Source organism: Haematobia irritans, chromosome 1 (assembly GCF_050003625.1).
Source record: "Haematobia irritans isolate KBUSLIRL chromosome 1, ASM5000362v1, whole genome shotgun sequence".
NCBI lineage: Eukaryota > Metazoa > Arthropoda > Insecta > Diptera > Muscidae > Haematobia > Haematobia irritans.
This window is the reverse complement of record NC_134397.1, coordinates 27,424,481-27,529,871: the sequence shown is the minus strand read 5'-3', so window position 1 is coordinate 27,529,871 and position 105,391 is coordinate 27,424,481. Positions and strand designations below refer to the sequence as shown.

General features: G+C 32.4%; 9 protein-coding genes across 11 annotated transcripts in view; 6 read left to right on the top strand and 3 right to left on the bottom strand.

Moving 5' to 3' along the window:
* LOC142220501 (dihydrolipoyllysine-residue succinyltransferase component of 2-oxoglutarate dehydrogenase complex, mitochondrial) overlaps positions 1-3,926 on the top strand; it is an 11,580-nt gene extending 7,654 nt beyond the window's left edge. Inside the window, exons 6-7 of the mRNA XM_075289680.1 lie at positions 3,018-3,323; positions 3,423-3,926. Of these exons, the coding sequence (XP_075145795.1) occupies positions 3,018-3,323; positions 3,423-3,557 (441 nt within the window). The 3' untranslated portion in view covers positions 3,558-3,926. The remainder of the gene's footprint in view (positions 1-3,017; positions 3,324-3,422) is intronic.
* A 4,375-nt stretch (positions 3,927-8,301) lies between these two features.
* LOC142220500 (uncharacterized) lies at positions 8,302-11,467 on the top strand. The gene is made up of 3 exons (XM_075289679.1): positions 8,302-8,421; positions 10,814-11,128; positions 11,205-11,467. Exons 1-3 carry the CDS (start codon positions 8,323-8,325, stop codon positions 11,379-11,381), a joined length of 591 nt encoding a protein of 196 aa, XP_075145794.1. The 5' UTR covers positions 8,302-8,322; the 3' UTR covers positions 11,382-11,467.
* Positions 11,468-39,111: 27,644 nt separating this feature from the next.
* Positions 39,112-41,080, top strand: LOC142220498 (cytochrome P450 6g1-like). Its single transcript, XM_075289678.1, has 2 exons — positions 39,112-40,415; positions 40,488-41,080. Exons 1-2 carry the CDS (start codon positions 39,171-39,173, stop codon positions 40,791-40,793), a joined length of 1,551 nt encoding a protein of 516 aa, XP_075145793.1. The 5' UTR covers positions 39,112-39,170; the 3' UTR covers positions 40,794-41,080.
* Positions 41,081-42,666: 1,586 nt separating this feature from the next.
* LOC142220497 (cytochrome P450 6g1-like) lies at positions 42,667-44,651 on the top strand. Its single transcript, XM_075289677.1, has 2 exons — positions 42,667-44,036; positions 44,115-44,651. The coding sequence occupies exons 1-2, from the start codon at positions 42,801-42,803 to the stop codon at positions 44,418-44,420; spliced, it is 1,542 nt and encodes a 513-aa protein (XP_075145792.1). The 5' UTR covers positions 42,667-42,800; the 3' UTR covers positions 44,421-44,651.
* Positions 44,652-51,046: 6,395 nt separating this feature from the next.
* On the top strand, positions 51,047-62,870 carry LOC142222540 (uncharacterized). Its single transcript, XM_075292726.1, has 8 exons — positions 51,047-51,054; positions 51,329-52,362; positions 52,421-52,617; positions 52,688-52,792; positions 57,846-57,955; positions 61,184-61,318; positions 61,392-62,571; positions 62,637-62,870. The coding sequence occupies exons 1-8, from the start codon at positions 51,047-51,049 to the stop codon at positions 62,868-62,870; spliced, it is 3,003 nt and encodes a 1,000-aa protein (XP_075148841.1).
* Positions 62,871-64,434: 1,564 nt separating this feature from the next.
* LOC142220496 (uncharacterized) lies at positions 64,435-86,199 on the bottom strand. Of its 3 annotated transcripts, none has more exons than XM_075289674.1 (4): positions 86,082-86,199; positions 78,523-78,761; positions 64,969-65,838; positions 64,435-64,692 (listed from the first exon to the last, which is right to left on the bottom strand). In XM_075289674.1, exons 1-4 carry the CDS (start codon positions 86,108-86,110, stop codon positions 64,487-64,489), a joined length of 1,344 nt encoding a protein of 447 aa, XP_075145789.1. In that variant the 5' UTR covers positions 86,111-86,199; the 3' UTR covers positions 64,435-64,486. The 3 variants fall into 3 exon arrangements, with proteins under 3 accessions (XP_075145789.1, XP_075145790.1, XP_075145791.1); XM_075289675.1 differs by lacking the exon at positions 86,082-86,199 and adding an exon at positions 82,973-83,074; XM_075289676.1 differs by lacking the exon at positions 86,082-86,199 and adding an exon at positions 82,962-83,067.
* On the top strand, positions 75,341-77,103 carry LOC142220495 (cytochrome P450 6g1-like). Its single transcript, XM_075289673.1, has 2 exons — positions 75,341-76,558; positions 76,628-77,103. Exons 1-2 carry the CDS (start codon positions 75,461-75,463, stop codon positions 76,931-76,933), a joined length of 1,404 nt encoding a protein of 467 aa, XP_075145788.1. The 5' UTR covers positions 75,341-75,460; the 3' UTR covers positions 76,934-77,103.
* A 2,797-nt stretch (positions 86,200-88,996) lies between the features above and the next one.
* LOC142220494 (uncharacterized) lies at positions 88,997-101,490 on the bottom strand. The gene is made up of 5 exons (XM_075289672.1): positions 101,307-101,490; positions 100,679-100,893; positions 100,114-100,604; positions 89,299-89,665; positions 88,997-89,228 (listed from the first exon to the last, which is right to left on the bottom strand). The coding sequence occupies exons 2-5, from the start codon at positions 100,875-100,877 to the stop codon at positions 89,041-89,043; spliced, it is 1,245 nt and encodes a 414-aa protein (XP_075145787.1). The 5' UTR covers positions 100,878-100,893; positions 101,307-101,490; the 3' UTR covers positions 88,997-89,040.
* On the bottom strand, positions 94,275-95,929 carry LOC142219756 (cytochrome P450 6g1-like). The gene is made up of 2 exons (XM_075288600.1): positions 94,682-95,929; positions 94,275-94,615 (listed from the first exon to the last, which is right to left on the bottom strand). Exons 1-2 carry the CDS (start codon positions 95,927-95,929, stop codon positions 94,298-94,300), a joined length of 1,566 nt encoding a protein of 521 aa, XP_075144715.1. The 3' UTR covers positions 94,275-94,297.
* Positions 101,491-105,391: the final 3,901 nt, after the last annotated feature.

Sequence of the window (105,391 nt, the reverse complement as noted above, 5' to 3'; positions counted from 1 at the left end):
CATTGATTTTCCATATTCCCGGTACACAAGTGTTTTGTTTATTTCTTTTTTTCTCCTATCACTACGATCACGATGGTTCTACCTTGTGTGGTATATATGTTGACTTGATTATTCTGTTCTTTTCTATTAAAATACCCTAATCGGCGTGTCGTAATGAGCAAATCAAATAATTTTTGTATTTGTTTAGATGGGCGTGTTTTTGTTATACCACCATCGGGCATTTGTCGGCATTTAGAAGATCATGTGTGAGTGAGTGTATATGAGTTCTTGTTGTAGACATGGAAAAATATACTCTATATTTTTAGAATAACAAAACTTTTTGGAAACCATATGAATTTCAATTCGTATAGAATTCATTGCTAATTCATATAGTTAACATACTCATATTCTTAGTAATTTGATAAGAAATCATACAGAAGTCAATGATGGGGAATAGGCTAGGTTTTTATAGGATGGATAACATTTATGTCTCTCATACCAAAAATCATGTCTTCACTTGTAGTCTCTGCTGATCATGAGGTTAGATTAGGTTAGGTATAGTGGTGGCCGGATATTTCAGTCTCATTTAGGCTATTCAATCCATTGTGATACCACAGTGCTGAACTTCTCTCTTATCACTGATTGCTGCCCGATTCTTAAAAGACAAGGGACCTCCTTCTTATAGCCGAGGCCGAACGGCGTTTCACATTGGAGTGACCCAGTTAGAGAAAGCTTGAAACACTTAGAAATGTTACCAGCATTACTGAGAGGGTATAATCCACCGCTGAAAAAATTTTTTGGTGTTTGTTCGAAACTGGGGTTGAAACCACGACCATGTGTATGCTAACGTTATAATAATCAGCTCCCTATGCTGATTATTATTAGGTTTTTTTTTTACACTGTAAATCACAGTAAACTTATTGGCGCTAGGGATGTAATCAGGATTTGGCTAGGAAAGTTAGAAAGTCGACTTTTTCAACTTTTGAAAAAATATACTTTTCGAATTTTGCACTATTTGAAAATTTAGAAAGTTGTCTTTCAAGATTCCGATTTAAAAAAATGGTATTGTAACTTTACAACTTAAATTCTGACTTAACATTTGGAAATGTCGATTTTTCGACGTTTATAAAATTTGGAAACTTCGACTTTCCCACATTTTAAAATTTAGAAAAGTCGATTCTTCGGCTTTTCAGAAAGTCGACTTTTTTTAAAAAATTGGAAAAGTCTACTTTTCGAATTTTCCACTTTTGAAAAATTTAGAAAGTCGTCTTTTCAAGTTTCCAATTTTGTGAAAAATGGAATTTTAACTTTATGACTTAAATTTTGACTTAAAATTTGGAAAAGTAGACTTTTCGGCTTTTCCAAAATTTGGAAAATTTATTTCGTGATTTTTTTTTAATTTGTTTAAGATAAAAGTAGTTAACCTTTTTATCCAATATCGACCTTTTGATTTTATCGTTAAAAGTCGATAAGCCAATTTTGTCAAAATTTTCTATAGAAATAAAATTTTGTTAAAATTTTCTATAGAAATAAAATTTTGACAAAATTTTCTATAAAACAAAAAATTGTCAAAAATGTTTATAGAAATAAAATGTTGTCAAAATTTTCTATAGAAAAAAATGCAAAAAAAAATTTTTTTTGTTTGGTAAAATTTTCTCCAAATTTTGGTAGATTATTTTTGACCCGAGTGGCAACCGTGGATGAGTTGCGGCTATAGTGATCTGGCAAGTAGATTTGGCTGATCAAGCAAGAATGTGGCCCTTGATTACAGATGGGCACACGTCAGCAACGCTGCTAACAATCACTGATAGGTATGCATTTGGGGGGCTAAAATCGCTGTTGGGTCGGAATCCGACCACCTATGTGGAATATATTGTGTCTATTCTGGTATGCTGGATTGAGGTATTGTGTTATTTGATGCTCTTAGAAGTAGGTACATGAAGGAAAATTGTTAGTTTTTGAGAGCTGTAGGGCGTGTATTTTATCTGATCGACTTAAATTTTGACTTAAAATTTGGAAAAGTCGACTATTCGGCTTTTCCGAAATTTATTTCTTGATTTTTTTAATTTGTTTGAGATATAAGGAGTTACCCTTTTTATACAATATCGACCTTTTGAATTTTTCGTTAAAAGTCGATAAGCCAATTCTGGTCAATGTGGTCGTTTGGTCAATTTTCAAAAATATCAAAAGTCGACCAATGAAACTTGAAGATTATAAAAACTCGACCTAGACATTTGATTTTGAGCGCCTAAAGACGCAGTCGTTATTGTAGCAGCTTGGATATCCTATAACCAATTATAATGTTTATGACAAAGTTTTCGATAGAAATAAAATTTTGTCAAAATTTTCTATAGAAATAAAATTTTGTCAAAATTTTCTATAGAAATAAAATTTTGACAAAATTTTCTATAAAACAAAAAATTGTCAACATTTTTATAGAAATAAAATTTTGTCAAAATTTTCTATAGAAAAAAATATTGCAAAATAATTTTTGTTTGGTAAAATTTTCTCCGAATTTTGGTAGATTATTTTTGGCCCGAGTGGCAACAGTGGATGGGATGTGGCTATAGTGATCTGGTAGTGAGGCAAGTAGATTTGGCTGATCAAGTACGAATGTGGCCTTGATTACAGATGGGACACACGTCAGCTACGCTGCTAACAATCACTGATATGTTAGGTATGTATTTGGGGGGCTAAAATTGCCTGATCTTAGTTGGGTCGGAATCCGACCACCTATGTGGAATTTATTATGTCTATTCTGGTATGCTGGATTGAGGTATTGTGTTATTTGATCCTCTTGGAATTAGGTACATGAAGGAAAATTGTTAGTTTTTGAAAGCTGTAGAGGCGTGTATTTTATCTGATCATTTCAATATAGGACATAAAAAACATTTAAAATTCACATCTAAACATTCTTCAAAATCGAACTATATATAAACTGATGTGGGAGGTATTTTCTTTATTTCCCTATATTTTTTGAATGTTTATCCATTTATTTTATGACAATTGTTTTTAATCCCTCTTTCTAATATTTCCAGGAAATCGTATACCGCGATTATGTCGATATTTCTGTAGCTGTGGCTACACCCAAGGGTTTGGTTGTTCCTGTTATCCGTAATGTAGAGGGCATGAACTATGCTGACATTGAAATTGCCATGGCTGCTTTGGGTGAAAAGGCACGCAAGGGTGCTATTGCTGTTGAAGATATGGATGGCGGTACCTTTACCATTAGCAATGGTGGTGTATTTGGTTCCCTTATGGGTACACCTATCATTAATCCACCACAAAGTGCTATTTTGGGTATGCATGGTATCTTTGAGAGGCCAGTCGCCGTAAAAGGACAGGTATTTATACAAAAAGCAAATTTATATTTATTTATTTAAATTTATTTATATCTCTATTTACAAACTCTAATTAAAATTTGTTTTTTGTCTCTATTCTAGGTTGTCATTCGACCCATGATGTATGTTGCTCTTACATACGATCACCGATTGATTGATGGTCGTGAGGCTGTTATGTTCTTGCGTAAAATTAAGGCTGCCGTTGAAGATCCTAGAATTATCTTAGCTGGCTTGTAAAGAAACAAAGAAACAAACAAAAAAAACTTCTTGATCTTCTCTTTTAGACCAAGTTAATAAAGGCAATTTTCAAAACCACAAGGCCACGTAGCTTAAACGAATTCCACAGGATTTCTTGAATTTCACCCAACATCGGATTTAGACAAATCTATACAGTTTTTATTTAATAGATAAAGAGGAAGAATAAAAACGTTCTACAACATTGTTGAAAAACGTATCTTTTGACGTATCTGATAACACAACTCCCTCCTTTATTTCATCGCTATCTTTTGATTTTTATGTTTGTGTAATGATTTATTTTATTTATTAAAAAACAACACAAAGAAATACATAAAGATATTTATATCTTTGAAATATTTAAAAAAGAAATTTCAATATTTTGTTTTAATTTTTATTTTGTAGCTAGCACTTAAATAAATGAGCACAAATATTTTTATAATATTTAATTATTATTATGATATTAAACAAAAAAATACATAAATTCTTTGATAATCAGTTCCGACTAATGCATCGAATTTGTCTTTCTTAATTCGATAACGATATGCGACATTATATACCTGGATATTAGAAAAAATTCCGTCAAATATGGATTCGGATTCTGTAAACGTTTTTTATGAATTTTAATATTGTACGTCGATTTATAAGCCAGAAAACGGCTACCACGAAAGGTATCAATAATCAGTATATTTTTCAAATTAAGACAAAATAGCAAAAAAATGTTTGCTGATAGCATTTAGGGATATTAGAGGGCAGGGAACTACAATAAATACTTAAAATACTTTGGGTGACATTTTAAATTAAAACAAAAAAACCTATTGTTTTTCCTATTGTTAGACCATGAAGTGCACAAATAAAACTGCAAACACGGACTGCTGTTTTTAGCAGACTTTGAGTGTAACTATGTAATAATTTCAATTTTATGGTTATGTATTAATTTTCCCTATGTTATGAATGTATTGCACCAATTGATTTTCCCTATTTTATGATTTAATTCCTACAATGAATTAATTATATCTAGATTGTATAGAAATCAATTGGATTTGAACTTAGAATGCACTTGCCCATTTAGTTACGGTCAATTTAAATTGTTATGTATTTTTGGTGTTTAACAAAACAACTATGATCACATATGCCAGTATTAACGGAATTTTCAATATGGATAGTAAGTTTTTTTCTATAGTAATATTTTTGGCATCGATTCATCTATCGAAAGCATGGGTAAGTTGTGAAAATATACATACATATATAAAATAATATAAAATTATATAGTTTAGTTTGGAGATGCACCAGTCGGGATTTTTTTTTTGTTAAATCAGACGAAATCTTCTAATGGATTTTTGATGATATATCAAATCGAGATTTGGGTGTTGACCAATAACCACTAATCATAGTTCAATGTTATAACGGAAAAAATGGAAAATGTATGTTTTCCAAGAGTTGAAAGTCTAATTCAAAGATAATTTTTCAAAAATTGAATAATAGACGTTTTTCCAACACCCACAGAAGCTAAAATACATAGTAAACTTTGTCTTGTATTTTTTAACACGATTTCAAGAATATTAGAGGACTGCAATAAAAACATTTTTGGTTTTCAAAAATCCGTAGGAGTCCTAACAATTTTAATTTCTGTAGAAAACTTTGTCAAAATTTTATTTCTAAAGAAAAATTTAGTCAACATTTTATTTCTATAGAAAATTTTGTCAACATTTTATTTCTATAGAAAATTTTGTCAAAATTTTATTTCTATAGAAAATTTTATCAAAATTTTATTTCTTACATGTTAGCCTGATACCGAAACAGGCAATTGACGTCCAAATGCATTATATCTAATTATACAATTATTATTCGAGCTTTATGGACAGATATAGATTAAAGCTCGAATAATAATTGTATAATTAGATAAAATTTTATTTCTATAGAAAATGTTGTCAAAATTTTATTTCTATAGAAAATTTTTTAAAAATTGTATTTTTATAGAAAATTTTGTTAAAATTTTACCTTTATAGAAAATCTTGTCAAAATTTTATTTTTATAGAAAATTTTGTTAAAATTTTACCTTTATAGCAAATTTTGTCAAAATTTTATTTCTATAGAAAATTTTGTCAAAATTTTATTTGTATAGAAAATTTTGCCAAAATTTTATTTCTATATAAAGTTTTATCAAACTTTTATTTCTATGGAAATTTTTGTCAAAATTTTATTTTTATCGAAAAATTTGTCACAATGTTATTTCTATAGAAAATTTTGTCAAAATTTTATTTCTATAGAAATTTTTGTCAACATTTTATTTCTATAGAAAATTTTGTCATAATTTTATTTCTATAGAAAATTTTATTTCTATATGAAATTTTGTCAAAATTTTATTTCTATATAAAATTTTATTTTGGCAAAATTTTCAGGATTTTATTTCTATAGAAAATTTTATTTCTATATGAAATTTTGTCAAAATTTTATTTCTATAGAAAATTTTGTCAAAATTTTATTTCTATAGAAAATTTTTCCCAAATTTTATTTCTATAGAAAATGTTTTAAAAATTTTATTTCTATAGAAAGTTTAGTCAAAATTTTATTTCTATAGAAAATTTTGTCAAAGTTTTATTTGTATATAAAATTTTGTCAAAATGTTATTTCTATAGAAAATTTTGCCAACATTTTATTTCTATAGAAAATTTTGTCAAAATTTTATTTGTATAGAATATTTTGTCAAAATTTTATTTTTATCGAAAATTTTGTCAAAATAATATTTCTATAGAAAATTTTGTCAAAATTTTATTTCTATGGAAATTTTTGTCAAAATTTTATTTTTATCGAAAATTTTGTCAAAATGTTATTTCTATAGAAAATTTTGTCAAAATTTTATTTCTATAGAATATTTTGTCAAAATTTTATTTCTATTGAGAATTTTTTCAAAATTTTATTTCTATAGTAAATTTTATCAAAATTTTATTTCTATAGAAAATTTTGTTAAAATTTTATTTCTATAGAAGATTTTGTCAAAATTTTATTTCTATAGAAAATTTTGTCAAAATTTTATTTCTATAGAAAATTTTGTCATAATTTTATTTCTATAGAAAATTTTATTTCTATATGAAATTTTGTCAAAATTTTATTTCTATAGAAAATGTTGTCAAAATTTTATTTCTATAGAAAATTTTGTCAAAATTTTATCTCTATATAAAGTTTTGTCAAACTTGTATTTCTATGGAAATTTTTGTCAAAATTTTATTGTTATCGAAAATTTTGTCAAAATGTTATTTCTATAGAAAATTTTGTCAAAATTTTATTTCTATGGAAATTTTTGTCAAAATTTTATTTCTATAGAAAATGTTGTCAAAATTTTATTTCTATAGAAAATTTTGTCAAAATTTTATTTCTATAGAAGATTTTGTCAAAATTTTATTTCTATAGAAAATTTTGTCAAAATTTTATTTCTATAGAAAATTTTGTCATAATTTTATTTCTATAGAAAATTTTATTTCTATATGAAATTTTGTCAAAATTTTATTTTTGTAAAAAATTTTGTCGCAATTTTATTTCTATAGAAAATTTTGTCAAAATTGTATTTCTATAGAAAATTGTGTCAAAATTTTATTGTATAGAAAATTTTGTCAAAATTTTATTTCTATAGAAAACTTTGTCAAACTTTTATTTCTATGGAAATTTTATTTCTATAGATAACTTGGTCAAAATATATTGTCTATATTAAATTTTGTTAAAATTTTATTTCCATCGAAAATTTGGTAAAAATGTTATTTCAATAGCAAATTTTGTCAAAATTTTATTTCTATAGAGAATTTTGTCAATATTTTATTTCTATAGCAAATTTTGTCAAAATTTTATTTCTATAGAGAATTTGTGAAGTACCTCTTAGTTGGAGGGGAATAATTTGCAAAATTTACCAAAGCATCAACAATTTTACCAATCTACCAAACAGTAAAAAATCTACTATTTTTGGCAAAATTCTGCCAACTGTGGCAACCGTGTTCTGATATTAAGAAATCGCTGACATGTTTCTGTTACACGAAAAAATTTTGGCTGCTGAAAAACAATAGTCGGTGATTGTTATTATTAGCAGATTTTTTCCATTAGTATATGTTAGGAAACTACATTTGCTGTTATTTACAGGTTTTTTTCTATGAGTGTAAAATATCGTTAAGGAGAGAACATTTTTTTTAACTGAATATGTAATATATTTTCATTTGCAGCGTCCATTTTATTTTACTTTCGAAAAACTTGATTACACCAAAGATTCACAATTCTTGGGTTTTCTTCGTCGATTTATAAGTAAGAAAACGGCTACCACGAAAGGTATCAATAATCAGAATATTTTTCAAATTAAGACAAAATAGCAAAACATAAATTTTTTCTGATTGCATTTAAGGATATTAGACGGCAGAAAACTACAATAACTTCTTGAAATACTTTGGCTGACATTTTAAATTAAAAAAAATACTTATTGTTTTTCGCTAGATCATGAAGTGCACAAATAAAACTGCAAACACGGACTGCTGTTTTTAGCAGACTGCTGTTTTTAGCAGACTTTGAGTGTAACTATGTAATAAATTAAATTTTATGGTTATGTATTAATTTTCCCTATGTTATGAATTTATTGCACCAATTGATTTTTCCTATTTTATGATTTAATTCCTACAATGAATTAATTATATCTAGATTGTATCGAAATCAATTGGATTTGAATGCACTTGTCCATTTAGTTACGGTCAATTTAAATTGTTATGTATTTTTGGTGTTTAACAAAATAACTATGATCACATATGCCAGTATTAACGGAATTTTCAATATGAATAGTAAGTTTTTTTCTATAGTAATATTTTTGGCATCGATTCATCTATCGAAAGCATGGGTAAGTTGTGAAAATATACATACATATATAAAATAATATACAATTATATAGTTTAGTTTGGAGATGCACGAGTCGGGATTTTTTTTTTTGTTAAATCAGACGAAATCTTCTAATGGATTTTTGATGATATATCAAATCGAGATTTGGGTGTTGACCAATAACCACTAATCATAGTTCAATGTTATAACGGAAAAAATGGAAAATGTATGTTTTCCAGGAGTTGAAAGTCTAATTCAAAGATAATTTTTCAAAAATTGAATAATAGACGTTTTTCCAACACCCACAGAAGCTAAAATACATAGTAAACTTTGTCTTGTATTTTTTAACACGATTTCAAGAATATTAGAGGACTGCAATAAAAACATTTTTGGTTTTCAAAAATCCGTAGGAGTCCTAACCATTTTAATTTCTGTAGAAAACTGTCAAAATTTTATTTCTAAAGAAAAATTTAGTCAACATTTTATTTCTATAGAAAGTTTTGTCAACATTTTATTTCTATAGAAAGTTTTGTCAAAATTTTATTTCTATAGAAAATTTTATCAAAATTTTATTTCTATAGAAAATGTTGTCAAAATTTTATTTCTATAGAGAATTTTATCAAAATTTTATTTTTATAGAAAATTTTGTTAAAATTTTACTTGTATAGAAAATTTTGTAAAAATTTTATTTTTATAGAAAATTTTGTTAAAATTTTACCTTTATAGAAAATTTTGTCAAAATTTTATTTCTATAGAAAATTTTGTCAAAATTTTATTTCTATATAAAGTTTAGTCAGACTTGTATTTCTATGGAAATTTTTGTCAAAATTTTATTTTTATCGAAAATTTTGTCAAAATAATATTTCTATAGAAAATTTTGTCAAAATTTTATTTCTATGGAAATTTTTGTCAAAATTTTACTTTTATCGAAAATTTTGTCAAAATGTTATTTCTATAGAAAATTTTGTCAAAATTTTATTTCTATAGAATATTTTGTCAAAATTTTATTTCTATTGAGAATTTTGTCAAAATTTTATTTCTATAGTAAATTTTATCAAAATTTTATTTCTATAGAAAATTTTGTTAAAATTTTATTTCTATAGAAGATTTTGTCAAAATTTTATTTCTATAGAAAATTTTGTCAAAATTTTATTTCTATGGAAAATTTTGTCATAATTTTATTTCTACAGAAAATTTTATTTCCATATGAAATTTTGTCAAAATTTTATTTCTATAGAAAATGTTGTCAAAATTTTATTTCTATAGAAAATTTTGTCAAAATTTTATTTCTATATAAAGTTTTGTCAAACTTGTATTTCTATGGAAATTTTTGTCAAAATTTTATTGTTATCGAAAATTTTGTCAAAATGTTATTTCTATAGAAAATTTTGTCAAAATTTTATTTCTATGGAAATTTTTGTCAAAATTTTATTTCTATAGAAAATGTTGTCAAAATTTTATTTCTATAGAAAATTTTGTCAAAATTTTATTTCTATAGAAGATTTTGTCAAAATTTTATATCTATAGAAAATTTTGTCAAAATTTTATTTCTATAGAAAATTTTGTCAAAATTTTATTTCTATAGAAAATTTTGTCATAATTTTATTTCTATAGAAAATTTTATTTCTATATGAAATTTTGTCAAAATTTTATTTTTGTAAAAAATTTTGTCGCAATTTTATTTCTATAGAAAATTTTGTCAAAATTGTATTTCTATAGAAAATTGTGTCAAAATTTTATTGTATAGAAAATTTTGTCAAAATTTTATTTCTATAGAAAACTTTGTCAAACTTTTATTTCTATGGAAATTTTATTTCTATAGATAATTTGGTCAAAATATATTGTCTATATTAAATTTTGTTAAAATTTTATTTCCATCGAAAATTTGGTAAAAATGTTATTTCTATAGAAAATTTTGTCAAAATTTTATTTCTATAGAGAATTTTGTCAATATTTTATTTCTATAGAAAATTTTGTCAAAATTTTATTTCTATAGAGAATTTTGTCAATATTTTATTTCTATAGCAAATTTTGTCAAAATTTTATTTCTATAGAGAATTTGTGAAGTACCTCTTAGTTGGAGGGGAATAATTTGCAAAATTTACCAAAGCATCAACAATTTTACCAATCTACCAAACAGTAAAAAATCTACTATTTTTGGCAAAATTCTGCCAACTGTGGCAACCGTGTTCTGATATTAAGAAATCGCTGACGTGTTTCTGTTACACGAAAAAATTTTGGCTGCTGAAAAACAATAGTCGGTGATTGTTATTATTAGCAGATTTTTTCCATTAGTATATGTTAGGAAACTACATTTGCTGTTATTTACATATTTTTTTTTCTATGAGTGTAAAATATCGTTAAGGAGAGAACATTTTTTTTTAACTGAATATGTAATATATTTTCATTTGCAGCGTCCATTTTATTTTACTTTCGAAAAACTTGATTACACCAAAGATTCACAATTCTTGGGTTTTCTTAATTGTTCGTTTGTTCGATCCAAACGAAATATCGAATCGTTTAACATGAATGCTAAAGTTGCCAAAGATCTTAAAAGACCCCAATTGGATTTACTCATAATTGGCGGAAACCACTATGAATTGGCTAATATCACAAACATGGATATTTGTTCTTTTCTGGAGAGTAAAGGAACTTTTAAATTAATCCAAATCATACGTAATGAAATAGCTCGCAGCTCAAATTTACCGAGAAAATGTCCTGTGGCAAAGGTTTGTTTTATTTTTTAAATATTTTTTTTTTTTTAGATATTTAATATATGTATTGTTGTATTCCTGTGATATATAGGGAACTATGTTGTATGTTAAGAATTTTAACATTAATCCCGATAACTTTCCTCCTTATATACCAGAAGCCACATTAAGTGTCGTTGCTGTTTTGAAGGAGAACAATAAGCCGGTCATGAAAATAGATATTCGTGGAGCTGTTAAGCATAAGAAATCTTCAAATATGAGGGGAAAATAAAGCTGCGTATACATAATATTCCCAAATTACTTTGAAATTATATAGGGAAAAATACAAATTTTGGAATAAATTTTTGGACATTCAAATTTCTTGTTTTTGTTGTTTTTGTTTTTCTGATTCAATCAAGAAATTAATTGATCCAATTATTTTTTTGATTAAAATGTCTTAAATCACACAAAAATGATAGTATCAACCACAGTTTTAATTGGACACAACTTGATTAAAAAATTAATTGATTTCATTAGCAATTAATTTTTTGCTGTAGGTCGGATGCTATTGCGAATGGGTCATATCGAAACCCCCATATAAACCGATCGCCAGATTTAACAAAATTTTCTATAGAAATACAATTTTGACAAAATTTTATATAGAAATAAAATTTTGGCAAAATATTATATAGAATTAACATTTTGACAAAATTTTACATAGAAATAAAATTTTGACAAAATTTTCTATAGAAACAAAATTTTGACAAAATCTTATATAGAACTAAAATTTTGACAAAATTTTATTTAGAAATAAAATTTTGACAAAATTTTATATAGAAATAACATTTTGACAAAATTTTATATAGAAATCAAATTTTGACAAAATCTTATTTAGAAATAAAATTTTGACAAGATTTTATATAGAAATAGAATTTTGACAAAATTTTATATCGAAATAAAATTTTGGCAAAATTTTCTATAGAAATAAAATTTTGGCAAAATTTTCTATAGAAATACAATTTTGGCAAAATTTTTTATAGAAATAAAATTTTAACAAAATTTTCTATAGAAATAAAATGTTGACAAAATTTTATAGAGAAATAAAATTTTGACAAAATATTCTATAGAAATAAAATTTTGACAAAATTTTATAGAGAAATAAAATTTTGACAAAATATTCTATAGAAATAAAATTTTGACATTTTCTATAGAAATAATATTTTGACATTTTCTATAGAAATAAAATTTTGACAACATTTTCTATAGAAATAAAATTCTGACAACATTTTCTATAGAAATAAAATTCTGACAAAATTTTCTATTGAAATGATATTTTGACAAAATTTTCTATAGAAATACAATTTTCACAAAATTTTGACATTTTCTATAGAAATAATATTTTGACATTTTCTATAGAAATGAAATTTTGACAAAATTTTCTATAGAAATAAAATTCTGACAAAATTTTCTATAGAAATGATATTTTGACAAAATTTTCTATAGAAATAAAATTCTCACAAAATTTTCTATAGAAATACAATTTTGACAAAATTTTCTATAGAATAAAAATTTTGACAAAATTTTATAGAGAAATAAAATTTTGACAAAATTTTATATAGAAAAAAAAATTTGGCAAAATTTTATATAGAAATACAATTTTGGCAAAATTTTCTATAGAAATAATATTTTTGACAAAATTTTTTATAGAAATAAAATTTTGGCAAAATTTTCTAGAGAAATAAAATTTTGGCAAAATTTGCTATAGAAATAAAATTTTGACAAAATTTTCTATAGAAATAATATTTTTGACAAAATTTTTTATAGAAATAAAATTTTGACAACATTTTTTATAGAAATAAAATTTTGACAAAATTTTCTATAGAAGTAAAATTCTGACAAAATGTTCTATAGAAATAAAATTTTGACAACATTTTCTATAGAAATAAAATTCTGACAAAATTTTCTATAGAAATAAAATTCTGACAAAATTTTCTATAGAAATAAAATTCTGACAAAATTTTCTATAGAAATAAAATTTTGACAAAAATTTTTATAGAAATAAAATTTTGGAAAAAATTTCTATAGAAATAAAATTTTTGCAAAATTTTCTATAGAAATAAAATTTTTGCAAAATCTTCTATAGAAGTAAAATTTTGGCAAAATTTTCTATAGAAATAAATTTTTTGCAAAATTTTCTATAGAAATAAAGTTTTGACAAAATTTTCCATAGAAATAAAATATTGACAAAATTTTTCATAGAAATAAAATTTTGACAACATTTTCTACCCCCTCAAGTTATAGACCTATTAGCCTTTTAAGCAACTTGTCTAAAATCTACGAGAAAGTGATTCATACTAGACTTTATGATTTTTCTGCCGAAAATGCTTTGATTTCTGACGTTCAGTTTGGTTTCAGAAAAGAGCACAGCGCTGTCAACCAAGTTCACCGAATAATTAATTTAATTAAACGCAATAAAAGTGCCAAACGATCTACAGGTCTTGTGCTTTTGGACATTGAGAAAGCGTTTGACACTATTTGGCATAATGGACTAGTATATAAATTACTAGTTAACAATGTTCCCAAATATCTATGCAAAGTTATTTTAAACTTTCTGGAGGCACGATCATTCATTGTGTCAGTCAATTCAGCCAATTCGTCTCCAAAACTACTTAACACTGGACTTCCCCAAGGATCTGTACTGTCTCCATTATTATTTTCCATTTTCACATCTGATTTTAAAACACCATCTTATATTAAAACGGCTTACTATGCGGACGATACGGCTTTAATCACCTCCAGCAAGCTTACGAAAGCCTTACTAAAAAAGATGGAAAAAGGATTAACAGCTTGCAGCAAATACCTTACTAAATGGAAAATAAAAATCAATCCAGCCAAAACCCAGGCAATTATATTCCCTTTTAATAAATCTCCCAAACGTCTACCCAGACGTTGTCTAAACTTTGGTAATGAGAGAATTACTATATCTGGTAGTGTAAAATACCTAGGCGTCACACTTGATAAAAAACTCACATTTGGTAAACACATTGATGATATCCGCCAAAAGGTGCTCAAAACTATCACTGCTTTATGGTCACTACTTCACAGAAACTCGTATCTCAATCACGAAAATAAAAATCTGCTATTCAAAAGTGTAATTAGACCTTCTATTACATACGCGTGTCCAATTTGGTGCATAGCAGCAAAATCGCACTTGAAAAAGTTGCAAGTTCTTCAAAACAAATGCCTAAAGATGATAAATAATAAGCATTGGAGATACTCTACATCTTGTAATGTACAGGACCACGGAGGATCTCGATGCAAGTTCTAATAATTTATAAACATCCTTCCGTCTATGCTGAGTTAGGACTGCGGGAGCCTTTTTCTAGCTAACTTCAGTCGGGTGGGGGGTTCTCGTCCTGCTCCTCATAGACTAAGTTCCCATTACAATAATTAATTTTTATAGACTCCCTATTTTTTTTAAGCTGCTCTGAAACTAAATGGACCAATATGATTACAGAAAATAAAAACAAACACCCGCTTTAATCAAGAGAAAATTAATTTAAAAAGAATAACACTAAAAATGGTATTTTCCGAAAGCCAATATTATATATATCTCTCAGGTGACATCGAGAGACAAGCCTCATAACCCTCGCCTTCCTATGTTCTAGTGGCTTAATTTCATTACCTAGAACCCCAATTCTAAAGCTTTTATTACATTTTTATTGATTTACATTCCAATAAGAAAACATGAAAATTTTAGTTTAGCAATCCATTATAATTATCGAATTTTATTCAAAACATTTTTAAATAGAATTTTTAGAAATCGTGCAATATAGATATAATAGCTAATATAGAATAATTTTAAGTAGATAAGTTTTAATTAGTGAAATTTAACATTATACCTTGATATAAAACATATTATGGCATAGTAATTTTGTTTAGTATGCATTTATGAAGGAATCATCAAAAACCATAACTCTAGTATTTAAGTTTTTCAATATGAATTCAAGTTGATAAATATAAAAAAAAATTAAAAAAAATACGTTCTGATTATATACCAGAAACAATAGAAATATATATTTATACAAACGAAAGATATTGATTTTACAAAATTAATTTATGATTCGGGACACCCCTATAAACCCTTATCTTTGTGCATTTGATTTTGTTATTTTTTTGTTTCATTTCATAACAAAGCAATTATCAGGTGATAGAAATATTTACTATGAGTTTGTGCTTATGCCAGAGAGCCGTATAGGGTATAACACTTATGATGATCAACAGTACTCATGAATGAATATTCTTGTTAATGCTTGTGACGTCATTGCTGTGGGAGCTCAGCTCCAGACATGAAGAAGAAGACTCAGCAATAGTATAACATTTATGAATGATTGTTTTGTTTTGTTTTTTTACGCACAGGTGTCTGGTAATAGTCACAATCTCATATTAAAGATTTCTACACTCACGCAAAAACCTCAATGCAAGAAAATATAATAACACAAAATATATTATAAATTTTTATAAAACTCACCAGCATATCGATCCGTAGAAGGCCTTCGCAGGTAACGATGCTGTAGATGCTGTTTATGGGATAAAAATTGGATTATACTTTCTTGCAAATATTTTTAAATCTGCAATTTATTATGGTCGAATCCCAATTTTTTAACTTAGAGTTTAGATGTCAAAAATACAGGCTTATCTCCTTGAATTCATAGCACGATATCGATCTTGACGTAATTGATGAATTTAAACGAAAAAGATGATGTAGCTGGTCTTAAAACATATGTAAAACAATGATGACTCTAGGGTGAGGCTGGAATGGATGTCTGGAGGTTTCTTTACATTATGCCGATCACGATGAAATTGATCATTTTAAGTAGAAATGATGAGATGACTTGGTTTAATTCAAATGATGACTATATGGTTAAACCCTGAGATAGATTCCATTACATTATACGATTACAATTTTGGTTGAAGTTGATTGAAATAATGAGGTGACTCGTAGTTACTTGTAGACTTTATGATAAAACTGTGAAGTGTAGTCTGTCGAACTAGGGACTTGCCTTAATTCAGAAATAACATGCTGATGGCTTTATGTAAAAATTATGAAACTGGGATGGATCCATAATGAAATTGATGATTTTAAGTTAAAATCATGAGATGATTCGACCTAATTCAGATGGTGATGAATAGGTGAAATGTGAATGGCTTTTAGTCAGCCAGCCCAGGGACTTGCTGTAATTTCCCACTGGCCTTGTGTAGAAATTTATGGTTCGTCTTATTACTTCATTTCTACCATTTCGCCATAGAAATAAATTTCAGGAAAATAGTGTTCGGAGTACGCTCTCCCTATGGAAATGTTGTTGGTTGCGTATATTACTTAATGTAAGTGGGGAGGCGCGGAACCCTTGACAATGATATAACTATTCGTGGACACAACTCGTTCTCGAATGGGAAAAGCTTATTTTCTCTTGATGCTGGGATCCCATTAAATTTGGTCAATGAATATATTAATTTCCAACTGGATGAGTCGAAAGCTGACTCCACGTGATGAAGTCAGATTGGAGTAGGCAACAAATTTGCATAAACCTGAATGAAATTGGAGTTTTATTACGCTGCCGAAATTATTAATTCGTCGAACCTACCTCGTTTTGCGACTAAATATGTTTTCTGATTGAAAATATAATTTATATGAAATATAAATTTCATTAAAAATTCCACTGATGTTTGTCGATTTTTCTAGTAAATTAAAAATTAATTTCTTGTGACTTTGATCCGAACACCTTACTGGATAAAATGGAAAGGAAGTTCTTGAAAATTTTGCAAGCCTTGTGGGGTTCGATTGCTGACATGCAAGTGGCTAAAGAAAAACGTCAAAAGGTGTGATCGAACAATCACTGTAAGTACGATTACCGTCCCAAAAGTTGCCATTGAAAAATCGCGATTAAATTCAGGGTTGCCACAACATAAATTGAAATTCATAGATACCATCACTTTAAGAGATTCATTCACTAAAATTTGTTTTATCAGGTTAGTGAATAACATATTCACTAAATGTTAAAAATTTGGTTTATTCACAAAAATATTCTTTGACTAATTATTTAATATTTCTGTTCCAACTTTCTGTGTAACAAACGTATGAACAGTCAAGTAAAATATGAAACAAAACTATGATGTGTAAAGTGATCTGAGTCTGAGACAAGCGCCTGATAGTAATATGAGAGAGTTCTACTACTCTTTGAGAAGACAAAAAAAAAATGAAATAAGTGAGGATTTGAGAAAAAATTGATTTATAACAAAGAGTCATTTAGGCAGCGTAGACAGCACAATTACCAAAAAAAAATGAGAATATTGAATTCAAGTTTTTGTTTGTGATCCTGGTATAACAAATAAAAGTGTTCTTTCGACCTTCTATATTTTTTTTTTCTTTGGCAAACAAATTCTTGGTTTCATCCCCTTTTCGTCTTTCTTTCCTTTATGAGGCATATCAGAAATTTTTGTGTCTACGCGGTACTAGTCGACAAAGACGTCCACTACAAAAACAGATTATTTGATAGATTTTCATAGGCAAATAACCTGGAAAACGGACGTCTATAATTTGATATCCTTTCCATGGAAAGTACCCACTATTTTCCCAGTCATATCCTCCAATACATAATAGCTATTGCCCAATTTCTCACGAATTCTAGCCTTAATAAATACCGGTGATAATTTTGCATTAAAGCCTTTTTCAAAATTACTTTGTGCAAAATTACGCCTATATACTTCCTGGCCAATTTTATAATTTTGTGGTCGAGCCCTGAGATTATATTGGCATTGATTCCTATCGTAAGCCTCTCTAATACGCTTTCGTAAACTATTTCTGAGAAGCTGTAGCTGATCATCTCTGCATAAATCAGTAGTCGGTTCGTTAAGCAAATTTAATTTCTTCAAAAGTTCATAAGACGAAGCATGCGTGATCATATCAAATCCATATAAAGCATGATATGGTGAGCAGTTTATGGATTGATGGTATGAATTGCGAAGAGCACAACTGATCGCGCTGAGATTTTGATCCCATTGTCTATGGTCGTTTTTCAGAAAGGCTCTAATTCCAGCAATTATCGATCGGTTTACTCTCTCCGAGGCGTTAGCCTGCGGGGAGTAAAAAGCCGTGTACATATGGTTAATGCCATATTTGGTGAAAAAAGCGGTTAGTTCATTGGCTTTGAACTGGCTGCCGTTATCTGAAACGATTGTTTCAGGTACACCATATGTATGGAATATCTGCGTCTGTAGAAAGTCCATTATAGCCGTCGAAGTAAATTTTTTGAGTGGACAAAGCCAATGAAATTTACTAAGATGGTCAAGTACAATCAAAATACCAATAAAGCCTGATTTGCTCCTTGGATAAGGACCAAGCAAATCAATATAAAGGCGTTGAAAAGGCCGTACGGAAGGTATGTGCTTACCCATAGGAGGTCTCATAATAATGTTTGGGTTTTTAGTGGTTTTACACACATCGCAATTCTGCACATACTCCCTAACGTCCTTAACCATTCCTGGCCAGTAAAAGTTTCTGCGCAACAGTTCTAAAGTTTTGAATGTACCTCCATGAGCTGTGACAGCAGTATCATGGGCCCTATAAATGGTATCATTTCGAAGACCATGTGGAATCCATAGTTTCCATGAGCGCTGTTCCTGGTCGTCATTACCAGAATAATGTTCTGTGCGAAAATACACATATTTATCAATGACCTTAACATCTGGAAATTTCGCTTCATTTTCCACAACCCTGCTACGCAAATCCACATAATCTTCTGCATCGAAAAATTTAGAATTCAGGTCAACTTCTGCCTCCACAATTTCTACACTGCTAACTTCATCGAATGGTATCCTTGACAAAGCATCAGGGACCACATTCTCTCTACCCTTTCTATGGCTGATCGTGAATTTATATGGCTGAAGCTTAAACACCCAGCGGGCCAAACGTCCGCTTAAATCGGGCTGCCGCATCAGCCATAGAAGGCTAGAGTGGTCAGTGATAACTTCAAAATCTTGAAGTTCTAAATAACAACGAAACCTTTTGATTGCTTCCAGAGCAGCTAAACACTCGCGTTCGGTAACGCTGTAGTTACGTTGCGCGGTGTTTAGCTTCTTGCTCATGAAAGCAATCGGCTTCTCGTTACCCTCGTCATCTTTCTGCACAAGTACGGCTCCAATTCCGTAATCACTTGCATCGCAGTGAAGATAGAACTTCTTGGCAAAATCCGGGTTTGACAATACAGGCGTAGAAGTTAATAACCCCTTGAGTCTCTCGAACGCAATCTGAGCTTCTGAGGTCCACTGGAATTTTTTCTTACTTTTCAACACTTCAGTTATTGCAAAAGTTTCTGAGGCAAAATTTGGTACAAATCGACGGTACCAACCGGTTAACCCCAAAAAACCTCGCACCTGCTTCAAATTACGGGGGGCAGGCCAGTTCAGAATGGCAGAAACTTTTTCGGGGTCGGTAGTAATACCACCATTACCAATTACATACCCCAAATAGTTCACTGTCCTTACACAAAATTTGCTTTTCGAAATATTTAAGGTAAGATTGGCTTTCCTAAATTGGGATGATATCCTTACCAATACTTCAAGATGTGAGGGAAAGTCTTCAGACACGATGACGAGATCATCCAGATAGCCAAAAACGCAATGGCGTAAGTCCGGTGGGATAATCTCATCCATTAGCCTGCACATTGTCTGTGGGGCATTACAGAGCCCGAAAGGCATTACCACAAATTGATACAATGGCCTTCCAGGCACTGTAAATGCCGTCAATGCTTTCGACTTTTCGTCCAGGCTAATCTGCCAGAAGGCATCCTTGAGATCCAATTTGGATATCAAGTTTGCCTTCGGCAATCGTGCGAAGATTCCCTCAATATTTGGTAATGGATATGCATCCTTTTTCGTAACCGAATTTAATTTTCGAGCATCTAAGCACAATCTTACTTTATTCGGTTTTACTACCAATCTCATTGGAGAACTCCAAGGAGAATTGGAAGGTTCAATGACTCCAAGTTCTAACATTCTGTCTATTTCCCCAAACATTAATTTTTCAACCGCAGGGGAAACTGGGTAAAATCTCTGCTTTATAGGTAGAGCATCGCCAACATCAATGGTGTGCTTAATGAGGCTAGTTCTACCCAGTCCCTGGGTTTCGAAATTAGGAAATAATTCAATTACAGATGCCAATTGTCTATTTTGTTGGTCAGTCAGACGAAATCGTTCTTCCTGCGCTAGATTAGATTCCATCTGGCGATCTTGATCTAGAGAGGATAACTCAGAAAAATCACAAGGTGTTTTGTTCGTAAATAGCAAATCAACAGATCCAGTAATATCTGGAAAAAGTCCAAATGTGCGGCAAAAATCTACCCCTAGGATAACCCTTTGGGCGATAGATGGCACAATGAAAAACCTTACACTACCGCTCTTGGATTTAAATGATACAATGACATCAAGCCAGCCGAGTACATTTTGCACATTACCATCTGCTGTTCGCACCTGCGATTTACATTTAGAAAAATTTGGGTATTTATGAAAATTGTGGCTTGCCAATCCTGCACCGATGCAGCTAACATTAGCACCAGTGTCTAACAGACCATATTCATCGAATTCCAAAAATGAAATTTTCGCGTAAAAGCGCATATCTTTCGGATTAGAGAAAATTGCAGAAATTAAAAATTTCTTACACAATTTTCTTCGATTAAAAAACATCCTCATTCGTGTGGTTGATCGTTTAGGTCGCTTTTGGACATAATTGGAAACAGATGAAATATTAAAAATTTCGTTACGTTTCTTAACATACATTTCATACCGTTTATGGTATGGTAACTTCGGACAAAGTATTCGAGAATTATCAATTAAATCAGGTATTTCATACTGTGATATCCGCTTTAGGATCGATATTTGTTTTCGTGGCATATCAGGATTCGTATCCGGTTTATTCAAGTCATGGCTGTTAGGAATGTCATTATCAGAAATTAAATATTTGTCACATTGGGAATCAGAATTCAAAGCGGGATTCTCTATTGGATTTAATCCTTTGGAGAACCCAGGGTTCGAAAGTTTTTTGTCGTGTTTGAGTTTCGGGTTTTACAATCAACACAATTGGGTTTAAAAATCCCTTTTGCACCACACCCATAACAAAATATGGTTCTTTCGGCCAAACAATCTTGCCAGTAGTGCCCCACTGTGTTGCAATTCCAACATTTAGAATTCTGTCCAACCTTATTCAAGGCATCGACATTAGGCATTAAATCTAATGTCTCATCAATCTCTTCATCTATACCTATCTCCGCAACCTGTCTACGTTGCATTTGACTCGATGGGTGACTGCGTGTCACCAAATTTCGTCGTACATACTCGTCATTAAGAAAATTCTCACGAGTTTGTACCAACTGACGCAGATGAGAAATCGAATTTATCTCAACATACAATAAATCTTGACGAACTTCTGGACGGAGATTTCTAGGAAGAATTTCCAAAAGTTCATTTTCTGGAATAGGCGTTGGTAATCGATCCATAATGGATGAAATAGATTCGAAAAACGAGTCAAACGTTTCGTTTGGCTTTTGTTTTCTATTACGGATCTCTTCTCTCAAATCGAAAGAAGTTTTACATTCCTTATATTGACCCCTAATAGCCTGTGAGAAATCATTCCACGATATGGAGGGCGTCTGTTTGTGATACCGCCAGTACCATTCTTTCGCTTTTCCAGTCAATAGGGTATTCAAATTCCTAATTATGACGGAAAAGTCGCCTCCAAAATTATCATTAGTCAGTGACTTAATCCTATAAAGGAACTCCTCAACGTTTAATCCAGAGGACGATCCATCGAACTTAATGTTCCAACTTTGGATTATAGATGTCACTTTATCAGATGGCATTCCATTCACACTTGACCCAGAAAATACATTTGGAGACATATTTACCAAACGCTCACTATTTGATATGTGTTCCTGGAAACCACCATTAACATTGATACCATCATTCGACACATTTGCATGATTTCGATTTGACAAATTTTGTCCCTGGGGTAAAATATTCATTCCCCGTAACAATCGGGCTAAATTTGATTCAATCATGCGGTTTATTTCACCGTAATCGATTGAAATGGGAGCCGGTGGATTGCTTAATCCAGGGCCAGGAGAATTGATATGGTCCTGATTTGTGTTATTAACATTTCGATTCGGTGTCACTGGTACTCCAGTACCTTGGTCCACGTAGCCGTATTGAGGTTCTTGAAATAAATTACGAGTAGCATTACGGGTATTATAATGCTTAGACATAGCACCCCTTGGTTTACCCCTTTTATTTCCTTTCGCTGTAGGAACTGATTTGGACGATATCACGTGACTCCTCAACTCACTGAGTTGACAAGGTCTCTTACAGACGGGACATTCCGAAGAATTTGATAAATAATCCTCGATACATCGTCTATGAAATGGGTGAGAACAATCATTGATTATAAGACAATCTTGTCCCTCATTCATTACCTCATTACAAACATGACAAACTGAAGGTTCTATCACCAAAGGTGCTAAAGCTGATGCTTGGTCACCTTGGCTATCCAAGTTTGGATTAGCTCCCGGAGGAGGTGTGTGATGCATTTCAGCCAAAAAAAATTACTAATGATCAATTAACGAAAAATATTTTCCCTAAACAATAAAAAAAAAATAAATCTCCGAAAAATTTCCAGCTCAATATCGAAACCAATTGGCAAAAATTAGAATGTTGCAATGAAAATTACGGAAAAATTGTTTTGACAAGGCCAGAAAATATTTACTGATTGAATATAAAAATATCATAAAGTTATGTTTTCTTATTTGGAATGCATATCAATGTAAATGGAATAAAATTGGCTCTCTATCGATAAGTACAGGATAATACTAATGGTCTATGGGACACTTTTATATTTTTCTAAGATACAAGTCTACCGAACAAACCAGCAAAGAGAAAATTCTATACTTAAACTCTCCTACAAAACATTGGTCGTCAAAATGCTGTCAGCAGTTTTGCCGAAATCCTAATAGATTCATAGCTACTGATATCTAAGTTCAAGATAAAAACTAATCCCAAGAGAAAAAAAAATAAAAGTGTACAAAAAAATAAAGAATATCTCACATTTGCTCATACCAATCTACGAAAATGTTAACAGCAGATAAGCGGTTAGCTCTTTCGATCGTTCAAAATGCTAATTATCCAGAAAATCTCTGAAAACTATTCATAAAATGGAAATTGCAAAAATTAAGACATTCAAATTTGACTAAAATTAACTCTAAAAGAAAAAGTTATTAAATAAAAAATAGAGCCAGGGGACAGCGTCCCTCGGGCCCCACACGGTTGGGCGCCAAATTATGTAATGTACAGGACCACGGAGGATCTCGATGCAAGTTCTAATAATTTATAAACATCCTTCCGTCTATGCTGAGTTAGGACTGCGGGAGCCTTTTTCTAGCTAACTTCAGTCGGGTGGGGGGTTCTCGTCCTGCTCCTCATAGACTAAGTTCCCATTACAATAATTAATTTTTATAGACTCCCTATTTTTTTTAAGCTGCTCTGAAACTAAATGGACCAATATGATTACAGAAAATAAAAACAAACACCCGCTTTAATCAAGAGAAAATTAATTTAAAAAGAATAACACTAAAAATGGTATTTTCCGAAAGCCAATATTATATATATCTCTCAGGTGACATCGAGAGACAAGCCTCATAACCCTCGCCTTCCTATGTTCTAGTGGCTTAATTTCATTACCTAGAACCCCAATTCTAAAGCTTTTATTACATTTTTATTGATTTACATTCCAATAAGAAAACATGAAAATTTTAGTTTAGCAATCCATTATAATTATCGAATTTTATTCAAAACATTTTTAAATAGAATTTTTAGAAATCGTGCAATATAGATATAATAGCTAATATAGAATAATTTTAAGTAGATAAGTTTTAATTAGTGAAATTTAACATTATACCTTGATATAAAACATATTATGGCATAGTAATTTTGTTTAGTATGCATTTATGAAGGAATCATCAAAAACCATAACTCTAGTATTTAAGTTTTTCAATATGAATTCAAGTTGATAAATATAAAAAAAAATTAAAAAAAATACGTTCTGATTATATACCAGAAACAATAGAAATATATATTTACCCAGCAAAAACTAGGTAACCACATCTCATTACAATTGACATTACCAGTAGTAAAGCTGTCATTACACGTTGCATTACATTGCGGCGAGTTATAATGACTAACTTGTAATGACAAAAATAAATACTTCTCGGTAATTTTCGAATTGTTATTCTCAAATTTTTAGGCAGTTGTAGTTAATATAATTATTCACATAATCGAGCACTTACATAAAAAATCAAAAAGAATATGTAATGTAACGGTAATTCTGAAGATTTTTCCGTTAGGAATTTTTATCACAAATATTTCATAATAATTGTGTTTAATGACATTATCATATTATGTTTTAAATAAATGCTTTCTTATACCTCATTCACATTACACTTCCAAAATGCGTTTAAACTAAATTTCAAATGCCATTTGCCTTATAAAAAAGAGACTTAAAATCCACTTTTAGTAGATTTCGAACCTTATGTGAATTGGCTATTGGATATATTGTATCGTAATTCACGAATCCAACTACCTTAAACAACCTACATTTATTTCTATTTTAAGTGTGAAATTAATTTGAGTGTAATCTTTTTTAGATTATTTATTAGAATTTTTGTTTATTTATACAATATTCGTTTCTATTCAAGTAGTTCTCCTATTACAGCACCACTCGCCATATTTTGATCCATTGTAATCGGCGATAAAAATCAATATTTTCGAGATTTGGTTGCCTGAGACAATAAGTGGCTGCTCTGCAAGCTCTGGTGTATCTACGAATAAGTCATTACATATTAGGTGATTATATGCTTTAAATGCACTACTTATTTTGTGGCCGAAAGTATGCCTGGGAAGAAGTACTTCCCTCCTAGGACATGCGTATGTAAATGTAATCCGAAGCGATGCCAATTAATAAGTGGTTATTAATTTTTAAATAGGCTTACCTAAAAGATTACCGGGTAATGAGAGTTTTTGCTGGGTATACAAACGAAAGATATTGATTTTACAAAATTAATTTATGATTCGGGACACCCCTATAAACCCTTATCTTTGTGCATTTGATTTTGTTATTTTTTTGTTTCATTTCATAACAAAGCAATTATCAGGTGATAGAAATATTTACTATGAGTTTGTGCTTATGCCAGAGAGCCGTATAGGGTATAACACTTATGATGATCAACAGTACTCATGAATGAATATTCTTGTTAATGCTTGTGACGTCATTGCTGTGGGAGCTCAGCTCCAGACATGAAGAAGAAGACTCAGCAATAGTATAACATTTATGAATGATTGTTTTGTTTTGTTTTTTTACGCACAGGTGTCTGGTAATAGTCACAATCTCATATTAAAGATTTCTACACTCACGCAAAAACCTCAATGCAAGAAAATATAATAACACAAAATATATTATAAATTTTTATAAAACTCACCAGCATATCGATCCGTAGAAGGCCTTCGCAGGTAACGATGCTGTAGATGCTGTTTATGGGATAAAAATTGGATTATACTTTCTTGCAAATATTTTTAAATCTGCAATTCCATTCAGCAATAGCACAATAAAAATGTTATGGTCGAATCCCAATTTTTTAACTTAGAGTTTAGATGTCAAAAATACAGGCTTATCTCCTTGAATTCATAGCACGATATCGATCTTGACGTAATTGATGAATTTAAACGAAAAAGATGATGTAGCTGGTCTTAAAACATATGTAAAACAATGATGACTCTAGGGTGAGGCTGGAATGGATGTCTGGAGGTTTCTTTACATTATGCCGATCACGATGAAATTGATCATTTTAAGTAGAAATGATGAGATGACTTGGTTTAATTCAAATGATGACTATATGGTTAAACCCTGAGATAGATTCCATTACATTATACGATTACAATTTTGGTTGAAGTTGATTGAAATAATGAGGTGACTCGTAGTTACTTGTAGACTTTATGATAAAACTGTGAAGTGTAGTCTGTCGAACTAGGGACTTGCCTTAATTCAGAAATAACATGCTGATGGCTTTATGTAAAAATTATGAAACTGGGATGGATCCATAATGAAATTGATGATTTTAAGTTAAAATCATGAGATGATTCGACCTAATTCAGATGGTGATGAATAGGTGAAATGTGAATGGCTTTTAGTCAGCCAGCCCAGGGACTTGCTGTAATTTCCCACTGGCCTTGTGTAGAAATTTATGGTTCCTCTTATTACTTCATTTCTACCATTTCGCCATAGAAATAAATTTCAGGAAAATAGTGTTCGGAGTACGCTCTCCCTATGGAAATGTTGTTGGTTGCGTATATTACTTAATGTAAGTGGGGAGGCGCGGAACCCTTGACAATGATATAACTATTCGTGGACACAACTCGTTCTCGAATGGGAAAAGCTTATTTTCTCTTGATGCTGGGATCCCATTAAATTTGGTCAATGAATATATTAATTTCCAACTGGATGAGTCGAAAGCTGACTCCACGTGATGAAGTCAGATTGGAGTAGGCAACAAATTTGCATAAACCTGAATGAAATTGGAGTTTTATTACGCTGCCGAAATTATTAATTCGTCGAACCTACCTCGTTTTGCGACTAAATATGTTTTCTGATTGAAAATATAATTTATATGAAATATAAATTTCATTAAAAATTCCACTGATGTTTGTCGATTTTTCTAGTAAATTAAAAATTAATTTCTTGTGACTTTGATCCGAACACCTTACTGGATAAAATGGAAAGGAAGTTCTTGAAAATTTTGCAAGCCTTGTGGGGTTCGATTGCTGACATGCAAGTGGCTAAAGAAAAACGTCAAAAGGTGTGATCGAACAATCACTGTAAGTACGATTACCGTCCCAAAAGTTGCCATTGAAAAATCGCGATTAAATTCAGGGTTGCCACAACATAAATTGAAATTCATAGATACCATCACTTTAAGAGATTCATTCACTAAAATTTGTTTTATCAGGTTAGTGAATAACATATTCACTAAATGTTAAAAATTTGGTTTATTCACAAAAATATTCTTTGACTAATTATTTAATATTTCTGTTCCAACTTTCTGTGTAACAAACGTATGAACAGTCAAGTAAAATATGAAACAAAACTATGATGTGTAAAGTGATCTGAGTCTGAGACAAGCGCCTGATAGTAATATGAGAGAGTTCTACTACTCTTTGAGAAGACAAAAAAAAAATGAAATAAGTGAGGATTTGAGAAAAAATTGATTTATAACAAAGAGTCATTTAGGCAGCGTAGACAGCACAATTACCAAAAAAAAATGAGAATATTGAATTCAAGTTTTTGTTTGTGATCCTGGTATAACAAATAAAAGTGTTCTTTCGACCTTCTATATTTTTTTTTTCTTTGGCAAACAAATTCTTGGTTTCATCCCCTTTTCGTCTTTCTTTCCTTTATGAGGCATATCAGAAATTTTTGTGTCTACGCGGTACTAGTCGACAAAGACGTCCACTACAATCTATACTCCACAACGAAACAGGATACATGAAATTGGAAGAATTTCTTGCCATGCTTAATTCTAATTACATTAACAAAGCAAAATATTCTCCTTATCCGCTGATAAGGTCTTGCTGCGAATAAGACTTTTATTAATACTTCAATCATTAGAATTATCAAATTGGAAGTCGTATGTTTATCGTGGCTATTCCCGCAATATCCCTGTATAGTCATACATATTCCAAAATATTTGAACTGATTATGATAATGTATATAAAGGTTTTATCCTAATTTTCCCTTTAAAAATATATAGATAAATATAGATTGAAACATATTGTTAATATCTCTGATGAATAATCTTATTTGTAGCAATATCTAAAAGATAAAATCTCATCCAAACATTGTAATTATAATGAGAAATGAAGACTAATAAAGACGAATTCAAAAATTGAAAAAATTGAAATTGACAACATTTTCTATAGAAATAAAATTTTGACAAAATTTTCTAAAGAAATAATTTTTTTAATAAGATTTTTTTGTTTGGTAGTTTTTTGGTAATTTTTTTTTCCCAAATTTTGGTAGATTATTTTTGGATCTAGTGACAACCGTTTTTGAAAACCAATATTCAACGTGTCGCTGAAATACGCACTCAAATGCATGAAAAAAGTGGTCGAAAATTGTACATCCAGAATGACCTTTGTGAAAAATAGTCGTGGTGGCCATATGCCCTAAATTATATTTAAATGTTAAATGACAAGAAATTTACAACCAAAATAAAAATGTTTACCATTATTTGAAGCTCCTAGAAAAACACCCTTTACAATGTAAATGTCAAGAAAATTCACTCATTTAAGTTTTTGATTCACTCAAAAAATCGCTCGTTTGCACTGAAAAATAAAGCTTACCCGGTTCCAAAGATTTTGTGTATACTAATGATTTTGTTATTGATTCCGAGCCAAAGAAGCGGAGAATCGAAGTAAGGAGGAAAGTTAAAACACAATTCTCTTTTGAATTTGGGTTTTGCTTCCTATGTTAGATACTAGGAAACATATTTGAATTCATTCGTTTTACTGCAACAACTACGACAACTAAATTTCCAAATCTAGACTCGACTTGAAGTAGAAATTAGGCTATGATTCAAGTAAAAACGTCTTTAAAATAAAGTATTGAAAAACATCTCCTAATTCTGAACGCTTTGTTTGCTTTTTAGTGTGGACTACAAATTTGAAGCTAATTTCATTAATTTCGACGAATTTTTGCAAAGTTGACCATAGTCAAACTAAATTTTCTTTCATGTTGATATACTCATATTTATGTCAAATCCCTTAATTATAAGAACAAAACGACTTCATTGAAAAGTTCATCAATTTTGGGATTTGGGAAAAAACTTTATATCGGAGATATGCGTCTTCTATGCTACACACAAAAAATTTCACGAAAATTTTTCCAATTAAAATTTTAATTGAGTTTTAAAAAATATTCAATTAAAAATTTAATTGATTCAATAAATTTTTTAATTGAAATAAAAATCAATCACAAAAATAATAGTATCAATTACTTTTTTAATTGGATCAATTAACTTTTTAATTTACCTTCAATTAATTTTTTAATTGATACTATCATTTCTGTGATTGAAGACATTTCAATTAAAAATTAATTGGATCAATTAATTTCGTTATTGCATCAGAAAAAAAAAATTTTTGTGTGTAAGCAAAAAATGCATTCGTAAATTAAGGACAAGAAATCTTTGGCCTTTTGGATGATATTTTTTCAGTGTGACTGAATAAGAAAATCGACACGCTTACCACATATGTATGGTATATAAATTGTTTTTAACATTTCACCATAGCTATTAATATTCATAACATTTTTATATAAATCTTAAAAATTAATTATAATAATACGCATTTTGTATATTAAAAATTGGGTTAATTGCCAAAAAATAAAATGACTACTTTAAAGTAATCCCTAAAATTGATTTAAATATTCCATCAATAGTAATAAAATATTCTAAATGGAAAGAATGTTGTCATCAAAGGCAATAATTCTAAAAATAATAATAATATTTCATTTGTCAGTGGCATGGGTAAGTAAAATTTTATACTACGAGTATATGTAATTAAGACTTTAAGTTCTCCAAAATAAAGATATCCCTATACACAAGATACGATTATGTGATAAATTTATAATATACTTGATATCCACTAAAATTTGACTACCACATCCCAGCAAAAAATTTGAAAGTTATTCTAAAGGCACAACTTTAAAAGCACTTCCAAAAATGTCCTCGTAAAGGTGTTCTTTATTTTTACTACACAGGAAGTTCAATTAATTCATTTTTTTATACCCTCCACCATAGATGGGGGCATATTAACTTTGTCATTCCGTTTGTAACACACCGAAATATTGCTCTAAGACCCCATAAAGTATATATATTCTGGGTCGTGGTGAAATTCTGAGTCGATCTGAGCATGTCCGTCTGTTGAAATCACGCTAACTTCCGAACGAAACAAGCTATCGACTTTAAACTTGGCACAATTAGTTGTTATTGATGTAGGTCGGATGGTATTGCAAATGGGCCATATCGGTCCACTTTTACGTATAGCCCCCATATAAACGGACCCCCAAATTTGGCTTGCGGGTCCTCTAAGAGAAGCAAATTTCATCCGATCCGGCTGAAATTTGCTACATGGTGTTAGTATATGGTTTCTAACAACCATGCAAAAATTGGTCTATATCGGTCCATAATTATATATAGCCCCCATATAAACCGATCTCCCGATTTGACCTCCGGAGCGCCGTGGAAGAGCAGAATTCATCTGATTCAGTTGAAATTTGGGACGTGGTGTTAATATATGGCCTCAAAAACCCATGCAAGAATTTGTCGAAATCGGTCCATAATTATATATAGGCCCCATATAAACCGATCCCCAGATTTGACCTCCGGAGCCCCTTGGAAGAGCAAAATCCATCCGATTCGGTTGAAATTTGGTACGTGATGTTAGTATATGGTATCCAACAACCATGCAGGAATTGGTTCATATCAGTCCATAATTATATATAGCCCCCATATAAACCGATCCCCAGATTTAACCTCCGGTGCCTTTTGGAGAAGCAAAATTCATCCGATCTGTTTGAAATTTGGCACGTGGTGGTAGTATATGATATTTAACAACCATGCCAAAAGTGGTCCGTATCAGTCCATAATCATATATAGCCCCCATATAAATCGATCCCAAGATTTGGTTTTGGAGCCTCTTGGAGGAGCAAATTTCATCCGAGTGAGTTGAAATTTGGTACATTGTGCTATAGTTATATAGAGCCCTCAGATAAATCGATTTCCAATCACACAAATATTGGTCCATATCAAGTTCATAATTGTATATAGCCCCCATATAAGCGACCCCCATATTTCAATTCTGGCTCTCTACGTACCGTGCAAAAAGTCCATATCGATTCGCAATTATTTGTAGACTTAACCATACATAACTTTTTTGTCTAATATATACCACGTATGGACTAACTCACAATTTAGAAAACGATGTTAAGAAGTTTTAAGATACCACATCCCTACTTGGGTTCGATTATGGATGACAGTCTCTCGTAGAAGTTTCTACACAATCCATGGTGGAGGGTACATAAAATTCGGCCTGGCCGAACTTACGGCCGTATATACTTGTTATAACTCGCTTTTATCATATTTTTAATCGGTAATTTTGTACAACTTTTTTAAATTTTGTCGAAAAGAAATGCTAAATCCATTCTAGAAAATTGCGAATTTTTGAAAATATTTTAGGTCAAATGTTTCAGACAAGCGTTAGAATTAAAATTCATACGCAATTATAAAAATTATATTTTTTTTCTTCAAACTACGAAATTTTATTCAAGAAGTGAAAAAATTAACTATGTCTTATAAATTTATTTGAATTTGTCGAAAAATATATACATTAACCTTTAAAGGAACAGTTACCACCAGAAATCATTCTAAGGTCTTAAAATTTTTACCGACTTCTACGAAATTAAGTACGAGTATGTTGCATTTAAAACATCAGAACTTAGTTTTAAAAAAATATGTCTTATAAATTTACTTGAATTTGTCGAAAAATATATACGTTAACCTTTAAAGGAACAGTTACCACCAGAAATCATTCTAAGGTCTTAACATTTTTACCGACTTCTACGAAATTAAGTACGAGTATGTTGCATCTAAAACATCAGAACTTAGTTTTAAAAAATATGTATTTTTTTCGGAAAATCTATAGTACTTCTGTGTAATCTGAAACCAAAATAGAAAATAAAAAATTTGACCGAAAATTCAAAAACCTACAAATTGGAAGAATTTGTATTTGCGTCAATTTGATTACCCTCCAACTACTAAATCTATATCAATAATAAAATATTTTATTTGTTTTATTTTATTTTATTCTAATTTATATATTATTTTATATATTTATATTTATATATTTTATATTTATATATTTCTATTTTATTCTAATTTCAGCGTCCCTATTATTTTACCTTTGATAAAATAGAGCATTCTAGAAACTCTCAATTTATTAGCTACATAAATTCATCGTTTACAAAACCGAAACGCAATATCGAAGCTTTCAATTTGAATGTACACTTCACGAAGGATGTATATAAACCTAATATGGATTTATCAATAATTGGCCAAAGTTTGAAAAATGGGCAAATTGATTTGATTAATATTACGAATTTTGAAGTTTGCACATTTTTGGCAAATAATAATGGAATATATAAACTGTTACAAATTATTCGTGATGAATTAACACACAGGCAAAGTTAAACATTAATATTACACTAAAAGAGAAATCAGAGAAAATGTTTAATTTATTTATACGTTGTAACATTAAGTACAAGAAAATTTCTAAAAATATGGGATAATAATTTTCATTCAGTATTTAGGTGTTCTATATGTTCTAAATCATGTCATTTTCGTTTCATTTTAATAAAATAAAAAAGTATATATGTCCAAAATTTTGGCCTTAGTTCGAATCTAAAATACTTCGCACCACGAGTTCAGTACAAAGTTCTACTAACGACTGTCATCATCCACAATCAAATTTCTTGGTTTGTACACACGAAAAAGTTTTTTTCTGATTCAATCACGAAATTAGTTGATCCAATTAATTTTTAATTGAAATGTCTTCAATCACAGAAATGATAGTATCAATTAAAAAATTAATTGAAGGTCAATTAAAAAGTTAATTGATCCAATTAAAAAATTAATTGATACTATTATTTTTGTGATTGATTTTTGTTTCAATTAAAAAAATTTGTTGAATCAATTAAATTTTTAATTGAATATTTTTTAAAACTCAATTAAAATTTTAATTGGAAAAATTTTCGTGAAATTTTTTTGTGTGTAGTAACAGTTACCGATGGTCAGGTATCTTACAATTTCTTAACATTGCACTATGGCTCAAATCGCTCAAATTTTACCGGCAAAAAGTCTAATTTTTAACTTTAAATTTTTAATATTTTCTAGATGGGGTTTACTAACGAACATATTGATAGTAATAAATCAAAATAAATTATAAGTGTAAAGCAGTGCAATTTTTGTCAAATTAAAAAAGGGCTTTTTAAATATTTTTTTTTTTTGCACGGAAGAGAGAAGAGAATCTTTTACTGGTATTAACAAAAGCAAAAAAAAAAACATCAATTTACTCGGAAAGTCACTAAACGTTTTAAAATGCTTGGAATAATAAAAAAAACAAATAAAATTGCAAACATTTTTGTTAAGGAGTACACCCATAGAAAAAATCATGAACGGCGTGGTCATTTCAAAACGATCCGTTCATGAAAGTGAATCAACACACCTGTGTTGTCAAAGTGAGAACGGACAGGGTCAATCTGACAACGTAAAAATGACACCATGCGTCGTCAAAACAACAACCAGCGTTTATGATCATGATCTGAAAACGTAATGTTTACGAATTTATAAAGAAAATAAAAAAAGATTTCCGCTATCGTGACTCGAACCTGTGTTGTCTGCACCTTACCATTTACCAGTCGTTTTAGCACATCGCACCACCGGCAGGGTTGTCATAACAATGTCTAGTGATTATTTTAAGACTTTTCATGACCAAAGAAAAAAGAATGCCGTTCATAAAATCGTGAACGCCCGTGGACGAAAACGTGAACAATCCGTTTTGATTTTTTGTGAACGTTTCTGCTTCATTTTGTCACCGTCCGTTCACGATTGTGGGAAGCAATTTTTTCTATTAGTGTAGTTGTAAGATATACTTTTATGTGTACTAAAAAGTTGTTCATAATTATATGGGCTACATTTCTTACCTTGATTGTTTAGTAAAATTTTCAATAATTCAGGACCTGTAGTTGGAAAACCAAAAAAAAAATCGGTGAAAAACTTATATTTTTTTCGACATTTTTGGGGTTTTGAGTATGAAGACGAAATTTTTCCGACTTAATATATTCAGCATTTTTGTTTGCTTAGTCAAGAGATATTCGAGATTCGTGATATTTATAGCTATTACTTTAAAAAGGGGGCGCGGCCCAGCCATTGTTTCTAAAATGCATTTTTTTATAACTCCAAATCTACTCACCAAATTTTGTGAAGCAAATTTTGTGAAGTATAGGTGGGAAGTATTTTTTGCCACAAGAATCATGATTTAGCCCATAGTGCATTGTCTTCTAAATTAGTCCCTATCGAGTCTATGTTAGATAGAGCTCGACCGAAGCAGGTTTTTTGGCCGAAGCCAATGTTCGGGGTTTTGAGCATGAAGATGAAATTTTTCCGACTTAATATATTCAGCATTTTTGTTTGCCTAGTCAAGAGATATTCGATATATTTATAGCTATTACTTTAAAAAGGGGGCGTGGCCCAGCCATTTTTTCTAAAATTTGTTTTTTTATAACTCCAAATCTACTCACCAAATTTTGAGAAGCTAACTTGGTGGGAAACATTTTTTGCCGCAACAATCATGATTTAGCCCATAGTGCATTGTCTTCTAAATTAGTCCCTATCGAGTCTATGTTAGATAGAGCTCGACCGAAGGTGGTTTTTTGGCCGAAGCCGATGTTCGGCAAAAAAAGCAATAATCGGCCGATGCCGATTAAAGAAATTTGATATGTTTTAGTTCAATATTACAATATTTTTTCAACAAAACACATAAATACAACAATAAAAGGTAAGTCAGTCCAGTAGTTTGATATTATAATGACAAAAAATAATTTTTTATAATTTTTTTGCATTGTATTTGTACTGGGTGTTTTGACTGAGGCAAATTCAAAACATGGACAAATCAATATCAAATAAATTATTCAAAAAGCTTCGGTTAATCGGCCTCTTGACGCCGAAGGCCGATTCGTGGCCGATTATCGATTTTTGGCCGAATGCCGATGCTTCGGTCGAGCTCTATTGTTAGACAAAAAAAGACAGATTAACTATCAATTCGGTGCGTAATCGTGTAAAATTTTTTTGTACATTTGTTATGCCACAGACATGAGTGTATTTTAAAACTATGCCATTACAGAATTATTAATTAATAATTTCAAGAACACGTGCTCACTGATTAAATTTGAAAATTCAAAAATAACTTCAACACACAGAAAAAATATTTCAAACCATTTTTCAATTAAAATATCAATACTTAATTAAAATATCAATACTCAATTAAAATGTAATTGCTTCTATTAATTATACACTCCACCATAGGATGGGGGTATATTAACTTTGTCATTCTAAATTTTCTATTTTGACTAAATTTTCTATAGAAATGAAATTTTAACAAAATTTTCTATAGAAATAAAATTCTGATAAAATTTTCTATAGAAATAAAATTTTGACAAACTTTTCTATAGAAATAAAGTTTTGGTAGATTATTTTTGGCTCGAGTGGCAACCATGATTATGAACCGATATGGACCAATTTTTGTGTGATTGGGGATCGGCTATATATAACTATAGAGCGATATGGACCACTTTTGGAATGGTTGTTAGCGGCCATATACTAACACCATGTACCAAATTTCAGCAGGATCGGATGAAATTTGCTTCTCTTCAGGCTCCGCAAGCCAAATCTGGGGATCGGTTTATATGGGGCTATATATAATTATGGACCGATATGGGCCAATTTTTGCGTGGTTGTTACAGACCATACACCAACACCATGTACCAAATTTCAGCCGGATCGGATGAAATATGCTTCTCTTAGAGGCTTCGCAAGCCAAATTTGGAGGTCCGTTTATATGGGGGCTATACGTAAAAGTGGACCGATATGGCCCACTTGCAATACCATCCGACCTACATCAATAACAACTACTTGTGCCAAGTTTCATGTCGATAGCTTGTTTCGTTCGGAAGGTAGCGTCAAGGCCGTATTCAGGGGGGGTGATGAGGGGGATCAAACCCCCCCGAAATGAATGAATATTTTTATATAAATAAATATATATTTTTAGCTGCATAGAAAAATCGTATCGAAGATGTTGAAGGAAAGCTGAAGGTTTTATTTTGAAAACGCTTACCTATAAAACTTGCACAAATCCTAGAATACTAGTTGAAAAGCCCGTCAAATGACGGTCGAAAAAACAAATTGTTTTTGTTCTCGCACCACAAATTTCATTTTTGGAAAATGTATTTCTGCTTTTTATGTGTGTTTGTTGTTCTTTTTGTGAACATGACTCGCTTTGTTTGGCCATAGCAACAACAACGAAACAGCTAAACACACATGTGTAAATGAAATGACGCAAAACCTGCGAAAAGAACCAGCCTAATTCAGCGATGGAAGCACTTGGAGAGTGCTATAAAGAGATATTTCCAAACGTGCATATTCTTTTAAAAATTTTGGTCACTTTGCCAGTAACTCAGGGATGGAAAATACAATTTTTAAGAAAGTACAAAAAAGGTATTTTTTGAGCGGAAAGGTACTTTTTACTAAATTTCAACAAAAATGTCACTGGAAGATTATTGTCAAGAGACTGAAATAAAATTTTGAAAAAAATTTTTTATATAAATAAAATTTTGCAAAAATTTTCTATATCCGGCTATCGTACAAAAACCTTTTTTTCGGAAGGTTCAAGTGTGGTTTATTGTTGGGTTTAATGAACTGCCTGAATTTATTCTTATAATTGGTTGATAGTTTTGCTGCAAGTAGGGGATGCTGATGAGGAATGTGGTAATTCCGAAACGTGCGTCCATCCAACCATCTTGCAGTCTATAGGGCTTTGCCCAAATAAATTTGACAAACATTCTTTTCCTCTGTTGGTTAAGCTACACTTGTAGTTTAGTCAATGTATGGTTTTAAGCTGCAATAAAAAAAACAACAACAATGCTTAAGGAACAAAACCAACAATAACAAAACAAAACGAAGGGAAATAAAATTTTGCAAAAAAATTCTATAGAAAAAAAATTTGCAAAATTTTTTCTATAGAAATAAAGTTTTGCAAAAATTTCCTATAGAAATAACATTTTTACAAAATTTTCAATTGAAATAAAATTTTGACAAAACTATCTATAAAAATAAAATTTTGCAAAAATTCTATATGGAAATAAAATTTAGACAACATTTTCTACCGAAATAAAAAATTGATAATATAGAATTGCATTCTTTTTTCGACTAAAACATTCTTGAAGTTCAATAAAATCCTGTTTTTGACTATATCTTTTACAAAATCGAGATTTTCTTCCCACATGAACATGTATGTTTTGCCATATTTGTAAAAGGCTATTAGCAAATAAGGTTGATAAAGACTTTCTCAAAATATTAAAATATTTTGTCAAAGCTATTGTAACATAAATCTGATATCGACTCAAAAATGTCTACACAAAAGGTACTAAATCATTCGCGGGGGTACTACAGTACTGACCGGGGTGAAAAAGTATTGAAAAAAGTACTTTAGTACTGCATTTTCCATCCCTGCAGTTACTACGTGCTCATCCGAACGTTCATTTTCAAAAATGAAGAGATTAAAGACGTATCTTAGAAATTCGACTAGCGAGAGTAGACTCAATGGATTGGCATTAATGTCGGTTCATCGCCGAATAAATGTGCCGACTGAAGAAGTCCTTGATTTATTTGCTGCCCAAAAAGCCCGTCGGCTCAATTTAATATTATAAAAATATTGTATATATACCTTTGCATAAATAAAATTTTCTACACATGAGATTATATGAATATTTTTTTTAAAGTTGAACCCCCCCCGAATTAAAATCCTGGCTACGGCCTTGGGTAGCGTGATTTCAACAGACGGACGGACGGACGGACATGCTCATATCGACTCAGAAATTCACCAGGACCCAGAATATATATACTTTGTGGGGTCTTAGATCAATATTTCGATGTGTTACAACGGAATGACAAAGTTAATATACCCCCCATCCTATGGTGGAGGGTATAAAAATTCTCCAAATCGGTTCATATTTAAATATTTGTATATGGGAAAATAAACCTTTACATAGCTCCTAACAACTTTGAAGGTGTTAAGATGTTGGTATACATAGTGGTGAAGGGTATAATATAGTCGGCCCCGCCCGACTTTAGATTTTCCATACTTGTTGTTGGTTATAAAAGGTAGTTGGTATTATCCTGAGGGGTCAGTTGTTTTTCAGACCCCAAACTAAAACGTCATTATTGAGAATCGAATTGTAAAGTAAAGTAGTGAAACGTATAAGTTAAATAAATAAAATTGTATACCCTAAAAAATTGCTTCTGTAACATATACCCCAAACACATTTTACTTCAAACATATATATTTTCAGGATTGGTCCAAACAAGATATTGTTTTTATTGTTCAAACATATTATGTTTCACCTTAGGCATACACTGGTAGAAAAAAAATATTAATGAAATTTTCTTTGTGTACATATATTTTTAAGGCGCCAATTGGTTACTTCCATTCTTTTACATACTCTCAATATCTCTCTTTCTCAACACATATATATTTATAGGCTATTTCAAAATTAATATATGTTTGCATCCAATCATATTATATTTACAAACATTTGATGTCCCAAACATAGCATGTTCTAACATATTATTATATATCCCCTTGTTCTAACATATTATTATATAGTATATTATGTCCCAAACATGTTATGCTAGTTTATGAACATAGTAGGCTTGCACGTAAAAATATTGTGTTGAAAAATTTGAGTTCCAAACATATAATTTTTACACCCAAACATATGAAAAACAGTCTTTTTCGTCCGTGTAGATTGTGGTTGATAAAATACTCGTACAGTTGGTTGTTGATATCTCCGCTTTACAAATACAAAATCTATAAAGAAATTCAAAGAATAAAACTTGGTTTCCTTGAGTTGGAATTTTATAAGGCATATTTATTTTTCTGTGTATATTTCCAAAATCAAAACATTTTTTTTCATCTGCTTACTTATCTGCAGAGCATTTCCTAATCATAGACTGAAAATACAAAAATTACAATACAGCAATGAGATTATTCTCAATATAGCTTTGTACACGGAAAGACTTTAGAGATATTGTTACGGAGAACAATGCTTTCCGCGGTGATTGTAGCCTGTACGATTGGAATCGTTTTGATTTATAAGTCATGGTATCGTGAAACGTTCAGTTACTGGGATAAGCACAAAATTCCCAATGTAAGAGGCTTTTTCAGTGGTAGTCTTGTGGATATTCTTAGAATGAAAACCAATTTTGGATATTATCTCAAAGACATATACTTGAATCCCAAATTTCAAAATGAACCCGTTGTGGGCATTTACATAATGCATCGTCCCGCTCTATTGATACGAGATCCCGAACTTTCGAAATCGGTATTTATAAAAAATTTTGATAATTTTCGTAATCACTTCTCTAAACCTGATCCCCACATTGACCCAGTTGGATGTAGAACTTTGTTTTTTTCACGTGATAAATACTGGAGGAATATGCGTTTGAAACTAACGGCCGTATTTACAAGTGGAAAATTGCGTCAGATGTATCCACTATTGCAGGCTGTCGGTGCCAACCTGGAGAAACATTTACAGCAAAAAGGTCCTCATTTTGAGATGGAAATGAGACAATTATCCTCTTTGTATACGATCGATACTACTAATACGACCACATTTGGTGTAGCTTCCAATGCTTTGGATAATCCTGATGATAAATTTGCCAGTGACATCCGTAATATAGGCACTGCTGATTGGAAGCAATCTTTGCATTTCGCTTTGATTTTTTTTATTCCCCAATGGGCTCGTAGATTTAAGGCAAAACTTATGACACAGAAATCTCAAGATTTTCTAAGGGCCACCATTAGTAGCATATTAGCGGAAAGGGAACTATCTGGTTTAAAACGAAACGATTTGATAGACACCTTTATTAAGATCAAAGAGGAGGCGTTGGCTAACAACGAGGATATGTCTGAGTTTATGGATTCGCTTACAGGCCTTACATGGAGTTTTATGTTTGCTGGTTTTGATACATCGGCCAGTAGCATGTCTTATGCTTTATTCGAATTGGCCAAAAACCCCAAAATTCAAGAGAGATTGAGAAAAGAAATTAGGGATGCCAATTACCGAAATGGAGGTGAACTTTCCTATGAGACCTTGAATAAGTTGGAATATCTGGATATGGTAGTATATGAAGCTATAAGAATGTATCCTGCTATAGCTATAACCGAACGAGAACATACGGCCGACGAAGATGGTAATTTGTTCTCCTTAAAACCTTATTATGATTATACTCTACCCAATGGAATGGAAGTTATAATGCCCACGTATGGCATCCATTATGACCCAAAGGTATATTGATACAAAGGAAGAAATTCCATATTTTTTAATATTTCTTTTTTATTATTATTATATTTTTTTCAGTATTGGCCAAATCCGCATGTTTTCGATCCTGAGAGATTTTCTTCGGAAAATAAACAAAGTCGCCATCCCATGCTATTTCTTGCTTTTGGCCAAGGACCTCGCAATTGTATTGGGTCCCGTCTAGGTTTGTTACAAGTAAAACTCGGCTTGATAAGTTGCCTGAAAAATCATCGGGTTCAGTTGTGTGAACGTACAAACTTAGACATGGAACTAGATCCTAGACCAATTGTTCTACAGCATAAAGGTGGCATGATTTTACAAATGGTTAAGGATGATATGTGTGCTAAAGATATGACTTCTAGATGAATATATGGACTTGAAATAAGAAAGCAAAGGTGAATTTTTCGAATGCAAAAGTCCACAGAACAATGAAACGAAGCCCCAAAGAAGAGAGGACAAACATTGAATCCACCATCAAAGCAAATGTAGGTTTATTTAAAAAAAATAATAATATTTTTTTTTGTAATTACTACCTGATACAGATATGTTAATACTTTTTGTCAAATTGATAGAAAATTTATTATAGATATAAATAGTTGCTCCTATTGTTTAAGAAAATTTAATATATTGGAAGAAAAATTTTGAGTTCAAAATTGTTAGACTGTCTTTAGCACTATACGTACCCAGCAATCACTTCAAAAAATGTCCTGGTAAAGACGTCCTTTTCAATTTTTATAATTTTCATATTTTTAACTGAAATACAGTGGTGGTCATATAACTAGGGATACAAGTTTTTAGCAAAAAGTTTCTCGGATTTTTTACGATCTGGATAATACAAACATTTTTGTATAATTCAAAAATGTATGCTCTACTTCTGAGAATGTATTAGTGTTAAAAAAATACAAAAAAAAAAAAACTATTTTGTTCATATTATACCTAGAGACCATATACTAACACCACGTTCCACATTTGAACCGGATCAGATGACTTTTGCTCCTCCAAGAGGCTCCGGAGGTCAAATCTAGAGAACGGTTTATATGGGGGCTTTATATAATTATGGACCGATATGGACCAATTTTGGCACGGTTTTTAGAGACCATATACTAACACCATGTTTCAAATTTCAACTGAAACAGAAGAATTTTGCTTCTCTTAGAGGATCCGCAAGCCAAATCTGGGGATCGGTTTCTGTGGGGGCTATATATAATTATGAACCGATGTGGACCAATTTTTGCACAGTTGTTAGAGACCATATATCATGAACTAAATTTCAGTCGGATCGGATGAAATTTGCTTCTCTTAGAGGCTCCGAAAGCCAAATCGGGGGATCGGTTTATATTGGGGCTATATATATTTATGAACCGATGTGGACCAATTTTTGCATGGTTGTTGGAGACCATATACCAACATCATGCACCAAATTTCAGCAGGATCGGATGAAATTTGCTTCTCTTTGAAGCTCCGCAAGCCAAATCTGGGAATCGGTTTATATGGGGGCTATATATAATTATGGACCGATGTGGACCAATTTTTGCATGGTTGTTAGAGACCATATACCAACACCATATACCAAATTTCAGCCGGATCGGATGAAAGATGCTTCTGTTAGAGGCTCCACAAGCCAAATCTGAGGGTCCCTTTATATGGGGGCTATACGTAAAAGTGGACCGATATGGCCCATTTGCAATACCATCCGACCTACATCAATAACAACTACTTGTGCCAAGTTTCAAGTCGATATCTTGTTTCGTTCGGAAGTTAGCGTGATTTCAACAGACGGACGGACATGCTCAGATCGACTCAGAATTTCACCACGACCCAGAATATATATACTTTATGGGGTCTTAAAGCAATATTTCGATGTGTTACAAACGGAATGACAAAGTTAATATATCCCCAACCTATGGTGGAGGGTATAATAAATAAAAATCGGCTTGATAAGTTGCCTAAAAAACCATCGGGTTCAGTTGTGTGAACGAACAAACCTAGACTCCGAACTAGATCCTAGACCAATTGTTCTACAGCATAGAGGGGACATGTTTCTAGAAATGGTTAAGGGTGATATTTGTAAAAAATATATGACTTCCAGATGAAAATAGTGGCTTGAAATAATTAATAAAGTGATGGGAAAATTTTCGACTACAAAAAAAAAATCAGAAGAACTTTGTAAGCAATTCATTGTGAAGAGTACATAAGATTCGGCCTGGCCAAATATTCGGCGGTATAGGTATATTTGTTTTTATATTACTTACTTATCTGCATAATATTTCCTAATTGCAGACTGAATATAAACAAATCGTAATATAACAATGAGATTATTCTTAATATAGCTTTGTACTCGGAAAGACTTTAGAAATATTGCCACGGAGAACAATGCTTTTCGCGGTGATTCTATTCTGTATCTTTTTGATCTATAAGTCATGGTATCGTAAAACGTTCAGCTACTGGGATAAGCACAAAATTCCCAATGTTCGAGGTTTTTTCAGTGGTAGCCTTTTGGATATTCTTAAAATGAAAACCAATTTTGGATATTATCTCAAAGAAATATATTTGAATCCGAAATTTCAAAATGAACCCATTGTGGGCATTTATATAATGCACCGTCCCGCTCTATTGATACGAGACCCGGAACTATTAAAGTCGGTATTTATAAAAAATTTCGATAATTTTCGTAATCACTTTGCAAAACCTGATCCCCACATTGATCCAATTGGATGTAGAACTATGTTTTTCTCACGCGATAAATATTGGAGGAATATGCGTTTGAAACTAACGGGTGTATTTACAAGTGGGAAACTGCGTCAGATGTTTCCATTATTGCGGGCTGTTGGTGCCAATATGGAGAAACATTTACAGCAAAAGGGTCCACATTTTGAGGTTGAAATGAGACAATTGTCCTCTTTGTATTCGATTGATACTAACAATACGACCATATTTGGGGTAGCTTCCAATGCTTTGGATAATCCTAATGATAAATTTGCCAATGACATCCGTAATATAGCCACTGCCGATTGGAAGCAATCTTTATATTTCGCCGTAATTTTCTTTATTCCCCAATGGGTTCGTAGATTTAAGGCAAAACTTATGACACAGAAAACTCAAGATTTTCTAAGGTTCACTATTAGTAGCATAGTATCGGAAAGGGAACGATCTGGTTTGAAACGTAACGATTTGATAGACACATTTATTAAGATCAAAGAAGAAACACTGGCCAACAATGAGGATATATCTGAGTTCATGGATTCGGTTACAGCCCTTACCTGGAGTTTTATGTTTGCTGGTTTTGATACATCGGCCAGTACCATGTCTTATGCTCTATTGGAATTGGCCAAAAATCCAAAAATTCAAGAGAGATTAAGAGAAGAAATTAGGAATGCCAATTACCAAAATGGAGGTGAAATTTCCTATGAGGCGTTGAATAATTTGGAATATCTGGATATGGTAGTATATGAAGCTATAAGAATGTATCCTGCTATATCTATAACGGAACGAGAACATACAGCCGATGAAGAGGGTAATTTGTTCTCCTTAAAACCTTATTATGATTATACTCTACCCAATGGCATGGGAGTTATAATATCCTTGTATGGCACACAATATGACCCAAAGGTACGTGGGTACTATAGTACCTTATAAGGAAGCAAATTCATTATTTGATTTTCGTAAATATTGTTTTACTATTTCCAGTATTGGCCAAATCCCCATGTTTTCGATCCTGAAAGATTTTCTTTGGAGAATAAACAAAGCCGCCATGCCATGCTATTTCTTGCCTTTGGTCAGGGACCTCGCAATTGTATTGGGTCCCGTTTAGGTTTGTTACAAGTAAAACTCGGTTTGATAAGTTGCCTGAAAAATTATCGGGTTCGGTTGTGTAAACGTACAAACTTGGACTCCGAATTAGATCCTAGACAACTAGTTCTACAACATAAAAGTGGCATCATTTTAGAAATGATTAAAGATGATATGTGTGATAAAAATATGACTTCCGCATGAAAATATGGAGAAAAAAAGAAACACAATGAAACGAATTATCAAATTAGAAAGGAAATAGAGAAAACTTACCATGAAATTTTTAGCTAAAATATTTTACTAATTGCAGAAAAACTTATCGCCAAAAGATTCCCACATAAAAAGTTGAAAACGTAACTTTTTAATTAAATTACAAAAATTAAAAATTATATTTTTTAGTTTTAGTTAAAATATTAATTTTAGTTAAAATATTAATGAACCCAATTTGAATTAAAGGTGAGTATTAAAGGGTGATACGAAATTCAAAATTTGGTCAAGGGAAAACGCGTGTAAATCGGTGAAATCGTTTATTTAAAAAATCAAATTAAAATTCTTTTTCAAGTTCAATTAGTATAAAATTCAGGAAAAATATTCAGTTAGGCTTTCGCTTTTCCAAATCCGAATTGCCGGGCCTCACGCTTGACATCTGCCATCAGATTTTGTACAGCCACCTTGTCCACCTTCTTCGCCGCAGAAAGCCAGTTTGCCTTGAACTGCTGCTCGCCCTTAGCAGTTTTTTTGGTCTTCTTTAGGTTCCGCTTGACAATAGCCCAGTATTTCTCAATTGGGCGGAGCTCTGGCGTGTTGGGAACCACCTGTACGTTGTTGGGGGCGTACCACTCCATGGCCTTTTTACCGTAATGGCAAGATGCCAAATCCGGCCAAAACAGTACGGAACAACCGTGTTTCTTCAGGAAAGGCAGCAGATGTTTATTCAAAAACTCTTTCACGTAAATTTCTTGGTTGACAGTCCCGGAAGCTATCAAAATGCTGCTTTTCAAGCCACAGGTACAGATGGCTTGCCAAACCAGATATTTCTTTGCGAACTTTGACAGTTTTATGTGCTTGAAAATATCTGCTACCTTTCCCCTTCCTTTTGCCGTATAAAACTCCTGTCCCGGAAGCTGCTTGTAGTCGGCTTTGACGTAGGTTTCGTCGTCCATTACCACGCAGTCAAACTTCGTCAGCATCGTCGTGTACAGCATCCGGGATCGCGCTTTGGCCGTCGTATTTTGTTTATCATCGCGATTTGGAGTCACTACCTTCTTGTAAGTCGATAGTCCGGCTCGTTTTTTGGCTCGATGCACGGTTGTAGACGATACACCCAGCTTATTTGCGGCATCTCGGAGAGAGAGGTTAGGGTTTCGCTTGAAACTACCGGCAACTCTCTTTGTCGTCTCAGCGGCTTCCGGTTTTCGATTTCCCCCCGATCCAGACTTCCTGGCTGTCGACAAACGTTCTCCAAACATTTTAATTACATTTGTAACGGTTGATTTGGCAACTTTTAGCGATTTTGCCAGCTTTGCGTGTGAATAGCTCGGATTTTTGCGATGCGCGAGCAAAATTTTGATACGCTGCTCTTCTTGCTGGGACGGCATTTTGACAACTGAAGAGTGAATTCCAAAATCAAAATAGGAGCAACATTCTACACACACACACCTTCAAAATGAATACTAAAAATTAAAAATAATATTAAACATTTTCTACGCAAATAGCGTGTTTTATTGGTTTATTACATTATGTCTGAAATCTAAAGAAAAAATTCCAATCGGGAGGATTCCTAAGAACGTATAAACCTTAAAAACTATTTTCTGTGTAGGTAAAGTATTTATAAATAAATAAAAAAATAGGTCGAAAACCTTACTTATTATTACCTTACACTTTCTCTGTATTTATGTGCATAATTTATTATGATTATAAATAAATGTTTATTGTATAAATAAATACAATAAACAATTGATTGTCACAATTAAAACAAGTATATACGATCGTAAGATCGACCAGGCCGAATCTTAGGTACGCTTCACCATGGATTGAACTTAAAACTTCTTAACATTGTCTTTTAAATTGTATGTTAGTCCATATGGAGTCTATGTTATACAAAAAAGGCAGATTAAATGCTTATGAGAAAATTAAGTTCTTTATCGGCTTATATAGATGACCCGAGTAAAAATTGAGAGATCTATTTTGATACGATTAGATATGAGTAGATCCGAAAAATGGTAAGGTCTAATCACACACAAACATTTTTTTCTGATTCAATCATGAAATTAATTGATCCAATTAATTTTTTAATTGAAATGTCTTCAATCATCGAAATGAATTTTATTTTTTTTTTATTTTTAATTTTTGTTTCAATTAAAAAATTTGTTGAATCAATTAAATTTTTAATTGAATATTTTTTAAAACTCAATTAAAATTTTAATTGGAAACATTTTCGTGAAATTTTGTTTGTGTGCATATATAATTACTATGGAATTAGATCTGATCAGATCTCAAAATTGGCCTAGATCTAAAGTCTTAGATATAATTATATATAATTATTGGATCTGATGTTAAATCTCGTCATATATTGAAGTATATATAATAATATCTAATTCTGTCTCATCATATCTGGTTAAATCTACGTAGATCAAAAGAGGCCAATTTTGAAATCTAATCATATCTAATTAGATCCATCAATTTTTACACGGGGAGTCTATAAATAATTAAGAACTGATATGTACCAAATTTCGCACTGTAATCACCGTTGCCACTCGAGTTAAAAATAATTTACCAAATTTTGAAGAAAATTTTACCAAAAAACTACCAAACCTTGTTTTTTTTATTGTCTTACTTTTATAGAAAATTTTGTAAAAATTTTATTTTATAGATAATTTTGTCAAAATTTTATTTTATAGACATTTTTTCAAAATATATATAAAATTTTGTCAAAATTTTATTTCTATAGAAACTTTTTTCAAAATTTTATATCTATAGCAAATTTTGTCAAAATTTTATATCTATAGAAAATTTTGTCTAAATTGTATATCTCTAGAAATTTTTTCCAAAATGTTATTTCTATAGAAAATTTTGTCAAAATTTTATTTCTATACAAAATTTAGTCAAAATTTTATTTCTTTCGAAAATTTAGTCAAAATTTTATTTCTTTAGAAAATTCAGTAAAAATTTTATTTCTATATAGTTGGAGAGGGATATATTGCAAAATAAAATACAAGTTCCGATTATGAAATTTTTCGAAAAATAGTGACAATTTTTCTTAAAATTTTATTGGCACTCGAGTCAAAAATAATCTTATAAATTTTATTTCTATAGAAAATTTTGTAGAAAATATTGACAAAATTTTATTTCTATACAAAATTTTGACAAAATTTTATTTCTGTAGAAAATTTTGTCAAAATTTTATTTCTATAGAAAATTTTGTCAAAATTTTATTTCTATAGAAAATTTTGTCAAAATTTTATTTCTATAGAAAATTTTGTCAAAATTTTATTTCTATAGAAAATTTTGTCAAAATTTTATTTCTATAGAAAATTTTGTCAAAATTTTATTTCTATAGAAAATTTTGTCAAAATTTTATTTCTATAGAAAATTTTGTCAAAATTTTATATCTATAGCAAATTTTGTCAAAATTTTATATCTATAGCAAATTTTGTCAAAATTTTATATCTATAGAAAATTTTGTCTAAATTGTATATCTCTAGAAATTTTTTCCAAAATGTTATTTCTATAGAAAATTTTGTCAAAATTTTATTTCTATACAAAATTTAGTCAAAATTTTATTTCTATAGAAAATTTTGTCAAAATTTTATTTCTATAGAAAATTTTGTCAAACATTTATTTCTTTAGAAAATTTTGTCAAAATTTAATTTCTACAGAAAATTTTGTCAAAATTTTATTTCTATAGAAAAATTTGCCGAAAATTTATTTCTATAGAAAATTTTGTCAAAATTTTATTTCTATAGAAAATTTTGTCAAAAATTTATTTCTATAGAAAATTTTGTCAAAATTTTATTTCTATAGAAAATTTTGTCAAAATTTTATTTCTATAGAAAATTTTGTCAAAAATTTATTTCTATAGAAAATTTTGTCAAAACTTTATTTCTATAGAAAATTTTGTCAAAATTTTATTTCTATAGAAAATTTTGTCAAACATTTATTTCTTTAGAAAATTTTGTCAAAATTTTATTTCAGTAGAAAATTTTTTCAAAATTTTATTTCTATAGAAAATTTTTTCAAAAATTTATTTCTATAGAAAATTTTGTCAAAATTTTATTTCTATAGGAAATTTTGTCAAAATTTTATTTCTATAGAAAATTTTGTCAAACATTTATTTCTTTAGAAAATTTTGTCAAAATTTAATTTCTACAGAAAATTTTGTCAAAATTTTATTTCTATAGAAAAATTTGTCGAAAATTTATTTCTATAGAAAATTTTGTCAAAATTTTATTTCTATAGAAATCTTTGTCAAAAATTTATGTTTATAGAAAATTTTGCCAAAATTTTATTTCTATAGATAATTCAGTGAAAATTTTATTTCTATAGGAAAACAAAGTTATAAAGATAGGTGAAGTACGTTTTATTTAGAGAGGGATATTTCTATATGTTGTTTATTTTTAAATGTTTCATTCCCAATTCTGTTTTTTAACTCTCCCCAAAGGTTTTCAATGGGATTAGGGGCTGGTGGCTAAGTAGGCCAATATAGAAGGGTTATGTCATTGTCTTGGAACCAATTTTTAATAAATCGAAAGTATGTTTAAGATCGTTGTCTTGTTGAAACACACACCTTAGAAGTATGTTTTCTTCTGCGTACGGCAGCATTGTGTTCTCCAATATATTTCTGTATTCGAACAGGGTCATTTTATAAGTAATGCTATAAATTAGATCTAGATTTTTAATTTTACAATTTTTTTCCAAATAGATCGTGCAGATTTCACATTGCCTATTTGAGCAGAATTTTTTCTGGACGATTTGAAAGGGGTTTTTTTTTGGGAGAGTGACAAAAAGATTATTTGTTTTTCGAAGTGCCTTGCTTGGTTTTCCACGTTTCTTTTCGCAGAACTTCTTTTCTTTAGGGCTTCTTGGACACAAAGTAACGATCTCTTAAAAGATTTCACGGTCGTTCAAAGAGATTTTCCCTCAATTCTTAGAGCTAAAACCAGTATTTTCTTTTCTACAACAATGACCTTTTCGGTTCATCTAGTTACTAATTTTTATTAATTTTCTATTATTTGCATTCAATTCACCGCCACTAAAAACACAATGTACTTATTTTTTTGACGTCATGTAACTAAAGTTCAATATTGGCAGCACTGATTCAATAAGAAAAAGAAAAAACGTAAAAATGTCATTATTTTTGTTTCCTGTGTTTTCTTTGTGATTAAGCGCTTTATTTGGTTGGTCAAAAAAATCCGGCCTTCTAATTACACTCACTGTTACCACAGTTGGTAAAATTCTACCAAAAATGGTAGACTGTAGAATGGTAGAATTCCTGACAATTTGGTAGATTTTGCAAAATATCCCTCTCTAACTAAGACGTACTTCACCTATTTTTTATAACTTTGTTTTCCTGTAGAAATAAAATTTTGACTAAATTTTCTATAGAAATAAAATTTTGACTAAATTTTCTATAGATATAAAATGTTGACAAAATTACAGATTTACTAAATTCGTCCAAAATTTCTTATAATTTTTAAATTTTACTTGAAATAAGCCCATCTGGAACTTTGTGTAGTACCTTCAACCTACTTTTTTACAGGCGAAAACAATTAATTAGACATAATATATTTTCGAAACATGTTTTCTTATTTTTGTGATATTGGCGTTTCCATGTGGGCTCTCCTTTATTTGAGTGTGGTAAAGGGGGGTTAAATTGTAAGGGCCGATGTTGAATGCAGAATGGTTCCAACAAATGGCAACAGTGGATGATCAATTTTCGAAGAAAATCATCTTCAGTGATGAGGCACATTTTCACCTCAGTGGATTCGTCAATAAACAGAATTGCGGCATTTGGGCGAATGAGAATCCAATGCACCCACAAGGAGTGACTGTTTGGTGCGGTTTATGGGCTGGCGGTATCATCTGGCCGTATTTTTTTCCAAAATGAGGGCCGGTCAGGCAGTTACTGTGAATGGTGTTCGCTATCGTGAGATGATAACGAACTTTTTATGGCCCCAATTGGAAGATATGGATGTGGACGATATGTGGTTTCAGCAGGACAGTGCCACTTGCCACACAGCGAACGAAACAATGGCTCTTTTGCGCAACAAATTCAATGGCCGTGTTATCTCACGTAATGGCGATGTCAATTGGCCGCCAAGATCATGTGATTTGACACCGTTGGACTTTTTTCTTTGGGGTTATTTGAAAGAAAAGGTGTACGTCGATAAGCCAGCAACAATTCAAGAGCTAAAGGATGAGATAATTCGGCACATTAACGGCATGGAACCTCCATTATGCCTCAGTGCCATCGAAAATTTGGACCATCGGATGAAGATGTGCCACCGAGGTCGAGGCTCCCATTTGGCCGATAGTTTGTTCCATGCATAATTGAGTAATATCAATATATCATAATAAAATAAAATTACAATAATTTCCTAAATAGTTTGTGTTTTATTCAAAATCAACATCGGCCCTTGAAATTTTAACCACCATTTATAAATAGATCTCCTATATTTGACTTCCTGGATCTCCTGGAAAAGCAAATTTCATCCGATTCCGAAAATTGGTGTGTGATATTTTAATGTCCTCTATCTACCATGCAATAATTGGTTCATATCGGCCCATAATTATATATAGACGCCATATTAACCGATCAAGAACTAAAGGCTATGGCTAGGTATTTAATCTGTCTTTGTTATCTAAAATACACTACATGTTAATAAATTTTAGATGTTACCACAACCCAAGTAATGCGATTGTGGATGACAATCTTTAGAAGAATTTTTGGTGGAGGATACATAAGATTCGACCTTGCCGAACTTTCGGTCGTATATATCTGTTTTTAAATAGGTTATATATAGGTTATTATAGGTTACTTATCTGCGCCATATCTCCTAATCATGGACTTAAAATGCAAATATCATACAACAATGAGATTATTCTTAATTTAGCTTTGTATTCGGTAAGACTTTAGAAATATTGCAACGGCGAAAAATGCATGTCGCGGTGATTCTAGCTTGTGCCATTGGAATCATTTTGATCTATATGGTATCATGGTATCATAAAACGTTCAGTTACTGGGATAAGCACAAAATTCCCAATGTAAGAGGCTTTTTCAGTGGTAGTCTTTTGAACATTCTTAGAATGAAAACCAATTTTGGATATTATATCAAAGACATATACTTGAATCCGAAATTTCAAAATGAACCCGTTGTGGGCATTTATATAATGCACCGTCCCGCTCTATTGATACGAGACCCGGAGCTCTTAAAGTCGGTACTTATAAAAAATTTCGATAATTTTCGTAATCACTTCGCTAAACCTGATCCCCACATTGATCCAGTTGGATGTAGAACTCTGTTTTTCTCACGTGATAAATACTGGAGGAATATGCGTTCAAAAATCGCGGCCGTATTTACAAGGGGGAAATTGCGTCAGATGTTTCCTTTATTGCAGGCAGTTGGAGCCAATCTTGAGAAACATTTACAGCAAATGGGTCCTCATTTTCAAGTGGAAATGAGACAATTATCCTCTTTGTATTCAATCGATACTACTAATACGACCACATTTGGCATAGCTTCCAATGTTTTGGATAATCCTGATGGTAAATTTGCCAATGAGATCCGTAATATATGCACTGCTGATTGGAAGCAATCTTTGTATTTCGCTTTAATTTTCTTTATGCCCCAATGGGTTCGTAGATTTAAAGCAAAACTTATGAGCCAGAAAACTCAAGATTTTTTAAGGACCACCATTAGTACCATACTATCGGAAAGGGAACGTTCTGGTTTGCAACGAAACGATTTGATAGACACCTTTATTAAGATCAAAAAAGAAACGTTGGCCAACAACGAGGATATATCTGAGTTCATGGATTCGGTTACAGCCTTGCCTGGAATTTTATGTTTGCTGGTTCCGAAACATCGGCCAATAGCATGTCTTATGCTTTATTGGAATTGGCCAAGAATCGCAAATCCAAGAGAGAGTGAGAAAAGAAATTAGGGATGCCAATTATCAAAATGGAGGCGAACTTTCTTATGAAGCCTTGAATAAATTGGAATATCTGGATATGGTAGTGCATGAAGCTATAAGAATGTATCCTGTTCTAGCTACAACTGAAAGAGAACATACAGCCGATGAAGACGGTAATTTGTTCTCTTTAAAACCTTATTATGATTATACTCTACCCAATGGAATGGGAGTTATAATACCCTTGTATGGCACCAAATATGACCCCAAGGTATGTTGGTCCAATTGAAGGAATTTCATAATTTTTTTATAAAATATTTTTTTTTTTAAATTATTTTCAGTATTGGCCAAATCCCCATGATTTCGATCCCGAAAGATTTTCTTTGGAGAATAAACAAAGCCGCCATCCCATGCTATTCTTGGCTTTGGTCAGGGACCTCGCAACTGTATTGGGTCACGCCTAGGTTTGTTACAAGTAAAACTCGGCTTGATAAGTTGCCTAAAAAACCATCGAGTTCAGTTGTGTGAACATATAAACTTAGACTCCGAACTAGATCCTAGACAACTTGTTCCACAACATAAAGGTGGAATGATTTTAGAAATGATTAAGGATGATATGTGCGATAAAGATATGACTTCCAGATGAAAATATGGGTTTGAAATAATAAGTTGTGGGATGGGGAATTTTTCGAAAGCAATCAAAAAAAAAAAAAAATGGAACGAAACTCCAAAATAGATGTGGAAAAAGTGAACAAACTATGAAATATGTACTAAAAAAACAGTGAAATAACTGGGACCCTAAAGTCAATTTTACTTTAGTTGAGTTCATTTTAACTAAACTCATAGACAAATGTCTGCAAAAACCAGCCAGTCGATGTCTGCTGTTATAGTTTTGTACTTCAGGGTCTAACGAACAACAAATTATAATTTTTTTAGGTTATACATTTGTCCCCAAAGTTGATATTATTTGTTTCAGCCAAACTAAAACATGTTTTAGTGTAATCGAGCTTAAAAAATGTTTGTTATTTCAGCAAACACTGACTGCTTTCCCCTTTTCAGCAGACTTTTTGCTGTTCTAGCAGACTTTTCCGCAGTTTCTGCTAACAAATTTCTTTGGGTGTATTATTATGTATTGTTAAAATTTCCCCAATATGAGAAAGTTCCCTTCACCTTAATAATTTTTAATGTACGTTAATTACATAAATTAAAAATGAGTAAAAATATACACAAATGAAACAAGTAATCCAATTAATTATGCCAAATAAATCTTGTTTTTTGTCTAATAAATTTTGTTGAATTTCTCGAAAAGTATTTACTTATTTTTGTGATATCTGCACCCTCAAACATGTTGCCTCTGAAACATATCCAAGCATATATATTTTCAGATTGTATTCAAACAAAAAATAGTTAATTCCAATCTTTATTTTTATACCCTTCACCACTACTGTGGTACAGGGCATAATAAGTTTGTGCATTTGTATGTAACGTCGAGAAGGAGTTGTCATAGACCCACCTTTTAGTACACCGATCGGCTTAGAATTAAATTCAGAGTCGATTTAGCGATGTCCGTCTGTCTGTCTGTTGATGTATTTTGGTGTTCAAAGTCCAGCTTGCAGTTTAAATCCGATCGTCCACAAATTTAGCATATGGTCCTTTTTTGGCTCAAAGACGATTGATTTTGGAAAAAATCGGTTCTGATTTAGATAAATCTGCCTATATATATATATATATATATATATATATATATATATATATATATATATATATATATATATATATATATATATATATATATATATATATATATATATATATATATATATATATATAATATATATATATATATATATATATATATATATATATATATATATATATATATATATATATATATATATATATATATATATATATATATATATATATATATATAATATATATATATATATATATATATATATATATATATATATATATATATATATATATATATATATATATATATATATATATATATATATATATATATATATATATATATATATATATATATATATATATAACCGATCTGGTCATAAATGACTTATTTATCAACCGATCTTTATCCAATTTAGTATAATTGAATATTTTGTGAATCTCGTAAATTTCAACTATCAGTCAAATCGGTTCAGATTCAGATATAGCTCTCATATAAAGCTTTCGCCTGATTTACACTCCTATGGCTTCAGAGGTCAATCTTTTGTTCCGATTGCACAGGGAGTAGAATTAACATTATAAATATGCGTACCGAATTTGGTTGAAATCGGTTCAGATTTAGATATAGCTCCCATATATATCAGTCGTCCTATTTGCAGATATGACCACCGTAGATCAAAATTTTCCTCCGATTTACTTAAAATTGTGCACAGGAAATGAAAATAACATTTTACTATGTATGCTAAAATTAGTTCAAATTGGTTCATATTTAGATATAGCTTCCATATATATCTGTCGTCCGATACGAACTTATATGGCACCAGAGGTCAAAATTTCACGCCGATTTACTTAAAGCTTTGCACAGAGAGTAGGACTACCATTTTTGCAATACATGCCAAATGTGGTTAAAATCGGTTCAGATTTAGATAAAATTCCCATATATATCTTTCGCCCAATTTAGATTCATATGACCACTGAGGCCAAAGTTCCATTTCGAAAATGTTGAAGTTCTGAAGTTTTGCACAATTAAAATTTTAGCAATGTTTGCCAATTTTATCGAAGTCAGCTCAGAATTAGACAAAGCCTCCATGTATATGTTCTTCCAATATTAGCAAATATGGCTAAATACCCTCTTGTTCCTTGTAAAATCGCCACTGTTAAGTCGAAAACTCGCAAAACTGATTCAAATTTACTTATACTCTAATTAGTATATATCGACCTATAAATCATAAATACAGATTTGCGAAATTTTATGCAATTTAAATATTTCCAATATTTATACCCTGTGCCACACTGTGGAACAGGGTATTATAAGTTAGTGCATATGTTTGTAATACCCAGAAGGAGACGAGATAGACACATGGTGTCTTTGGCAATAATGCTCAGGGTGGGTCCCTGAGTCGATATAACCATGCCCGTCTGTCCGTCCGTCCGTCCGTCCGTCCATCTGTCTGTGAACACATTTTTGTGATCAAAGTCTAGGTCGCAATTTAAATCCAATCGTCTTCAAATTTGGCACGTGTTCCTAATTTGGGTCAGAATAGAACCCTATTGATTTTGGAAGAAATCGGTTCAGATTTAGATATAGCTCCCATATATATCTTTCGCCCGATAGGCACTAATATGGACCCAGCAGCCAGAGTTTTATACCGATTTGCTTGAAATTTTGTACAAACATAACATTTAGTCGTATAGTCAAGTGTGCAAAATTTGATTGAAATCGGTTCAGATTTAGATATAGCTCCCATATATATCTTTCGCCCGATATGGACTTATATGACCCCAGAAGCCAGATTTTTGGCCGAATTTGGTTGAAATTTTGCACTAGGAGTACTATTAGTAGTATAGTCAAGTGTGAAAAATTTGATTGAAATCGGTTGAGATTTAGATATAGCTCCCATATATATCTTTCACCCGATATGGACTAATATGGTCCTAAAGTCCAGAGTTTTGGCCCAATTTGGTTGAAATTTTACACAGGGAGTAGATTTAGCATTGTAGCTATGCGTGCCAAATTTGGTTGAAATCGATTCAGATTTAGATATAGCTCCTATATATATCTTTCGCACGATATGCACTTATATGGACCCAGAAGCCAGAGTTTTATCCCGATTAGCTTGAAATTTTGCACAAGGAGTACAATTGGTAGTATAGTCAAGTGTGCAAAATTTGATTGAAATCGGTTCCTAGTGCATTAGCCAACTTAAATTTTGAGTCTATAGATTTTGTAAAAGTCTATCAATTTCTGTCCAAATCGAGTGATATAAATGTATGTATTTGGGACAAACCTTTATATATAGCACCCAACACATTTGACGAATGTGATATGGTATCGAAAATTTAGATCTACAAAGTGGTGCAGGGTATAATATAGTCGGCCCCGCCCGACTTTAGACTTTCTTACATGTTTTTTTACTAACATTGTGTTCCAACCTAGTGCATTAGCCGACTTAAATTTTAAGTCTATAGATTTTGTAGAAGTCTATCAAATTCTGTCCAGATCCAGTGATATTTAAATGTATGTATTTGGGACAAACCTTTATATATAGCCCCCAACACATTTGACGGATGTGATATGGTATCGAAAATTTAGATCTACAAAGTGGTGCAGGGTATAATATAGTCGGCCCCGCCCGACTTTAGACTTTTACTAACATTGTGGTCCGTCCCGATCATCAACCAATTTAAATTTTGAGTCTAGACATTTCGTGAAAGTTTAAATTTTTTTTTTCAAATCGCTTCATATTTAAATTTTTGTATATGGGAATATAAACCTTTATATAGTTCCTAACAAATTTGAAGGTCTTAAGATGGTGTCAAAAATATTGATATACATAGTGGTGAATGGTATAATATAGTCGGCCCCGTCCGACTTTAGACTTTCCTTACTTGTTTTAAATAAATCCGTTCATAAATGTTCAATGCTCTTCGCTCTTTTGTTGTTTTTTTTTTCTTGATCAGAAAATGTCGACATATTCCTAGACACACCCAGAGAAGGAATATGATCACCTCAACCATGTTTTAAGAGCAAAATGTTATTTTTGGGTAGAGACCATGTCACATGGTTTTCGCAACCATGTTATCTTCTCGGAAATCATGTATCTGATTTCGACAAGCAGGTTATATTTGACGAGAAAATAACATTTTAGTGACAAACATGTTACATGGTCACCATACAAAAATAACATTTTGCTCTTAAAACATGGTTGAGGTGATCATATTCCTTCTCTGCGTGCAGACTCGATTTGTTTTGCTACCACAAGAAGATAAAAATTATATTGATTGAGATAAAAAGTACATATTCAGTCAACTGCAGATCTCAAAACAAACACAAGTTTTCATTTTCTTGTATATATCTATTCGCCATGTTGCTCTCTGTTCGTATCTCCGAATAACAATTGATTGTGTAAAGTCAATAATGTTTAGACTTAAACATTTAAAATTTTTGGGAAGCATCGTTCATGTGCCACACACATGTCAATATGAATGTAATCACATTTATCCACAACAAAATGTGTCTCTCTAGTAGATCTCCATATGCTCTCATTTAATTCTCTCACTGTGTTTTGTTGATGTCTTTCGTTATCTATCTCCGTCTACATTTTTATCTTTTTTCTCTCTATTCTCTCTCTCTCTATCTCTCTGACGTTTCTAAACATATACCGGGAAACCTCTCAAACTTGGACACACTGAAAACCGGACAACTCTCAAATGTGGAAAGTTGTCAGGGGATGTTTTTTATATTAACATATTAAAATTAACCTCTCATAACTGGGCACCTCCCAAATGTGGACAAAATTTTAGGCGACCATAACCTTTTTCCTATCAAACCAATCGATAACGAAGATGACTTTAAAATCGAGATCAACAACTTCTTCGACAGTAAAAAACGATATCAACAAATTACTCGATAGGTGAGATGAGGTCGTAAACATTAACGGTCATTGACCGTTAATGTTGACGACACTTAATTATTAATAATTTTCTTTTGTTTAAATAAACCTTTGTGTCTTTTGTTAAAAACCAATGCATCTACTGATGGGCGGTGCAATAACTTTGTCATGCCGTTTGCAACACATCATACATCATACAGAAATTCGCTATTTCACCACACGCAGAGAAGAAACATGATTGTCACAATCATATTCGAAGAGCAAAATAATATGATAGGAGCTATTTTTGCGGAGACCATGTAACATTTTAAACTGCAACCATGTTGGCTCAGTGAACATGGTTCTAAGAAAAATATAATTGTCCTCATCTAAAATGTTATTATATTGATAAAAAGAATTTTGTTTGAATGAAAGACAATGGTCACGATTTAAAATGTTATGGTATTCATTAAAAATGGTTTCTCCTAGTTAAAAGAACATGGTCACAACCTAAAATGTTTTGATCTTTATGAAAAAACTGTTTTCATCGTCGAAAAAAGGACGCCACTTGAGAAAAGAAAACACAAAATTAACTTTATTTATTTATAAACTAATTCATTGTTTATTTGTATTTATAATGCCGTTCAAGCAAACATCATATATTATTACACACTCTATTTTATTTCAATTTCAACAATAAGTAATTATTTCATATTTACATCGTGCCCATCAAATTTACAAGCGTAGACATCATTTAACTGCAAATAAAAATAAATGATCCATATAGCAAAATGCAGAACAAAAAACAGGTACATTTTCCTTTTTCTTTCCTTTCCTTTTTTGTGTTCACATAAAACCACGTGCCACTTCTGAATAAATAAATTAACATGTATTCTCCCCGTCCATTCCAAGAAACAATCAACACACGACTGACGCGCAAAATGAAAATCGTGTGTACCTGCTCAAAGTTTTTATAAAGTTCTTTTCGCTGCAAAAAAGTTAAAAAATTAAATGGTCACGAAAAAATGTAAATGGTCTCTATGGCCATGTAATGGTTCTAGACATGTCCATACTTAATCTATAAAAATACATTTTTCCCTGTAAAAAAGTAAAAAAAAATTGAATGGTCAGGTACATGATTTTCCCGACCATGTAATGGTCTCAAATTCTATCATTTAAATGATAGAACATGTTTGTGGTATTTGAGAATCATTCAAATGCTTATTGCCACTATACATTTGTCTCCGCTCGAAAACTATTTTTACAAAGACAAAATACATGGTTTTCGCGGCAATTACATGCTCTAGATAAGCATTAAATGAATGCGGCAACCATGTCCAAACATGGGTTTTCTGTGCGTGCAGAGATAGTTAGGTTTTACTAAGCAACGGCACATATATAATATATCGTTGGAAGGGTATTTGACAGGATTTTCTTAATAGTTGATAGTAAATTGATAGATTTTGGGGCAAGGAATAACCTAAATAAAAATTGTTTGGAAATTAAAAATATTAATTGAAACTTTTATAACTTTTGAACTTATGATATGATAACATTGTGGTAAAAATAAATTTTATGACAAACTATCAGAAGTATCCATATACGCACGCGATACTTAGGGGTAAACAAGTTTTATACAGCAAAGAAAATTCATGGAAATCAGTTCATAATTGCGGATTTGGCAGCTAAAACCAAATTTTATACACCCGAGGTGACCAACGCTTTCAACGCCTATTGGACAGTCTGTGGAAACGCTAGGGACACTACAAACTAATGTTAACATTTAGGGAAAATACAAAAAAACAAAAATAATGTTGGTATCTTTATGCATTCAAAAGTTGTAGAATTATTTCTAAAAAAAAAAACGATTTGGAATTACTGTAACAATCAAGCGGAAATTGGTCCATATCGATTCATAATTATATAGAATCTATCATAGGCTAACTTAAAGATAGTGTTTAGCAATGTTTGGGGACATGTTTCCGATATGGGCACATATTTAGAGACATGTTCCCATTTATGGGCATTTGTATCTAATTTCGAGGACGATTAGTAAAAAAAGCACAGTTACGTTCAGAGCCAGGGACTACTTTTATAGTATTTATAAAATTAAATAAATCTAAAGTTCAATGAATTATTTAGATCATGTGGATTATCACTTATTCAAAAGGATTTTGAATCTCGTGGTAAAGTTTGGGGACAATCGATTTTTTTTAATATATCAATAATGCTGATTTAAGGACATTATCACTGATTCTGGACATTATGTCAAAGGGCAGCATGTTTCCTTCCCACAACTACTTGGTATTTCACTTATTTAAAATGATTTAGAATCTTGTGGTAAAGTTTGGGGACAACATTTTCGGGGACTTTTAGTTTTTTTTTTATAAAAAATGCGTCACTGGTGGTGCGAACTTTTTTTTGATATACCTGTAACGCTGATTTAAAGTATATGTTCACTGCTTCTGGGCATTAAGTCAAAGGGCAGCACGCGCAAAATGGTTCCTTAATTTAAAGATTGCTCTCTGGATCTTTTGTTTTTAGGTCTTGCAAATGGTGTACAAAAATTATATAACGCTGATTTAAGGCCATTATCACTGATTCTGGACATTATGTCAAAGAGCAGCATGTTTCCTTCCCACAACTACTTGGTATTTCACTTATTTAAAATGATTTAGAATCTCGTGGTAAAGTTTGGGGACAACCACTGCTTTAACATTTTCGGGGACCTTTAGTTTTTTTTTTATAAAAAATGCGTCAATGGTGCTGCGAACTTTTTTTTTGATATACCTGTAACGCTGATTTAAAGTAGATCTGCACTGCTTCTTGACATTAAGTCAAAGGGCAGCATGCGCAAAATGGTTCCTTAATTTAAAGATTGCACCCTGGATCTTTTGTTTTTAGGTCTTGCAAATGGTGTACAAAAATTTCCTTGTGTATGAAATGTGTTGTTTTTACAAGCTTAAGACTCTAGCAGTAGAAGCTTACAATTGTATTTGTACAATTATGTATGTAATTAATAAATAAGTAAACATTTTTTTTTCTATTTATATAAAGAACAATTTTCGCTAAAACAGTATTAAGTTTAATTAACAGTATCATTGACTCAATTTAAATGAAAAAAAACGTTAATATTACAAAGCATTTTTATGTATAGTTAACGAACAAACGTAGGGTATCATAATATGTCAGTCAGGCCACTTTTTACCTTCCATCACTCCACTTTTCAATGTATTCATACATATAAATGAGATCATTAAAATAAATTAGGCTATTTTTGGAAATACTCCAGCTTTTTATTGTAAGACTGATAGGAAAAGCTTTATTGTATTGTCTGCGAACTGGGATAGGAATTTCTCAATTGGAAAATAAAATTCAGTTTTCGAAAGTTTGCAAATCTAATTTGTTCGATGTTGCTACCGGTAATATTTATATGTCTAATAACTCTATTGGCTTTGTGGGCCACATGGTGTTATAGAAAAAATTTCGGTTATTGGGAAAAACGAAATATACCAAATGTTCCAGGATTGTTTAGTGGATGTTTGAAGGATACTCTTACACTGAAGACAAATTTTGCTTATCATCTAAAATCCATATATATGGAGGAGAAATTTCAGGAAGAACCAGTTGTGGGCATCTATGCTTTTCATCGGCCAGCTTTGTTGATTCGCGATCCGGATCTTCTAAAATCGGTGTTTGTGAAAAATTTTCAGAATTTTCCCAATCATTTTGCTCGATCAGATCCCAATGTCGATACCGTAGGAAGTTTAAGTATATCAGTTTTACGTTATAATGTTTGGAAAAAGATGCATACAGCCTTAGCTCCTGTATTTTCCTATGGAAAAATAAAGCTAATGTACCCTTTAATACAAAAAGTGGGTGACAATCTACGAAAATTTATGCAAGCAAAAGGATCTCGATTTGTGATTGATATGAAGCATTTGGCTACGCTCTACACAACCGATTCTTTTGGAACAGCTGTGTTTGGCTTGGATTCAAATGTCTTGGAAAATCCTAAAAGTGAATTTGCTTTGGAGATTAAACGAATGGTTCAATTCGATTGGAAGAGAGCCATAATGTTTATATTCGTTTATTTCATGCCACAATTGACTGGTTTAGTTGGTGCAAAAATGTATCACAAAGAAACTGAGAGATATATGGCCTCCATGCTTTCAGAAATTATGGAAGCCAGAGAAAAATCGGCAATAAAACGAAATGATTTGATAGATGTTTTTCTCAAGCTTAGAGATAATCCTGAGTTTAATACAAAGGATATGCCTCCAATTACAAACAATATACAGGCTCAAGCGATATTATTCACAATGGCGGGTTTCGAAACATCAGCTACGGCAATTTCGAGTACTCTATTGGAATTGGCTAAAAATCCTGATATTCAAATAAAACTAAGAGAAGAAATTTGCAAGGCTTGGCATGAGGGCCAGGGTGAAATTGGCTATGAGTCTTTAACTAGTTTGGAATATTTAGATAAAGTTGTCCATGAAACGTTGAGAATGTATCCTTCTATACCATTGTTGGAAAGGGAACATTTACCAACGGAAAATGGTGACTTATTTTCCTTAAGGCCTTATAAAGATTATACCATACCACAAGGAATGGCTGTGTATATCTCGGTATACGGTTTGCATTATGATCCCAAGGTAAGTGTTGGTAGAGTGTGTGTATACATCTTGGAAATCTTTCAATGTTTTTTGCTCGATTTTAGCATTGGCCAGATCCTCACATTTTCAATCCTGAACGTTTCTCTGTGGAAGAAAAAATGTCCCGCCATCCCATGGTCTATCTTCCTTTTGGCAATGGTCCTCACAAATGCATGGGCACCCTACTGGGCCTTTTGCAAGTGAAAGTATTCTTAGTGAACTTCTTACAAGATCACTATGTTCGTTTGTGTGAAAAGACTCCATTATCTGCAAAACTTGAGCCGAAGTCTTTTATGTGACAGTCGATATGTGACAATGGATGAAACATGGCTCCATCACTACACTCCTGAGTCCAATCGATAGTCGGCTGAGTGGACAACGACCGGTGAACCGTCTCCGAAGCGTGGAAAGACTCAAAAGTCCACTGGCAAAGTAATGGCCTCTGTCTTTTGGGATGCGCATGGAATAATTTTTATCGATTATCTTGAGAAGGGAAAAACCATCAACAGTGACTATTATATGGCGTTATTGGAGCGTTTGAAGGTGAAATCGCGGCAAAACGGCCCCGTATGAAGAAGAAAAAAGTGTTGTTCCACCAAGACAAGCACCGTGCCACAAGTCATTGAGAACGATGGCAAAAATTCATTAATTGGACTTCGAATTGCTTCCCCCCACCGTATTCTCCAGATCTAGCCCCCAGCGACTTTTTCTTGATCTCAGACCTCAAAAGAATGCTCGCAAGGAAAAAATTAGTCTGCAATGACGAGATGATCGCCGAAACTGAGCCCTATTTTGAGGCAAAACCGAAGGAGTACTACCAAAATGGTATCAAAAAATTGGAGGGTCGTTATAATCAGAGATGGTCTGTATCAAAATTTTTTAGGTTTGCGACTGTCGCAAAGTTGTAAACGTCACATACGCGTCGCAAATGTAGAAAAAGTAACAAAAGTCGCAAACTGAAAATACTTTAGTCGCGTCAGCTAGGCAGCGAATTCGATGATATCCAAGACAATGGTATGTGCGAAGAAGTTTCAATTCTTAGGAATGTTCACAATTTTCGGTTTTAGTCCCCACATTTTCCCTATTGCCTTTTGCACGAGTACAGGGTAACCGTGGATTTTCTCGTCCTTTCTTAGCTTTAAGTTCAGTCTCCTGTCCAATATAACCCCAAGGTATTTTGAACACTCACCAACGGGAATTTCGATACCACCTAAGAAAATAGGCTTGATCATGGAAAAACTTTCACAAATTTCTGCAGAAACTCACAGCGAATGCAGTCAAACTAAATTCAAATTCTATTCAAAATTTGGTTTTCTACAGTAGGTTTACGACTTTTGGGACATACGTATTATACCGTCGCAAATGTATGTCGCAAAAGTCACAGTTTGTGACAGGCCAACCCTGGTTATAATTGTTGTATCGCTCTTGAAGGGAACTATGTTGAATAATAAAAACGAATTTTGACAAAAAAATGTGCTTTTCTTTGTTAGACCGGGGACTTATCGGCCAACCTGTTATACAAGGTTGCCGAAATCAGATACATAAATTTCGAGAAAATAACATTTTTGCGACAAACATATTATATGTTCCCCGTCCAAAAATAACATTTTGCTCTTGAAACACGTTTGAGGTGATCATTTTCCTTCTCTGGATGTGTGCAATGTTGTGGAATAAAGGTTGAGTTACATATCATGCGTTAATTCGTGCGTTGATGGAAGGGTTGATGTTTTCAGTTTGAAGCACTCGAACAAAACTGTTGTTTTCGTAGAGAAAATTCAACTCTTCAATCAACTGACGCATTAACGCATGGTATGTAACTCAACCTTAAGTCAACATTCTAGTAGTATTTCTTTAAAAAAAACATTAATTGAAAAATATATTCGAATTTTTTATTATAAAATTTTTATTTGTACAATCAATTTTGTTTCTCGACATCGAATGCTCCTTTACTGTAGATAAATGGATACCATTTGCGCATAGATTTACTGTATATTGGAGATGTAAAAACTTTATGTCGGAATTTATCAGCCTCAGATCCCATTTTTAACATATTATCCATATTGGAATCATCGTCTTTCGGGAAGAGAATCATGGGAGTAACAGAATTTGCAATAATTACACCTAGAAAAGGGAAAAATAAAATTAATTACAAATATTAGCGATATTTGTATAGTTGTAGATAATGAATTAAATTCGGTTCTGTGTTGTCCTCCTTCATCAGATCTTTGTTTAATAATTTAGTTATTTGTTGACAAGATGGCAATAATGGCACTGATGAAAATTGACATCAGTGCCAAAGTCCTTCAAATTATAAGTGAGTTCAACATCAAGTGCTATATTGCTTTACAGATCTAGTCATAGGAAATTTATCGATTTAACTATAAAAACTTTACTCACCCCAATAGGAATCCTTGAGTAGCATTATTTGTATATCTTTAATGGTTGGTATACGTTTGGAGTACTCCAATAGTTTTAGACATTCGGCCAAACGTTTCTGATAGATTTCTATTAATTGATCAAAAATTTCAATCCTTATATCCACATCAATTGATGTGGTAAACAAATACCAAAGATCATGAGCAGGACTTCCCCATTTGCATAGTTGAAAATCGACAAATACGTAATTCTTTATACAATTCTTCTCATCATGAGAGAACATAATGTTATTGGTCCACAAATCACCATGATTTAGAACATTGAAGCCTTCAGGATCTGGTCGATTAATACGCATATTCTCTTCATAGTAAGTTTCAAAATCAATTTGTTTATTCGTATATTTTTCCACATCATCTAAGCCCCATTCCAGCATAGCTTTTTCGAAGTTTGCAACACGAGATGGCCACATAGCTGCAAACATTGGCTTATTTGTTTCGTTAAAAAAGCCTTCTCCGAATAATCGTCCATAGGATCCATAACGTTCTTCATATACCGCTGATGCTGCATGTAATTCGGCAACTTTTTCTATTACTTTACGGGAATAGATCCTATCGAAACCCTTCAGACGATCCATATTTTTGAATTTAAATTGACTTAAATCTTCCATTACAATAGCTATACGTTTGTCATTATTTTCCCAATGTAGACATTTGGGAGAAAGTTGTATTTCATGGCCAGCGTCACGGTAAAGCTCCTCGAATTTAGGTAAATATTTCGAATACATTTGAATTTCTTTGGGAAATAAATTCATAGATTTTACAAAATCTGAACCATCGTTGCCATCCTCGAGAAGAGTTTTCAATATATACGATAGTTGTTTGGAGTTGCCATCTAGAAGTAGAAAATTAAAAAGTTGTAGGAGTAGATTAAAACGTAAAGTAAAGTAGAACTAAAGTCCTGGGTTAGATTACACCCGTGTCTGCTAAGATGAAATATCTGGGATCTCTTAGGCAGGACAATTGATTGAAAATAGTGTTACCGTTATGGAACTTTGCCACCTTTTTTAGTTAATGACATTTTTGTCATTTTTTGTTGCGCCACTAACTATTATACTTTTAACACATTTGTGCCACCTTTTCGCCAATGTATGCAACTTTTTGTTACGAGATTTCTTTTTTATTGCAATATTTTTTGTAACATTACGAATGTGATCCATGCCTCAATATATAATCGAATTAATGAGTCTAATAAATATTTGTGAGCCAATTTTGTCTCTTATACGATAGCGTTTTCAAGAGGAAACTTGTAGCACCTGAAAGTATGCAAAGAAAAATGCTCAACAACTATTAAACGTAGTTATTCCCTGCTGAATTCGACAAAGCTCGTCTGAAGGCACTTTTGAGGGAAGATAGCCGCCAAACATTCCGTTGGTCGAAAAAGAATTACAATCTCTCGTCACTTTCAATCAATTGGTTTTATTGAAAAACTAGGTGCATGGGTGTCTCACGATCTCAACAAAGAAAAAGAATGAAAAGCTAGTGAACACAAAAAAAAATTTTTTCTGATTCAATCACGAAATTAATTGATCCAATTAATTTTTTAATTGATATGTCTTCAATCACAGAAATGATAGTATCAATTAAAAAATTAATTGATCCAATTAAAAAAGTAATTGATACTATTAATTTTTGTGATTGATTTTTGTTCCAATTAAAAAATTTGTTGATTCGATTAAATTTTTAATTGAATATTTTGTAAAACTCAATTAAAATTTTAATTGGAAAATTTTTCGTGAAATTTTTTTTCTGTGAACCCCAACAACATTGATGAGAAATGGTGTCGGTACGTCAATGTGAAGCAAAGGTCATTATCTGCATTTGGTGGGACTCGGAAGGCATGTTACACTAGGAAATACTTGAGGGAAACGCTACTATCAACAAGAAACTCCACAATTTGATATAGTAATATAGTAACAAGTATATACGGCCGTAAGTTCGGCCAGGCCGAAGCTCATGTACCCTCCACCATGGATTGCGTAGAAACTTCTACTGAAGACTGTCGAATTACTTGGGTTGCGGTAACATTTGCCGATGGCAAAGTATCTTAACACTTCCTAACACCGTCTTCTAAATTGCAAGGTAGTCCATACGTGGTATATATTAAACTAAAAAAGGCCGATTAAATAACTATATAATTAACTTTGACAAAATAAAGTTTTAACAAAGGTTTCTATAGAAGTAAAAGTTTGACAAAATAAAATTTGGACAAAATTTTCTATAGATATAAAATTTTGATAAAATTTTCTATAAAGGGTGATACGGTCAAAATTTGGTCAAGGGAAAACGCGTGTAAATCGGTGAAATCGTTTATTTAAAAAATCAAATTAAATTTCTTTTTCAAGTTCAATTAGTATAAAATTCTGGAAAAATATTCAGTTAGGCTTTCGCTTTTCCAAATCCGAATTGCCGGGCCTCACGCTTGACACCTGCCATCAGATTTTGTACAGACACCTTGTCCACCTTCTTCGCCGCAGAAAGCCAGTTTGCCTTGAACTGCTGCTCGTCCTTAGCATTTTTTTGGTCTTCTTTAGGTTCCGCTTGACAATAGCCCAGTATTTCTCAATTGGGAGGAGCTCTGGCGTGTTGGGAGGGTTCTTGTCTTTGGGAACCACCTGCACGTTGTTGGCGGCGTACCACTCCATGGCCTTTTTACCGTAATGGCAAGATGCCAAATACGGCCAAAACAGTACGGAACAACCGTGTTTCTTCAGGAAAGGCAGCAGACGTTTATTCAAACACTCTTTCACGTAAATTTCTTGGTTGACAGTTTCGGAAGCTATGAAAATGCTGCTTTTCAAGCCACAGGTACAGATGGCTTGCCAAACCAGATATTTCTTTGCGAACTTTGACAGTTTTATGTGCTTGAAAATATCTGCTACCTTTCCCCTTCCTTTTGCCGTATAAAACTCCAGTCCCTGAAGCTGCTTGTAGTCGGCTTTGACGTAGGTTTCGTCGTCCATTACCACACAGTCAAACTTCGTCAGCATCGTCGTGTACAGCCTCCGGGATCGCTTTGGCCGTCGTATTTTGTTTATCATCGCGATTTGGAGTCACTACCTTCTTGTAAGTCGATAGTCCGGCTCGTTTTTTTTGGCTCGATGCACGGTTGTAGACGATACACCCAGCTTATTTGCGGCATCTCGGAGAGAGAGGTTAGGGTTTCGCTTGAAACCACCGGCAACTCTCTTTGTCGTCTCAGCGGCTTCCGGTTTTCGATTTCCCCCCCGATCCAGACTTCCTGGCTGTCGACAAACGTTCCCCAAACACTTTAATTACATTTGTAACGGTTGATTTGGCAACTTTTAGCGATTTTGCCAGCTTTGCGTGCGAGTAGCTCGGATTTTCGCGATGCGCTGCTCTTCTTGCTTGGACGGCATTTTGACAACTGAAGAGTGAATTCCAAAATCAAAATAGGAGCAACATTCTACACACACACACACCTTCAAATGAGGGGTGTTAAGGTTTTTTAAATGCAAAATTTAAAGAAATACGTCAATTTTACATTGACCAAATTTTGACCGTATCACTCTTTAGATATACAATTTTGACAAAATTTTCTATAGAAATAAAATTTTGACAAAATTTTCTATAGAAATAAAATTTTGACAAAATTTTCTATAGAAATAAAATTTTGACAAAATTTTCTATAGAAATAAAATTTTGACAAAATTTTCTATAGAAATAAAATTTTGACAAAATTTTCTATAGAAATCAAATTTGACAAAATTTTTTATAGATATAAAATTTTGGTAGATTATTTTTGGCTCGAGTGGCAACCATGATTATGAACCGATATGGACCAATTTTTGCGTGATTGGTGATCGGCTATATATAACTATAGACCGATATAGACCAATTTTGGCATGGTTATTAGCGGCCATATACTAACAGCACGTTCCAAATTTCAACCGGATCGGATGAATTTTGCTTCTCCAAGAGGCTTTGGAGATCAAATCTGGGGAACGGTTTATATGGGGGCTATATATAAATATGGACCAATTTTGGCATGGTTATTAGCGGCCATGTACTAACACCACGTTCCAAACTTCAACCGAATCGGATGAATTTTGTTCCTGCAAGAGGCTCTGGAGGTCAAATCTGGGGATCGGTTTATATGGGGGCTATATATAATTATGGACCGATATGGACCAATTTTTGCATGGTTGCTAGAGACTATATACTTACACCATGTATCAAATTTCAGCGAGATCGGACGAAATTGCCTTCTTTTTGAATCTCCGCAAGCCAAATCTGGAGATCGGTTTATAAATATGAGGGCTATATATAATTATGGACCGATGTGTACCAATTTTTGCATGGTTGGTAGAGACTATATACTTACACCATGTATCAAATCAAATTTCAGCCAGATCGGACGGGACGCTTTCGTCCCCCAAAAATTCCCAATTTAATTTCAAATTCCCGATAAAAATCCCCAATAAATTTCGGGCCATACTTTGAAAATTTCCCACAAAAATCCCCAAGTTTGTGAAAATTTCCCACCAAATCCCCAAGTCCCCAAACTCAAAATTTTCATTTCAATCCACGAAAAAATATCCCCGATTTGGGGAAAAATCCCCAATACCGGTAACACCGTCCCTATATCTTAATTCGTCACAGCAGCACTCAAATAGCTTAAATGGGAAGTTCTTCAGCATCTACTATAATCTTCGGATCATATACCTACCGACTATCACCTGTTTCACTTTCTCTCAAAACAAATACCTCGAGGACCTTAATATAAGACAACCTTAAAGTGGGTTCAACAACTTCCTCCATAATACGCCGGCCTACTTTTGGTAAAATGATATCAACAAATTGGTCGAAAGGTTGGATGAGGTCATGAACATTAATGGTGAATATATAATTTATTATTTTAATTGCAGTTTCTTTGTTCAAATAAACCTTTGTGTCTTTTATTGCAAGCAAATGGATCCATTGAATAAGTATTTTTTTTACTCTTAAGAATGGGCGGTATATTAAGTTTGTCATTCTGTTTGTAACTAATCGAAGTATTGGTCTCTGACCCCATAAAGTATATACATTCTTATCCGTGGTGAATTTCTGATTCGATCTAGCGATGTCCGTCCGTCTGTTGAAATCACGCAAACTTTCGCAAATCTTGCCACAAGTAGTTGTTAGTGAAGTAGATCGGAAGGTATTACAAATTACCTTCCGACGACCATATCAGTCAGTATATGCCCTCTAACTATCATGCCGATATTGGTCCACATCGGTTCATAATTATATATAGACTCTATCATAGACTCCATATGGACTAACTTACATTTTAAAAGAAGTTCTAAGATATTTGGGAACATGTTTTCATATTTGGGGACATGTTTTCATAGTTGGGGACATGTGTTCATAGTTGGGGACATGTTTCCATATTTATTTTCGAGGACGTAATCATTTTTCATTTAGATAAAACTGAAATAGTTATGTTCGGAGTCAGTGACTCCTTTGAGATTTGCTGTGATAAAGTTAAATAAATCATAATATTATATGAATTATTTAGAATATGTAGACTTTGATTAGCTACATAAATTGTAAGTAGCAGAAGTACTTTTGAATGTTAGACTTTTTCAAGCGAATACGTTCATTTGGAAAACAAGGGGAGAATACTTGAGGCTATTATGGTATTATTATTTATAAAAAAAACCTATGTCTTGTTTCCTTCTCACAACTACATGGCAATTCACTTATTTAAAAAGTTTTAGCATCTCATGGTAAATCACTGATATACAATTTTCGGGGACCTTTGATTTTCTTTCCAAAAAATAAAATGTGTCACTGTTGGTGTGAATTTTTTAATATTGGTATGCCACCCTTTATTGCAAATGGCACCGTCAATGTACATGTCCCGCAACTGCAATTGTAGGTTAAAAAAATAGGATCCGTTTTTTGTTTTTATACCCTCCACCATAGGATGGGGGGTATATTAACTTTGTCATTCCGTTTGTAACACATCGAAATATTGCTCTAAGACCCCATAAAGTATATATATTCTGGGTCGTGGTGAAATTCTGAGTCGATCTGAGCATGTCCGTCCGTCCGTCCGTCTGTTGAAATCACGCTAACTTCCGAACGAAACAAGCTATCGACTTGAAACTTGGCACAAGTAGTTGTTATTGATGTAGGTCGGTTGGTATTGCAAATGGGCCATATCGGTCCACTTTTACGTATAGACCCCATATAAACGGACCCCCAAATTTGGCTTGTGATTGCTCTAAGAGAAGTAAATTTCATCCGATCCGGCTGAAATTTGGTACATGGTGTTAGTATATGGTCTCTAACAACCATGCAAAAATTGGTCCATATCGGTCCACTTTTACGTATAGCCCCCATATAAACGGACCCCCAAATTTGGATTGCGATTGCTCTAAGAGAAGCAAATTTCATCCGATCCGGTTTAAATTTGCAACGTGGTGTTAATATATGGCCGCTAATAACCATGCCAAAATTGGTCCATATCGGTCTATAGTTATATATAGCCGATCCCCAATCACACAAAAATTGGTCCATATCGGTTCATAATCATGCTTATTCCTATAGAAAATTTTGTCAAATTTTATTTCTATAGAAAATTTTGGAAAAATTTTATTTCTGTAGAAAATGTTGTCAAAATTTTAATTCTGTAGAGAATATTGTAAAAATTTTAAATCTTTTGAAAATTTAGTAAAAATTTTATTTCTATAGAAAATTTTGTCAAAATGTTATGTCTATAGAAAATTTTGTTAAAATCGTATTTCTATAGAAAATTTTGTCCAAATTTTACTTCTATAGAAAATGTTGTCAAAATTTTATTTTGTCAAAATTTTATTTTGTCAAAATTTTATTTCTATACAAAATTTTGACAAACTTAATTATATAAGTATTTAATCGGCAATTTTAAGTTTAATATATACCACGTATGGACTACGTGGTATATATTACGGTATTAGGAAGTTTTAAGATACCTTGTCAGCGGCAAAAGTTACCGCAACCCAAGTAAATCGATTGTGGATGACAGTCTTCAGTAGAAGTTTCTACACAATCCATGGTGGAGGGTACATAAGCTTCGGCCTGGCCGAACTTACGGCCGTATATACTTGTTTCTACTCTTAAGAATGGGCGGTATACTAAGTTTGTCATTCTGTTTGTAACTAATCGAAGTATTGGTCACTGACCCCATAAAGTATATACATTCTTATCCGTGGTGAATTTCTGATTCGATCTAGCGATGTCCGTCCGTCTGTTGAAATCACGCAAACTTTCGCAAATATTGGCACAAGTAGTTGTTAGTGAAGTAGGTCGGAAGGTATTACAAATTACCTTCCGAGGACCAAATCAGTCAGTATATGCCCTCTAACTATCATGCCGATATTGGTCCACATCGGTTCATAATTATATATAGACTCTATCATAGACTTCATATGGACTAACTTACATTTTAAAAGAAGTTCTAAGATATTTGGGAACATGTTTTCATATTTGGGGACTTGTTTTCATAGTTGGGGACATGTGTTCATATTTGGGGACATGTTTTCATATTTAGGCATGCATTTTTATTTTCGAGGACGTAATAATTTTTCATCTAGATAAAATTCAAATAGTTATGTTCGGAGTCAGTGACTCCTTTGAGATTTGCTGTGATAAAATTAAATAAATCATAATATTTTATGAATTATTTAAAATATGTAGACTTTGATTAGCTACATAAATTGTAGGTAGCAGAAGTACTTTTGAATGTTAGCCTTTTTAAAGCGAATACGTACATTTTCGTACAATTTTCGGGGACCTTTGATTTGTTTTCCAAAAAAAAATGTGCCACTGTTGGTGTGAATTTGTTAATATTGCTGTGCCACCCTTTATTGCAAATGTCACCGTCAATGTACATGTCCCTCAACTGCAATTGTAGGTTAAAACAAGTATAAACGGCCGTAAGTTCGGCCAGGCCGAATCTTATGTACCCTCCACCATGGATTGCGTAGAAACTTCTACGGAAGATTGTTATACACAATCGAATTACTTGGGTTGTGGTATCTTAAATCGTTTTCTAAACTGTGAGTTAGTCCAGACGTGGTATATATTAGACAAAAAGGTATGTAAGTCTACAAATAAATACGAATCGATATGGACTTTTGCACAGTACGATGGAGCCAGAATTGAAATATGGGGGTCGCTTATATGGGGGCTATATATAATTATTAACTTGATATGGACCAATTTTTGTGTGATTGGGGATCGATATATATAACTATACACCGATATGGACCTAGTTAGGCATGGTTGTTAACGGCCATATACCAGCACAATGTACCAAATTTCAACTGACTCGTAGGAAATTTACTCCTCCAAGAGGCTCAAAAACCAAATCTCGGGATCGGCTTATATGGGGGCTATAAATGATTATGGACTGTTATGGACCACTTTTGGCATGGTTGTTAAATATCATATACTACCATCACGTACCAAATTTCAACCGGATCGGATGAATTTTGCTTCTCCACAAGGCACCGGAGGTCAAATCTGGGGATCGGTTTACATGGGGGCTATATATAATTATGAACTGATCAATTCATGCATGGTTGTTGGATACCATATAAATACTAACATCACGTACCAAATTTCAACCAAATCCGATGAATTTTGCTCTTCCAAGGGGCTCCGGAGGTCAAATCTGGGGATCGGGCTATACATAATTATGGACCGATTTCGACAAATTTTGCATGGGTGTTTTAGGCCATATATTAACACCACGTACCAAATATCAACTGAATCAGAGAAATTTTGGTCTTCCAAGAGGCTCCGGAGGTCAAATCTGGCGATCGGTTTATATGGAGCCATATAAAATTATGCACCGATGTGTACCAATTTTTGCATGGTTCTTAGAGACCATATACTAACACCATGTACCAAATTTCAGCCGGATCGGATGAAATTTGCTTTTCTTAGAGGTTCCGCAAGCCAAATCGGGGGATCGGTTTATATGGGGGCTATATATAATTATTGACCGATGTAGACCAATTTTTGCATAGTTGTTAAATACCATATACTAACACAATGTACCAAATTTCAGCCGGATTGGATGAAAGTTTCTTCTCTTAGAGGCTCCGCAAGCCAAATCTGGGGATCGGTTAATATGGGGGCTATATATAATTATGGACCGATGTTGACCAAGTTTTATATGGTTGTTAAAGACCATATACTAACACAATGTACCAAATTTCAGCCGGATCGGATGAAATTTGTTTCTCTTAGAGGCTCCGAAATCCAAATCGGGGGATCGGTTTATATGGGGGTTATATATAATTATGGACCGATGTGGACCAATTTTTGCATGGTTGTTAAAGACCATATACTAACACCATGTACCAAATTTCTGCCGGATCGGATGAAATTTGCTTCTCTTAGAGGGTCTGCAAGCCAAATTTGGGGGTCCGTTTATATGGGGGCTATACGTAAAAGTGGACCGATATGGCCCATTTGCAATACCATCCGACCTACATCAATAACAACTACTTGTGCCAAGTTTCAAGTCGATAGCTTGTTTCGTTCGGAAGTTAGCGTGATTTCAACAGACGGACGGACGGACGGACGGACGGACGGACATGCTCAGATCGACTCAGAATTTCACCACGACCCAGAATATATATACTTTATGGGGCCTTTGAGCAATATTTCGATGTGTTACAAACGGAATGACAAAGTTAATATACCCCCCATCCTATGGTGGAGGGTATAAAAATAGAATCCGTTTTTTGTTTTTAATGTTTTAGAAGCTGAAATTTTGAATGTGCAAATAGTTACTGGATACCGTTCGAGTACTTTTCAGCAGTTTTAAGCAAAGAGAGTAAACTACTCTTGCTAGTTTGAGTACGTTGAGAATTAATTCTACTTGCTTTCATTTTTTGCGTTCCTCCCAATTCACGCTAGTGCGGTTAAAAACAGTCGCGTATGTTTGGTTGACCTTTTTGTTCGTGAGTATATTTTGTTTTTCTGTTTTAGTGATATTAGGTGATCGTTTAATTTACGTTACACTGAGAGCAATAGAAAGCATTGCTTTGAGAAAATACTTCTTTACACTCTTTATTAGGTTTGTATACAATTTACCAATCCATTCAATATTCTTTGTTTCCAAAAGTTCTTATGATCAGCCAGGTGAAGTAAATTCATTTGCGGCACATTGATAATACATATTTTCTATAATATATGCAAAAAGAGAACATGATTGTTGAGTTTATCAATAGCAAACAAAAAATATTTGTTTATTTATTTAGTATTGAAAGTCTTCCAAAGCCTACAAGTCTATTATAAAAATGTTCTCAACTCTTATTTTCATCATTGTAATGTTCATTTTAATATGGATTTGGATTATTCGCTGGCATCGAAAAACTTTCAGCTATTGGACAAGATATAATATTCCTAACAAACCAGGACTTTTTAGTGGATGTTTTAAGGACTCTCTTAGAATGAAAACTAATTTTGGATATCATCTAAAGACTCTACATTTGGATAAAGAATTTCAGGATAAATCTGTGGTTGGTATTTATGCCATGCATAGGCCAGCTCTATTAATTCGTGATCCGGATATTATACGATCTGTATTTGTGAAAAATTTCGACAATTTTCCCAGTCATTTTGCCAGGACAGATCCCAAAGTAGATCCCATAGGAAGTATTGGTATAATTCTAGTGCGTTATAAAGTTTGGAAGAAGCTTCATGGAATTCTAGCACCTTTATTCTCATATGGAAAAGTAAAACAAATGTATCCACGAATCCAAGAGGTTGGTAAGAAACTACAATCACTTCTCAATGGAAAAGGCCCAAGATTTACAATCGATATGAAATATCTGGCAAGTCTTTATACACTCGATTCAATAGGCAGTACATTATATGACATTCAACCACATACTTTGGAAAATCCTAAGAGTTCCTATGTCACAGAAATACTTCGTATGGCTGAATTTAATTTGAGACGATCATTGGATTTTTTGTTAATTGTCTTTCTACCTCATTTGGCAGGGATTTTTCGGGCCAAATTTTTCTGTTCAAAATCAGAACAATTCATTGATGCCACTGTATCTGAAATAATGAAAACTAGAGAGAAATCAAATACTCAAAGAAATGATTTGATCCAATTATTGTTGAAACTTAAAGAAAATCCCGAATTTAATAATGATGGTATGCCTCCAGTTAAAGATTATATTGTTTCTATAGCTTCGTTTTTAATGTTTGGAGGATTTGAAACATCTGCCACCACCTCATCAAGTGTTCTACTGGAATTGGCAAAAAATCCTGAGATACAAATCCAATTGAGGGATGAGATCCACAAGGCTTGGCTAGAGGGGAAGGGAGGCATATCTCATGAAATTATAAATAAAATGGAATATTTAGATAAAGTGATATATGAAACACTTCGAATGTATCCTCCCATACCCATGTTGGATAGGGAGCATATACGTTCAGAAGATGGAAAACTATTTTCACTAAAACCCCACTATGATTATCAAATTCCCGATGGTATGCCCATATTTATATCTATATATGGATTACATTATGATCCCAAGGTAAGCGCATTTGAAATTGAATCCAGAAAAAAACCTTAAAATAAACAACGACTGATGTCCTTTTTTCAGTATTGGCCTAATCCTTATATCTTCAATCCTGAAAGATTTTCAGAGCAAGCTAAATCTTCACGTAATCCCATGACTTTCTTACCCTTTGGTGCTGGACCTCGTAAATGTCTAGGCTATCAATTAGCCATGTTGCAAGTGAAAGTTTTTCTGATGAACTTTCTAAAGAATCATAAAGTACAAGTATGCAACAAGACTCCATTAAATGGAGAATTGGAAGCAAAATCCCTTATTCTACAGGTTAAAGGTGGCGTTCATCTCGAAACTATAAGGGACAATATGTACGATGATAGTTTAGGGGTTTTGTGAAAATATTGTCAAAAGCAACATTTGGATATATTTAAATACAGTGAAACCTCTCGCCACTTTAATCTAACCTAACCTAACCTAAACCCGAATTGGTGACAAAAGTTGTAATAATTGCATGTAATTATTTTATGTTTTACTTCAATAGAAAACTTTTCAGCGTTACAAGAAAACTTAGTTTGTCTAAAATTTCGTTCCTCCGAAATGAAAACTCTATATTTATACCCACCACCATAGAATGGTGATGGGGTATAATAAGTTTGTCATTCCGTGTGTAACACATCGAAATATCGATTTCCGACTATATAAAGTATATATATTTTTGATCAGTGATCTAAGAAGATATAAGCAAGTCCGTCTGTCTGTCTGTTGTAATCACGCTACAGCCTTCAATAATGGCGCTATCGTCCTGAAATTTGGCACAGATTCGTTTTTTGTTTGCAGGCAGATCAAATTCGAAGATGGGCTATATCGGTCGAAGTTTTGATATAGTCCATATAAACCGATTTCCCGATTTGGGGTCTTGGGCTTATAAAAACCGTAGTTTTTATCCAATTTGCCTGAAATTGAAAATCTAGAGGTACTTGAGGGCCATAAAAATGTTTGCCGAAAATGGTGCTCATCGGTCCATGTTTTGGTATAGCCCCCCATATAGACCGATCTCCCGATTTTGATTCTTGGGCGTCTAGAAACTGTATTTTCTATCCGATTTGCCTGAAATTGAAAATCTAGAGTTCTTGTAGGACCATAAAGAGGTGTGTCGAAAATGGCTGTATTTTCTATCCGATTTGCCTGAAATTGAAAATCTAGAGTTTTTTTAGGACCATAAAGAGGTGTGTCGAAAATGGTCCGTATCGGTCCATGTTTTGGTATAGCCCCCGTATAGACCGATCTCCCGATTTTGCTTCTTGGGCTTCTGGAAACTGTATTTACTATCGGATTTGCCTGGCATTGGAAATCTAGAGGTATTTTGGGACCATAAAGAGGTGTGTCGAAAATGGTCCGTATCGGTCCATGTTTTGGTACAGCCCCCATATAGACCGATCTCCCGTTTTTGCTTCTTGGGCTTTTAGGATCCGTAGTTTTTATCCAATTTGCCGGAAATTAGAAGTATAGACGAATCTTAGAACCATTAAGAGGTGAGTCGCGAAAAGCATATATTTTGTCTTTGTAAAAATAATTTTCGAGCAGAGAAAAATATATGTTGGCAATAAGCATTTAAATGGTTCTCAAATGCCGCAAACATGTTCTATTATTTAAATTATAGAATTTGAGACCATTACATGGTCGGGAAAATCATGTACCTGACCATTCAATTTTTTTACTTTTTTACAGGGAAAAAAGTATTTTTATAGGTTAAGTATAGACATGTCTAGAACCATTACATGGCCATAAAGACCATTTACATTTTTTTCGTGACTATTTAATTTTTTAACTTTTTTGCAGCGAAAATAATTTTATAAAAACATTGAGCAGGTACACACGATTTTCATTTTGCGCACAAAAAAGGCTCGTTTTGAAAATTTTTGCAAAATTCGTTTGATATTAGAATTCAAATCGTCTACTATAAATTTTAAGATTATATATCTTACCTGTCAATTGCACGGTGATGAAAACTCTAACCATAATTGAGGTATAATTTTCTCCAGGTTCTGTTGCTGCTACACGATGAAATTCTAAAATTTCTTTAAAATTTTCTACATTTTTCTCAAGAATTGGTACGAAATACTCTTCATTGATCCATGCTGGTATATGAAGAAGTTCGTTGGGATTTTGGATTTCTTTGTCAAAGTTATTTGGTGCCATTACGATTTGATCGAAATGATAAGAGCTGGAAGAATAGAAAAATATAATTTAAATGGCCATTAATTGGTGTCAATAATCTTTCAAGGCTATTATAATTAATTGGGAAATATAGACGCTAACCAATTATTAACTGAACGCGGCATCGTAGAAAAACCATACACAGAGAGAATAGATTACAAATAAATAAAAAAATAAAATATTTCATATAGCTAGAGATGTACAACAAAACAGAAAATATTTAATTTAAATGCCATTAATTAGTGTCAATAATCCTTAAATTTTATTATAACTAATTGGCCAATCATTAATTTTTCAGATTAGATGCTATTTCAGTATTTCGTGTTCCACGTGAAAAAAATAAAAAAAAAACTTTTAATTAAACTTAAACTTAAAAAAAACATTTCAAACAATACTAGCACGAAATTTTAATCGTTTAATTCTCATATCGGATTCATTTTTTACATCTTTAAACACTAAAATATGGGGGAAAATTAAAAAATATACATTCACGATTTTGGAGCGTAATTTTTTCTATTGGTGTACGGCCGAAAGTTTGGACTGATTATACTTAAAGGTGGGTACTAAGTTCGAGTTTAGCCGGTAAAATAAAAAATAAATCTATAAAAGCAGAATAACATTAAAACTTTTTTGCAAATTTTACAACAATTGAAATGTTTATTTTCGTTAAAATAAATTATTAAAGAAAAGTAGCCGTGGAAAATGGCTATTTTAGCGTGATTAATATTGGCCTTGAGGGCTAAAAAGCGCTCAATAAATCAAATCTGGTGGATTTTAATTTTTGTTTTGGATGAAAAATAAGCCTTCCAGATGCTAAAGGAGTTAAATCTGGGCATCGGGCTAAATAGGGACTACATCAAATTTGGTGGTACATCAATATGGACCAATTTTGTGCAGTTCCATGAGGGTGAATACTGAAAATAAGCCTTAGGGGACTCAAGAAATCGAATGTGAGTATGTGGGTTTATACACTCAGAGAAACAATATGTTGCTCACTCTCACGCACACTCACAACGGAATAATCTTACTCAGGCACGATATTGTTTGGTACACCCTCAAAAAAACAAGGACAGTCTAAAGTCGGGCGGGCCGACTATATTATACCCTGCACCACTTTGTAGATCTAAATTTTCGATACCATATCACATCCGTCAAATGTGTTGGTGACTATAAATAAAGGTTTGTCCCAAATACATACATTTAAATATCACTCGATCTGGACAGAATTTGATAGACTTCTACAAAATCTGTAGACTCAAATTAATAATGCACAAGGGTGGAACACAATGTTAGTAAAAAAATTTATCACTCGATATATATGTATTAGAAGTTTAGGAAAATTAGAGTCATGTTTACAACTTTTCGACTAAGCAGTGGCGATTTTACAAGTCTCTGTGGTCATATGAGTGTAAATCGGGAGAAAGCTATATATGAGAGCTATATCTAAATCTGAACCGATTTCAACCAAATTTGGCACGCATAGCTACAATGCTAATTCTACTCTCTGTGCAAAATTTCAATTAAATCGGAGTAAAAACTTGCCTCTATGGTCATATGAGTGTAAATCGGGCGAACGATATATATGGGAGCTATATCTAAGTCTGAACCGATTTCAATAAAATTTGGCACACTTGACTACACTACTAATTGTACTCCTAGTGCAAAATTTCAACCAAATTGGGGTAAAACTCTGGCTTCTGGGACCATATTAATCCATATCGGGCGAAAAATATATGTGGGAGCTGTATCTAAATCTGAACCGATTTCAATAAAATTTGGCACAATTGACTATAGTACAAAATGTTCTTCTTGTGCATAATTTTAAGCAAATTAGTGTAATATTCTGGCTTCTGGGGCCATATAAGTCCATATCGGGCGAAATATGTATATGGGAGCTATATCTAAATCTGAACCGATTTCTTCCAAAATAAATAGGGTTCAATTCTGAGCCAAAACACATACTTGTGCCAAATTTGAAGTCGATTGGACTAAAACTGCGACCTAGACTTTGATTACAAAAATGTGTTCAAGGACAGACGGACAGTCGGACTTGGCTATATCGACTCAGGAGCCCACCCTGAGCATTTTTGCCAAAGACACCATGTGTCTATCTCGTCTCCTTCTGGGTGTTGCAAACATAAGCACTAACTTATAATACCCTGTTCCACAGTGTGGCGCAGGGTATAAAAAATCGCTTCTGTATTTACCATGTTATTTTTTCGAAAATGTCCATGTTATGTTTTCGAAAATTCTGTATCTTTCGGCAACCATGTATATGTTTGCCAAGAAAATAACATTTTTGCCACAAAAATGTTCTATGTTCATTGTCCAAAAATAACATTGTGCTCTTTGAAAAATGTTTGGGGCGATGATATTCCTTATCTGCTTGTATGGGGCTATACCTCTATATATCGTGATTTCAACAGACTGATGGACGGGCATGGCTAAATCGCCTCGGATCTTTACAACGATTAAGAATACGAGGGTTACCTTTTATATTTCGGGATTAGCGAACAAAATCAAATATTAATCATCGACTTTGGTCCCTATATTGAGGGATGTGTCAATAAGGCAACTGGTGTTTTGGGTTTCATTAAGAGATGGTCTAAGGAAATTGTTGATCCTTATCTTTCGAAGAGGCTCTTTACGACTTTGGTTGACCGATATTAGAGTATGCGTGTGTTATCTGGTCACCGAGTTATCGTTGTTCTATTGCTCGTATTGAATCTGTACAGAAGCAGTTTCTTATTTTTGCTTTGAGAGGGCTTGGCTGGAATAATTTATACGATTTGCCCCCATATTCTAGTCGTCTTATGTTAATTGATCTTCGTAGACGGTTTATGTACGGTATTATGTTTCTAACTAAACTTATTAATGGAGATACTGATTCACACTACTTGATATCGAGAATTTGCTACAATGTTCCAAATCGTTTAACTAGGAACTTTGTATTCTTAAAGACTGAATTTTTCAGACATAACTATGAATTATTTAATCCCCTTAATGTCTTGTGTAAAAACTTTAATTCGGTCTATTCATTGATTTCTTTAACCGATCCAATTCCTGCCATCAAGGAAATTATTCGTAATTTTAACAAAAGAGTTTCTGATCCAGGAGGTGTTGCCTTCTAAATTTCCAGCTGTATTATAAATTTTTTTTTGATCCTGCTCATCCAATTACTGCTTCTATTATCCAGTTTTCCGCGCCCCTACCATTCATGGTGGTACTTTTTAAACTTTGTCTGGTTCAATGGGGTCCCTCCTGATCCATCTGCATATGTACCTTATTGAGTACAGCGGAGCCCTTACTGATTCAACGGGGTCCCTTCTGACCCATCTCCAATAACTAGCTTGGGAGTCCTTTCTGAGTCGCTGTGGTCCTTACTGACCTATAGGGTCCCTTCTGGCCCACTTGGAATATTGAATTATATTTAATTTAATTGAAAAGATATATTTTATAATGTCCCGGCTGCTATTAGCCGAGTAAATAAATGAATAAAAAAAATAAATAAATAAATTTATTGTTTTTCAACATATTCCCCATTAAGATCTATACTCTTTTGCATGCGTTTGAACTAATTGTCGAAGCACTTTTGCCAGTCTGATTGAGGTATCTTCAAAAAATGCATTCTGAACGCATCAACCGCTTCGTCAGATGTCGAACAGTCGAGTGCTGTATACTTTTGGGCTCATACGCGTAAATCCACGATTTATCACCCGCGACGATATTAGGCGAGTTTCCAAGCACCGCGGTTGTATATTTGGGGAGTGTAGAAATGAAGACTGTTTTCGCTCACTTAGTTTACCTAATTAAAATTAATTAATTATATGTTTATTTAATGTCATTCTTTCATACAATTAATATCATTGATTGCTATTAGTATCTGTTATTTTTTTAGAGTGTACCATATTTTTATATTACTATCGCCTCTTCATTTTTGTAAGTAAGTTTTCTAAATTTACTCGTTTGCGAATAAGTTCATTGTTCTTTACTTCTAAAAAAATTCCCTGAAGCCGAACATCGGAGATGCTTCGAAATATTGGATAATTTTAAATAAAAATACAACTCAAAAAAACAACAAACATCTGTTTTTATTCATATGACCTCAAGCCGAACTACACAAATATAATTCACAGTTTAAAGGTCAACTATCAAACAACAACTTTTCTAAATATTTTAAAGACAAATTAAATGTTTATTTGTTTACTTTCACTCAACCTTTTTTTATTACTAGAAAAAAAACTCGATAACTTGAGTTTTTTTATTTCTATCGCACGAATTACAATTAGAAAACTACGATCTGATACCAACGAAATGAGATATGTGACTGGTTGACGGACTGAACATATGAGCTATGTTAACCCATTTCTGGTAGTAATGGAATAGAAAACAGCTGAGTTTGTCTAATGATCTCCAAAACCCTAGTGAAATATGTTTGAAGGAGAATTAGAGATTAAACCAACATAAGAAATATAGTTTTATAATCGAATATCTACAATAGAAGTCAACTTTCACTATCGCTAAAAGGCTAATCTTCTAGAAATGAGAGATGTCACATAAAAAAATGTAGTTTTGGTCGCAAGGGTAAGGTGGGCTGTAATTACAACTACTTAGTTAAACAAGGTTAGGTATAATTACCATTTATTAATATATGCTCACTTAGGTTACTTATCTGTTGTCGATAGTTTTATTTCCCTATAGGGCAGTTGGCACTAAGTATTACCATTGCGAATGATCGTATAGTTTTATGGGAAACTATTTTTTATTGCTTCAAATGACAAAAATATTTGTAAATAATTTAAAATATCAGAATCCATTCACTTATTTAAAAATTTCACTTTTTGATAAACTTTTGCTCTGAGTCGGCCGAAAACTGAGTTACAAACTATACGAATCGAATGGAATTGTGGTCCATTCTCTTGCAAAAGCTTTCTTCCTTCGCATCTTTACTGAAATATTTTGTATTTTATATTTTTATATTTTGTATTTTTCACTTTAGAGAGCAAAATTTTCTCTCCCTCCATTTTAGTTGAGAATACATCAAAAATATATATTTCATATATTTGTACATAAATTCGTAAAATTTTCATAAATTTGTGAATTTTTCATGATATATATATATGAAGTTTTACATAATTTATATGGTTTTGTAAGAAATTGTTGTTGACCTAATATGATATACTATGTAAACATAATTTTACGGAAAAATTTCTTGAAAATAGAGAAATTTTATGTAAGAGAAAGTTCATTATCTTTGTTATAAAAATTGTTTTCTTTAAAATTAGGACACGAATCTTTCAAATTTGCCACCCTCCGATTTACCACCCTTACAATTTATAAGTCTTTGAAGTAAGTTCATAAAAAAAAAAACAAGTATATACGGCCGTAAGTTCGGCCAGGCTTATGTACCCTCCACCATGGATTGCGTAGAAACTTCTACTGAAGCCGATGGCAAGGCATCTTAAAACTTCCTAACACCGTAATATATACCACATAGTCCATACGTGGTATATATTAAACTAAAAAAGGCCGATTAAATACGTATATAATTAAGTTTAAAGTTTTTATAGAAATAAAATTTTGACAAAATAAAATTTTGACAAAATTTTCTATAGAAATAAAATTTTGACAAAATTTTCTATAGAAATAAAATTTTGACAAAATTTTCTATAGAAATAAAATTTGGAAAAAATTTTCTATAGAAATAAAATTTGGAAAAAATTTTCTATAGAAATAAAATTTTGACAAAATTTTCTATAGAAATAAAATTTTGACAAAATTTTCTATAGAAATAAAATTTTGACAAAATTTTCTATAGAAATAACATTTTCACAATGTTTTCTATAAAAGTAAAATTTTGGTAGATTATTTTTGGCTCGAGTGGCAATTATGATTATGAACCGATATGGACCAATTTTTGTGTGATTGGGGATCGGCTATATATAACTATAGACCGATATGGACCAATTTTGGCATGGTTATTAGCGGCCTTATACTAACACCACGTTGCAAATTTCAACCGGATCGGATGAATTTTGCTCCTCCAAGAGGCTCCGGAGATCAAATCTGGGGAATGGTTTATATGGGGGTTATATATAATTATGGACCGATATGGACCAATTCTTGCGTGTTTGTTAGAGACCAAATTCTAACACCATGTTCCAAATTTCAACCGGATCGGATGAATTTTGCTCCTCCAAGAGGCTCCGGAGGACAAATCTGGGGATCGATTTATATGGGGGCTATATATAATTAAGGACCGATATGGACCAATTCTTACATGGTTGTAAGAGACCATATACTAACACCACGTGCCAAATTTCAACCGGATTGGATGAATTTTGTTCCTCTAAGAGGCTCCGGAGGTCAAATCTGGGGATCGGCTTATATGGGGGCTATATATAATTATGGATCGATGTGGACCAATTTTTGCATGGTCATTAGAGAACACCATGTACCAAATTTCAGCCGGATCGGATGAAATTTGCTTCTCTTAGAGGCTCCGCAAGCCAAATCGGGGGATCGATTTATATGGGGGCTATATATAATTATGGACCGATGTGGACCAACTTTTGCATGGTTGCAATACCATCTGACCTACATCAATAACAACTAATTGTGCCAAGATTCAAGTCGATAGCTTGTTTCGTTCGGAAGTTAGCGTGATTTCAACAAACGGACGGACGGATGGTCAAATTTTCGTAAATCGGGCGATACATATATATGGGACCTATATCTAAATCTGAACCGATTTCGATGATTTGTTGCACATACAGTAAGTGCTATAGAAAATTAGATTTGACCAACTTGGAGTCAGATCGGTTGATAAATAAGGGATTTATGGCCAAATTTTGCAAAATCGGACGATACATATATATGAGAGCTATATCTAAATTTGAACCGATTTCAATGTAATTTGGCATGCTTAAAGGGTGGTTAATTGGATTACTTTGTGGCAAATTTGACGCCGATCGGTTTGTAAATGAACGCAATATGACCGTCAAGCCGTGACAACCGGTGGTGTAAGTATCAGCCGTCGCTGATAATCAAACCGGGGTCTACTTCGTCCTCTGTTCTAGCGTGGCTAAAATTTTTCTGGGGATGGCTTAGACGCCCCAGGAATAGAGGTGTGCACGTGAGTAATAGTTTACTCACGCTCACTCACGACTGAAAAATCATACTCACGCACACTCCCGCACGATATTTTTTTGGTAAGACTCACGCTCACGCACACTGACGAAAAGAAAATTTGTACTCACTCACGCACGAAAACGTCGTGACTCACGAAAAACATCGTGACTCACGAATAATTTTATGATTAATTTACCTCAACGAAGTGTCTGAAAACATGAGCATTATTAAAATCGAGACTGTTATTAAACTCTTAACATCTCAGGTGTCACTAGAATTGAAATTGAATTTAACTCTTAAGCGTTTTATGTTGGTGAGCAGGAATATTTTCGTGAGTGTAATTCACGCACACTTACGAAAATATTATTTTCGTGACACGCTCACGCACGACACTTTGGTTTGATAATCACGCTTACGCACACTCACGCTTTTGTCATGAGCGTGACTCACGACTCACGCACGAATCACGAAAATTTTCGTGAGTCACGACAATTTCGTGTCTCGTGCACACCTCTACCCAGGAACCAATATGATGAATAGAAATATCCATGGGATATAATAAAAGCGTGCTAGCAATTGCTTCTTATAAGCTCGAGGCGGAACAACTTGTTGTATGTAACTATAATTAGAAAACAAAATCTATTGCGTTGGAATTAATGAAAATAAATTGTAAATTTTGTCATGTATCTTGGCGAACGCTTGTATAGCATCGTTCTGGTGTACGTGTTGCCCTTAAACGTTTTATGAATATCATTAAATGTACATCAAGTTTTTATTTAATAATTGAAATAATTATATATGTTAAGCTTAACACACTGGAGATCCAAGCGTTATGTATTACACCATTTCCAAAACCAAGTCTATTACATACTTCTAGAGCATCTCTTAAATATATTTTATTAAAAATTCTTTAATTTTTTATTCCATTAATTTCTGTTAGTCCAAATGTAGGAAAATCACTAATAAAATTATTTTCGCACCCCGCCAAAAAAAAAACGACCCACTCTTATGTTGTAGTCAAACTTTGCATAAAAATAGATAAGTAAATAAATCTACTTAAAATATCTATATAATGGTAGTTAGCGTTTGTTTAGCATTCCATACATTTTTGATTTAATCGCCTCTAAAAATCAAAAAATTCATTTACCTTAAGTGGATACCCAGTGTTTGCGGTAAGTATTTAATTTGAAATTATAATTGACAAAGATAATTATAATGACAGCTATATATAGCACTACACTGAAGCAAAAAGCTTAGTGTGCATTAACCCTGTAACGCCTCAATTTTTTTGTTAGCTGATTAAATATTCAATGTTAACGACACAAAAGCAAGAAAACTGAACAAGAAAAGTTAATACGGTAAAATTCAGTATATGCTGCAAAACCTTTTGCTCAATTTTAACTAAGTTTTCTTTTTAATTTACCCATTTTTTATACCCTGCGCCACACTGTGGAACAGGATATTATAAGTTAGTTCATATGTTTGCAACACCCAGAAGGAGACGAGATAGACACATGGTGTCTTTGACAAAAATGCTTAGGGTGGGCTCCTGAGTCGATATAGCCATGTCCGTCTGTCCGTCTGTCCGTGAACACATTTTTGTAACCAAGGGATTAGGTAGTAATTTAAGCCCAATCGACTTCGAATTTGGCACAAGTATGTGTTTTGGGTCAAAATAGAACCCTATTGATTTTGGAAGAAATCGGTTCAGATTTAGATATAGCTCCCATATATATCTTTCGCCCGATATGCACTTATAAGGCCCTAGAAGCCTGAGTATTACCCCAATTTGGTTGAAATTTTGCACTAGGAGTACAATTGGTAGTATAGTCAAATGTGCAAAATTTTATTGAAATCGGTTCAGATTTAGATATAGCTCCCATATATATCTTTCGCCCGATATGGACTAATACGGTCCCAGAAGCCAGAGTTTTACTCCAATTTGGTTGAAATTTTGCACAGGGAGTAGAATTAGTATTGTAGCTATGCGTGCCAAATTTAGTTGAAATCGGTTCAGATTTAGATATAGCTCCCATATATAGCTTTCGCCCGATTTACACTCATATGACCACAGAGACCAATTTTTTCCTCCGATTTAGTTGAAATTTTGCACAGGGAGTAGAATTAGCATTTTAGTTATGCGTGCCAAATTTGGTTGAAATCGGTTCAGATTTAGATATAGCTCCCATATATAGTTTTCGCCCGATTTACACTCATATGACCACAGAGGCCAATTTTTAACTCCGATTTAGTTAAAATTTTGCACAGGGAGTAGAATTAGCATTGTTGCTATGCGTGCCAAATTTGGTTGAAATCGGTTCAGATTTAGATATAGCTCCCATATATAGCTTTCGCCCGATTTACACTCATATGACCACAGAGGCCAATTTTTAACTCCGATTTTGTTGAAATTTTGCACAGGGAGTAGAATTAGCATTGTTGCTATGCGTGCCAAATTTGGTTGGAATCGGTTCTGATTTAGATATAGCTCCCATATATATGTTTTTCTGATTTCGACAAAAATGGTCAAAATACCAATATTTTCCTTGTAAAATCGCCACTTTTTAGTCGAAAAGTTGTAAAAATGACTCTAATTTTCCTAAACTTCTAATACATATATATTGAGTGATAAATCATAAATAAATTTTTGCGAAGTTTCCTTAAAATTGCTTCAGATTTAAATGTTTCCCATATTTTTTTACTAACATTGTGTTCCATCCTAGTGCATTAGCAGACTTAAATTTTGAGTCTATAAATTTTGTAGAAGTCTATCAAATTCTGTCCAGATCGAGTGATACGTAAATGTATGTATTTGGGACAAACCTTTATATATAGCCCCCAACACATTTGACGGATGTGATATGGTATCGAAAATTTAGATCTACAGAGTGGTGCAGGGTATAATATAGTCGGCCCCGCCCGACTTTAGACTTTCCTTACTTGTTTTTTTTGTCTTAAGGTGTGTTTTACTAAAAGCTTTCTGATTTAACGAAGCCCGCCTAAAGACGGGATTGGGCATTAGAGGGTTAATGCACTCCCCAAGAAGACACTCTAACATCTCACCAAGAAGAATCGCTAACGACTCCCCAAATGATCATTCAAACACAGTAATTTCTTACAGAGGAAACATTTATTGACATTTTTGCTTTTTTTCTCTATTTCCAATCCAACAAACCACGATTATCCAACCACGGCAGAAGTTCCATCATGGCTTGACAATATTTATGATTGCCAAACATATCGGCTTTTAATTTTGATTCATCAGCTGTATAATTTTCCATGGTAACATCATCGGTTTTATCCAACATGGCAAGAGGTAAAACTTTCGAAACAACCATATAGGCTACAAAAAACGATACAATTTCAAATTTTCAACCCAATTTCAAAATCTATTTGTGATTTAAGATACTAACCTGCTAAACCATTTTTCAATAAATTTCCATGGATATTCTGTAACTTGGGCAATGGCCTGTGATATTGTAATAGCTTTAAATTCTCTATTAAATGATCATAATAGAATCGTATCATATAATCGAATTGTGCCAATTTTATATCCTTTTTAGCCGAAGACAATATTAAATAGTACAGATCATAAGCTGGTGATCCATATTTACTCATTTGGAAATCGACTAGTAGGGTATTTTTAATTTTTCCAAATGCATCGTATTGGAATAAAATATTGTTGGTCCATAGATCACTGTGATTGAGAACATTGAATTGGCGGTTATTGACACGTTGATCTTCTAGAAGGCGGTCGACAAGGAAATCATCAGAGTCAGCCTAAAGAGAAATCAATAATTTAAAAATTTTTATTATTTAATAAAAAAATACAACATATTTTGTGAGCATCTAATGAAATTGAACCTAAACCTCTAAGACAGTGGGACTAGTTATTATCTTGTAGAACCGCTAATACCAAAATAAATAAACGTTGTTTCTCTCTCCATTACTTTTAATTCAAAAACGGCTGAATTGAATAGGGACTTATCATTGGAGGGAACCATTAGGTTTCCTTATGCGCTACTAGTAAACTATTGTTGAACTTCACAGGAGATTTTGTTGTGACTTGCTCGCCACTACGTTTGACGACTTGAAACTTGGTACAAGTATAGAGTGATCAAAAACCCGGTTTTTTGAAAGCCGGTTTTTCTCAGTTCTAAAAAACCGGACCATTTTTTACAACCGGTGGGCGGTGTTTTAAAAATTAAATAACCAACCTTTTTTCCCAAAATTAGCAAAAACACTTAATTAAGGAAAAAATACATCAATGTTTTAATGTAAAAATTAAAGAGCTCATTGTAATAAAAATGTAAGAAATATTATTAATTTTGTTGACAAAATATACGCTCCGAATTGAACAAGCACGATTTGCTTATATTTCATTGAAATATATCTGGGATTTTTTTAGAAAACCAACGTATTTTATTTGACATCTTGGACGAATACTACACAGAAAAAAATATCACCAAAATATTTCCAATTAAAAATTTAATTGAAGTTGAGCATTTGTTTAATTAATAAATTAATTGGTACAATTAACTTTTTAATCAAGATAGAAAGGTTAAGTTAATTAAGTCAATGATATAAAATTTTAAAATTTTTATTCAAAAATTAATTAACTTTTTAATCGAATTCGGAAGACTAAGTCAATTAACAAAAGTGATGAAATTTTTTTTTTTAATTTTTAATTAAAAATGTATTTCAAACAATCAGTTGTTAATCAAACTAAAAACACTAAGCCAATTCAGAAAGTAATTGAAAAAAGGTCCTTTTTTAGTTAAAATTAATTGAGCTTTGCTATCAACATCAATAAAATTTTTAATTGAATCAATTAAAAAATTAATTGAAATTTGCTAATGAAATCAATTAATTTTTAAATCAAGTCTATTTTTATGCCCAATTAAAACTGTGATTAATACTATCATTTTCGTGATTGAAGACATTTCAAGTAAAAAATTATTTGGATCAATTAATTTCGTGATTGAATCAGATTTTTTTTTTGTATGTTGGAAGTGCGCAGAAAATACATCTGGGATATTTTCTTATTTCAGTTTACATTAAAAAAAAAACGAAAACCGGTTTTTATGATATTAAAAAAAACCAGTTCTACCGGTCCATCAAAAATAGGATTTTATCGACAAATTGACCGGTTTTCCCCGACCGGTTTTGATAACTCTATACAAGTAGTTTATATTAAATTATAGGGTATTCAAAATGGACTATATTGGACTACGTTTAAGTATAGCCCTCATATAAACCGACAAAGTTTTTACAGAAAATTTTGTCAAGATTTTATTTTTATTCAAAATATTGTCAACATTTTATTTAAATTTTTTCAAAATTTTATTTCTTTAGAAAATTTTGTCAAAATTTTATTTCTGTATAAAATTTTGTCAAAATTTTATTTTTATAGATTTTTTTTTTAAATTTTTATTTCTATAGAAAATTTTGTTAAAATTTTATTTCCATAGAAAAATTTTTAAAATTTTTATTTCTATAGAAAATTTTGTCAAAGTTTTTTTTTTCTATACAAAATTTTGTCAAAGTTTTTTTTTCTATAGAAATTTTTTTCAAATTTTATTTCTATAGAAAATTTTGTCAAAATTTTATTTCTATAGAAAATTTTGTCAAAATTTTATTTCTATAGAAAAATTTTTAAAATTTTTATTTCTATAGAAAATTTTGTCAAAATTTTATTTCTATAGAAAAATTTTTAAAATTTTTATTTCCATAAAAAATTTTTAAAATTTTTCTTTCTATAGAAAATTTTGTCAAAATTTTATTTCCATAGAAAATTTTTTAAAATTTTTATTTCTATAGAAAATTTTGTCAAAGTATTTTTTCTATAGAAATTTTTTTTTCATATTTTTATTTCAAAAAAAAAAAATTATTTCTACAGAGAATTTGATCTAAAATTTTATATCTATAAAAATTTTATCTCTATAGAAGATTTTATCAAAATTTTATTTCTATAGAAAATTTTGTAAAATTGTATTTCTATAGAGAATTTGATAAACAGTTTTATTTCTATAGATTCTATAGATTTTAGTTCTATAATTTTGTCAATTTTTTTTTTCTATCGTTAGTTTTGTCAAAAATTTATTTCAATAGACAATTTTGTCAAAATGTTTTTTCTATAGATTTTTTTCTTCAAATTTTTATTTCTATAGAAAATTTTGTCAAAATTTTATTTCCATAGAAAATTTTTAAAATTTGATTTCCATAGATTCTATAGATTTTAGTTCTATAATTTTGTCAAAATATTATTTCTATAGTTCATTTTGTCAAAATCTTATTTCTATAGAGAATTTGATCAAAAATTTTATATACATAGATTTTTTTATCAAACATGTTATTCCTATAGAAGATTTTATAAACATTTTATTTCTATCGAAAATTTTGTCGAAATTTTATTTCTATAGAGGATTTGAGCAAAAATTTTATTTTTATAGATTCTATAGATTTTAGTTATATACTTTTGTCAAAATTTTATTTCTATAGTTAAATTTGTCAAAAATTTATTTCTATAGTTAATAAATAAATTAATAAATCAAAAATTTATTTCTATAGACATTTTTATACCCTCCACCATAGGATGGGGGTATATTAACTTTGTCATTCTGTTTGTAACACATCGAAATATTGTTCTAAGACCCCATAAAGTATATATATTCTGGGTCGTGGTGAAATTCTGAGTCGATCTGAGCATGTCCGTCCGTCCGTCTGTTGAAATCACGCTAACTTCCGAACGAAAGAAGCTATCAACTTGAAACTTGGCACAAGTAGTTGTTATTGATGTAGGTCGGATGGTATTGCAAATCGGCCATATTGGTCCGCTTTTACGTATAGCCCCCATATAAACCGATCCCCCGATTTGGCTTGCGGAGCCTCTAAGAGAAGCAAATTTCATCCGATCCGGCTGAAATTTGGTACATGGTGTTAGTATATGGTCTCCAACAACCACGTAAAAATTGGTCCACATTGGTCCATAATTATATATAGCCCCCATATAAACCGATCCTCCGATTTGGCTTGCAAGGCCTCTAAGAGAAGCAAATTTCATTCGATCCGGCTGAAATTTGGTATATGGTGTTAGTATATGGTCTATAACAACCGTGCAAAAAATGGTCCACATCGCTCCATAATTATATATAGACCCCATATAAACCGATCCCCAGATCTGGCTTCCGGAGCCTTAAAGAGAAGAAAATTTCATCCGATCCTGCTGAAATTTAGTACTTTATGTTGGTATATGGTCTCTAGCAACCATGCAAAAATTGGTCACAATCGGTCCATAATTATATTTAGCCCTTGCGGAGACTCTAAGAGCTAAAAATAATCTACTAAAATTTTATTGCCCTAGAAAATTTTGTCAAAATTATATTTCTATAGAAAATTTTGTCAACATTTTATTTCTTTAGAAATTTTTGTCAAAACATAAACTCTATAGAAAATTTTGTTAAAAAATTATTTCTATAGAAATTTTTTTTCAGAATTTTTTTTTCTGCAGAAAATTTTGTCAAAATTTATGAAGCACCTCTTAGTTGGAGAGGAATATTTTGCAAAATCATCCAAAACATCAAGAATTCTACCAATCAGTAAAAAATCTGTCATTTTTGGTAGTATCGTGTTCATAATTGTATATAGCCCCCATATAAAGCGATCCCCATATTTCAATTCTGGCTTTATAATTACCGCACAAGTGTTCATATCGGTTCGCAATAATTTCTTCCCTATATATACCGGTAAAGAACTAAATATATACGTATTTATTCGGCCTTTGTTTTGCCTAATATATGTCCCTCATGGACTAACTCACAATTTAAAAGATGATGTTGCGAATTTTTAAGATGCCTTGCCTTCGCCCGCAACCCAAGTAATTCAATTGTGTATGACCGTTTTTAGTAGAAGTTTCTACGCAATCCATGGTGGAGGGCACGTAAGTTCGGCCAGGCTGAATCTTATATATACTTGTTTCTTGTAAACAAACACAAAGGTGTCCGAAAATGTTATAGCAGTGTTTGTCCCCAAACTTCATGATCAAATTCTAAAATATTTAAAATAAGTGAAACAATAAGTAGTTGTGGGAAGGATGTGGACCAATTTTTACATTGGTAGTTAGATGGTATATATTGTTTTTCAGCGGTGGATTATCCCACCTCACTGCAATGTGGTACGCCGTTCGGACTCGGCTATAAAAAGGAGGTCCCTTTTCATTGAGCTTAACATGGAATCGGGCAACACTCAGTGATAAGAGAGAAGTTCACCAATGTGGTATCACAATGGACTGAATAGTCTAAGTGAGCCTGATACATCGGGCTGCCACCTAACCTAACCTAACCATGCACAAATTGGTACTTTTCGACCACCAGATTTGACGATCACCATATTTGAAAACAACAAATACAATTTTTATTTATAGATGGGTCCACCCTCTACATCCATTTTATTCATATCATCTAGTACAACTTCCAAAGGAACACCTCCTTTCACTTGTAATATAAAAGACTTCGGCTCAAGTTTTGCAGATAATGGAGTCTTTTCACACAACCGAACATAGTGATCTTGTAGGAAGTTCACTAAGAATACTTTCACTTGCAAAAGGCCCAGTAGGGTGCCCATGCATTTGTGAGGACCATTGCCAAAAGGAAGATAGACCATGGGATGGCGGGACATTTTTTCTTCCACAGAGAAACGTTCAGGATTGAAAATGTGAGGATCTGGCCAATGCTAAAATCGAGCAAAAAAACATTGAAAGATTTCCAAGATGTATACACACACTCTACCAACACTTACCTTGGGATCATAATGCAAACCGTATACCGAGATATACACAGCCATTCCTTGTGGTATGGTATAATCTTTATAAGGCCTTAAGGAAAATAACTCACCATTTTCCGTTGGTAAATGTTCCCTTTCCAGCAATGGTAAAGGAGGATACATTCTCAAAGTTTCATGGACAACTTTATCTAAATATTCCAAACTATTTAAAGACTCATAGCTAATTTCACCCTGACCTTCGTGCCAAGCCTTGTAAATTTCATCTCTTAGTTTTAATTGAATATGGGGATTCTTCGCCAATTCCAAGAGAGTACTCGAAATGGTCGTAGCTGATGTTTCAAAACCCGCCATTGTGAAAAATATCGCTTGAGCCTGTATATTATTCATAATTGGAGGCATATCCTTTGTGTTCAATTCAGGATTATCTTTCAACTTGAGAAAAACATCTATCAAATCATTTCGTTTTATTGCCGATTTTTCTCTGGCTTCCATAATTTCTGAAAGCATGGAGGCCATATATTTCTCAGTTTCTTTGTGATACATTTTTGCACCAACTAAACCAGTCAATTGTGGCATGAAATAAACGAATATAAACGTTATGGCTCTCTTCCAATCGAATTGAACCATTCGTTTAATCTCCAAAGCAAATTCACTTTTAGGATTTTCCAAGACATTTGAATCCAAGCCAAACACAGCTGTTCCAAAAGAATCGGTTGTGTAGAGCGTAGCCAAATGCTTCATATCAATCACAAATCGAGATCCTTTTACTTGCATAAATTTTCGTAGATTGTCACCCACTTTTTGGATTAAAGGGTACATTAGCTTTATTTTTCCATAGGAAAATACAGGAGTTAAGGCTGTATGCATCTTTTTCCAAACATTATAACGTAAAACTGATATACTTAAACTTCCTACGGTATCGACATTGGGATCTGATCGGGCAAAATGATTGGGAAAATTCTGAAAATTTTTCACAAACACCGATTTTAGAAGATCCGGATCGCGAATCAACAAAGCTGGTCGATGAAAAGCATAGATGCCCACAACTGGTTCTTCCTGAAATTTCTCCTCCATATATATGGATTTTAGATGATAAGCAAAATTTGTCTTCAGTGTAAGAGTATCCTTCAAACATCCACTAAACAATCCTGGAACATTTGGTATATTTCGTTTTTCCCAATAACCGAAATTTTTTCTATAACACCATGAGGCCCACAAAGCCAATAGAGCTATTAGACATATACAGATTACCGGTAGCAACATCGAACAAAATAGATTTGCAAACTTTCAGAAACTGAATTTTATTTTCATATTGAGAAATTCATATCACAGTTCGCAGACAGTACAATAAAGCTTTTGCTATCAGTCTAGCAATAAAAACCTGGAGTATTTCCAAAAATAGCCTAAGTTAATTTAACGATCTCATTTATATGTATGAATAAATTGAAAAGTGGAGTGATGGAAGGTAAAAAGTGGCCTGACTGACATATTATGATACTCTACTCTGTTCGTTAACTGTACATAAAAAGGCTTTGTAATATTAACGATTTTTATACCCTCCACCATAGGATGGGGAGTATATTAACTTTGTCATTCCGTTTGTAACACATCGAAATATTGCTCTAAGACCCCATAAAGTATATATATTCTGGGTCGTGGTGAAATTCTGAGTCGATCTGAGCATGCCCGTCCGTCCGTCCGTCCGTCCGTCCGTCCGTCCATCTGTTGAAATCACGCTAACTTCCGAACGAAACAAGCTATCGACTTGAAACTTGGCACAAGTAGTTGTTATTGATGTAGGTCGGATGGTATTGCAAATGGGCCATATCGGTCCACTTTTACGTATAGCCCCCATATAAACGGACCCCCCAGTTTGGCTTGCAGATCCTCTAAGAGAAGCAAATTTCATCTCTAACTACCATGCAACAATTGGTCCACATCGGTCCATAATTATATATAGCCCCCATATAAACCGATCCCCCGATTTGGCTTGCGGAACCTCTAAGAGAAGCAAATTTCATCCGATCCTGCTGAAATTTGGTACATGGGGTTAGTATATGGTCTCTAATAACCATGCAAAAATTGGTCACAATCGGTCCATAATTGTATATAGCCCCCATATAAACCGATCCCCCGATTTGGCTTGCAGATCCTCTAAGAGAAGCAAATTTCATCCGATTCGGCTGAAATTTAGTACTTGATGTTGGTATATGGTCTCTAACAACCATGCAAAAATTGGTCCACATCGGTCCATAATTATATTTAGCCCTTGCGGAGACTCTTAGAGCCAAAAATAATCTACTAAAATTTTATTGTCCTAGAAAATTTTGTCAACATTTTATTTCTATAGAAAATTTTGTCAACATTTTATTTCTTTAGAAAATTTTGTCAAAACATAAACTCTATAGAAAGTTTTTTTTTTAATTATTTCTATAGAAATTTTTTTCAGAATTTTATTTCTGTAGAAAATTTTGTCAAAATTTTATTTCTTTAGAAAATTTAAGAAGCACCTCTTAGTTAGAGAGGAATATTTTGCAAAATCATCCAAAACATCAAGATTTCTACTAATCAGTAAAAAATCTGTCATTTTTGATAGTATCGTGTTCATAATTGTATATAGCCCCATATAAAGCGATCCCCATATTTCAATTCTGGTTTTATAATTACCGCACAAGTGTTCATATCGGTTCGCAATAATTTCTTCCCTATATATACCGGTCAAGAACTAAATATATACGTATTTATTTGGCCTTTGTTTTGCAAAATATATATCCCGCATGGACTAACTTACAATTTAAAAGATGATGTTGCGAATTTTTAAGATGCCTTGCCTTCGGCCGCAACCCAAGTAATTCAATTGTGTATGACCGTCTTTAGTAGAAGTTTCTACGAAATTTATGGTGGAGGGTACATAAGATTCGGCCTGGCCGAACTTACGGCCGTATATACTTGTTATACCCTGCGCCACACTGTGGAACAGGGTATTATAAGTTAGTGCATATGTTTGTAACACCCAGAAGGAGACGAGATAGACACATGGTGTCTTTGGCAATAATGCTCAGGGTGGTCGATATAACCATGTCCGTCTGTCCGTCCGTCCGTCTGTCTGTGAACACATTTTTGTGATCAAAGTCTAGGTCGCAATTTAAGTCCAATCGACTTCAAATTTGGCACATGTTCCTAATTTGGGTCAGAATAGAACCCTATTGATTTTGGAAGAAATCGGTTCAGATTTAGATATAGCTCCCATATATATCTTTCGCCCGATATGCACTAATATGGACCCAGCAGCCAGAGTTTTATACCGATGTGCTTGAAATTTTGTACAAACATAACACTTAGTCGTATAGTCAAGTGTGCAAAATTTGATTGAAATCGGTTCAGATTTAGATATAGCTCCCATATATCTTTCGCCCGATATGGACTTATATGGCCCCAGAAGCCAGATTTTTGGCCGAATTTGGTTGAAATTTTGCACTACGAGTACAATTAGTAGTATAGTCAAGTGTGCAAAATTTCATTGAAATCGATTCAGATTTAGATATAGCTCCCATATATATCTTTCGCCCGATATGGACTAATATGGTCCTAAAAGCCAGAGTGTTGGCCCAATTTGGTTGAGATTTTGCACAGGGAGTAGATTTAGCATTATAGCTATGCGTGCCAAATTTGGTTGAAATCGATTCAGATTTAGATATAGCTCCCATATATATCTTTCGTCCGATGTGCACTTATATGGACTCAGAAGCCAGAGTTTTATCCCGATTAGCTTGAAATTTTGCACAAGGAGTACAATTGGTAGTATAGTCATGTGTGCCAAATTTGATTGAAATCGGTTCAGATTTAGATATAGCTCCCATATATATGTTTTTCTGATTTCGACAAAAATGGTCAAAATACCAACATTTTCCTTGTTAAATAGCCACTGCTTAGTCGAAAAGTTGTAAAAATGACTCTAATTTTCTTAAACTTCTAATACATATATATCGAGCGATAAATCATAAATAAACTTTTGCGAAGTTTCCTTAAAACTGCTTCAGATTTAAATGGTTCCCATATTTTTTTACTAACATTGTGTTCCACCCTAGTGCATTAGCCAACTTAGATTTTGAGTCTATAGATTTTGTAAAAGTCTATCAAATTCTGTCCAAATCGAGTGATATTTAAATGTATGTATTTGAGACAAACCTTTATATATAGCACCCAACACATTTGACGGATGTGATATGGTATCGAAAATTTAGATCTACAAAGCGGTTCAGGGCCCCGCCCGACTTTAGACTTTCCTTACTTGTTTTTACTAACATTGTGTTCCACCCTAGTGCATTAGCCGAGTTAAATTTTGAGTCTATAGATTTTGTAGAAGTCTATCAAATTCTGTCCAGATCGAGTGATATTTGTATGTATTTGGGACAAACCTCTATATATTTAGCCCCAAACACATTTGACGGATGTGATATGGTATCGGTATCAGGCTAACATGAAAAATTAGATCTACAAAGTGGTGCAGGGTATAATATAGTCGGCCCCGCCCGACTTTAGACTTTCCTTACTTGTTTTTCTATAGAATATTTGGTCAAAAATTTTATATCTATAGAAAATTTGGTCAACGTTTTGTTCCTTCTTCTTCTTCTCCAAACATTTTGTCCAAATTGTATTTCTATAGAAAAGTTTCTCAAAATGATATTGATATAGAAAATTTTGTCGAATTTTTATTTTTATAGAAAATTTGGCCAAAATTTTATTTCTTTAGAAAATTTTGTCAACATTTTATTTCATAAGAAAAATTTTGTTAAAATTTGTCACGCGTGAATCACGTGAGTCGTGAATTAAATCTGAAGCAATTCTCGTGAATGGGACTAAAAAAAATATATCGTGCGTGAGTAATAAAATCGGTTCGTGAATAAAATTTCTGCAAAATCACGCTCACGAAAAAATCAAGATTTAATTCCTACTCGTATGTTAACTGAAATTGATTTAGCTGTCGTATGTTATATAAAATATATAAAATATAATATATGCATTTTTATATAAAATATAATGTATGATTTAGCTGTCGTATGTTATATAAAATATATAAAATATAATATATGCATTTTTATATAAAATATAATGTATGCATTTTGTTACCCTTGCTCATTCCCGGTTGGAAAATGTCGTGTGTCTCGTGAATTTGTCGAGAGTCACGTGAATCGTGCGTGAACGTGAGACTTTAAATGTAGTTCATACGTGGGTACTGGTTTTCATTTCGTGAATGTGCGTGAGTGGGATTGGCTACCACACGTATCGTGCGTGAATAAATATTTGACTTAGTGAATGTTCGTGAGTGAAATTTCACTCACGTGCACACCTCTAATACGACATTTGCGAAAAGAACCGAATTTCAAAGATTCGTATACTAAATTTTAAGTTTTTCAACTTTCTGTTTCTGGTTTTTTCCTACTTACCAATTTTTCATAGTATTGTTGGCAGTTTTTCCACTTCTTCAATTGATTCAAAAATGCTCCTGAAGCATTGAATTCTTTTAGCAATGCCTTATTTTTCTCCTGGAATAGGCCCACAGTGAAATCTTCTCCAAACATACCATAATGTTCAACATAACAAGCAGATGCTGCATGAAATTCAGCAATTTTCTTGAGGACTTCTTTCATATGATCCATATCCAAACCTTCCATACGATGGGCATGTTTGTATTGTTTAGTCTTTAGATCTTCCAATAGCACGTATTCCACACCCATGTCGCGATCGAACGTGTATGCCTTGGGGGAAAATTGTACCGGTTTACCCACCTCGCTATATAAATATTCAAATTTGGGCAATATTTTGTGATACATTTCCTCTTCCCGGGAGAATAGACGCAATCTTTCCAAAATATTAGCCATAAATGCATTTACATGATGAGCTTTTAAAACGAATGTAGCTGATTTGGTGGAACAATCTTAAAAAAAAGGATAAAATCGGAAACTATCAATTGATTTTCAAATTATATTTCGATTTGGCTTCTTGTATTACCTGGCATTTCTACTTCCGCCTTTATATGCATTATAAGAGAAGTAAAGTTTTCACCCTTTTTTGCTGCATTTTCCGTGGTAATTTTTAGAATTCTTTTATAATCTCCAATTTGCTGGTCTATGGCCTTTTCAAGGGTAATTTTATTCAACCATTCTGGTAAGCCTTCACCTATTTGGTGACCATTTTCTGAAGCTGCCATTGTTTTGAATAGAAAACTTGAAATAAAAAAAATTGGTCACTTCAATGAATCTTAGAGAAAGCTTGAGGATAAAATGACGAAGTAGTTTTAACCATGACAATAACTCTCTTTAGTTGAATCTGGGAATTTCTATCTAAGTGTCTAAGGTTAAGTGTATTTTTTGTGGATCATGAAGCGATTTCCAAAGTCAGCTTATTCCAACATAAAGAATCGATAGTTTTTTTTTACCGATTGTAGAAATAAAAATAAAAATCACTCTCAACGTCATATAGTAAAATATGCAATTAAATGCTGTAGCAGAACTATTTGTTAATAAAACTTGAATGCAATATTAGCAATAAAATCAAACAAACACAAACAATAATTAAAATAATTAAGCACTTTTAATTAACATTGGGATACACGCAAATCTTGTAGTTAGTTGCTTACTTCCGTGTGTGTTTTGAGGAACTTTTTCGATGGTTGAGTTATTACTTCTTTACGTAAGAAGTTTTCGGCATGAACTGAGACGCAAAGTAAATATTCATACGGCCTTTTTTTTCAGGTAACAAATTTAATTGAAGTATATAAGATTGATGACAATTTCCATGTCTTCGATTTCATGTTAATTGACGAATTGAACTAGAATTTCATACAGTTTCGTATTTTCCGCTTGCTTTAATATTTATTTACCTTGATAATTTCATAATTATCGTTAGTGACGATACAGTGTTTTCATGAGAACACAAGTTGACCTTAGAATAGTTTTAGTTCGGAAATTATAAAGTAAACTCAATTTTTTAACAAAATATATTGCAATGCACATAATAAAAAGTACATACGGCAGTAAGTTTGGCCATGTCGAATTGTATGTATCCTCCACCATGGATTGCATAGAAAGTTATAGGAAATATTGCTATCTGTAATCGAATTGCTTGGGTTGTGGTTACAGTTGCTGATGGCAAGGTATCTTAAAAGTTTTTAACATTGTCTTTTAATTAATCCATTTGGAGTCTATGTTAGACAAAAGAAGGCATCCCTTGTAAAAATTGGTGGATCTGGCCAGATATTATTAGACCTCCTGCCATATCTGATTAGATATGATAGTATAACAGTTTGGCTGATAAGTCCCCGGACTAACAAAGCAAAACACAGTTTTTTTTTCAAAATTCGTTTTTATTATTCAACATAGTTCCCTTCAAGAGCGATACAACGATTATAACGACCTTCCAATTTTTTGATACCATTTTGGTAGTACTCCTAAGGTTTTGCCTCAAAATAGGCCTCAGTTTCGGCGGTCACCTCTTCATTGCAGTCAAATTTTTTCCCTGCGAGCATCCTTTTGAGGTCTGAGAACAAGAAAAAGTCGCTGGGGGCCAGGTCTGGAGAATACGGTGGGTGGGAAAGCATTTCGAAGCCCAATTCATGAATTTTTGCCATCGTTCTCAATGACTTGTGACACGGTGCGTTGTCTTGGTGGAACAACATTTTTTATACCCTTCACCACTACTGTGGTACAGGGTATAATAAGTTTGTGCATTTGTATGTAACGTCAAGAAGGAGTAATCATAGACCAACCTTTTAGTATACGGATCGGCTTAGAATTAAATTCTGAGTCGATTTAGCGATGTCCGTCTGTCTGTCTGTCTGTCCGTCTGTCTGTCTGTTGATGTATTTTTGTGTGCAAAGTACAGCTCGCAGTTTTAGTCTGATTGTCTCAAAATTTGGTATAGGGTCCTGTTTCGTCTCAAAGACGACCCTATTGATTTTGGAAAAAATCGGTTCAGATTTAGATATAGCTGCCATATATATTTTTCGATCTGGTCATAATTGGCGTGTATATCAACCGATCTTCCTCAAATTCCGTACATCCGAATATTTTATGGGTCTCGAAAAACTTGCAAAATATCAGCCAAATCGGTTCAGATTTAGATATTGCTCCCATATATAGCTTTCGCCCGATTTACACTCATATGACCACAGAGGCCAATTTTTAACTCCGATTTAGTTGAAATTTTGCACAGAGAGTAAAATTAGCATTGTTGCTATGCGTGCCAAATTTGGTTGAAATCGGTTCAGATTTGGATATATCTCCCATATATAGCTTTCGCCCGATTTACACTCATATGACCGCAGAGGCCAATTTTTTGCTCCGATTTAGTTGAAATTTTGCACAGGGAGTAGAATAAGCATTGTAGCTATGCGTGCCAAATTTGGTTGAAATCGGTTCAGATTTAGATATATCTCCCATATATAGCTTTCGCCCGATTTACACTCATATGACCACAGAGGCCAATTTTTAACTCCGATTTAGTTGAAATTTTGCACAGAGAGTAGAATTAGCATTGTTGCTATGCGTGCCAAATTTGGTTGAAATCGGTTCAGATTTGGATATAGCTCCCATATATAGCTTTCGCCCGATTTACACTCATTTGCCCACAGAGGCCAATTTTTAACTCCGATTTAGTTGAAATTATGCATAGGGAGTAGAATTAGCATTGTAGCCATGCATGCCACATTTGGTTGAAATCGGTTCAGATTTAGATATATCTCCCATATATAGCTTTCGCCCGATTTACACTCATATGACCACAGAGGCCAATTTTTAACTCCGATTTAGTTGAAATTTTGCACAGAGAGTAGAATTAGCATTGTTGCTATGCGTGCCAAATTTGGTTGAAATCGGTTCAGATTTAGATATAGCTCCCATATATATGTTTTTCTGATTTCGACAAAAATGTTCAAAAAACTAACATTTTCCTTGTAAAATCGCCACTGCTTAGTCCAAAAGTTGTAAAAATGACTTATTTTCCTAAACTTCTAATACATATATATCGAGCGATAAATCATAAATAAACTTTTGCGAAGTTTCCTTAAAATTGCTTCACATTTAAATGTTTCACATATTTTTTACTAATATTGTGTTCCACCCTAGTGCATTAGCCGACTTAAATTGTGAGTCTATAGATTTGTAGAAGTCTATCAAATTCTGTCCAGATCGACTGATATTTAAATGTATGTATTTGGGACAAACCTTTATATATAGCACCCAACACATTTGACGGATGTGATATGGCATCGAAAATTTAGATCTACAAAGTGGTGCAGGGTATAATATAGTCGGCCCCGCCCGACTTTAGACTTTCCTTACTTGTTTCTTCTTCATATGGGGCCATTTTGCCGCGATTTCGATGTTCAAACGCTTCAATAACGCCATATATAGTAACTGTTGATTGTTTTTCCCTTCTCAAGATAATCGATAAAAATTATTCCATGCGCTTCCCAAAGAACAGAGGTCATTACTTTGCCAGCGCACTTTTGAGTCTTTCCACGCTTCGGAGACGGTTCACCGGTCGCTGTCCACTCAGCCGACTGTCGATTGGACTCAGGAGTGTAGTGATGGAGCCATGTTTCATCCATTGTCACATATGGACGGAAAAACTCGGGTGTATTACGAGTTAACAGCTGCAAACACCACTCAGAATCATCAACACGTTGTTGTTTTTGGTCAAATGTGAGCTCACGCGGCACCCATTTTGCACAGAGCTTCCGCATATCCAAATATTGACGAATGATATGACCAAAACGTTCCTTTGATATCTATAAGGCCATATCTGAACAGATATAACTATATATACTTTGATATTATTAGATATGATCAGATCGACCGATTTTTACACGGGATATTAAATTATAAGAAAAATCAGTTCTTGATCGGTTCGTATAGATGAGTATATAAATAATCATTCGCAATATTCGCACGGTAATTAAAGAGTTATATACGAAATTCGCTCCTCCAAGAGGCTCCGCAAGCCAAATATGGGGATCGGTTTGTATGGGACTATATATAGTAATTATGGATCGATATATATTAACGTACTTAATTTCAAGCGGATTTACTCCTCCATGAGGAGTCAAATCTGGGGGATCGGTTTATAAGCAAGCTATATAACTTTGAATCTATATGGGCCAATTTTAGTATATGCTCTCACGCACCAAATTTTATCCGGATCGGATGAGCTTTTTCCAGGAGGATCCGAAAGGCAAATTGACCTATATAGACCAATTTTCACATGGTTGCTGGAGGACGTCTACTTAGGTTAGGTTAGGTATAGTGGCAGCCCAATAAATCGGGTTCACTTAGACTATTCAGTCCATTGTGATACCACAGTGGTGAACTTCTCTCTTATCACCAGTGATGCCAGGAAGTTTTTTGAAAATTCCCTAACATCGCTGAGGGTGAAGGTATCTTAAAACTTCCTAACACCGTAAAACTTCCTAACCACATAGTCCATACGTGGTATATATTAAACTACAAAAGGCCGATTAAATACGTATATAATTAAGTTTAAAGTTTCTATAGAAATACAATTTTGACAACATTTGCTATAGAAATAAAATTTTGACAAAATTTTCTATAGAAATAACATTTTGACAATGTTTTCTATAAAAATAAAATTTTGGTAGATTATTTTTGGCTCGAGTGGCAACCATGATTATGAACCGATATGGACCAATTTTTGTGTGAATGGGGA

Excerpts from the sequence above, each read along its gene's own strand:
- LOC142219756 (XM_075288600.1), bottom strand. The coding sequence starts at position 95,929 with ATGTTGCTACCGGTAATCTGTATATGTCTAATAGCTCTATTGGCTTTG. Across the intron at positions 94,616-94,681 it reads GTTTGCATTATGATCCCAAG|CATTGGCCAGATCCTCACAT; the intron begins GTAAGTGTTGGT and ends GCTCGATTTTAG.
- LOC142220495 (XM_075289673.1), top strand. The coding sequence starts at position 75,461 with ATGAAAACTAATTTTGGATATCATCTAAAGACTCTACATTTGGATAAA. Across the intron at positions 76,559-76,627 it reads GATTACATTATGATCCCAAG|TATTGGCCTAATCCTTATAT; the intron begins GTAAGCGCATTT and ends TCCTTTTTTCAG.
- LOC142220500 (XM_075289679.1), top strand. The coding sequence starts at position 8,323 with ATGATCACATATGCCAGTATTAACGGAATTTTCAATATGAATAGTAAG. Across the intron at positions 8,422-10,813 it reads TTCATCTATCGAAAGCATGG|CGTCCATTTTATTTTACTTT; the intron begins GTAAGTTGTGAA and ends TTTCATTTGCAG. Across the intron at positions 11,129-11,204 it reads GAAAATGTCCTGTGGCAAAG|GGAACTATGTTGTATGTTAA; the intron begins GTTTGTTTTATT and ends TGTGATATATAG.
- LOC142220497 (XM_075289677.1), top strand. The coding sequence starts at position 42,801 with ATGCTTTTCGCGGTGATTCTATTCTGTATCTTTTTGATCTATAAGTCA. Across the intron at positions 44,037-44,114 it reads GCACACAATATGACCCAAAG|TATTGGCCAAATCCCCATGT; the intron begins GTACGTGGGTAC and ends TACTATTTCCAG.
- LOC142222540 (XM_075292726.1), top strand. Across the intron at positions 52,793-57,845 it reads TGGTCAGGGACCTCGCAACT|GCGACCATAACCTTTTTCCT; the intron begins GTATTGGGTCAC and ends ACAAAATTTTAG. Across the intron at positions 62,572-62,636 it reads GTTTGCATTATGATCCCAAG|CATTGGCCAGATCCTCACAT; the intron begins GTAAGTGTTGGT and ends GCTCGATTTTAG.
- LOC142220494 (XM_075289672.1), bottom strand. The coding sequence starts at position 100,877 with ATGGCAGCTTCAGAAAATGGTCACCAAATAGGTGAAGGCTTACCAGAA. Across the intron at positions 89,666-100,113 it reads AACAATACTATGAAAAATTG|GCTGACTCTGATGATTTCCT; the intron begins GTAAGTAGGAAA and ends ATTTCTCTTTAG. Across the intron at positions 89,229-89,298 it reads ATTGAAAAATGGTTTAGCAG|CCTATATGGTTGTTTCGAAA; the intron begins GTTAGTATCTTA and ends CGTTTTTTGTAG.
- LOC142220496 (XM_075289674.1), bottom strand. The coding sequence starts at position 86,110 with ATGCTCATGTTTTCAGACACTTCGTTGAG. Across the intron at positions 78,762-86,081 it reads TTTTCAGACACTTCGTTGAG|CTCTTATCATTTCGATCAAA; the intron begins GTAAATTAATCA and ends CTATTCTTCCAG. Across the intron at positions 65,839-78,522 it reads CATCACCGTGCAATTGACAG|ATGGCAACTCCAAACAACTA; the intron begins GTAAGATATATA and ends TTCTACTTCTAG.
- LOC142220498 (XM_075289678.1), top strand. The coding sequence starts at position 39,171 with ATGCTTTCCGCGGTGATTGTAGCCTGTACGATTGGAATCGTTTTGATT. Across the intron at positions 40,416-40,487 it reads GCATCCATTATGACCCAAAG|TATTGGCCAAATCCGCATGT; the intron begins GTATATTGATAC and ends TATTTTTTTCAG.